The 121,896-nt window shown below is 37.9% G+C and overlaps 6 protein-coding genes and 1 non-coding gene across 12 annotated transcripts; 4 read left to right on the forward strand and 3 right to left on the reverse strand.

The window, feature by feature from the left end:
- Positions 1-6,336: 6,336 nt before the first annotated feature.
- Positions 6,337-18,929, forward strand: LOC134651022 (sodium-dependent nutrient amino acid transporter 1-like). Its single transcript, XM_063505996.1, has 13 exons — positions 6,337-6,415; positions 10,122-10,389; positions 10,655-10,874; positions 11,060-11,103; positions 13,216-13,363; positions 13,928-14,006; positions 14,396-14,499; positions 14,691-14,877; positions 15,424-15,600; positions 16,223-16,322; positions 17,106-17,273; positions 17,802-17,896; positions 18,663-18,929. Exons 2-13 carry the CDS (start codon positions 10,182-10,184, stop codon positions 18,834-18,836), a joined length of 1,704 nt encoding a protein of 567 aa, XP_063362066.1. The 5' UTR covers positions 6,337-6,415; positions 10,122-10,181; the 3' UTR covers positions 18,837-18,929.
- Positions 18,930-22,712: 3,783 nt separating this feature from the next.
- On the forward strand, positions 22,713-31,104 carry LOC134651016 (sodium-dependent nutrient amino acid transporter 1-like). The gene is made up of 13 exons (XM_063505984.1): positions 22,713-22,818; positions 24,000-24,261; positions 24,618-24,834; positions 26,482-26,525; positions 26,605-26,752; positions 27,009-27,087; positions 27,529-27,632; positions 28,337-28,529; positions 28,997-29,173; positions 29,571-29,670; positions 29,749-29,928; positions 30,375-30,469; positions 30,924-31,104. The coding sequence occupies exons 2-13, from the start codon at positions 24,054-24,056 to the stop codon at positions 31,095-31,097; spliced, it is 1,719 nt and encodes a 572-aa protein (XP_063362054.1). The 5' UTR covers positions 22,713-22,818; positions 24,000-24,053; the 3' UTR covers positions 31,098-31,104.
- A 2,064-nt stretch (positions 31,105-33,168) lies between these two features.
- Positions 33,169-80,261, reverse strand: LOC134651019 (E3 ubiquitin-protein ligase RBBP6). Of its 4 annotated transcripts, XM_063505988.1 has the most exons (18): positions 79,821-80,261; positions 79,230-79,461; positions 78,356-78,467; positions 77,538-77,665; positions 75,773-75,939; positions 74,218-74,308; positions 71,994-72,097; positions 70,445-70,513; positions 68,853-68,972; positions 68,491-68,546; positions 68,179-68,250; positions 67,632-67,702; positions 66,522-66,644; positions 65,374-65,637; positions 62,172-62,261; positions 61,026-61,331; positions 60,265-60,333; positions 33,169-36,043 (listed from the first exon to the last, which is right to left on the reverse strand). In XM_063505988.1, exons 1-18 carry the CDS (start codon positions 79,984-79,986, stop codon positions 33,199-33,201), a joined length of 5,085 nt encoding a protein of 1,694 aa, XP_063362058.1. In that variant the 5' UTR covers positions 79,987-80,261; the 3' UTR covers positions 33,169-33,198. The 4 variants fall into 4 exon arrangements, with proteins under 4 accessions (XP_063362058.1, XP_063362059.1, XP_063362060.1 ...); XM_063505989.1 differs by lacking the exon at positions 68,853-68,972 and having other exon boundaries at positions 79,821-80,260; XM_063505990.1 differs by lacking the exon at positions 65,374-65,637 and having other exon boundaries at positions 79,821-80,260.
- Positions 80,262-80,665: 404 nt separating this feature from the next.
- On the forward strand, positions 80,666-96,022 carry LOC134651021 (eukaryotic peptide chain release factor GTP-binding subunit ERF3A). 3 transcript variants are annotated; one of them, XM_063505992.1, is made up of 12 exons: positions 80,666-81,041; positions 83,692-83,918; positions 84,765-84,879; positions 86,000-86,146; positions 87,192-87,337; positions 88,656-88,810; positions 89,419-89,536; positions 90,430-90,633; positions 91,912-92,070; positions 93,020-93,124; positions 93,839-94,007; positions 94,314-96,022. In XM_063505992.1, the coding sequence occupies exons 1-12, from the start codon at positions 80,804-80,806 to the stop codon at positions 94,355-94,357; spliced, it is 1,827 nt and encodes a 608-aa protein (XP_063362062.1). In that variant the 5' UTR covers positions 80,666-80,803; the 3' UTR covers positions 94,358-96,022. The 3 variants fall into 3 exon arrangements, with proteins under 3 accessions (XP_063362062.1, XP_063362063.1, XP_063362064.1); XM_063505993.1 differs by having other exon boundaries at positions 80,667-81,041; positions 83,692-83,906; XM_063505994.1 differs by lacking the exon at positions 80,666-81,041 and adding an exon at positions 81,110-81,425.
- A 1,259-nt stretch (positions 96,023-97,281) lies between these two features.
- LOC134651017 (DCN1-like protein 3) lies at positions 97,282-98,885 on the reverse strand. Its single transcript, XM_063505985.1, has 2 exons — positions 98,626-98,885; positions 97,282-98,386 (listed from the first exon to the last, which is right to left on the reverse strand). The coding sequence occupies exons 1-2, from the start codon at positions 98,696-98,698 to the stop codon at positions 97,476-97,478; spliced, it is 984 nt and encodes a 327-aa protein (XP_063362055.1). The 5' UTR covers positions 98,699-98,885; the 3' UTR covers positions 97,282-97,475.
- A 14,075-nt stretch (positions 98,886-112,960) lies between these two features.
- LOC134651281 (U6 spliceosomal RNA) lies at positions 112,961-113,064 on the reverse strand. Its single transcript, XR_010097101.1, has one exon. It is a non-coding gene; the product is annotated as a U6 spliceosomal RNA (small nuclear RNA).
- A 7,205-nt stretch (positions 113,065-120,269) lies between these two features.
- On the forward strand, positions 120,270-121,515 carry LOC134650680 (uncharacterized). The gene is made up of 3 exons (XM_063505612.1): positions 120,270-120,583; positions 121,034-121,249; positions 121,354-121,515. Exons 1-3 carry the CDS (start codon positions 120,295-120,297, stop codon positions 121,491-121,493), a joined length of 645 nt encoding a protein of 214 aa, XP_063361682.1. The 5' UTR covers positions 120,270-120,294; the 3' UTR covers positions 121,494-121,515.
- The last annotated feature ends 381 nt before the right edge of the window (positions 121,516-121,896 follow it).

Below are 121,896 nucleotides of genomic sequence, written 5' to 3' on the forward strand. Positions count from 1 at the left end.
GAGTCAGATGGCCGCTGGCCTTGGATCGAAGCAGACGTGTACATCGTCGTAGCTCGTTTTTGACATTATTTAGACATTTCATCATATATGCATACGAAAATGTATACCAGTAGATAAATTGTATTTCAAAAAATAGGGTAAATAAATTTATTTAAAATTTGATTTGTTGTTATTTACAGGTCGTAACGATCGAAAACAGCAGTAAACTATCCTAAAACAATACGATTACAATTGAATTTAAGTAACTTGTTCCTTCAAAACCCGCTTAAAATGAAAAAAGTTTAAAGACTCGTTTTACTGATTGGGATTGATTTTCATTATGCTGGTATCAATTTTGCGTCATTAAAAAAAAGTATATGACTTCTGTACGTCAATGACATTTGATGTCAATTGTAATCTTGTATTTACGTTAGAGAATATTATATATTCATTTAAATATTACTTACCTATTAATACGAAGCGTAATTCGTTTAATACCTGAAAGTCTTAGTGTCTACACCTACTTTGTTGCCGTTCGTTCCGTCTATATGTGTGCGATTACGTGCTGTTCTCAATAATCAAGAAACAAGCCATAATCTTCAAGAATAAAATAACAGCAAGACCAGCATTTAGTACTAACTAGTTTTTGCGGATTTGGAGACAAGAGATGAAGCTTACAGGCTAATACCGCTGCGGTCTGGTTATTGTTATGTGTATATATCGAGTATTATATAAATTTACTATAAAATAACAATGTTTTATTTCAATGACATTATGTGCGTAGGTATGTATGTTTCGGTGATTATAAGAATTTTGTCCACACAATAATTGTGCAAAGCAGAGACTGCATCATGCTTTCTTTACGGTATAAGCGGTATGGTACCGTTATTATTTATCAATACCGGTTCGTTTTGAAGGTAAAACTATACCGGTTGAAATACAAAGTACGGTACCGGTATAAAATTACAGCAGGGACAACCATTTTTATAGGTGTACAGTCAGCTGCAGAGAAAAGGTACGACCAGATAGATAATTGTATGCAGGGGTGGTACCTTTTCTCTGCAGCTAGCTGTACCTAAACCATCATTGACCGAGCGTTGGCGAAGGTCTCCGTTTCAACTTGGGCAAAAATGCTTTCGTATGTCCGAATTCTTCTCCTTTGCATATCACATTTCTCAACTGATTCTCGTGAAAATTTGGTAGTCCGATATAATTATTCGGTTTCTTTTTTTTTTTGAACAATTTAAAATAGACAGAAATTGTCATAAAGGACTTAAGCGCCAGTAGGGTCTGTGACACTTAAGACCACTGCGATTATTAGGTACTTACTGGCCCCTATTTCACCACGACCACGGTGACAGGTGCGACAGTTGTCGACATCACTGTTGCTGACGTCACAGGCCTCCATAGGCTACGGTAACCGCTTACCATCGGACGGGCGATGTGCTTGTTTGCCACCAACATTTTAATAAATAAATAAACTCCATTATATTGCCACTAAAAAAATCTTATTTTGCGAAGCTAATGACAATTGTCACAACTCACAAGAAACACGGCAACTGTATCGAAATTGCGACACAGAACTCATTTCCTGTCAAGACTTACCGAAAATTCTTTGAAAAATCTTGTGACAATTGTCACAAGATTTTTTCGCGAGAGAAATGTCTGTTTTATCCGATATAATAAAGTTTTTTTTTTATAATAGGTGGCAAACACGAATACGGCCCGCCCGATGGTAAGCGGTAACTGTATTATTAAATTGTACAACGGGACTTAATCGCGTATCTAAGTTTTAAGATTTACCTCCGACGTTTCGAGGACGGCGTTGTCCCCGTGGTCTCGGAGAAGACTGGCTTAAGTTGACATCAGCATCTTCTAACCGCGCGAGTTTTTCGAACTACCCGCACTTGGTCTTGTTTATCCGCTTGAACGTTTTGCGGTTCCGTTGTACAATTTAATAATGTGTAAAAATCGTGAAAGTTTAAATCAGTGTTAGCGGTAACTGTAGTCCATGGATGCCTATGGCGTCAATAACAGTGATGTTTTTGTCGTACCTGTCACCGTGGTGAAATAGGGGCCAGATTACGCCGCGCCGCGTGGAACGTGAGGTGCATTGGGGTAAATGCATACCATTCACTCAAGGAAAATAATCTCCCTTATAAGATCACTCGTGTGTCTGCCATTTTGTTAAAGCCAATTTTCACCGTAACTACTGGACTAGTTCAATTGAAATTTAGTACACATATGTCAAGTAAGGAAGTAGTAAGTCGGTGATCCGAAGATGAGTAACGTAAATAAATGAACTTTTAACTTTGCGGCGATTTTTGGTATCATGTGACATATCAGATATAATACATAATTATAAGTAGGTGAGCAAAAATGTACCATAACCTAACTCAGAATTGTATTACATAAATACATATACAAAAAATAGTTCAACGCCAAAAGATTAATGGAAGACCTATGTCCTATAATAGGTGAGTTGGTCTTAAACAAAAAATATGCAATAAAAATGTGTAACTGTGGAACCCATAGTGAATCCTACTCGTACATGATCGGTTTTTATATTATGTACCTATAAGATATTTTCTACTTTATACTTTATAAGTGTACCTACATAATATTTACTTATAAGCAGTTGTCACGTAAAATATTTGTAGATTTTTTTGGAAGTATGTGTCACATCATCATCATCTTCCTCGCGTTGTCCCGGCATTTTGACACGGCTCATGGGAGCCTGGGGTCCGCTTGGCAATTAATCCCATAAATTGGCGTGGGCACTAATTTTTATGAAAGCGACTGCCATCTGACCTTCCAACCCATAGGGGGTAAACTAGGCTCTTATTGGGATTAGTCCGGTTTTCTCACGATGTTTTCCTTCACCGAAAAGCGACTGGTAAATATCAAATGATATTTCGTACATAAGTTCCGAAAAACTCATTGGTACGAGCCGGAATTGCAATTCGCACGCTCTTACCGCTAGGCCTCCAGCGATTTTTTTGAAGTATGTATAACACAAAAAAAATATTTAGAAATGTAACATTTAAGGTAGGTAATTAAAATACGGTATAAACATTATTGGAGAAGACTTGGAGGAAGTGTCATAGGGATCTACATTCGATGCGTGGAAAACAAGTTCTTTTGTCTAATTATAATCCATCGGCAATCACGCGAGCGCATAAAACGAAAATCATTTTTTTTCACTCCCTAAAACTCCCTTAACCTAATAACAGTAAAACAAAAAATAAAATATAGAGGGTTACCAACCAGCCAAAGAATTATAAGTAGATATATGCACTTATCCCAACGCACCTCACGTTCTACTCTGCACGGGGTTCATTGCCGCTCCTACCGCCGTAAGTAACTATCAACACCTACATTATCAAGGCTACGATCGAAGATAATCGCTTCAGCACTGAAATAATACCGGTGGAATACCGGTATAATATTTTTTATTTTAATTGTATTAATTTAATAGTGAAACAAAAGGCGAATATACCACATAAAAGTAAATCGGTAAAGATATTAGGGGTACATTAGCCAACACTGTTTCCATATATTTTCAAATTTTATTTTGTCCGCCTTAATTAAATTTTGCACCCTGCCGGAACTTTATTTATTTAAATTCTCATTTAATTGATTTTGAGCCTTATGAAAAGTCGTATAGAGTAGTAAATAAAATTTTACATCTGACTTAATGACATCTGGTTTTATTCGGTTTAACTTTAGAAAACGCGTATCTCGACAAAGCCATAATGTAGAAAATTGTCAACAACCAAATGAATTATTAGAATTTAAATACGTCACGTGTGACATGAACAGACAAGGAAAGCAAGATTAAATGTATTGTTTCTCTTTCTTCTTTCAATGGAACGCTTTTCCTAAAAGGAGGCCACTAAACTCAAAACGCTATCTTAAAAAAAAACTTGATGGGTCAGTGACCTGTCCCAGTAAAGTGAGGTAGTGTGCGTGAAGTGCGCTTGTGTGTGAAATGGGGTAAATTGACAGAATCTGAAAATTTACCCACCTCTACCGTCACCTTAATAGCATTCTTTACTACCGCTACGAGTACCAGTGCCGGGCGATCCATAAATCTCTATTCCCAGCGGCTTTCCTAATTGTCAGACAGTTGAAATTTTTCTCTACTGTTCATGAAGAATTAGGAGAGCTAAATTAGATTTGTTTTGCCTAAGAATACCTATCAGCCGGGCTAGCACATGATTGGCACGACAGTATCTCGCGGCGAGATAGACTACCCGTCCCTCTTTTATTAACATACTTAGAAAAATACGGGTAGTCTATCTCGCCGCGAGATACTGTCGCGCCAATCATGTGCTAAGGGTGCAGCCCCTATCTATACCACCATGGGCACCATGACACCGCCACACATTTCTCTCGCACCTTTTGCGAGGCGATCTTCTCCATGAAATGGCTAGTATTTGATGACCTTGATTTATTTATTTATTTATTACTCAAATAAGTGACACAGCATTACAGTAAAACCAATACACTGTGAAACTACAAAACAAGAAAACAAATTAAATGTTAGATTTGGGCGACGACATAACAGCGTGGCTCCGTTGCGTCGTCTGACTCGGCGTAGGGTTCGGCAGGTTGCCCCGGGACCGTCGAAACACCACCCCCTTCGGCCAGAAGTCCGCGCTTACGATGGTGGTGATGGTGGTGTTGATAACAGATAATTTACTGTTGCATACCTTAGGTATATAATATAAACTGTGGAGCTAGATAGTATTTATCTAGGTATAGGTATAATAAACATCGGTGCGATGACCTGCATAGTACTTTTGCAATTTCCTTGTGTCTATATAGTGCTCGCGCAACTTACTGCACACTACATCGCGAACACTACTACTGTCGGCCTTTGTTTGAAACGACCTTCTGTTATACTTTGCGTACAAGGTTCCAATTATAACTGATACAAGATCACGGTTATCGACGCACTACTATATTTAAGAACGGTATTAGACTTGTTTCAATGTGGTTTCATGACATTGCGATGGTATCATATAGGTATCATACCTCTTAAGTCCTTTATCCCAATTTCCGCATTTGAAAAAAAAAGAAAAAACAGCGGTCGACAAAAAAATATATTTAATTATAGAATCTGGTCACAAAATTTCACAAGAATCGGTTAAGAATTGCGACCTGTGGAGGAGAACATCAGGACATACGAAATCAAAATGCCCGGGTCAAAACGGAGACCTTCGCTAACGCTTCGGTCAATTGAATAACAAAGTAATATTGAATACTTACACCTACATGTTGCATTGAATTAATTCGAATTGCCAAATTATCACATGACCGCACAAGTGTTTCGCAAGAACTTCTCATAGATGGAATGCGCAAAAACATCTAGTCGCCTTTCTATTATGACCATGAATAATGAGGAATCAAACTTCATCAGTGCCTACCTATCATTAAAATAATGTTTTGTAATACCTGTTGGTATACTCATGGAACAGGTACCTTGCGATTAGTTTACAAACAAAAAGTCGTGTTTATGGATATTATAAAATACGTACACAAATTTAATTACAAATACGACTACGCTACGCAATGAAATTATAGTTAGGGTAAATAAAGTATAGGTACCTACTATTTACATAGCTTTGTGTCTTTGTGTAAAAAATAGACAAAACACAAACAAGCGAGATTTTTGGCAGCTACTTACTCCAATATCAACATTTTGGTCGACTGCGGTTAAACCAAAAAATAGGGTTTTAAGAATTGATGATTTAGAACATCCTGTAGCTAAGGGATACAGGACGGATTTCTACAAATGACGTATCATTAGATTCCTCCGGTCTCCACCAATGATTTATAACTCAAGATAGGTTATAGGCGTTCCAAAATTGAAGCGCTTAACTTGTGACAAATTGGACAAGTTGCCTTTAGACGCGGCTGGACAAGCGAGAAATGTGCACGTGCTAACGAGCTCCCGCACACCGAAAGAGAAAGAGACGACCTTATGTTTAACAACGAGTGTGACAAAGATGGATGGAATGAGAAAATTAATCAAAAATAACAGATTTCTTCATAGGCATAGAAATAAATATGGAAGTACATATTTTTTGTGCTCCTCAAGTATGAGTATAACCTATCTATGGTTATATAATATCATTGGTCTCCACTGCAAAGATAATATAATCACTACGTCTCCACTGCTTACACTTATTTCACCAAATAAAAATCAAAATGGCGGCCGTGAGAAGACGGAAACCAAAATGTGTCTTCTGCTGCTCAAGTTATTGAAAGGGGTTTCTATAACAACGTACAACTTTTTTTTCAGAGCAAAGAGCAAGACAATGCCGCCTTCGACGCATTCCCGGAAGGGCCTCTTCCGCCGGGGGGCCCTCCTCGCCCTCCACCGGGATTCAAACCACCGCCACCTCTAGAAGTTAACGATGAAAAGAAAGTACGTGTGAGCGTTTTCCAAAAAAAGTGTACATTTCATTCATGTCTTCAAAATATTGACTTCTTGGGCTCATTTTACTCAGAATCATTTGTACATTCACGCCTCATACATAAAAAAATGTGTCCAAAAATTTCTGTTCCTGATCGTCACATTCTTGTATGAAATTTTTTTTATTTGTATGAACGTGACGCACTGGAATAAAAATTTTTCATACAAAATTTTGTGACACATTTTTTCATGTATGAGGCGTGAATGTACAAATGATTCTGAGTAAAATGAGCCCAAGAAGTCAATATTTTGAAGACATGAATGACATGTACACTTTTTTTGGAAAACGCTCGTGTGTGTTTGTTTTAAGTAGGGCTTCCAAATACCGGACTTCTCACAATACCGGTATTAATACCGAAACTGTCTTCATCAATACCGGGATCCCGGGATCCCGGTATTGGATATGAATCGCTTAAAAATATACAGTTTTATTAAAAAGGGGAATTAAAAAGGCTCACTGGAATACCAGATATGTCCTAAAAGCTATAACAACAATAAACAATCAATGCCGCCATCTGCAATAATTTTATTTCACACTCAAGGTTGGCAATAATTTTATCCAATTTGTTGACTTCACCTCACCAGTTACATTTGTAGTCCAACTTAACCAACCAGACAACATTTTTTCAAATTTCCGTCAAAATTGGTTTGCCATTATTACAGTTATCCTTGCTCTTTCGTTTTATTTTTTGATAAAATTAGAACAACTAATTATGTTCATGTTAATGTCACTATCATCATATTCATCACTCACATAACTTCAGGATTCATCCACCACCAACCACTAAATATTTATATGACGCATTAGGCAACGATCTTGTTTCAATAATAAAATGCGGGCTAGAGACCAGTTAGAGTTAGACCATTTGACGTTTAATATAACACTTGCACTGCGCGTGCTATCAAAATCGTTGCAGACTTTTCTTGGTCTAACTCTAGATGCGTCTGGCGTTTAGTAAGCTTTTTGATACAGCCGAATATAATGGGTTTAAAGGGTTTATACTGCGCATTTCCCTCATTTTTAAAATACCGGGATCCCGGTATTGCCTTTAAAAATACCGGTATTGAAAAATGCGTTTAAAAAGACGGGATCCCGGGATCCCGGGATCCCGAAATACCGGGATAGTTTTAAGGCAAGGGTCCCTCAGAAATTTAATTTTAAGGTTTTATTTTGTGATATTACGGCGTTAAAATGTATGAAGAAATATACCTCATCATAGTCATCATCTTCCTCGCGTTGTTCCGGCATTTTGCCACGGGTCATGGGAGCCTGGGGTCCGCTTGGCAAATAATCCCAGGAATTGGTGTGGCCACTAGTTTTTACGAAAGCGAAGCTATTTGATGAAGAAATATACCTATATGTATAAATAAATATTGTAGGACATCCTTAATCAAATTGACTAGCCCTGCGGGCTCAGCACGGTTCCATTTTTATCGACTATCACTATGCCCGTCACTTTCTCACTTACATACTTGTTAGAACGTGACAAACGATAAAAATGCGACCGTGCTACAGGGCTGCGCTAAGTAAGACTTGTGTTGTGAGTAGGTACCTACTCAGACAACGATATACTATACCTATTATAAAAATACTTAAATACATAGAAAACACGCAAGACTCGGGAACAAATATTTGTACTTATTACACAAATAAATGCCCTTACCGGAATTCGAACCCAGGGCCATCGGCTTCCTTAGGGAGGGCCACTACCGACACGGCCAGACCGGTCGTTATATGTGCACCCTTAATTTAAGTCTTTCATTGCTCGTAACATCATTTCTCTATTTTTACCATAAAACTTATTAGGTAGGTACATGACTTTTTCTTCAAATTACGAACGTACCTAATAAGTGATACATAGGTCCTGTATATCATTTGGACTCTGCGCGCTTCATTTGAAGACATACATATTTTTCCAAAACAAACGTTAAAGACGTAGAGTCTATTTATGGGAAAAAAAATGATCCACTTTAGGACAAAAAATGCATACAGCACTAGAAATAAAGTAAAAAAAAAAATACAATTTTAATAACAAATATTCTGTGAGACACAGACATCATTAAATATATTAAAATCTATCTATTATCTAGTATTATTATCTTGTGTAGCAAGTAGTTAATAAGCATAAAGTAGTTATGTCTGAATCCTTAAATTCTTTAGATAAAACTATAGATAAATACAAGTACGATTATTTAAAAAAAAGTCCGATAGGTAATTATATATTATTTTAAGATCGCTAAAAGTATTTCATAGCACTGATTTAAACTTTCACGATTTTTACACATTATTAAATTCACACCAATTATTAAATTCGTCTACGGGGACAACGCCGTCCTCGAAACGTCGGAGGTAAATCTTAAGACTTAGATACATATTAAATATATGAAATGACTTGTAAAATTAACTAACTTAAATATGTAATACCTATTAAAAATGATAACATTTTAATCACCTCTTACAAGAAAAAAGACCTTGTAGACGTAAATCAGACTTCGCTTATGAGGACGATTTTTAATGTTCGTTAAATAGAAGTTTTGTTAATTTTTCGATCCATTTCAAATAAAAATAAATTTTTATAAAAATTGGATATCAAGTTTTCTGTAAAATCGGATGCTCTTGGTTAAGCGGACAGTGGACGACCGCTTCTTACAAACGTAGTTCTACACAATTTATTAAAATAGTAAATATTGATCACAGCTATGCCCCTTCGTGGTCAATTTTTAGATTTTTTGATTACTCTCCTACCTATAATAAAAGTTAGGAGCGAAAAACAATGTCCATACAAATATTTATTAAGCTCCTTTTATGTTATACTAGCGACCCGCCCCGGCTTCGCACGGGTTAACAAATTATACATTAACATTCCTCTTGAATCATTCTATCTATTAAAAAAAACCGCATCAAAATCCGTTGCGTAGTTTTAAAGATCTAAGCATACAGACAGACAGTGTGAAGCGACTTTGTTTTATACTATGTAGTGATAATAATAAAAAATTGGAAAAAATCAAATGAATAATGTCTATAATATAAATAGAGGAAAATGGGCACTACGTTTGTATGGAAAAGCGGTCATCCCCTTTCGTCTTAATAAATTGTTTTTTTTTTTCATTTTCACAAATCCGCCACAAGTTTGCTTTTAGAGCACGTAATTTTATTTAATGGGAATTTGATTTTTTGAACTGAAAACGTCTTTTGAATGTCTATTTTCTACATACTAGAGCAAATTAAATTATTTTCAGAAAATATTTTAATTTGTTATTATTTCGAGTAGTCACACTACTATATAAATTATAAACTGAAATAAACCATACTGTTCTACCTTAGAGGTGGCCAGGGGGCGCCATAAGCCTTCAGTACCTATGAAGTGCATATACTTGGAAAAATTCGACTTATGCCACTGTTCCCCGGTGGCCAAGAGGTAAACAGGCACCTGCCGCGATAGCAAAGGACGCTGGTTCGATTCTTGGGCGACACTAGAGGCTTGGGTCATTTTTTCTTAGTATATGACATTTATTTCTGTCTATCGGTAATTTAAAATTTAAACTGTAAAGGTTCTAATTCTAGCTCCCCTGCTAAGTGCTAAGCTAAATGGACGAAAAGGTAAGTCGCTTTGCGGCCTCTTTATATAAGTATCTGGATATACATATATAATTTCAGGAGGACCCAGAAGCAGATGTGCCCCAGCGAGCAACATGGGGAAACCAGATCGAATTCCTCATGTCCTGTATAGCCACATCTGTGGGCCTCGGCAACGTGTGGCGGTTCCCCTTCGTGGCGTACAATAACGGCGGTGGCGCCTTCCTCATACCTTACATTATAGTACTTTTCATCATTGGTAAACCCATGTACTACCTTGAATGTGCAATGGGCCAGTTCAGTACAAGAAATTCTGTGAAGATTTGGGCACTGTCGCCTGCAATGAAAGGTTAATCCTATTTTTAATAATATATTTATTATGCTTGGGTAATGGGTATTCAAATACTAATCATTTGAAATCATTTGAATCGTAATCTGCATAAACAAATAAATAAAATGCTGGGAAAAGTATGGTAGTCTGAGCATGTCAGAAAGTTGGAAAAAATGTTTTCCTTAAATAAATTAATAAAAAGCAGTAGCATCATAGTGATTTAGCGGCTAAAATATTGGTTTTGAATGTTACCTATATCTGTATGATCATATCTTCTTTCCAGGAACGGGCTACGCACAGGCCATGGGCACGAGCCTCATCTTATCTTACTACGTGTCGATCATCGCACTGTGCCTGTACTACCTGGTGTTCAGCTTCCAAGGGACGCTGCCGTGGGCGGTGTGCGACGAGGCCTGGACCGACGTGCTGTGCGTGCCGTCCGGCCACGACGGCGTCGGGTTCCATGTTGAGAACGGCACGAGCAGTGCCGAGCTATTCTTTTTGTTAGTTTTTTCTAGAATTTTCAACTTAAGTAACTTTTCAACTGTTAATAACAAAAATTGAATCTATAAATATTCCATAGGTACTAGAAGAAAAAGAACAACTCTTTTATCAGTTTGCTTAATATCAGTTTATGTAAAGGGCATTCTGTGCGTATATTAAATTAGCTGTTATTTTCATTTTACAGGAGGACAGTGATTCAACAGAAGGACACCCTTGCTGGTGGTCTTGGTTAGTACATACATGAATTGGCAACAATATTAGTATTTTTTGGCTTATTATTAACCGGGCAACTAAAAATTATTAAACAGGAACTTTCATTGGGCATATAATAATATAATTTGGCTGTGCATTAATATTTTAGCGCCAATAAATTTATATTAGCCTCAAATATAAGCATCATATTGTTAAAAAAACTGGCAGCAAAATAAATTCACCCAAAAAATTTATAGGGAATTTGAAGTGATAGGTTGGCGACTACAATAATAAATTGGCAACTACTTAATATTGTAAAGTAATCATAAAATTTGGTTGTCAATCTAGTTGTTCACACCTATAGTTCGTTTTTTTAGCATTAGAAAGAAGGTAAGCGATCTCGACATGTCTTTTTATTAAAAATCACCATTGAAAAATAACTCACAGCAAATATGTTAGAATTATAAATCATATACGATCTTTTACATTGTTTTGCTTTCATAAGTAATATAAACTATTTTTTTAAAGCGTTTTTCAATATTTTTTAATAAAAAGACACGTCAAGATTGTTTACCTTAAATTGACGATGTGTACCTTAATGCTAAAAAAAACTAACTATAAGTAATCATGATTGAGCATATCGTTTCAGCTAGGTAGTATTTTAACACGAAAGCAGTTAAATTCAAAAATATCACTTTTTACACAAAATACCTCAAACTGGTATGTACCCATGTCCGAGCTCACTGTTTACTAATTATATGACGACCGGTCTGGCCTAGTGGGTAGTGACCCTGCCTGTGAAGCCGCGGTCCTGGGTTCGAATCCCAGTAAGGGCATTTATTTGCGCGATGAGCACAGATATTTGTTCCTGAGTTATGGTTGTTTTCTATGTATTTAAGTATTTGTATATTATATATATCGTTGTCTGAGTACCCACAACACAAGCTTTCTTGAGCTTACCGTGGGGCTTAATCAATTTGTGTAATAAAGTCCTATAATATTTATAATATTTATTATATAATAATATTAAGTTAGTATACATATATTTCTCGTGTAAGTGAAATGTAATTTCTTATGAAAAATAAATATCTTTAAACCGAAATTAATTTACCAATACGCAATGGTCAGTGTACTTATAGTCGAAATTCCTAATCATGAAAAACCTAATGGCCATTATACCATACCATCTTTCAATTTTTAATTACTAATTTCAATAGTTACCACTGTGTCCTGCCAGAGTCAACAGATAGGTGCGACGACGAGCAAAGCGAGGAGGCGTAGGCGCGTGTTAGGTTGACCGTGTAATGACCAAAGAAATATTTTATAAGAACTTAATTTTTGAATTAATAGATAGCCGTTTTGTTTTTAAAATGTGCTTCATAAATGGTCTCCAATATATAAATCAGTTGCCAAAGAAATACTTGGTACCTGCCTAAAAATAATCAAAAGCTGTAACGGCATTAAAATGCAACTCATACCTATTGATATATTTTAAGGCTCCGTTTTTGTTTGTTTACCCATTTTTATAAACTACCCAAATTCGATTAATTAGTTGACCGGTTAAATACGTGCCGTATTTTTAATTAACAAAATTATTGTTAATCCATTAAAAACGTTACACTTCAATGATTATTTTTAAAAGAGCTTACTAAAATTACAATTTAATAGGTAATTAGTTATTTATTCCGCCAAATCGAATAAGGTGAGAGTGGGAATAATCACTCTTATCTCTGTGAGGACTGATTAGATTATTGTTATTTTCCCATTTACCCAGATACATTGAAATATAGAAATAGAAATAATTTATTCGTAAGCACAAACACAGAAGAGCAAATTATTGGTATGATATAGGAATCTTGATTACTGTGTCAACAAAACGCTGGCATGCTCTTTCCTGCTGACAATTGTTATGGCATCAAACGCTAGGACTAAAATAGGTAACACGATCGTAATTAATCATACCATACTTTGTATCATTCAACCATATTTTGTATAAGATCTTTCGGCCCAGTGCCGGAGTGAGCGTGTTAACCTTGGTGAACCATAGCACCTTGCAACAGAATGGAATTTAAAACGTATTAATTACACCAAGATAGGATTAGGCTGTGATGGTGCTTTAAATTAATAAGAGGTTGGATGTGGTTGCAGGGCTCCCGATCTGGTACCTGGTGCTGTTCCTGCTGTTATCCTGGGTGATCATCTTCTTGATCGTCGCACGAGGAGTCAAGAGCTCCGGAAAGGCCGCATACTTCCTCGCCATCTTCCCCTACATCGTCATGATTATTCTGTTGATCAGGTAATATTATTTATTCATATATAAGGTACAAAAACAAGACAAAAACAATAAATAAAAACAACTTAAAATTACAATTAAACTATCTAAATACAAACTAAACTAAATCTAAAAAAGGCCCCTGCGGCAAGGTCCCTAAGATATATGCTGGCTGCGTTACCCCGCTGAACAGCTAGACTCATGGCTCCTCTACACGATGGGCCAACGCCGGCCACTCCAAGGGACGCAGCCATGCGGTAGAATGAGATAGCAATATCACTTGCTCCCTCTAACGCATAAAATGCGTCCCTTGGAGTGGCCGGCGTTGGCCCATCGTGTAGAGGAGCCATTATGCGTTGAGCGAGGTAACTGCCAGCTCAGAGCGCCAGGACCATATTGTGTGATTATCATATTAAGGTAGTTTATATCTGGGTGACCGAGCTTTGCTGGTGCACATAATGCACATAATACAAGATGTTGATGTGGTGGTGGTAGAAAGGTGTTTTTTTTATTCCCCCAATTTTTTATATTTACTATTTTACGATAGCATAATATTATCAAATTTACAGTAATTATTCTCATTTTCAGTACCAGTTTGTTGGATGGAGCCGGGACGGGAATTTTGTTCTTCTTGACTCCCCAGTGGGATAAACTCATCGAACTTGATGTAAGGTTCAACCCCTACTACTTAAACTGTACTGGGTGACCTGTCCGAGTAGGGAGAATTTTGAAACTATTCAATAATGATTGACACTGCAACGGCAGTATTAGATGGAAAATAGTTTACCTATCTCAATACCAACGTAGTCCCCATTTTCCTCTGTAAATTACCTTGCTAAGTTAAACTATGAAAAAAGTTGTGCCTGTAGGCACTTTCACATTATTACACTAGAGAAGATTAAGTCAAGTTATCGTAATTATTTTACAGTAAGATTATTCTAAGTTAGCACGCAATTTTTTTTGTGTGATGTGGGACAAACCTATAATCGTCAAATGTTGCCAACAGGTTTTCATTACCAAAAATTTGTTGTCTATGTGTGTGTGTTTGATTCCTAGGTGTGGTACGCAGCCGTAACGCAGGTATTCTTCTCTCTTTCCGTGTGCACGGGATGTATGATTATGTTCTCTTCATACAACGGCTTCAGACAAAATGTTTACAGGTAAGTGCGATTGCACACTGCACAGTAGTATTACACATTAAATCAAAAAGACTAGTTTAATAACTCTAAATATTGTAATGACTTGCGAAAGAGCCCTAGAGGCCTTATTGCAAAAAAAAATAGCAATAATTGCGAGTATTGCGACATTTGCGACCATAAGACAAAGTCTTAAGCTTCATCATCTTCTACAGAGACGCCATGATCGTTACAACCCTGGACACCTTCACGAGTCTGCTGTCCGGTATCACCATCTTCGGCATCCTGGGGAACCTGGCGCACGTGCTGGGCCGCGAGGTGAACGACGTGGTTGGTGATGGCGGCACGGGCCTGGCGTTCATATCTTACCCTGACGCTATCGCGAAAACACCCCTGCCTCAGGTACAATAGAAAAAATGATTGACATAAATTGAATGGGCGTTTTTTTTTTTTGTTGTCCCCTACACTTTTTTTTCAAATTTGGGATTTTTTATGTTATTTCTACTCAGAATCACGAGCCCTTTCTATCCTAATAGGAGAAAAAAAGTGTCCTAAGGTTTTTATTTCCATTACGTCACCATTTTTCATAGACTTTGTATGGCGGTCGCGGAATGGAAAGATCGAAAAATTTATGGAAATTTTGGGACACTTTTTTTCTCCTATTAGGATAGAAAGACCTCGTGATTCTGAGTAGAAATAACATAAAAATCCCAAATTGGAAAAAAAAGTGTAGGGGACAACAAAAAAAAACGCCCGAATACGTATTTTTGCTTGCAAGCGATCGAAGAAAACGAATGAAAAAAAAAAAAAACATATCGTATCGACATGGAATGAAGCTGGAAAGCGCCGCAAAATTCCTCCTGAACAGTTGTACTTGTTCAAATATAATATGTACCCACCTATTCCTAAGCCAAAATTGCTAATGATGTACCTGCTCGTAATTTGCAGTTGTTCTCCGTACTGTTCTTCCTGATGATGGCGGTGCTGGGCGTGGGCTCGGCCGTGGCCATGCTGTCGGCCGTCAACACGGTGCTGCTGGACACCTTCCCGCGCGTGCCCACCATCATCATATCGGCATGCTGCTGCACGGCCGGCTTCGCCTTCGGCCTCATTTACGTAACACCTGTAAGTTGCATTTTACGTCCTAAATCGAGAACATTCACACCTAACGGGATATTCCAGAAAAGTGTCAGGTACGTGACGCTATTTTTGATATTTGGCATGATAACGTTTGATATAGTTATTTTCGATACAAGAGCGAAAAAGAGGAAATTCGAAACGAGTGGCGATAAATTAAAACACGACCGAAGGGAGTGTTTTAAATCGACACGAGTTGCGAATTACCTATTCGCACGTGTATCGAACAACGTTTTACAGTACATTTGGCACTTTAAAGTTTCGACATCGCACGAAAAGTGCTATAATACGCACTAGTGCGGAAAAATAGCCCCATATGTATACTGTAAACTTAGTTTTAAATTTAATGGTAGGTATATATAATACAGATTTCTGCAGGCTATTAAGGTAGCTGCCATACGCGTCACGTCCCCGATAAAGTACCTACATTTTTGTGGTATCACGCATTTCTTGGAGATCATAAAAACATTAGTCTTCTACTTTTGATAATTCTTTGGTATATGCTTTGCTTTGTCAGTACACTTTGGCATGAAGACTCGGCGTAGACAAACTGTAAGCTTATTTTGTTGTTTCAAGACTTGCAAGGGTTTCATAAGAAAATTATTTTCAGGGCGGTCAATGGGTGTTGGAGCTTATAGATCACTTTGGTGGAACGTTCTTGATACTATTCACTGGTATTGCTGAAGTCGGCGGAATTATCTGGCTGTACGGTAAGTACTGTTTCAACGTTAACGTTCAATTCATAATCAGGCACATACTTAATTACTATTAACAGAAATGATCATGTTTTTGAGAGATCTGCTGTGTTAGGGTTCCGTAGTGAACTAAGAACCCTTAGAGTTTTTCTGTAATTTATATATGTTACATATAGGTAAGGTTCACGCATAGGTGGCATAAAGCATTGCGTGCGCAGATGTTTTGGGTGTTCTACGCCGTAGCCCGTAGCCCGTAGCATATTTTTTCCCGTTATTTAAAATACGACCTTGACAAGACTCGCAGTGCATCTCGCGCGCATGCACCAATATGTACGAGCGATATGCCTAAGACACGAAGACGTAGTGCATTAAATAAGTAAGCGTGCACCGATCAACGCGCAGGATCATGTCATATCAACATCAAATCCATTACAGATTTTAAAATCAGAATACTGCTTTGGGTCATATGGGCAAAGCTACGGCGTAGCAGAGAGGAATCGTACGTAATTTTTATCATATTTTATATCATTATATGTGTCAGATGCGCGTGTAACTGTAAATTGATAAAAATAATATAAACATACAATTTAGCATTTTGTTATGATTATGGTAGCTTGCTCATGTTAAATTTTATGTTTATATTATTTTTATCAATTTACAGTTACACGCTCATCTGACACGTATAATTATAAGTATAAAATATGATGAAAATCCTACAATGTACGATTATTCTCTCTATTATAAGTTATAATACATATTTAAATGACATGTGACACCAACCCTATTTGTATTCTACAGGTCTAGAGAACGTGTGCCTGGACATCGAGTTCATGCTGGGCCTCAAGACCGGCATCTACTGGCGGTGGTGTTGGGGCGTCCTTACTCCTGCCATGATGATCGTGGTCTTCATATACGCCTTAGTCAATAATACTTTCGGTGGTGATGCCTTCCCGCATGTTGCGATCTGTAAGTTAAAGCCTTTTTACATTATTGGAACCGGATACCTAATGGGTCAGTCGCTACGGGGGTATGGGGTAACCCATCCATTGTTAAAAAGTTATTGATTGAGGAAGAGGTGTAAAACTCTAAGAAAAACTCGAGAAAGAACTAGATGGCGTTTTGTGGTAAGCACATTTACCTATTGTCAAACGTCAGTCAAAATCGGGGACAGAAGTTATTCATAGACTTTTCATCTCTTCTGCTATAAAGGGGCCCACTGATTAACAGTCCGCCGGACGATATCGGCCTGTCAGTTAGAACAAAAAGTTGACAGTTCCGAACAACTGACAGGCCGATATCGTCCGGCGGACTGTTAATCAGTGGGCCCCTTTAAGGCCGTTATCAACTTCCTTATTGTATGCGAATATGTGTTTATTTCCGTAATAAGTTAAATAATTATCTAGGTATACAATAATCACACATATGTCAATATTTACGAGGCAAAAATATTAATTAAACTAAAAAACAACAATTTGAACTGTCATTGTTTTCCAGCAATTGGATATGTCATTCTATTCATCGGCATTGCACTGGTTCCCCTCTTCATCGGCCTAACAATGCACAAGTACAGAACTGGAAACTTTATCAAGGTAAGTAGATACAATTCATACAATACAAATAATACAATGCGTGTACCGTTATGTCGCTTACTTTACAAGTTTATATAGTGAAAAGGCGAAGTCTAAAATAAAAAAAAAATCCTTTAATAGGTACCTATGCAAATTTGTATTGGTCATAAATCGGCTACAAGTACATAAGTTACCTGACTAGCAACCCACTCAATTTAGTAGAATCATTTATATCAAACAGATTTTGAAAAACTGGCAGGCATAACAATTATGGCATTGTAAAATAGCCCTTCTGCCCTGGGCGCGTCGCCAACATATCAATCGCTAATGCTCCGTAGCGATCGAAACGCAACTGTCACTGTCGCACTAATATGGAAGAGTAATAGAGAGACACTAAGCGATTCGATGGCGAAGCGATAGCGATTGTCACCTTGGCTAGGCCGCCTGGGCGCGTAGCCAACGTGCCAATCGTTAACGCTCAGTAGCATATCATCGTCATCTCTCTATTACTCTTCCACACTAGCGCGACAGTGACAGTTGCGTTTCGGCCGCTACGGAGCGTTAACGATTGCATGTTGGCTAACGCACCACGTTACGACAAAACAGCGTTTCTCTATACTTGCAGAATAAATTGCGTTCCTCTATATCGCTCTTTATTTAGAATGATAGAGGGACATGTAACGAATGTCCTATGTTCACGATGGGCCTTCTGGTTAAAGAAAACAACAGTCAGCAACAAAAATTTTATATAGGAAACGAAATTGACAATTACATTTTTCGTTTACAGACAATCAAAGTAGCCTTTACCAAAAAGCGATCATGGGGCCCCAGCGACAAGGCCACGAGGCAGGAGTGGGCCCTCTTCAAGGAAGAAGCGAAGGAGGCGAGGAAGAAACGCACCACGAGCAAGCTCAAACACATAGGCCTCAGTTTAATAGGCGCATACAGAAGAGGAGTTTAACTTACAATAAAATTAATGTACTTAGTTCATAATTTATTTATTGTACATATTTTCAAAGACAATGACAAATTAAATATACGAGTTTTGATATTACTGCTTTATAATTACCTACCGTCCTTGAGCGGACAATCTTGAGATTTCTTTTTTTAAATACGGGTACCCATGTTAGACACTAGTCTAACAGGGTACAGGGTACCTACAGGACACTAGGGTAACATGGGTAACTACTAAGTTAGGCCCGAACTGAGAATTTGGATTTGCCATAAACGAGAAATTGTAAAAGTCTTTTGAGTACAAAAATAAATAGATCCTCAAATAAAAAAAAATCATTATGATCGGGCCCAAAAATGTAGTAAGTCAAAGTGGCGGCCGTTTTTTACGATTTCGACTACGGATTCACACAATACTGGTCAATAATTAATACCAACGAACTAGAATTCCTGACAACTAACGGTGAGCTTTCTTTCTTTCTTATCAAACCACACTAGGGCAGGGGTCTAACATTCGATTCGACAGTGTGTGCTTTAAGATTTGGCTTGGCCTTGGCACCGACTTCAAACGTATCAGAGTTTTACTGTTACGAATTTATTTTACTAGCGAGGAGACTCTTTAACAACAGACGTTGAAAGTCATCGAAAGACACCGATGTAAACAAGAAGAAAAAACTGGACAAGTGCGAGTCGGACCCGCCCACGGAGGTTTCCGTACTTTTTAGTATTTGTTGTTATAGCGGCAACCCGCAACATAAATTAAATACATCATATAATATCACGGTTCATGAGATACAGCCCGGTGACAGACAGACGGACAGTGAGTCTTAGTGATAGTAATAATAGGGTCGCGTTTCGCAGGTTGTTATTATGACGGATGAAAGTTTGAGATTACGTGGCTACTATGCTGTTTTTTGTCAATATGTACAATTGTTATTTTAGTGTCACTTACTATTCTTGTGATTTTTTTGTATTGCATGGTCAATCTACTGAAAAAGTCTTACCTAGCGGTGATAACAAGATTTTTTCGGGAATCCAGTAGAGTGTTAGGTCCTGGTCGTGAGAGGGGCCTGGCGTCAACCTTTTTAACGTTCTCTTCAAGGTCTGACCCCTATCGGCCTCTGTCTGTATACCTCTGGATATGAGGGGTCTCTCGTGTGGGCCATTAGGAGTATTCTTGCTCATTGAAATCTGTAAATAATCCCGTCGATGGAACCCTTTTTTTGTAAAATCGAGTTGAGTTTGGAATTCGAGTTAGACGTTTGAACGATATGGCTGGTGGTCACTAGTTAGATCATGAAATGGCAGCGTTACATAATACGTCTAGGAATTTCATGATCTGACGGAGTTTACGATCGGCCCCCAACATCCGCACACTGATGTGATTCTGCTAATCTGCAGACACCAATCAATCATTATCATAATTATGTTTTTTAATCCATAGAATAATCTGCGATATTTAGACCCCGAATCGCAATAATTATTGCGCTGTCATCGTTAATGAAAACATAATGATCACTTGAACAAATCGTGATCGCATTTTTCTTTCATTAGGCATATTGTTAATGCCTCGTCGAATTTCTGATAGATACCTATGCAATCGGGGAGGGCGGGGTACAAAGATGATTACTGTGAAACTGAAATGAATTCTACGTCTTCGGTTTATACGAAAATGATACTAAACTTGCCACCAGGACGAGAATAGTTTTTTTTTAACGAAGTCATCTTTGTACCCCGGCCTCCCCGACTAGTCGCTCATTTCTTATTGCCTCCCGGACTTAAAATACTTAGAATTACTCAAGGAATATATATGTGAAGCTCATAGCTTAATAAAAAAGCGGCCAAGTGCGAGTCGGACTCGCCCATGAAGGGATCCGTATTTAGGGGATTTATGACGTATTAAAAAAAAACTAGGTACTTACTAGATCTCGTTCAAACCAATTTTCGGTGGAAGTTTGCATGGTAATGTACATCATATATTTTTTTTTAGTTTTATCATTCTCTTATTTTAGAAGTTACAGGGGGGGGACACATTTTACTACTTTGGAAGTGTCTCTCGCGCAAACTATTCAGCTTAGAAAAAAATTATATTAGAAACTTCAATATCATTTTTGAAGACCTATCCATAGATACCCCACACGTATGGGTTTGATGAAAAAAATGTTTTTGAGTTTCAGTTCTAAGTATGGGGAACCCCCAAAATGTATTGTTTTTTTTTCTATTTTTGTGTGAAAATCTTAATGCGGTTTACAGAATACATCTACTTACCAAGTTTCAACAGTATAGTTCTTATAGTTTCGGAGAAAAGTGGCTGTGACATACGGACGGACAGACAGACGGACAGACAGACAGACATGACGAATCCATAAGAGTTCCGTTTTTTGCTATTTGGCTACGGAACCCTAAAAATGGGTTATGTATGAGAGCGATGCATTACTGCTTCCACTACTATGATTAAAATTGGTTAACTGTACGTGCATTGAAACCAAGGCGCATCGTCTCCGGTGGCGTGGCCATCTTAGAAAGACGAGAGATACATAGAAAGTAATTTACGCAGACGCTAGCGAATATGTCAGTGTCAGGCTCGCGGTAAGGCTACTATATAGTGACATTGCTAAAGTGCTATGCGTCCCTCGGTCTACTACGTTAAATCAAGTTTTTTTCTTACTATTATACCTCTTTTATCATATCAGCAGCACCTCTAGCACAACTTGTCGCGGGTACAAGGCATGCTACAGAAATGGACAAATTTGACAGCCGCGGGAATGTTGACTCGAGTCGCGGTCTAACTCGCGGGTACAAGTTGTGTATAAGGCAAGTTGGTTGACGTACTTAGTTAGATTAATTTATAAGTTAATATCATTATTGATTGCTTTAGATATCCAATATCTAAAATAGGTATACCTACTTACCTGTCGTATGACGTAATTGAATGTTAAACGAGTTTCGCACGCGACTGTTCTCAAAACTTTAGCTATCTAGTTAAAATATCTCTTGATATCTAAAAATCGTAAGATAACGACAGCCATAAATATGTTGAAAATTTCTTGAAAAGTTCTCACTCAAACGACGCGCGTGCGTTGCGTGCAGCGTCGCACAATATATATTGATAAAAATGGTGATTATACATTGATAACTTACGAGGGGTGGCCTATAATAAGGGCGAATCATACTTATAAAAATTTAACTGTTTTCTAAGACAGCTCATTTAAGTGGAGTTTATGGATCAAAAACAGTTATAAAAAATAATAAGTATGTTGTGACATGGTTCCCAGTGATGCCCCAATGGCCGAAACTAATATGTATGTTTCGACATCGTGATATGATAAAATGATAACTTGATAAAATTTCACTGGATTGAAGAATTATCCATCATTTTTAACTATACAGGGTAAACGCGAATATTTATGTAAATTCATGTTGATAGTAATTGTTTAAATTCGCTCATGTTACCGACCACACCTTTTATACTTAGGCACCTATTTAATTGTTTTTTTTACTACATATTAATACTGACTGGTATTTAGGATCCTAGCACAACAAATGCGCCCGAAGGGGGTCAATCCAATGCAGCTTTTGATGCCACGCTAAAAGAAGAGTCATCGGTGGCGGACGTTTCGAATGGAGTCAATGTTGTAAGTAGTGTATGTACTTAATGTGCGATTGTGCGTTTTTGTTGTTCATAGAAGCCAAGGAATAAAAAATACCTACCTAAGAGGCAGTGTTGAGCAATAACAATAAAAAAATATCCGACCATGAGAATCAAATAAGTAAGTTACGCAGTGTAACATTCTCGTAATAATATATTTTTCAGGTGTCTCTAATTTCAGGCAATTAATTCGTTTAGCTTTTGGTAAAAATCTGCTAATTTATTTTGTTTATTTCAGATACCGACCATTAACGTCGTTGAAGATGTGCCATATTCGGAAAACATCAGTAAAGAACCATCAGCGCCAGAAAAAGTAAACATTGTATCCCTTGAATCAAATACGGTCAGTACTCAGTACATTCATTTACATACTACCAACGAGAATATACTACTACTACTATGACCTTGGAGGATATAATCAAACGGAGACGCCATGTCTGTAATTTTCTGTACAAAACAGTCTGCCGATTTTTGCGGGGGAGGGGAACGTCAAATGTATGCGTAACGTAAAAATAGCCATGTCAGATAAACGTCAGTCCATACATTGTGTATGACCGTTGGCCGCCTATTTTCGACAGAGGGGAAAGCCTGTTAATGGCTACTCCGTTTAGTTGTATCCTCCAAGACTATGACAATTAGAAAACAATAATAGGTACCTACATTGTACAACGAGGGGGCTAAGTAAAATCTTGCAAACAAGCTCTATAGATTCACGACAACCGCAGGCTGGAGTGAATTAGAGACTCGAGTTTACAATATTTTTACCCCCGTTACACACAATGTTTTTCATCACACTTGCAAATAAAAACTATTTTTTTAGTGAAATAATTCTTAAATACTTACGCTGTCATTTCAGACATTCGTCCGCCATAATCTACATGATTATATCCTCCAAGGCCATAATGTAATTTTTCGACTTTATCGGATAAAAAAAAAATAAAAAAAAACATACAACCGAATTGATAACCTCCTCCTTTTAGATTTGGAAGTCGGTTAATAAAAATAAAAAGAGCAATATTTAAGTTATCCCAAATTTCTATTTTTATTTCACTCTTATCCGTGAGGTGAGGGGGGGCGAAGTACGAAATGTTTAGTTTAGGTATCTTTCCTTTTACTTAATTATTTAAGAGTGTTTTTGTTATTAAGTTGCGGTCAGTAGACAATTAGACATTATCTATATTTAATTTGAACAATGCTCCCGGAAAGGTTACGACAGTTATAGGTACCTACTTGACTAAATAAGACGACTTGTACCAAAAAACTTAATATACATACTTAAACCATTTGTAACATTACCGCGCCACTTAAACCATTTTTCTATTTAATACAACGTAAACTTTTTAACATTCATATAAAAATGTTTCCTGACAAAACAAAAAGTCTTGAATATAGGTACCTAAATTTTAATCTTATTTATTAATGACTTGAAAATTGGATTACATAAAACATTGTGGTTTCCTGTAGTGTGAGGATCAACTATATAAATTATTTATTTTCCCATTTAAGTAATTTATTTATTTACAGAAAGAAGACCGAACACAAAATCGTCCAAAATGGGACAACGCCATAGAGTTCCTAATGTCCTGCATAGCCACGTCCGTGGGCCTCGGCAATGTCTGGAGGTTTCCCTTCGTCGCGTACCAGAACGGCGGGGGAGCCTTCCTCATCCCCTATATTATAGTACTTTTAGTTATAGGAAAACCTATGTACTATCTGGAAACAGTACTTGGACAATTCAGCAGCAGTAACTGTGTAAAAATATGGGCTCTTTCGCCGGCCATGAAAGGTAAATGTTACAGATAGGTATAATAAGTAATAATAACATTTTTACAAGCATTAATGGGAGACAATTTAGGCCATAAAAATAAGCCAGGTAATTGATATTCGATCTACATACTAGAACGAATTAAATTATTTTTAGAAAATATTTTAATTTGTTATTATTTCGAGTACTGAAATAAATGTCATATACTCAGAAAACTGATTCGATTCCAGCCTGGGGCACTAGAGACTTGGGTCACTTTTTCTGAGTATATGACATTTATTTCAGTTGATATTCGATCTCTTATTAAGACAGTAGTTAAGACCTACAAATGTGTAACTACGTTTTTTTTCTAATGATTTGTTCGTGTATAATTTTAGGTACCGGCTACGCGCAAGCCCTAGGAGCCGGTTATGTACTTTCCTACTACGTGTCCATCATCGCGCTATGTCTTTATTACTTGGTGATGAGTTTCCAATCAACGCTCCCCTGGGCCGTATGCCGGGACGAGTGGGAAAACTGCGTGCCATCGGGAGAGTCCGTCAATGCAAGCCAATTGGAAGGAAATGCTGTCAGCAGCGCTGAATTATACTTCACGTGAGTTCAATACTAAGGACCTACCTACTATAAGACTTTGAGATGACTTTTCTGTCATGATGTTTGGAATTACATAATTTTCTACATCGGTTAATAAGTGTATAAGCATATTTAAACCGGGTATAGCGCGAATTTATTGTTTTACTTTTATTTCCGACGTTGCGACACAGATTTCACTACTTAACAGAAAATATGAAAACAGAGATTTGTGTACCTAACTACCCGAGAAAAAGTACCTATATATGAAAAAGTTGGCGGTAGACATCATAATTTCAAACCTCACATATGTTAATTATTAATTACACCACCACAACACATAATTAAATTAACGTCGGAAATATATAAATGTGTAGGTATAAGCGTTTTATTTTTACATATAGATTTCAAATATGTTGTTGTTAGTTGTCCATAAAGAAATAAAAATACTTACCGAATATCGCATTTATCTATAGATTTTTTACGATCAAGCATTACTAAATTGATAAATAATAAAATATCCTGATAATAGCAAGGTTAATCTAGTATACCTAATTTGACTGCGCTATTCATAACAAACGTGCATTGTACATCATATTGTAATAAATGCCTACAACAAAAGAAGATAGAATATTGACATTGCAATACTAATCTGATAAACATTTATTTACAATAGGTAGCATGAAAGTTTCGAGAAACAACCTAGGAGCCTCGTTTGAACTTTAACCCCCTTATTCCTAAAAGCCTCAAGCTCAAGCCTCAATTGGTTAAATTATGTTTAATCCTTAACTTACAAATACAATGTAGCGCGTTTGTGAGTAACGCCGTAATTAGTTTAACCCTTTGCATGATTTTATAATTTCCTAATACTTAAATTGAAATGTTGTATTAAATCGTGGGAAAAATAAAGAAATAAATCATAGTAATTAAAAAATAATATATGCATATTGAGCCACGGGTCATCAAAATATACGATGTAGATCTACATCACAATGCATTTAAGGGTTAATTTGTTTTAATATTGATTTGATTCGCCGTGCATTTCACTCGGAGCTTGTAGTGTCTATTAAAGTTAAATAGAGCGCGAGAGATGCACTTTGAATCTCTCGGGAGCACCTTGCACGAAGTACTTACTATATAAATAAAGTCCATGAAAATCCTCCCCTGACTTTTTAATTACGGACGATTAACATTTACAGATTTAGGAAAAAAATTAGTAAATTTTTTGCCAATCGATTCCATTTTTATTCAATATCAAAAGCTTTCCAGAGACCAACCTGCCACAAATTAAAGAACATGTTTTTCATAATATAAAAAAAAAACAATATATGTACATAGTCACTGATAAATTAACGATTAATCGACTAGCTACCCAATAAGTATATAACTATTGCGCTAAATCGTCAAAATGGTTGTTTGAATTGATCATGGAACCTGCCTTTTCTGGATAGCGTTTATTAGATATTTTACCTAACCTAAGTATCCAACGGTTCAAAATGTCTTCTCTCTTCAAGCTAGTCAATATAGGCCTTAGTAATCGTAAATGAGGGTGATTGTATGTTGATTATATGGAGCGACATAATCGCTAAGCGATAAAGCTCTTCAATAAAGATTAAAAAAAAAAAAAATTCTTTATTAATTCTACTTTTAAAATCTTCCATTTTCTTACAGACACTCGGTACTTCGTCAATCAGATGGCATCCACGACGGAATTGGTTAGTATTAGTATTAAATAGTTAGTAGTAGTAGTAAAATTGATATTCTATGGTTTAGTAACGTAAAATGCAATTACAGGGTTGCCGATTTGGGATTTAACGATATGCCTGCTGGTGTCATGGATTATCATCTTCTTGATTGTGGCTCGAGGAGTCAAGAGTTCGGGCAAGGCTGCCTATTTCTTAGCTCTCTTCCCCTACGTCGTGCTCTTCATCCTGCTTATCAGGTATGAAACCTTTAACTCAAGTTTTATTCATAATTTTATTCAAATTCATAAACCTAAACAATTAGCCACTTAATGATTGCATCCACTATTAAATTCAGTAACACTTTTTTTATATTATGTTTTTTGTGTTTTAATCTTGGATCTAGTCATTCTTATTCGTTTATACATTCTACTGCATTTCTTGCAATTTTGAAACATGCCGATTTCCCCCCAAAATGACTCGATGGCATAACAATAATTAATCCCCATTTTACAGGGCTGTAACTCTTCCTGGCGCAGGAAAAGGCATAATGTTCTTTATAACACCTGAATGGGAGAAAATTCTAAGATTAGAGGTTAGTACAATAAATCCAAACATCTAATTATTAAGTTTTTATGGCATAAATGCCCAAGAGTTTATTGCATTAAACAGCAATATTATACAAAATCACTCATTTGTACAGGTCATATATTACTGTATGTACTTTTAACCCTTAAACGGCCTTAACCATTTATATTATATGTATGAAGAAATCTTTTCTCACTATTATCACGTTGTAGGGTCATTGCGCTAGTTTCCGTCCATGCTCTACATTTGATTTTTAATTTGCTACTGGCGAAATATATTTTTTGCGTAGATAAATATGTACCTATATTTTTTAGACATTAATGATTGTAATACTAATAAGTCAAAATTTGTGCAGCATTGTAGGTTTATATTCAAATTTCGTCAAGTGGACGAAGACTAGAGCTGGACGAAAACTAACGCACCTACCCTATATGATCTCTATTTACAGGTGTGGTATGCTGCCGTGACCCAAGTATTTTTCTCGCTCTCCGTGTGTTCTGGTGCTCTCATCATGTTTGCTTCTTACAACGGATTCAGATCAAACGTTTACAGGTAAATTAATATAAGAGAAAAAAATTGATGTTCTTGGATTAACATTAAAGATAGAGATCTTTATTTTGCATCCAATGTAGTACATATTAGATTACATACGAGTAGACTACATATATGTACTTGGTCAACCAGATCTTGACAGTAGAAAAAGGCGGCAAATTTGAAAAATGTAGGCGCGAAGGGACATCGTCCCATAGAAAATTTTAATTTCGCGCCATTTTTTACTGACAAAATTTGGTTGACCAGCTATAGTAACATATAGGCACATGGACCCTGTTAGGGTATCGCAAATTATTACCAACAATGTTATCGAGATAGCACCAAACGGGTACGGGTACGGGTAGTAATCCAGATAAGACGGCCCCTCTTTCTCCAGCGGAACATAATATAATATATAAGTAAACATATCAATTCTAAAAGTTCACTTGATAGAATATGGGCGGTTTTTTTTTTTAATTAATGTAAAGTGGATTAAATTACCTACCTACAGTCTGTGGCGAGACAAAACCCTCGACTCCGAATTACCAGCCCTAAAATATGGATATCGCCGCAGACGAGAAAGTCTCGGTAGCTCATTCGGAAGAGCTCAGGATAGTACTTAAGTATCCTGAAGTCGCGATAACGTGTGCCGTGCCACCCATTACTTATTAATTTATTTCAGAAATGTTGATCATACCCTTTCATAACGTCGTTTTGTCTTTCAGAGATTCCATGATCGTTACCACCTTGGATACGTTTACAAGTTTAATATCGGGTATAACAATCTTCGGTGTCCTCGGCAACTTGGCTTACGAATTAGGTTACGATAATGTGGAAGATGTCGTCGGTAGCGGCGGAACGAGCCTCGCCTTCATTTCGTACCCTGATGCCATCGCCAAGTCACCGTTTGTACCACAGGTATGATTTAGGTATGAAAGAACAGAGGATCACTAAAAATATAACCCCATTGGCCGATTTATGACCTTCAAAACAGTTGATAAGTCTAGTTAGAATTGCTTGAGCGACAGACGAGAATACTTTTTAAGGCTGCGGTCGTACTGCAGACGCCGCACGCAGCCGACAACGTCACGTCGCACGCAGCGTCTGAATGGTGTGTTCGAGAATGCTCGGGAGTGGTCGTTTTCGCTCGCTGCGTGCGGCGTCCCCCCGCCAACACCATTCAGACGCTGCGTGCGACGTGACGTTGTCGGCTGCGTGCGGCGTCTGCAGTACGACCGCAGCCTAATAGTCTAGTAACTATAGTTAGGTCAATAAAGTATATACTTTGCGAGTAGCTCTATCATCGCGAGCTGGGGATCCCCTGCCTTATATAACATGTTTTATCTAGTTTATGATTTAGTACTTAATTTTAAACTCCCTGGCAGCTGTTCGCGGTTCTGTTCTTCCTCATGATGGCCGTGCTCGGCATCGGTTCAGGCGTCGCTCTGCTATCCACGCTCAACACCGTTTTGCTGGATGCCTTCCCGAGAGTGCCTACTATCTTCATGGCCGCCGGCGCGTGCATCGCCGGGTTCCTCGTGGGACTCGTATATGTGACGCCGGTAAGATTATTAATCCACCACACTAGAGGGAATATATTTACAAAATGATTTTGATAAGTTATCAGCTGTTACATTTTGCGTAATTTCTGACACCCTTATGTCCGTGGTCAAAGATGTCGTCAGTAAACACATTGGCTTGAAGGCCTCGAAAATACGCTCTAAGCGAATTCTTTTGATGCCGACGCCGACAGTGTCGTTTGATAAGCGTTATTCACAAACACTTTTTAATTTAAATGCTTCAGTGAATACCATGTCTTGAACACATGTTGGCTTCATCTTCATAGTATGTAGTCATAAAACATATATAGATTAATGATTGTGTGTATTATTTATTCGTCTCGATGGTGCTCAAAGTGTAAAATGAGTAGGTTCGACTTAATTAGCTTCTTGATTTCAGGGTGGACAATACGTTCTTGAGATTGTCGATTATTACGGAGGAACGTTTATGCGACTTTTCGCTGCCATTGCGGAAACCATCGCTGTCTTTTGGATTTATGGTAATTTCGTTTATTATTTAAATTTTTTGTTGCTTTCATCAACTTGCCCAAAATCATCGACATAATTTGTGTTTTCAGGTCTGGAGAACCTTTGCGTCGACATTGAATTCATGTTGGGTATTAAGACTGGCTGGTATTGGCGTATATGCTGGTCTATCGTGACTCCAGTTGTGATGATCACTGTCTTCATGTACGCGATGGTGACCACCGAGGCTCTTATCTTTGGAGGCACATACGTATACCCGAGGGCTGCCTATAGTACGTATGCGTATCTTAATTAATAAATAATTGTAATTTTGATCGTATTCTTGTATATTGTTAATTTGTGTACTTATAGGTTACATAAATAACTTAATCTAAATTAACTAACTTACGACGCATATGTTACATTTGCTAATGACGGTAACGCCGTTCAAAAATTACAATCAGCTGAAAAAAATAACACATTGAAGAAACTGCCTTTACCCCAGGGAATTAGCTTTCCGCTGGCAGAGCTCTTAATGGGTCTAAGATACGTTATAAGGAATATCGACCCTCATCTGTTATTTATTTGTGATTAAGTTGGTCCAGTCCATGGTTGCCTAGATTTTAGATAAAAATCGATTACTTAATCTTCAGGGGCTGATGATGATGTTGATAATACATCAGTTAATATCAATTAACGTAACAGGCGAACATTGACCACATTGTTGTTTTAATTACAGTTGCCGGTAACATGCTGCAATATGTAGGAATGGCGCTGATCCCTATCTTCATTGTGGCCTCTTTATGGAAGTACACATCTCCTACATTTACTGAGGTTGGTATTATTTAAGAACATATTATGGATGGTTAAAGCATAATCATCTCTAACACAACTCCAATGACTTTTTCTAATTTAAAGTTGTACCTACCAACCTAAAATAAATAATTATTTTTTCTGCTCATTTTAGAACAGAGGCGCTTGTGAAAAGATCATCATTAAAATTTATCACTTTCTTGCTACTTTATCTTCTCGCCGCCTTCAAAATAAAACTTGTCAAAACAAATGCAATTTTGACTTGTAAAAAGTTTATTAGTTTTATTATTGGGACATAAAATGACAAGCTAAACAATAAAATTGTAAAATCAAGATTCAATTAATATACAATACAATGGAATGGGTGGGAGACCTTTGAGGCTAGAGGATATCTTAGATTAGTTATCTATTTTCAGATTGATTTAAATACATTTTCTTATGGTTATTTAAAAACCTGTAATTTTTTTTAATACAGACTGCGAAGCGCGCGTTCAAGAAGAAGCCCAATTATGGTCCATCGGAACCGGATCTGCGTGAAGACTGGCGGCAGTTCAGCCTGCAGGCCAAGCGCGATCGCGAGTCCGTCAACAACAACTGGTTACAGCGTGTCGGGCGAAGCCTCATAGGAGGACATCGGAAGAATAAATAAAGCCGTAAACCAGGGTGTCAGAGGGTCGGCAAACCTTTGAGAAGAGGTACACATCGCCAGTTTTAGGAACCGAAAATATACACAAATGGTGATTTTAGTGGTCTATGAACTCTGAAGTGATGTTTTTTTAAGTGACTTGAAGACCCGTAATTATACCTCTAAAAAGCCGCATACGGCTCGCGAGCCGCTGTTTGCCGACCCCAGTCATAATTTAAACTTATGATATCTCAATGTATACAATTTAATAAATTATATAATTTATTTGTAAACCGTTGTTTAATTAAAGGCCCTAGCCAAAACGAAACGCTAATGTCTCTCTGATCACTCTTCCTTATTAGTGCAACAGAGAGACATTAGCGTTTCGTTCGCTACGGCGCAAAAGAAACCGTATGAGGAAAATTAGGTTTTATTTTTAGTATTATGATTTAATTTAGTTCTTAATATCTTCAAGCATCTCGAACTGTTGATTTTATCTTACCCCGCGTTACCTTACCTTAGGTACTTTTAATTGAGGCAAAACACAGAGTTACAACTGGGGAACAAATCAAATTATTTTATTAAATATTTTTTATTTGTTTTTTAATTATTTCTATGATTCGTTTAGTCTGTCTTTAGTTTAGGGCACATAGCTGATCTTGTTTTGATATACCTACCACCTTATGTATGTACCTGAGCAGTTCTCAAATAATTTGTACATTTCGATCACATCTTAGATTTCTATAAAAAGCGGCCAAGTGCGAGTCGGACTCGCCCATGAAGGGTTCCGTATTTAGGCGATTTATGACGTATAAAAAAAAACTACTTACTAGATCTCGTTCAAACCAATTTTCGGTGGAAGTTTACATGGCAATGTACATCATATATTTTTTTTAGTTTTATCATTCTCTTATTTTAGAAGTTACAGGGGGGGGACACACATTTTACCACTTTGGAAGTGTCTCTCGCGCAAACTATTCAGTTTAGAAAAAAATGATATTAGAAACCTCAATATCATTTTTGAAGACCTATCCATAGATACCCCACACGTATGGGTTTGATGAAAAAAATTTTTTGAGTTTCAGTTCGAAGTATGGGGAACCCCAAAAATTTATTGTTTTTTTTTCTATTTTTGTGTGAAAATCTTAATGCGGTTTACAGAATACATCTACTTACCAAGTTTCAACAGTATAGTTCTTATAGTTTCGGAGAAAAGTGGCTGTGACATACGGACGGACAGACAGACGGACAGACAGACAGACAGAATCTATAAGGGTTCCGTTTTTTGCCATTTGGCTACGGAACCCTAAAAATTGGTATGCTGGCACAGAATAAATAATAGTACTAAGTACAGAAGACTCACTCTCTAACAAAACGCGTCTGTTACGATCAGCACAGATATGGCCGCTAGGTGGCGACAGCGCCACGCGCGGCTTATGGCTTTCCCCAAAATTGGGGCCGAACGGATGTACTTTTAGCTACCTGTAGCAAAGCGACGAAATCGCGGAGTGAGACACGCCTGATACTGGTAAAGTACCTGAAGCTGAACAATTTCCACCATATTTCCCAAAATGTCCATGAAAGTTTGTATGAAACATTACTTTTTTGTTACCAGATTTCCTTACACATTTGGTAACAAAAAAGGAATGTTTCATACATACTTTCTTGGACATTTTGGGAAATATGGTGGAAATTGTTCAGTTTCATGTACTTTACCAGCATAGGTAAGTACTTACCAATTTTTATAGAAATCTAAGATGGGATCGAAATGTACAAATTATTTGAGAAATGCTCACCTATGAAAGCAATTACTGAATTACAAACATTTGAAAACTTTGTGTCTAAGGTCAGGAATGCATCCTTGAAATTAAAGGAGTTTAGAATAAAACAACACACTTGATACCACCAGAATATGTTTATTATTAAATAATTAGTTTATTACATTTTATAACTATGAACTATGAAGTGCATTTATGCAGTACCTACGGTAGAAATTGTAAAGGTAATGTTCTGATAAAAACCTAATTATTGGAAACAACATAAAAGGAACATACCTAATGTTAAAATTAAGCTTTACCGTTACGCAAGTAAATATGCCTAATATATAATTCCGTCAAAGTAGGACTTACTTATGCTTAGATTTTTTCTTTTTCTTACTAGACTTCTTCTTATGCTTACGTTTCTTTTTCTTTTTCTTGTGGTCATCAGAATCGGACTCAGAATCGCTATCGCTGTCGCTAGCGGCTCGTTTCTTCTTTTTCTTGCTACTACGCTTCTTTTTCTTCTTACGTTTACGAGTATCCGAAGAGGATGACGACGATGTATCAGAGTCACTTGAGGATTCACTTTCGGTGTCAGGTTTCTTTTTAACGTTAGCTAAATCCAATTTGATTGTTTCTTCTTCTAGTTTAGGTTTTTTCACTTCACTGGTTACAGTTTGTGACATCGACCGCTCGCGCTTTTTACCGACAGCATCGTCTTTTCCTTCATGATCAGACTCTACTGTCTCGTCGTAATCAGGCTCAAAGTGTGCCTCGTCCAAGGTGGACTTCTTTCTCTCTCTTTCAGCAGTCGTTTTTACGGTACTAGACTTACCTTTATCTAGACTGTGAGAATCGACACCTGGTTCAGACTTTGTCTTTTTAGACTCCCTTCCACCTTTATCTATGTCTTTTCGTTTTTTATCGCGATTTGGACTGCGACTTGAAAATTTCTCTTGCAACCCCCTTGCGTCCGCTATCAAACGAGGCTTCTCCCCCTTTGATTCTATTCTGCTAACTGAATCCGGTTTTTTACTTCTATCTCTATCAACAGTTACTCTACGATACGGTTGTTCCTTTTTAGGTGTTTTAGACCGAGATTTTACTCGCTCTACTGTACTATGCACAACACGTGGTTCCCTCGATCTACGTACGTCATCCACTTTACCACCTAATCGTTCTTTTACAGACAATCTAGGAGGAGGAGTTTTAGATGTTCTCTTCTTGGTTTTATCATTTATTTCTATAGATCTATGTTCGGGATCTGCTACCGGAACGGTAATTTGAATATTATTCATGGAACCTTTCGCCTGTGCGGCATCGTCATACAGTTTGGCTCTATCGCTGCTTATTTTTTTAATTTCGATTGGTCTGAGGGAATGAATTGCCTTAGCAAATATGGCATTTTCAGCACGCTTCAGGACTTCTGAAGTTACTTTACCCGAATCCTCCTCATCGGGTGAGGTTATTTCACCCGGTTCTTTCCTTTCAGTATTGTCATCATCAACTTCCCATTTTGATAGCTCGGGTAGAGGCGCCAACATTTCCTTTTCGGTTGTACCTTCTATATCTGCTTTCAAATCTAATTCGTCTGCAGTAATTTGTAATTCAATTCCATCAAAAGGCTCTTCTTTGGGTCCGGGAGCAACGTTACTCTCAATAATTTCCTCTTTAACGCCTCCATTATCTTCAGTTTTAACGTAATTTTGTATTATTTCTTTATCTATTGCTTCTGCAGGTTCATCGCCATATAAATCATTTTGAGGTTCGTCTTTTACTACTCCCTTTGGAGAATCAAGTTTTTTCTCTATATTGTTTTCACCAAGTTCATTGATTATCTTGGTTTCATCGGTAATATTATCATTATCCACTTTATTTTGGTCGTCTACGGTGTCATCTTTATTTTTGGATTTTTCAACTTCGACTTCCTCTTTATCTTCCTTGTCCTCTTTTTTAACGATATCCTTGTCTTTTTTATCCTTTTTCTCTCGTTTTTTCTTTTTGTCTGTATCCTTTTCTTTCTCTTTTTCTCTCTTCTTTTTCTTTCTTTCCTTGTCCCTCAATTTCTTTTCCTTCTCTTTAAGCTCTTTGGCTCTTTCGGAAGACGTTTTATCCCGAAGTCTATCTTCTTTCTTATCTCGCTTTCCATCACGGTCTCGATCACGAGAGCGACCTCTGGATTCGCTTCGCCGCTTATCGCGTGTGTCACGACTACGTTTGGGTGACCCACGAACTTTTTTCTCAGGTGTAGCTCTTTCATGCTCACGTTCTCTCTCTTTTTCATATTCTCGGTTCCTTTCGTGATCACGAGGTCTATCACTACGAGGACGTTCTTCACGAGGTCGGTCTTCACGGACTCTGTCTCTTTTCTCCATATCGCGCGATCTTTCAGCAGGGTCCCTAACATCCCCATAGCGTTCCCTGTCACGACCTTCTGGGTCCCTATATCTATCCTGCTCAAAGTTTGGATTACGTCTTGAAGGACCTCTGTTACGAACCCCAGGTCTATAACCAGGACGCATTTCTCTTCCCGGATTGTTTTCATCTCTAAAGCCATCGCGGAAAGCGGGATCGTGGTAATTCGCAGGAGGTGGTTCTCTTGGGTCAACACTCGGCGGCCTGAACGGTGCAGGACCTTCACGAAAACCATGAGGTGGGTTGTCTCGAATACCGCCATCCCTAAATGGAGCATTCCTAAAGTTTTCTCTAAAGGGCGCTGGCGGTCCTCCTCTAAAACCAGGATCACGATATGGTGGGGCCGGGCCCACTTCACGGAAGGGTTGTCCGTCTCTATACGGCATCGGGCCTTGGTCACGGTACGGCCCGGGGCCTCTATAGTTATCACGGTATCGAGGTGGATCGCCCACGTGAACAGGAATTTCGTTTTGCGCAGGCGGCATCGGCATATCCCTGTACCCTGGGGGACCTTCTACAAAAGGTGCTCTATAAGGATCTCGATAATTAGATGGCGGCATCCTCTCACGATCAATTGGTCCAGGTGGGGCATAAGGTGGTTTTTCGAACGGCGAAGGCTCAAATCCAGGCACTGGAGGTTCAAGTCCAGGAGGAATGTCTTCAAAGGGCGGTCCGTCATAACGACCGCGATACCCTGGAGGCGGCTCCTGAATAGGAATACTCGATAATGGTGGAATGGGTTTTGGCCCCATGTTAGGGTACATCGGCGGTGGGCCATTGTTTCTTGGTCCATATCTGAGAAAAAATAAGACACATGTTAAGATGAAACCCTTAACATACAGTGTTTTTTTAAACTCCATTAACTTCGGGGCATGGTTTAAAAAACACTTAAGGAAACTAAATGACAAAGATATGCTGCATATAGCGTTGTTGTAACGGGCATTATATTTAACTCAACCAAATATCCATCTTCTGAGATAGTACTTCCGTTTAGTAGCAAATGTACGAGTAAACACATACTAAACACCAATCAATATGCATGTAAAAAGGCCCTAAGGCAAGTTCACGCTCGTAGGGGCCTTATCAGAAAAAAGAAATGATTATCTCCAAATTGGAGTTAATTAGAATACGCGTGTCTTTGAGAAAGTTATTTCATTTGAGCTCAGGAATGCACCCAATATTAATGGAGTTTGAAATAAACACGGTGTATATAAAATACGATATGACCTCTCGTCAATTATTTACAAACAGCTCTCTTCGTCACTAATCAACGAATGAAAATTGCCTCACGAATCAAACCTAATTGTCTAAATGTTATGATTATGACTATTTATATCTTGACTGAAATTCGTGTGCGCCCGTAGGATTCTCACTCACCACAGACCTCGTAGCAATGCGTTCCATACCTTATGCCTTGAAAGGGTTAACGCCCAATAGCCTTAATTCTGGATAGAAAAAAAAATGGTCACTTGAAATTTAGCTTCAAATTTACTAACGACGATAGAGACGAAAAGTGACAAACAAAATATATATAGCTGGTCAAGCAAATCTTGTCAGTAAAAAAAGGCGAGAAATTAAAATTTTCTATGGGACGATATCCCTTCGCGCCTTCATTAGGGACCCTCCGTGCGCGAGTCCGACTCGCACTTGGCCGGTGTTTTTCAAATTTGGCGCCTTTTTCTACTGACAAGATCTGCTTGACCAAGTATATTTGCAAATGTAACTCACTACGATGACACTGACCGACAGTTCGGTGCAACCGGCCTTATATGGGGTAGAAATGCAACTAATAGTCGACGGCAACCCGCTATAAAATAACCAGAGATCCCTATTAAAAATTACAAGATACCGCGTGTAACCAGTTATACAGTCAGCATCAAGTGTACCTTGCGGATGAGACTACGCGAGATCAATAACTCCACAAAAAGCATTGACGTATAATATCTAAGAACGGGCTAATGGGGCACTAAACATCGTACTAGTTCAGCGGTGCTACCCACGAATTCCAGCCACTCGTGCAGTCTAACGCGACTAGTTGCGACCAATAGCGCGCGTAATGCGAACTCGTCAAACAATCGCGCGCGTGATGCGAACTCATCAACCAATCGCGTTGTAGCGATTTCACACCGCTGTACTGGCCCCTGTCATGCCTCATTATTATTGCCCGTAAAGCCAGTTCCTAGATATCTATGTCAATAACAAAAAGAGATATTAGTAGAATAATTGAACGTAATTTGTGATGTTATCCATGAAAAGGGACCTTATTGTCGATGGCGCTTACGCCATTATTAACGATGCTCCGATATAAATACAATGCCGCGCGACGCTGTGCGGCGTAAGCGCCATCGACAATAAGGTCCCTTTTCGTAGATAATGCCCCATTTAGCGAAAATGATCCATCCTCTAAAATTTGTCCTATTCTTTTTGCAGAATTTTGTGTATTGGATCCTTTTCCCTAAATAGCGTCCAATTAACGTGGAGCAGACACTTTTGGCGCGTTGTTATATCCCCTACTATTGATGCTGACTTGTACCAGCGGGGAAACACTTACCAGATCTGCAGTTCACCTGAAGATCGTATTAAACACGTGCTTTGCGACTATCGTATGATATAATCGTAAGCTAATAGTTTTTACCAGACTACGGCAAAGCAAAAGGATATACGTATATGTATATATTTTCATCTGTTCCCTCATAACTTCTAATTATAAATAGCATGAATATAAGTGAAGAGTTCTGTTAAATAATCGCCAGATGCTAATCGGATACGATAATGTCATGCGATTTTTCATCGGCAACCGTACGAGAAATGTGTGCCAGGTCATTATAGTTTTTAATATTTTTCCCTTACGCGATACACCCCAAATTTTATAAACTTGCGCACATAATGTACATAAACATTTATTTATATACCTAAGGCCACCTTGCCCTGTGCTTTAAAACGTACGAATATTAAACAATACGTAGAAAAGCAAAATGCAGTTTCGCGAACATCTAAGTATCAATTTTGTCTATAAAATTCGTCGTCCTATATGTGGTACTCGACCACAGCTTGCAGCTGTCCAATCGAAAATTGGTCCAAGTTTACATGGAAAGCCTTTATTATAGTGAGGGTGTTAAGTGAAATGACCTTTTTTTGCTTGATTAAAGCATGAAACTTGGCACAGTTGTTCCTTATATCAAAATAAGCCGATTAAGGTCGGTAGCCCGAGGGACCCCCCGCTTAAGCCCGAGAGGGGGGGGGGGTCAAGTAGCGCCCCGCCCGGCTTCATTCTAAAAATTCTAACAGGCCCCGTTTAGCTAATAGGTCATATTTGGTATCAATTTCGGATAAATAAATAACGTAGAATTCATTTCTGGTATAAAAAATTGCAATTTATTGAAAAAAATAGTAAAAAAACACAAAAAATCTAATTTTTCAAGTGTAATTTTTGTTTTTTATTTATTGTCAAAATTAAACTGCTTGGTTTTTCTACATACAAAAAATATGACAATAAAGCCTATTTAATGCAGATTTTAAAAACATAACTTTTACTAACCTTTATTAAAAGGAAATTGCATAAAAAAAAACTTATATCGTCTCGCGCCGGTGAATATCTTTTTACCGACATCGGCATCGATATAGACAACATCCGAAGTGCACACTCTGGAGACCGATTAAATGTATTGTTTATTGTTGTAGATTCTATTATAAAGATAGAAAAGCGTACAATTTTTTTTAATGTGTCGTTCAGTGAAAAAGGGACCTTAAAAAAATTATCACAGCCAGCCTCGTGTTTGTATAGAAGCATACTCGTATTTAGTTAGTGCCAACCACTCCATGGACTCCATGGTTCCTGTTCTCAATTAATAAGAAGTAAACTGTAAGTATTCTTTAATATACTTGCTTATTACATTATACCACACTTTAATTTTGCGTCTTGTGTATTAATACAGTTCCTTCCCCCGACACATGAATGGGTACATTTCGTCATTCACGTATATATGTCAGTTTCAACCATATTCTGGCCACAGCAGGGTTGTCAGAACAGTTTGGAAACAGTCGTCTGCTCCTTGCTTTCATTCCCAAGAAGACGGTCTGAGCAAGTTTAAAGAGGAACTAAAGTCTGACCCCAAACATATAATCCTATCCTGATAAGGCTGCTTCTATTTCAGTAGTCGATTCATGTAAAGAATTATTTCGGGCATTTTTTAATTATTTAGCAACGGCTTATCTGTAAGTATCACTTTACTTTGCTTTACAAGGTTATTTCACCTATCATCATATAAAGGTATAATAAAGTTTTGGCGAATGCTATTTATTTACTGCTATTGCTCCATCCTGTAGGAGCTTGAATCCTTGTATCGGCCAGGCTAAAAAGGGTCCATGCTTAGATCTCACTTTTATACACCTTATATTAAATGGGGAACCCGGGTTCAAATTCTAGAAGGCATCTATTTGTCTGTTTATCGTGAATACTTGTTCCTGAATTACCTATGGATGTTTTGAGTGTATGTATCAAATATATATGATATATATCATGTAGTACCCACATCACAAGTCTTATTGAGCTTACAGTATTACAAGGTCGATCGAGAGAATGCTTGGAATACGAGTACGACTCCTGGTTTTTCAGGTCCCGATAGAAATAAATTAGAGTTTAATTTACCATGACGGTAAGCTTCACTTATAACCACTGATCTTTTAGTGAAACTCATTTCTTCACCACTAGGTAAATCATTTTGAGACACTGTGTTGACAAAACTTCGAAGAGTTAAAAGTCCTTATTTATGCCATCGCGAAATTGTGTAGAGAAACATGTCACAAGTAATGTTCCTCGTGAGATTCCGAATACTCCAAGAACCATGAAAAGTCCGATTCATTTAATATGATGGCCCTAGTTGCAGATGCTGTAAAACAGTCATTGCAAGGTATTGATACGCACAGTAGACACGAACGTAGTCATAGCAGCTAGACTAGATTCATGCGTACGAATATTTCCCCAACTACAGGAATTGTGGGCTCACGTTGACACAGTGGAAAACACAATTATATCATATGACACACCATTGCATCCAGGTCAGGGAATTATATTTTAAGCTAATAAAATTATCTATTCTATAAGCTAAGTAAACTATCTTTTATTTACCCTAAAAGAGCGGAAGTCTTACCCCTGTTTCGAGCATTCAGTGGAAAGGGGAGAAAAAGTGAATTCGAAGCATGGAATCTGTTCAGAGTTCAACCAAACCACTACAAGGATTCAAGCTCTTACAAGATGGAGCAATAGCAGAAGCATTCCCCTAAAATACTAAAATGTTATTATATGATCGATAATAAGTGCAATATTGAAGAAGGCAAGTTATACCGGGATATTGAAATGAAGAGTTGTATAATGTTATACCTGTTCTATGAGATTAAGTCACTGCTAAATTATTTTATTATTAAATTCCATAATGTATACCTACTTCTAACAAAAGGGAGCCATATAAATGCCCTATTACGCGCAGTGTACCAAGGGGTTGATGTTTAGGTTCAGACGTTAGTTCGTCGTCAAACTTGCTCAGTCCGTCAGACTTCTTGGGAATGGAAGCAAGAAGCAGACGACGGGTTCCACACTGGTCTGACACCTGCTTTGGTCAGAATATGGTTGAAACTGACCAGAAGTAAATGCAAACCGGAATAAAAAACGCGATGCAACTACATGAATGATGAAATGTACGCATTTATGTGTCTGGGGAAGGAACTCTATTACGACACAAGACGCAAAATTAAAGTGTGGTAGGGTAATTCGCCAGTAACTGGCCACTTTTAGTAACTGGCCACCCAAAACCAAAAATTCATTTTAGGCTAGCCAGTGGCCAGTTATTGAAAGCTGGCCACTTTTTGGAACCTTATACTAAAATGAATTCTGTTTATAGGTGAATAGAATTCATTTTTAGTTTAGAGCGGCTAGTTATTAAAGCGGCCAGTTACTGGCAAATTATTGTATAATGTAATAAGTAAGTAGATTAAATAATACTTACAGTTTACTTCTTATTCATTGAGAACAGGGACCATGGAGTCCATGGAGTGCTTGAAATTAACTATGCTTCTATACAAAAGAGAGGCTCTATGATAATTTTTTCCAAGGTCCCTTTTTTCACTGAACGACACATTTTTTTTCTAATCAAATATTATGTACGGCTTTCTATCTTTAATATATGATCTACAATAATAAACAACACATTTAGTCGGTCTCCAGAGTGTGTACTTCGGATGTTGTCTATATCGATGCCTATGTCGGTAACAAGATATTCACCGGCGCGGGACGATATATGTTTTTTTAATGCAATTTCTTTTTCATAAAGGTAAGTAAAAGTTATGTTTTTAAAATCTACATTAAATAGTCTTTATCGTCATATTTTTGGTATGTAGAAAAACCAAGCAGTTTAATTTTGACAATAAATAAAAAACTAAAATTACACTTGAAAAATTAGATTTTTTGTGTTTTTTTATTTTTTTTTTTAACAAATTGCAATTTTTTTATACCAGAAATGAATTCTACGTTATTGATTTATCCGAAATTAATACCAAATATGACCTATTAGCTAAACGGGGCCTGTTAGAATTTTTAGAATGAAGCCGGGCGGGGCGCTACTTGACCCCCCCCCCCTCTCGGGCTTAAGCGGGGGGTCCCTCGGGCTACCGATCTTAATCGGCTTATTTTGATATAAGGAACAACTGTGCCAAGTTTCATGCTTTAATCAAGCAAAAAAAGGTTCGACCTTTTTTTGTTACTTAAAACCTTAACTATTACTCCACATTTTGTGATGTTCTAATATTTTTCACCCATGTTCGAGGGGAAAGTACACTTTTTGTTACTTAATGTTATAAAAACCGGCCAAGAGAATGTTGGAGCCATGCTCAGTGGGATTTTTGTTTGTAATATAATATTATAATGATAGCATAAAATGTAGGTAAGTAGAGTAGGTACTTCCATAGGATTGCCAAAAAGAACATCCCCGCTTCACACAAAGCGTACCTACGGGAGGCACAGACAAGACATCCTCTAGACTGAGCATAGTAACGCTACCCCCTCTGCCACAAATATACGGTAGTTTTACTTCATCTTCGAGTCGTGTCAGAATCCCGTGCCGTGATTGGTCCGTGTCTTTGAACGGACCAATCACGGCACGGGACTCGCTTCACCTCGTCCCCCGTATTTTTGGCAGCATCGGTTTCATGAAATAATTGCTCTAAACTCCGTCTAGAGGATTCCTAGTCTATGACGGGAGGTTACCTAATTTTTTTTTTACTTTTTGTTTTACCCCTTTGTCGACGTGATTGATACGTAAAATCTATTTTTTTATTCGGTACACTGAAATGACAGTTCATAGTATGAACATAAAATGTCATTTCATACTAAGAAATGTCATTTTAGTCTACCGAATTAAAAAAATTAAATAGACTTTAGTACGTATTGGCTGGGTGCGCGGCTACACTTAGAGAAGCCTTGCTAAAGTCAAATGACTGGCTGTCATTACGAAGAGTAAATTTAATAAACAAACAAATAATTTCAATGAAATATCGTAATTTACATATAATATCTGGGTGACCGAGCTTCGCTCGGAAATCATATAATAACTCGGAAATGCGCGTTTTCCTAGAGATAAGACCTAGCTAGATCGATTTTTCGCCCCCAAAAACCCCCATATAGCAAATTTCATCGAAATTGTTAGAGCCGTTTCCGAGATCCCCGAAATATATATATAAATAAATATATAAATAAACAAGAATTGCTCGTTTAAAGGTATTAGAGGGGCTACCGCGAACCACGTACGACGTGTTGCATCTCTGTCGCACTTGTAATTTCGTACGTAAGTGTGACAGGGAGGCAACACGTCGAACGTGGTTCGCGGTAGGCCTTTAGATTCTATTCGATCATGTAAATCTATCATGAAAACGATTCGGAATGAAGACCTATGGAGTATATGCCGGCAAACACCCATTGGCGAAGAAATCGCGACACGGAAATGGAGATGGATAGGACATACGATTCGAAGAGGGGAAATGAATAACGCAACCATCGCTTTTGGGTGGAAACCGCCGGACAAAAGGAGCCGTGGACCCGGGCGCCCTGTACACTCTTGGCAACGGTCCGTCGCAAATGAGCTACGAGCGGTCGGGTTGAGCTGGAGCGAGGCCAGAAGGGTCGCTGAAGATAGGAAGGCGTGGCGCGAGCTTGTGAAGGCCCTTTGCACCTCTGGGGTGCCATAGGACAACAACAACAACAACATGTAAATCTATAGTGTCGATAATAACGTTGACCTTTTTTATTTCCCGTCTAAAATGGCACAATCAATAAATTGTAGGTAATAAACACGGACTTTCTCATGGCTGACTTCACGAGGAGAAAGTATAGAAATAAACAAAATTTAATTGAATAACGCATTACATATAGGTATATTACAGACGATCATTTATGACTGTAGTGTCGTTAATAATGCTTACTTTTTGTGTATTTTCAGTTAAACATGGTCAAGTTAACTATGAAAATTGGATTCCGTCCGAGCAATCACACAAGACATCGCAAATCCTGTCATGTGCCTTTGGGTACCAATGGCGATCCATCGGCACTGAAATAAAACAACAAATAAATTATAAGTAGTTAGTAACTTAACCATTGTAACGTGCTACTTCCTACAACATACAAAATATTATAACATTAAGAGGCAACAGGAGTGGTCATTTCTCCATACAAACGTACTCGACTGTTTCCTCCGTGGGTTTTGAAGCTAGAGCAATGATTTTTTTCAACACAGATTAATATTGTCAATATCTGTGTCGGACCGTTTTGCTTTTTTTGATATTTTTGTTTTTTAAGGCGCTAGAGCCCTTCAAAAATGGCCTAATTGACTATATCGCAATGAGAGGCGTGGTATTCAAAACTGATATCAATTAGCCTGGTTAAGTTTTGGAGGAGGAAACAGTCGAGTACGAAACCTCGATTTTTACGCAGGATTTTGCGCCTTGTCCTTATCGCACTAGTTTTAGGAGCCGCTTCCGTTAGCGAGACGGGTATATTTACCTAAAATATTTAAATCTCACCTCCTGCTTCGTCTTAAAATGTTGCTTTTTAGGTTAGCTTATTTACTTTTTCCTCTTGACAGCGATTATCCATTTCATTCTTGGAGGATATAATCAAACGGAGACGCCATGTCTGTAATTTTCTGTACAAAACAGTCTGCCGATTTTTGCGGGGGAGGGGAACGTCAAATGTATGCGTAACGTAAAAATAGCCATGTCAGATAAACGTCAGTCCATACATTGTGTATGACCGTTGGCCGCCTATTTTCGACAGAGGGGAAAGCCTGTTAATGGCTACTCCGTTTAGTTGTATCCTCCAAGATTTCATTAGTTGTTCTCGTTTCCAACTTTCTTGTGGAAATTTATAGAATTTGTGATCACTGTTTTTGCCATTGTTCTTGCAGTTAACTACGCAGCAGGTTTCGCGATGTTTATTTATTTTTACTTAAAATTCACGGATACGTAAATTTCACTAGTAAAAAGTAACAGTTGGGCCTCCGAAAGTTTCTTTTTTTGGCCACGGTGCGCGCTGCGATCGATTCGTGGTTCCCTACTTCGCACCCAGCGAATACTTACACCAATTTACAGATATCTATATTAACAGACACTGAGCTAGGCCGCGAAAGGACGAACAGACAACCCGCACAGTATTGAAGTAAACACATGCATAATTATTAATTGGGTTGAGAGCCTCGGTATGGATGATATTAAACGGACACGGACTACGCAAGGCGGAAGGTTCTGCTTCATTAGCTATAGGGTAATTCCGGGGTAGATGGCCATAAGCGGGAGATTGCCCATCCAAATATTTCATGGTTCTGATGGCTAGATGTCGCTAGTTCTTGTTTAGTACGCTTCACGTCATGCTCGGGAGCAAAGATATGGCCCATATTTTGGGGGAAAAACTTGTAAAAGTACGTAAAATCCTTGTTGATTGTTTTGACTAGTGCAAATATTTCTTAGAGGGATCATATTTTACATGGTGCTGCAAGTGTCTTATTCTAATGGTGTTATTTGCTTTTGGTGCAAAGTGTACGGTTGTAGTATTGTTCTAACCTAAATAAGAAGGAACCTCGAGTCTAAACTTGTTTTGATTTTAGGCGTGGTCTTCTCTCCCGGACGAAAAGGAGAGATGGCCAGTTCAAGTTGGGGTATTATGGCCATAATATGGCCGTGAAGGCACATAGTGATGAAGATGTATCACGAATTAGGTATTCCAAAGGTTATCAGATATCAGTGACAACGTCCCCCTATGCATGATAACGATTAAAAAAGGAAAATGGAGTTCATTTAGAAAGATTACTATTGCATGTGTGGGAAAAAATATCATGTGCCTCTTCTCCTCCATTATTGCGTTGAGTGCGCTGTTTGCTGGTATTAGGTGGCCTAAGCGAGGTCTTGAGAAGAAAAGGGACTTTGGGAATAAAAATGAAAAATAAATTATACTCAAATGAAGAGTTATGTTATGGCCATCTCTCCTGTAATGGTATGATCATCACTCCCGGATACCTCGGAAGAGATGGCCAATAGTTTTTTTTTTTTAACATTTTTTTCAAGCTGTTCGCAATAAAAATATTTTTGGGTTTCTGTCATTTTTGAAAGTCAATTAATCAAAGTTTATGAAGAAGTAAATATTTATTTAATTACATGTAAACTTATTTTTTTATCGAGTCCTATAAAAACTATGGCCAACTACCCCGGAATTACCCTAACTATCTGACTGACAAATAACTAGATAAGCGACGAAAAGTCACTCTCCTTGTTTCGCAGCTAAAGAGGGCCTTTTAATTTAATTTGTATTCCCGTCCTTCTTCTTAGCGCTTTCCCACTTGAAAAGGAGAAGCCCGGGATACATGGGTAAATTCCAAGAATAAGTGCTGGCACTGGTTTTAAGAGAGCTAATTCCACAGAGATGTACAAAATGGTTTTAAAAAAGCATTTAAATACAAAATGCAAAATACTTTTCAGATTTACTATTTCAAATGCAAAATACCAAATAGTTTTGCGTTTTGTATTTCAAATGCTAAATGCAAAATAGGTATTTTCAAAATACTTTTTCAAAATAAAATACCTTTTGACCAAATCTCAGATATTTTTATTTATTTTAGGTATATATTTATCATGAGAATAGCCATAGAATAGATAATGTTCGTCATTTTCGTTTCACATTGACACTAGTCAGACATAATAGCCGGTTTAGACTCTCGTGGCTCGCAAGCTCGTCGAGCTAATATAATTTAAACACTAACGGCACGGTTTATAACCGAATGACAAGCCGAATGCGAGTGTGTCGAGGCGAGCCACGAGACGCGCCGCGAGCCGAGCCGTGAGTCTAACCCCCAATTTAGACTCTCGCGCGAGCCACGAGACGAGCCGCGAGCCGCGCCACGAGACGCGAGTGTAAGCGGTGGGCTCGTGGCTCGCAAGCTCGTCGAGCTAATATAATTTAAACACTAACGGCACGGCATAAGGTTTATAACCGAATGACAAGCCGAACGAGAGTGTAAGCGGTGGACTCGCGTCTCGTGGCGCGGCTCGCGGCTCGTCTCGTGGCTCGCGCGAGAGTCTAATTCGCCTATAAACGGCTATAAGGCGCGCATGGCTAGCAGACGCCTCTATCGGTCAAATTCGGCAATACAAGCGTCATTCGTTCATTTCATTTTGTTTGACTGGTAATGTTGGCTAAACTTAATCACAAAGTATTTTGCATTTTGAAATGAATATTAAAAATGCAAAATACATCTCGAAAAGTATTTCAAATAAAATACAAAATGTTTTTTACTAAAAGGCATTTAAATGCAAAATACAAAATAGGTATTTTGCATTTTGTATTTGCATTTTAAATAGAAGTATTTCAAATAAATCGCATCTCTGTAATTCCAACACATATTCATTCCTACCTAGAGGAGAAACTAGGCCTCATTGATATTATTCTGATTTCCTTAAATCCTTGCAATGTTTTTCTTCGACAAAAAGCAATTAGAGAATTATAATTAGGTATGCAATAAACTCAATTATACCATAATAATAAAATGAACCTACCGGCCTACCTACCTAATAAGAGATCGCTTGGGATGTAAGAAAGTTTAGGATTTGACTGCTAGTTTTTACGTACAGGCTAATATAGCATATTTGTCTGTTATTTTCTAAAATTTAGTTCGTTGGTATAAAAACTATAGCCAAGACAAATCCTGAACTTTAATTACATCCCAAGATTCCTTGCGAACGAGAACTTTGCACCCATATATACTTTGATCTCAATTTAGATTTTTTTTTTCCGTTTTGGCGTTATTGATCTAAACTCATATTACATTTTTTCCTACTTTTGGCCTTAGAAATGCGTGGTTCCTCGTGAGCGCCATCTATGATAGAGAAGTCTAAAATAACAGACACTCCCACTTGTCCGGTTTTTAAAGGTAAATATGAGTTTGAGCCGATATTTACGAGTGTAACAAAACACGGGCTCATTTTTTTATGTTCTCATTATAACTTGTCTGTGACCTGTAGACCTCGCGATAAGCTTTAAAAATTTAAAAGTATAGAATACATACTTACTTCGTCGAGTTATTATCACAGCGAACTCAAAAAGTCTTAAGTGCCTACTGGCGCTTAACTGCTTTCGCCAATTTCCGCCATTTTGAATATTTTCAAAAAAAACCAAGACAGAAAATCTAAGAACGGAACAAAACTTCTGTCTGTTATTTTTTATTTTAGACTACTCCTTAACACGACAACCAGTCTAGCTAGCCTAATGGGTAGTGACCCTGCCTATTAAGCCGATGGTACTGGGTTCAAATCACGGTATGTGTGTGTGATCAGTGATGAGTTGATGACTGATGAGCATGGATATTAAACGAAGCACGAATTTGTTCCTCAGTTATGTGTGAGTATTTTCTATGTATTTGAGTATTTATATATCATAAAGGTACTTATATCGTTGTCTGAGTACCCACAACACAAGCCTTCTTGAGCTTACTGTGGGGCTTAGTCAATTTGTGTAATAATGTCCTATCAAAATAAATCAAATCTTAGGCGGACAGTTTCCTTGTAAGTGTATGGGCTGTCATCTGGCCTTATTAATATTAAGGTGGCTATTAGTTATGATGATAATCTGGACTAGAAAGGAATGTCAAATGGTTTAAGGGTTAAGTAACTCTCTTGGGAATGAAATGAGCTATAACTCCCGTCAAACCTGTGCGCTACCCGCTAAAAATAATACTACTTAGGTACGCTTTATGAGCAAGCGTGATAAAAATAATATTTCTTTGTAGCTGTAATACAATTTCCGTAGTTGTACCTACTGGCCTAAGAAACAAAACTTAAGAAAAAAAGTTCATATTCCTGTAGATAGTGTAGACTGTGGTATTACCCACGTATTCATTGTGGAAAGGGGACACAAGGAAATTTAACATCTTAAATTAAATTCAATATTCTCGAATGGTACATATAAAACTTCTGTAAATCATGCATTACTTAACCTGTACCTATGTATCTTAACTTGTCTTATGTACAATAAACTGTTTACATACGTATATACTTACTTATTATTATCTGATGAAACTATCGACTATTTCATGCCTGACCGGACGATGACGTCGTATGGTGGTATCGTCTCTTTGACAGCAATAATATTTTGATCAGATTACAGATAGTCTTCTGATCGTATTCATTTGCTTGTTACAATCATAAAGCTACACAGTCAATCACAATAACGCTTGGAACCCCAGGATTTGACATCCACCATGCGCGTTGCCGACCACTTTATAAGCCTTATTTAATAAAAAAATAATTCGTTTCGCTGGAGAATTCTAACAATAATTAACGATTTACAAATGTAACAATAACATCATATACAAATAAGACTTACATTCTAACTTAACAATAAGCAATACAAATGAAACTCAAGCTTCGAAATGTAAATAGTTTATTATGTTTTCGTCACAGTTAATAATATCACAATCATGTAAGCAGATTCATAGTATAGTTAACTATAATTGTGTATTTACAAAATATATTAAATTTATCACACAAGGCATGACATGCAAGCTACCATAACGCGCTTACAACAGGCAAAAGGACTCCGCAAGATTTTAATGCCTCCCGAGATCTAAAATATAAGGTTTGCAGGCTTTTCAGAATATTTAATAAGCAGAGAAAAAAATCTTGCATAACGCATGTTGATATTTAATTTCAGCGTCGGCGACGTCCAAGGTATTATGTATTACCTAACTTTAAGTTTAGGTTCTAAGTAAAGTTGGGTATCATTTTTAACTAAAAACTAAAGGAAATGTGTAGACGTAGACTTCATCTAAATCGGTTCTACGGTTATTGTTTCCCATACACACTTCTACCTCCCTTTTCACATTTTTAAGGGATGATTTTTGAGATAAAAACTATCTTACGGGACTCAAACTATCTCTATACCAAATTTTAATAAAATTAATTCAGCGGTTTAATTGCTAAGAGGAATTAAACAAAAAATACGTGTATTAATCCCGAATTCATTTATGGAATTATATTGACACCATACCGAAGTAAAAACATATAAAATATGATTTGCGAACACGAGACCAAACTTGGTCTGTATAAAATAATTTTCGATCAATGTCGAATAAGCGCGCATGGCATTTTTCAAATAGCTTGGGTGCGATGACAGTTTTTATCAACATACAATATGGATAAAAAATATTTTCGTTGTCTTCTTTTTTGTCCTCTAAAAATGTGATGGCGTGGAGCTTTTTGTATGGGGTGAAATTAATTTTATTTTTTTCTCATTTAAAATATAATCTACAGCTTGAAAGACATGATGTAGCACTCGAATTTGTTTATTTATTTGATAGAAGACGGAAATACAAGCGAAATACAAGAGAAACAAGACAACCAAAATAATTTTAAAACGCAAAAGCTCGCAATATTGTATTGAGATGACAGCTGTCACAGTTCCCAAGCTATTTCAAAAATAAAAATATGTAAATCAATTACACATTTAACAATGATATAGTCATTTAAAATATGTAGGATTTATGGGCCGTGTCGCCTAAAGTTGCAATATGTACAATAAACAGAAAGCGGGCATAAAGCAAATACCTACAAACCTAGGTACATACAAACATTATCGTCCGTTATAATTATAACATTATTTTTCGCCAGTCTCGTTATTTTACATTTCGAGAGTTTAATTAAACTATTAATACATCAACAAATGCAGTACTTAGATTAAAATAGCGCAACAATATATACACATAGGTATGTATGTATAATGAAAAACAGAAATAAAGCCAGAAATAAAACAAATATAAGTAGCTAAACCTCTAGCCGCCCAGGCCCACACGTCAAATAAACTTGCCATGATAAATACAATTTTGATTAGTCAAAATCATAGATAATACATAGTAAGACAAGAGTACTCACTCCATACATCAGTTTTGGTACCAAAAAGACTATTAATTTCAGTGTCTACATCTAGAATCGAGTAGCGGAACTATCAGTACTGCTACTTGACAATAGATGTAGCACCGACCGGAAAGTCTAATGCGCAACAACTTAAGACTTTCCGGTCGGTGCTAATACATCTATTGTCAAGTAGCAGTACTGATAGTTCCGCTACTCGATGAGACACTGAAATAGTCTTTTTGTACCAAAACTGATGTATGGAGTGAGCAGTCTATGTATTTTTTTCTCTATGTCAAAATTAAAACTCGAATCGAATTGAATAATGAAACCTTTTTATTGGTCTTTGGACGGCTAGAGGATATCAGGTTACCGCAATATTTTAGGTAACTGTACGGCTACCACCAGTTCGGCACTGACATATTCGCTAGCGTGAAGGAGATATATTTATAGAAAGTAAGTTATGCAGACGTTAACGAATATGTCAGTTTGACACTGCTAATGCATTATAAAATTACGATCACGTAAAATAGTATAACATCGCGTTCGCTACATCTTTGATCTTTCTCGCCATTTTACAACAAATTTGGACAGCATAAATGGTAAAATTCTCCGCCTCCGGCAAGACTCAAACTTGCGACCTTTCGGGACACCAGTCCGATCACTACTACCAACTGAGCTACGGATGCGGAGCGGAGCGGACCGCACAAAAAATAAAATAAAATAGTTTAGTATGTATCTAAATTAGATTTTGATCGAAGACGTATATAAAGACGTTAAATACAATAATTTGTCGGTACAGCCATTCACTTACTCGTACAAAATAGGTATCCAACCCGGAAGAAGGCATGCACCTTAAAATAAAATGCATGTGGCAAAAAACTTGTAAAATTGTTATCATGTCATAAGTATTATATGTGTTTCCGAAAACACAACATTTGATTGAAGAAGCTATTCGAGTTTTATACCATAAATTATGAAAAAAATGCCTCTTACCGTAGTTTTTCTTTGATGATGAAATAAATGCATTTGTATTTGTATTTTGTATTTGTATGATTTTGTTACCTTAAACGTCCCAGCAGTGTTGACCACGTGAAAAACACCTCTTGATAAGCACGCCGTCATCCTACCTAATTTCATAGCATTTGAGTTACGCCATATTGAATGACGAAAAATTTATTTTGTAATTAGAAAATTTCAAATACTTAAGTAAAAGTGATTAAAAAGGGTTGTCTCGACTTTCTCAAGAGAAATGAACGAGGATACAACAGAAAATCGAGGTAAGAGCGAGGTTTCTGACCAGTCGGACGTAGAAATTTTGATCGTTGCCTCGGACAAGGAACGGTCGGTCCGGCAGAATTCGAATTATTTCGAGGGTCAGAATAAGAGTTCTCGCTCGTCTTCGGAAGGCGAAGAGGACTCCGCATCGCTTCCATCTAATAAGCGTAGAAAATTTAGTTCACACCGTCGCTTTGAGGCTTTGGAAAAGCAAAAGACGTTTATATCAGGTTGCTTGTCGCAACTGCCTCATTATTTGACAAATATGAATAACGACAAAACAGCTCCGGCTGCATCGAACAATGGAGCATCTAGTACTTATACCAGGAACGAGTTCCTCAAACCAATTTTTAGTTAAACGGGTTCAAACAAAATAAACCTAGGTACACTAAACACTGACTTTGATGAGAAAAAGATAATAGCGCCAGCAAAGAAGGAGAGACTGGAAGAATTAAAAGAATTACAACATTTTAATACCCAAGGTTGGAAGGGAATGAGATATAAGAAAACTTTGCATGAATTTTTAGCCATCCCAGGCTTTGAAAACCTGAAAATAAATGAAGAACTGTTCCACTTTGGAACAGCCAAAGATTATTTGGCAGGAACTGAGAACCTTTTGGCGGGCCTAACTAATGCAAGGTCTACAGGAAATACTCCAGGTCAGAAAAAATCCAGAGCTAATTAAACTCTGACTCGTTATTTTAGAAAATGATGACACTCTGGGACCTGGCTCACCTGTCCAAAAATGTTCAGAAAAAATAATGCAAATAATCTGTGGAAAATAAATAAATATGAATATGAATATGAATATGAAAAATGGGGAGAATGCATTGAGATAAGAAGAGAAATAATTCTCAAAGAAATGCAGAACAGCAATCTGAAAGCCACCTTAAGAAACATTCCACCCAGTACAGAACATCTATTTGACAAAGAAAAACTACTGCCAGTAACCCAATCACTAAGAGGGCTCCAAATTTGGCTTAACAAGCCCACATATTTAAAAGAAAAACAATACAAAGGAGAACATTTCAAAAAGCCTAACCGTTATTCTCACAAAAATTCTGGGAAAGAAAATAAAAATAAAACAATGGATCAGAAACACGAAAAACGGATCTGATGAATCTAACAAAAATAAATGAGGGAGCATTCAAGTATTACCTAACGCAATTTTTTGGACATTTTTGACTCCCCCTCCCCCCCGTGTAACGCGCCGTAACGTTTTTCTGTAACCTAGTAAAACGTTACGTAACCACCAAGTGACCATTTTTTAACAAGCAAGCAAGCGTGTCTCACTCCGCGATTTCGTCGCTTTGCTACAAATAGCTAAAAGTACATTCGTTCGGCCCCAATTTTGGGGAAAGCCATATATAAGCCGCGCGTGGCGCTATCGCCACCTAGCGGCCATATCTGTGGTGATCGTAACAGACGTGTTTTGTTAGAGAGTGAGTCTTCTGTACTTAGTACTATTATTTATTCTGTGCTAAAGGCCACAATTATGTGGCGTAAAGTACCGGAAAGTCGCTAAAATACCTTTGTTATTGTTTTAATCGCGTTAATATTATTAAAAACAATGTTACGTAACGCGTAGTTCAAAACCCCCCCTCCCGCCCCTGTAACGCATCGTAACGTTTTACAAGACCCCCCCCCCCCTCTCCCCAAATTCGTTACGTAATACTTGAACGCTCCCTGACTATACCAAGACGGAGACGTTCAGAGGAGGCTGTTTAAAGCACAAAGCTCACATACCGACACAAGTGCCAATCCAGTAATTATGAATATAATCACAAAAGGGCGAATACCATTCACCCAAAAACCTCCCCTGATACAATTTACCAAGCATTTGATAGAAAAATACACAACTAAGACATCACCAACCATAACCATGATCATAGAGGACCTGAAAGCGCAGGAATTCTGGAGATACCTCCAACATCGGACAGAGGATTTATGTCGAAAATGTTTTTAAGAAAGAAATCAGATGGAAGCATGAGACCCATATTCGATCTAAGAAGCCTCAATCGGTTCATAACGACAAAACACTTTCAGTTGATATCTCCCATAGACATCTCCAAATTCCTGTAGGAAAACGACTGCTGATGACAAAAATAGACTTGTCATAAACATACTTTCATCTCCCAATTGCTGTAAGTCACCCTCGTTTCCTCAGGATCTGTAACAATAACAACAAACAAGTTCTGCAACTAAAGGCTCTGCCGTTCGGGCTATGTTCCGCCCCACGGACCTTTGCAACAGTGTCAAACTGGATAGCAGAAATTCTACGAGCAAAAGGAATAAGGACGATTGTATACCTGGACGAATTTTTAATTGTCAACCAAAACAAATGTCTGTTAGCAACCCAGAGATCTTAAAAGAACTGGGTTGGCAAATAAATTTCAAGAAATCAGTCCTAATGCTCAGCCAAACAATAGAATATTTGGGACTAGTTTGGAAAACTCAGGAAGAATCTTTGCCACAAGAAAAAATCAAGAAAACAAAAGATATATTACAGAAGACCTTAAAGTCAGGAAGGATTACTCTAAGAGGAGCACAGAGCTTACTTGGCCTCCTAAACTTTGCCAGTATAACAACGCTGTTAGCTCGTCTACACTGTCGCCAGATGCAGAGATTCTTGAGAAAATTCAACAAAAAATCCAAAACAAAGAAAATGGTTCCAACCCCTGCAAAGAAAGAATTACTCTGGTGGCTAAACGCCATAGGGACCAGCTCAACAACAATGTTCAAAAAAAGAAGTAACACACTTTTTGACAACAGACGCAGCGGATGCGGGCTGGGGAGCTCATCTCAACGACCACTACTTAACAGGACATTGGACAAATCACCAAAAGACATGGCACTCCAACATGAAGGAAATGTATGCTGTATATGGAGCAATAAAAAGGAAAAGTCAGATCCTGAAAAATGCACACATACTAGTCCAGTGCGACAACCGAACTTTAGTAGCACATATCAGGAACGAAGGAGGGACAAGGTCCCTAGCCCTACTAGAACTGACATCAAACCTTCTAGTGCTAGCCGAACATCTAAATATAACACTATCAGCGGCATACCTTCCCGGAAGGGACAACGGCATAGCCGACCGCTTATCAAGGAACAAACCAGTGTCGGAATAGCACCTGTTGCCCCAGGCTGTGGAAGCCATATTCGAAAGGTGGGGTGTGCCCGACATCGACCTGTTCGCGTCGGAAAGAGCGAAAGTCGTAGCGGGACTCGCGCGATGGGTCCGCAGCTTTCTGCGACGCATTCAGTCGGAGTTGGAATTACAAATTGGCCTGGATATTTCCACCACCGAACCTAATTCCAAGAGTCCTCCAATATCTGAATACAGCAAAGGGCACGTTCATAGTGTTAGCTCCAATGTGGACTCAGTGTTTCTGGCTAGCAGACCTACAGGCACGAGCCTTAACAGAACCATATGTGCTGGAGAACTTACACAGCAACCTAATCGACTTGACAACAGGCAGATCGCCGACCCAGGTGAACAACATAAAACTCCAAGCATGGAAACTTGGGGGTGGGCTGACCAGGTCGCCCACTGGTCTGCATCATAGAGACAACTCCTGAGAGAGAGCTGGAGAGACTCAACCCTGACAACTTACAAAGCTCCAATCAATAGATGGACCACCTGGTGTAGACTAAATAATATAGACCCTAAATCACCTAATGGAAATGACCTAGCTAGATTCCTTGCTAAACTCCATTTTGAGGATCACTTGGCTTACAGGACCATACTGCTGCACAAATCAGCAATTATAACTTACTCAGCAGCAGAAGAACTGACAAAAAACTTCTTCGTGCAAAAAGTGCTAAAAGCCATATCAATCATGAGACCTATAGAGAGAAAAGAAACAATTTGGGACACAGAAATAATATACAATTGGCTCAAAGAAACTCCTAATTCAGGAACACTTTTTGAAGTATCAAGAAGAACTGCAATCATCTTGTTACTAGCTACTGGTCGAAGAGTACATGACCTTACACTACTACAGCCATACTCTAAGTGTGTTCCGCGGAACCCTAGGGTTCCGCAAGAATTTAGAACACTATGCTTTAGTCGCCTCGAAAAATTTGACTATACCGCCACCGTATTGTAGGGTTCCATCAAGTATTTCATCACTACTAGATATAGCAGAAGAGAATCTAATAGAAAAATTTGATAAGAGTCTTATTTTGTGGCCAACATTTGGGTCAAAAACAGATAACGCCAACGCAAGGCAATCAGGATGGCTATTGAAACAACATTCAGACTTGAGACTATGCCCAGTAAAACATGTAAAAGAACTTATCAATGTAACCCTGAATAGGAGACTATCTGAAAATACAGAGATCAATAGTCTCTTTATATCAATTACAGGGAAAGTAAAATCGGCTACCAGGACCCAAATAGCAGGATGGATAAGAACAATTTTTAAAGAAATAGACATGAATGCCCCTCCAGGTAGTATTAGAGCAGCAGTAGCCTCAAGAAGCTACTTGGAACAACGACCTATAGAAGAAATATTAAAAAGAGATAACTGGAGGAGTGCGGGAACTTTTAAGAAACATTATTGTCGGGTAGTGGAAAAGATAAATACACCTACCCAAGTAGACCATTTGGCAAAACAATTTCTTGTATAAATGTAACACTAGAAATTTAATTATTATTCAATTCATTATTTAATATGATTGCAATCATTGTTCCTTATTTTTATAAATAGTTAATGAACACTAAAATCTTCTAGTGAATTAGAAGTTTTTGTTTTTAATTTTTACTTTGATCTCAACTGTTCTAAATAAGAAATAATAAGTACTATTAAAAATAGTAATAAAAATATTTTGTTTAAAATAATTATAGTAAAATATAATATAATATAACCATGTTGTAATTAAAATAATAATGTTGTGCAAACATAAAAATGGATCTCTATAGATACAATTGTTTTATTAAGACTGATCACATAGCATTTTAGTGCCCATTTTGTCACCAGCAGAGAACAAACAGGTCTTCAATCAAATAATGAAGCTATTTTGCACTCCTACAAAACAGCTATTATGTGTGTGGAGAAAACACAACATTGCAGCAAGCTATTAGGTAGGATGACGGCGTGCTTAACAAGAGGTGTTTTTCACGCGGTCAACACTGCTGGGACGTTTAAGGTAGGACCTTGATAATCATCAAAGAAAAACTACGGTAAGAGGCATTTTTTCATAATTTATGGTATAAAACTCGAATAGCTTCTTCAATCAAATGTTGTTTTCTCCACACACATAATAGCTGTTTTGTTGGAGTGCAAAAGAGCTTCATTTTGATTAGTCAATTCAAGATCGAATTGAATATGAAACCTTTTTATTGGTCTTTGGACGGCTAGACTCTAGAGGATATCAGGTTACCGCAATATTTTAGATAATTAACTGTACGGCTACCACCAGTTTGACACTGACATATTCGCTAGCGTGAGCGAGATATATAGAAAGTAAGTTACGCAGACGTTAACGAATATGTCAGTTTGACACTGCTAAGGCTACTGCATTATAAACTGATATTTTCGATCACGTAAAATAGTATAACATCATGTTCGCTACATCTTTCTCACCATTTTACAACAAATTTAGACTGCAAAAATGGTAAAATTCTCCGCCTCTGGCAAGGCTCAAACTTGCCACCTTTCGGCCAACTGAGCTACGGATGCTTACCAGAAGCATGCGAATCTTTCCATTATTTCCTATATGGTCACAAAAAATTAAAATAAAATAGTTTAGTCTGTACATCCATTCACCTAGTCGTACAAAAAATAGGTATCCCCTCCGGAAGAACGCATGCACCTTAAAATAAAATGCACGTGGAAAAAAACTTTGTAAAATAGTTGTCATAAGTATTATATTGGCACAACTTGACGTCCCTTTGCGTGCACGACCACAGAGAAGAGAATTACTTGAATTTTGAAAACCCTAAATAGCCGAAAGGGATAGTGCCATACATTAGAAAGGGACAGCATGATTCGTCCCTGAATCGCTGTCAAACTTCGGTTTTGTAGGAAGTTGCCTTTCTGTACGGTAGAACTATTATTTATACTGTGCCAATATCAAGAGTGGGCAGTCATTACATGACATTATGAAACCAAAATCAAATTTCACAGTCATTACATGGCATTTTGCCATGTCCGTGACCACAACAATACTGGTGTCACGTTTATGCATTTACTGCCTCCAATATCGTGCACTTCACATTCACTCATTCGTTCATTGACTTCCTACCTTTTTTGTATAAGTACTCCATGTAGCTCTGTGTGGAATCAATCACCTCAATTCTCCTGCGAACATATATATATATATATATATACCGAAGTACATGATGTCCAACAAGGACCATGCTAAAAATTACATATTTTATAGGTCAATTATTTGTATATTATATATGAAACAACCATTCGCTCAACTTAGTAAGCGTCAGGGACGTAACTATTTGTTAGGTTGAGTCAGCAATATACAGGGTGCCCAGTAATTAGTGGATAACCATCTAACCACCAACAGGGCACCTTAGGCTGGACCAGAAAATGCACTTATAGGTCTAGTAAAAGTTTCGTGGTTTTCGAGATAATCGAACTTTTCTGTCTTTTTTAATAGCTAGCACCATACTTCAAATTTAGAAAACTGCGATTATCTCGAAAACCACGAAACTTTTACTAGACCTATAAGTGCATTTTCTGGACCAGCCTAAGGTGCCCTGTCAGTGGTTAGAAGGTTATCTATTAATTACTGGGCACCCTGTATATACCTGCATTCGAACTATTAGTTCTTTGCGTCCCTGTAGGTTGTGGTGATCAATTAAAAGTTACGTAAAACAGTTAATAAGTGAGAGAGCATACATCTTTTTCATCTTGATTCCACATGTGGCGCATCAATACTGGCTGCCCACAACCCGTCTACATGTCTCCGTCAACGTGTCAGTGATGTCACTCTGACATAACTAAATTTTCCATGTACACGGACGCCTAAATCTTTATTTATTAATCCTATTGTTGTAAATAATCTTTCATTATAAATAAGTACTCATCCATAACTCCGCGTATCATTCAATTCAATATAAATTAGCAGACATGTAGACGGGTTGTGGGCAGCCAGTATTGGTGCGCCACACACAACAATATTTTAACACTTAAATAAGTCGATATAATATGTACATCAAAAGTACTAAAAGGGAAGTAGGTAATTAAAAACAAAACGTTGGTGTTGGTACTCAAATTAAATATAAATCTAACTAAACGGACAAAGGTACATATGTTCAGGGATGGAGATTACAGATTAAGACCGAAATAACCGATAGTTGTATGGGTCATTCCTGTCGCAACTTAAAATTAACTTAATCCAGACTAAAACAATAACAAGTATAAATAAAATAATTTTAAGAATTAATAACAGAATTATTAAATCCATTTCATACAATGAATAGGTATAACAGGTACCCGTTTCATGATCAGCTTGTAATTTGTATTAGTAGGGTTAAGGCTCGATCTAATAAGAGGCTTCTGCCCCTTCTACAATTTACAATCTTTCAATGAAACTGTTTCCAGGTACAGTAAAACTGCGATTATAAAATTGTGTCGATGAAAAATTATCTATTAACTCCTTAAATCTCACTAAAATGACATGGAGTGTACAAATGGCCTCAAAATTCAACACAAATATAGTATTTTTTATATTATTCAGGCTAAAACAAGCGCCAACTCGGGCTAGTTCCTTTTATCGATTCATTTGTGCGCTAACATCACATAACATTTTTCTTATTTTATATAAATACGATTACACGATTAGAAACTTTTGTAACGTGCATCACAGCAGAAAATATCACAGATCATTGAAACATGGACACATATTCTTATACAATATAATGTATACATGTAATAATATAATCTTATAATAAAACTTAGCATTAACAGTCTTAACTCTTATATTATAACGTTTTGATAAATCAAGTCGCTCGCCTTCCGCCGTCACCCGTAGATCATGTTGATCGTTGATATACGTCGCGCTGCGAACCGCCGTCTCCGCTCATACGTGCTCGTCGTGATGCTCGCCTTTTAAATCAATAGCGATATACGGCAATCGCTGTTTGTAGCAGATTTGTGAAGAAAAACAACGCTTAAATTAGCTTGACGTCAGTTGTCCGAAATAAAACGCAAGCCTACGCACTTCGCGAACTCAGGTTCAATCCGCAGGGCAATTTCATAACGTTATATAGTATACACATGTTGATATAGGACGGTAAAGGGCGCATGTCGACACTATCTAGACTTTTACAATCGTACCTGGGTCCGTACGGCGGCTCAACGTTTCGGCGCGGCGGCGACAGCAGCTCGTCGTATAATCCGGGATACCTACAACAAATAACTAACATTAATATGTGACATTTAATGGAGCTACATAAAGTCTATTTTTTTATTCGGTAGACTAAAATGACATTTCATAGTATGAGATGACACATGATGTTCATACTCTGAAATGTCATTTCAGTCTACGGAATAAAAAAATAGACTTTAGTACATAGCTAGCAAAGCGTGCGGCTTCCAAGCCGGTGGTCCTGGGTTCGGGCCCGAGCGTACCGGAGTTTTTCGGAATCGGAACTTAAATAAATACAAAACCATAGTTTGAATACAATTAGCAGCCTTTTTAACAAGCTTTTATTAGGTCGACCTGTATGTAACTAACTATGTAATGGAATCTTGCAAGTTAAATTTTATCCACTTCCCGGTTTCCGATTGAGCTGAAATTTTGCATACACATGTAGGTCGGGTGACAATGCAATATTATGGTACCATCAAGCTGATCTGATGATGGAGACAGGAGGTGGCCATAGGAACTCTGTAATGAAACAACGCAACCTAATTGTGTTAGGGGTTTTTAGAATTGTCTCGATGAGTATTAGTTGTCTGTCGTAAGAAAAGTACAGTCAGCGATTAACTTGCTTGTACCAAAAATGAAATTTTTGACAAAAACTTATTCTACTGTCTAACTACTGTGTTCTACTTATTCTAGGTCTCTGTATAACTTAAAATAACGCAATATTTACCGATGAGGTGACATCGCTCTAGGCGGCGGCGATCGCATCGCCGACCTACGAGGCGAGCGCATCGGCGAACGCAGCGGCGAGCGGTGCGGCGAGCGGTGCGGCGAGCGGAGCGGGGTGCGGTGCGGCGAGCGGAGCGGGGTGCGGTGCGGCGAGCGGAGCGGGGTGCGGTGCGGGGATCGGGGCGGCGACCGGAGCGGCGAGCGCGGCGGGGACCGCAGCGGCGAGCGGAGCGGCGAGCGGGGCGGCGAGCGCAGCGGCGAGCGGTACCGCAGCGGCGAGCGGTGCCGGCGGCGAGGGGATGGCGACCTGGGACAATAACGTGAGTCTTGATAAACGCTCCAACATCAACAAATGTTACGGTACGTGCGTACTTTGCTGTTTAGAGGTTTCTTTATTAAATATTTTTCATCATGATAGCTACACCATCACAACTACTAAATTAAACTTGCTCAAACAACTTCATTGTGACAACCGTGCAAAACTGCTCTAGGCTTGTTCATCTCATGGCAATCAATAGGTAGCGCCTTCGATCAACACGGAAGGGATGCGGCATTCGCACTATTTCCCCTCTGCCTAGGTACAAGATCAACTGATCTAGCGCGGGTAATAAAACTAGTTGCGCTCGGATTTTTAACTAGACCCTAGTCCAGTCGCGCGAGTGAACGCAGCAGCAGAAAAAATGCCTAATTGCTCGGTTTTTTGTTGTAAAAAGAGGTCGGTTTAATTACATTTAAACACAATTATTATATTTTAGTCTCTTGTAATTGCCGGATTTATCGATTTTGCTCGCCCAGTACAAATTGCGGATCGGTCGAGCGACAAATCCGACTTCTCATCTCTCAGAAAACAATAAAATTCTTTGACGAAAATGTGTTAGTGTGCGTTTTGTGACACTTGTGACTCGTCCGTACACAAAAACAGATCGAGGTGTGCAAGATTTTTGTGTAGTGTGTTAATTTCTATGTATTTGTGTCGTCATTGGATTTTGTACGTAAGTGTGTGAGAAGTGCGACTGTGTGCACGTTCCCCCCGCGAAAAATGGCAGAATGATTTGTATGTTAAGATATTGTTTGGGCCTATCCCTTCCGACGTGTCGGAAGCCCGTGTTGATCGAAGGGTAGCGCCAGATAGCAAGTGTAAGCTTACCTCGTCAGGGACAGAGACCGGTCGCGAGTGCGGCGCCGGCGCGGCGACCACGGCGAGCGGCGCAGGCGACCGCGCGAGAGCGAGCGCGACCTGGGCGATACAAATCAATGTAAGTACTTCACACTCATGTCTAATGACCTTATTGATGGTAGCGTTTTATTTACATTCATTTATCCCCTCGACTCGAGTATAGTTGGAATTTACTGAGGTGATTTCTTGAGCTTCCCTTTGTTAAACAAAAGGCGTTTAAAAACCAATTTTACCATTATATTTATATATGTCGCAGGGAAATGATCAAAACAGAGATTTGATCAAATCTCTAAGGGATATGATCAAATCACGCAGGATGTTAAAATGGCGAATCCATATCATCATTTCCCTAGAAAAAGTTCAGAGATTTAATCAAATCACCATATATCTTCCAGTTGAGACTTTATCATTTCACTAAACCTGTTTAGCGAAATGATAAAACTAGTTGACTTTTTGAGTTCGTTTCGTCAACTTACTGTCGTGGTTCGGGATTTTGTCAAATCCCTAAACAAATCTAGTGAAATGAAAAAGCGTTTCGAGTTTATAGGCCGATTTTGTCTTTTCACTAAACAGAGTCAGTGATTTGGTCAAATGACTGAATTTTTCTAGGGAAATGATGATATGGATTCGCCATTTTAACATCCTGCGTGATTTGATCATATCCCTTAGAGATTTGTTCAAATCTCTGTTTTGATCATTTCCCTGCGACATATATACTCATGGACAAATTAAAGGGTACACAAAAAAAGTTTCCTTCCTGGATTACAGTCCAAAGTGGACGTCAGTCCTGGACAAAGTCATTTAAAAATTAGGAATTAATAAATAATGATAATATTAAGATAATAAATAATACATTTGTCCATAAGTGTATGTAGTTCAAATTCATGAACAGCCCATTCGGAGCTAACACGTTTTGTTTTCTCCAAAAAACGACCTGATTACGGGTGATTGATTGTTTTCCGAATGAGCTGTCACATAAATTTGAACCTTAATACTTTTTACTTTAGTTGCTTATTAAACGACATTGTTGTGTTCGCACGTGCCGAAGACGATTCTGCATAGAATAAACAGGCTTTTGTTTAACAGATTAGGGCCTGAGCCGAAAAATATCATCTCAGAAAATTTCTACTACCTATACCGTGGACGCGATATCGAGTAACCTACCTGGGACTTAAGGCCTTGATACATCTTACTTAATCTGTTGACTCCCACGGCTCATATATGAGCCACAACGCTTATGGGTGACGTCACAGTGGGAATTGACAAGTTAATTCAGTCGTTTCAACTAGCATCCTCAAAGTAGTGCAGTCAAACTACACTTAATACGTTACTTTTAAGAATGCTTACTTTCTAAACACGGTTACACAAATACACATAGTACTAACTAATTTAGGATTGGTGTCAAACACAAAAAGCTGTAACTCAGACGCCACATCATTGAAGTGTCAAAACTCATCATTGAAGTTGAACTTTATGTATATGCACGTAGGTCGATCTTGCTCTGTGGTCTGTGACCGATTAATCGGTCTTTGGCGTTGAAACTACGGTGCGGATATATCGGTCATTGGCGTCCAAAAGGTTAAGTAAGGTGTATCAAGCGCTTTATATTTCTAAGAGTTGATGGGGCTCGAGGGATTAATATTCGCAAAATAATCCCACTACTTCCACTACTAATATGCAAGCGAGCTTTAAAATTTTAATACGGATAACAGGAACATAACATAAACATGAGTGCAGTCTAAAAAAAAATTTTTATTCATGCGATTAAGTTTTTGAAAATAGTGTTTTATTGTGAGAGAGAAATTAACCTTCAAATAACTGTAAAATTATATAAAAGATTGCTGAATTATATATGCTTTACTAGTTTTACTAGGTGCGGACTAATGATGTAGTTCATATATATCCATAAGATATCAGCAGATTTAATATTTACACTAAAGAAACAAGAGAAATAAATTTATCAATAGCTTTGAGAGCAGATTCCATGTCTCTGTTTCAGCTGTCAGCATGTTCTGTCATTTAAGTAGCAGGATGACAAGATCCCTTCATCAACTAACAACCATTTTCAAACTAACCCGATTTTTACCAAATATAAATATTTATAAGTGAAAACGAATGAAGAATACTCTCGATAGAGATTTTTCGAATACTTGATAGAAAACATATATTATAAAATACAAATACGCAGATAGACACGTTATGTGCAACCCATTATATTCGTCGGTGGTAAAAAAAACAAGCGCGGAGGTATTTATATTTTTTGAGACTTTCGACTTTAAATTTATTTATATATTTAAGATAAATGGGAACTAGAGGAATGACTATATATGAGGAGTGTCTTTTCAAAAGGGTTTATTTTTTCTGGGAATCTATTTCTAAATTGGACCTTAAGTTTTCTTGAGCAAGGTTCTCTCTAGAAGTACCGCTAAGAAAAAAATAAACCCTTTTGAAAAGACACTCCTCATATGGGAATTATGGGATAGATCAGGCGGAAAAGATACTAGCTAGGCAACCACCACAATTAACATTATAAACGTGTACGTACAACATGCAAGAATACGCTGCCGGAATAGGCCTCGGCATATTAGTGAACTTATCTAGAGAGGTTAAAGAACTAACGATGATACAAAAGCAGACTACAGAACGATAGGACCACGGGGACACGAACGACCGAGGCTAAAGCGCAAAGCATGCGGGCGGACACCACCACCCGGGGCCGGCTGAACTCCTCCTAGGGTTGCCAGATCGAAAGGCGCTATTATCGGGAAAAATATCAATTTTTCGGGATTTTGGGCCTCAAGTCGGGAAAATGAACCATTCAAATTAAATTAATTGTATTAAAAACAACAATATTTTACATTATTGGCACTACGTCAGCTGCTCTGCCCAATCTAGCCACGCGCGCCCCGCGCGCGCGCTGACGGGCTCGACGCGGGTCGCTGGTTCGCTCGACGACAGTTCAGAACTTGAAATTATTGTTTTATAACGTGATGCTGTTTTTCGGGACACTTTTCACTTTGTCGGGAATCGGGAACACATGCTAAAAATCGGGAGAATCCCACCGAATCCCGACCATCTGGCAACCCTAACTCCTCCACGGGGTCCGACGGCGAAGAGTCAGCGAGAAGCATGCGGCGACGTCGAGGTACACGATCATGCACACGGCACGCACCTAGAGTACCGGTGGCGGCTGGGCGGGCGCACTCGGGGGCTGCGGGGGCTGCGCGGGCTGCGGGGGCTGCGCGGGGAGCGGGAGCGAGGCGGCGGCGAGGCGGTGGGCGGGCGGCGCCGCGGCGGCGGGGAGGCGGTGGGCGGGCGGCGCCGCGGCGGCGGCGAGGCGCTCGGCCCGCGCCGCCGCGACACCTCGCGCCGCGCCGCCCGCATCTCCTTCTCTCGGATCATCCGGTTGAACGCCTCGAGCGGGTCCTCGCCGTGCCTACAGAACAAAACGACGTCAGCGCCTTCGCTCTCCTCGCGGGTCGCCCGGATTTTTACGGGTGTCCTTCCCTTCTTTATTTTTTTTTAAATAGAAACGCGCGGCTATCTTTTGTTCTGTGGGCTCGCGGTCGAGTCGATGACCCGCGGGGATAACTCGAGTAAAAACGGTGGGGAGGGGACAGAAAATCGACGGGTCTCGTTTGCAAATTAAATATTCGGGACGTCAAATGTAATTTCGATTCTCAAAGAAGATTGATGGATTTTAAATAGTGTACGGTATCGCCGAGTAAACTGTCAATTTATGTAACATAAATAATCTAAGAATCTTTTAACCTAATTTCAATAACTGAAAAGCTATGCTCATAATGACATATAATTCATCGGCAATGACCACAATGATTACTGATGATTTGATGAACTTGAATAACGTGATAGTAAGTATTATTGATAGTATTATCGGAATAATACTAACTGTCAAACACAATTATTCAATGAAATACAGCATAATTCACACCTAACGAGTTTACTGGGGATTATCAAGCTTTTAAAAAAAGTTTACCGATTATGCTGATTTCGGATTACCGTCAACCGAGGTGAATAGGAATGGCGGGGTGAATAGGGATAAAAACCGGGAAACGCGATTTACCTGATAAGTTTCTTAAAAACTACGCACACAAATTGTATCATGCAAAATCTACTCTTTTTAATCGCATGATTAATGTCGTATGCTTTTCGGAAATGATCAGATAAACGTCATTCCGGATCGATAGCCCTATTCGCTCCGTCGTCCCTACTTACCCCAGCGGGCAGACAAGTCCGTTTAGATAGAACTGGCAGGTGTGAATGAGACTGTGGGAGTGTGTGTGTGGTTGTGGTAGTTACCCGTTGGGCTCGTCCTTGATGCCGGGCGGCGGCGGCTGGTAGGGCTCCGGCGGGAAGCGCTCGTAGGGCGGCCGGCCCGGCGCCCCGCGGCGCGCCGGCCCGCGCCCGCGCCCGTACCCCGGGCTGCACACACTCACACTCATTAGTTAACCCTTTCACCGCCAATATTAATTTTCTAAACTAGTTTAGTTTAGTTTATTTATCTCAATATACAATTTTCATACAGGTAAAATATACATACATTTCAGCTTGTACTACTTGTCGTATGATGATCGTTTTTTTTTTTTAGAATAATAAGAATAGAACTGAATATCAACATATAAAGTAAAATAAAATTAGTACATACAAATCAAAACAAAGCAATAGTACAATCCAATGTTGACACATGTTTATATTAACTTCCCTAGTAACAGACGATGGTACCGTCAACCGGGGTGAATAGGGATGGCCGGAGTGAATAGGGACAAAACTTAAAATGTGAAACCTGTCGATTTCTTTAAAAAAATACTCACACTAAATATATCCTTAAATTGAAAGTAATAGTAGATTTTGTATGATACAAATCGTGTGGGTACTTATTAAGGAATTGACAGGTAATTTAAATCTTTGTCCCTATTAACCCCATGGATGGGGTGGCCCTATTAACCCCGGGTGACGGTACTTCATACAATCTTACAAGTGGATTCTAACCTACCTGCTACTAATAGCCGTATCGTTTTAAAACTTTGCAAGTACGACTATACAGATAACAATACGATAATTTGGAATTAAGTACGGTCGGTAAGCATTCAATGTATTATGTACTTTAAAAATTCAATCTTTCGCAAAAACTTATTAGCGTATATTTCTGTAAGTATAACAAAAATTAGGTAACCATAAAATTGTCTTTAACTCAAGCTAGATAATATTCCGCTCCGTTAACTGCATATAAAGTTACTGTGGCCTAATTAAGCGCTTTAATAATTGATAGTTAACCTATAACGACTTAAAATGAGTAGTCTAACAAAAGCGGTGTTAGACTCAACAGCACTTTGCAATAAATAAAGACTTTCCCTAGTTGTACCTATAGCACTTTGGAACCAAAACAAAACATTAACAGGAAACACTCACTCGTTAAATCTGTGTCCTGGTGGCGGGACCCCTGGAACGAACGGTGGCGGCGCACCACGGTTAAACGATCCCTGCAACAACATAAAAAAATTAACTATGGTGATCATAGTAGGTAATCATAAAGTAAAATCCATAAGTACCATAAATGCGAAAGTGTGTCCGTCTGTCTGTCTGTCTGTCTGTCTGTCTGTTACTTCTTCACGCTAAAACCGCTGAACCGATTTAGTTGAAATTTGGTAGAGATAGTTTGAGTCCCGGGAAAGGACATAGGGTAGCTTTTATCCCAGAAATCATCCTTTAAGGGGGTGAAAAGGGGAGGGGGGGGGGGTTTGTATAGGAAATCGATAAAAAGCACATTGGATAAAAAATAAGCTACCCAAATTACTAAATCCACGCAGACGAAGTCGCGGGAAAAAGCTAGTAGAAAATAAAATCAAAGAAACCTCAATATATTTTTTTAGGGACATGTGCTTTTTACAACACAATTTGACGTATAATCAGGACCCATTAATGTCTTTAAAATGTGTTATCTTGTAAATAATTTTACCTGAGATGCCATGGGATCTCTTCCTTCATCAATAGTAGGAGTGCTAGCACGCTGCTCGTCAACTCGGGGTACCTAGTGAAAGCAATACAAATTTAGCACACATTGGATTCTGTGAATCATCGGTACAACAAAAAACATTAGAAAAACAATAATGAGGGTCGCCCTTTAGTGTGGAAATCAGCCCTTTAAATAAATATTTTTTTAAGTATAACAAACACTATACAATTTCACAAAAGAAGTAGTGATTAGGGGGCTGATATTGCAAATGCAACAAAAAAAAAGTTGACCTGGTGTCAAATCAGTGATACTTACATTCATTGGCATGTTGGGAGGTTCATCCATGCCAGGAGGTTTCAAAACTGGCGGTCCTGAAGCAACAGAGATATTGAGATAAATTAAATCTCCCGTTTTAAATTAACAATGAAAAACGCGTCGATTTTGCATTAGTTTTTATAGACAACACTAAAAATGTTGTCAAGAAATTGACTCATGATTAACAATGAACTTGATGACCCAAAAATCTCAATTTAAAACTAAATTTTGCATTAATAACAAATCAAGTTCGAGACAAATGAAACATTCCGACGCAATATGTGTCAATCGAGAGCTCCCGCTGAGTAGACAGACACTGGACATGGACACTTTGAACAGACAGGGTGGTCGGTCGGCAGTACCGTGTCTGTTGCGCGGCCTTGGGGCGTCGCCTGGGCGGCGCGTGCGCCGGTGCGTGTAGCGCGGCGGCACCAGCACGGTGATGTTGTCCGACGAGCCGTCCGACGAGTGCCCGCCCACATCTACCACATGTTACAGCTAGTCAGGCGCGTGTGCACCGTCGTACTTAACGACGAGCGTTCAAGACTCATTTCACTAATTTAATTTTTAAATGTATAGTTGATATTTTTTAGGAACTGGAATTACTTGTGATGTTCTTGACGCGTATTCGCTTAATAACTCAAATACGGCTGCATCCATTTTGTACCTCTGAACTAATAGGACAGGCACCATAACTCAGTTGCATAACATATTTCATCCTATAGATAAAAAATAAAGGTATCACAAAGGATTATTTTGAAGTATTTAGAGTCCATGAATGCAAGGCACATCACTCGTGAATTCACATGCAAGTTGCGTTGATACATCCGATGTAACACATTTTTTATACATTTGTCCATTTTTCTTAGAGACGAAATGCACTTAAACTAAACGAGATGAAATAAAAAATATCAACTATAGCAATAAACTTGCGTCCAAATTGGGTCCTCCAAATGAGTGGCGGAAAACTATTGCCGCTTTGGTTTTGTATGAATCATTAATTATTGAAATTAAGGTGCAATTTCATACAAATTTTTATTTTTAACGTGCACCGATACCCTGCTGCCGTAACATGCGACAAAACCATTCTAACTAAACTACTATGCCATAGACAAATACGTATGCATAAGACACTAAACTTCAAACATATAACACCCTGCTGTTTGCAATGATGCTCAAAACACCTAAATTTAATCAATCCATCCACCATTTACCTTTATAAGACAATCAAAGATGTGTCACTACCCAAACAAAAGATACTTAGTTCTTATGGATAAAGAATTTTTTTAATTTTATTTAAATATAAGGCCCGAAGGTTCGTGTTCCTCTCTCACTCTCACTGAGCGTAAGCATGAGCGAGATGGATGTGCGTGCTCGGGACCTCGGATATCATGTTTTTTGAATTTTAATACAAAAAAAGTAATCGATGAGATCCCTCAAAAACCTAAATTGCGCATTTTTAGAAGCCATTCTTTTATTTTTTTAGCTTTCGTACATAGATGTTACAAATTCTTAAAGTGCGTTTTAGACCTATGTTCGTGATTTGAATTCTATAGAGCTAAAGTAAAAAGTTTAAAATCGATGACCCCACTTGAAAAAATCCTCAAGATTCCTATTTAAATTTTTGCCAACCGTATTGTGATCTAAAAAAACGGTATTATTTTTCAAAAACTCCGCACTCTGAACCTACGGTACCTTAACACATTCAGTGCCGAAAACCCGACTATCGGGTATTTTATGGTATTTTATGAGTCCCAGGCCGGACGACCCGATAGTCGGGATCGTGGTACTTTAGGTGGTACGTGGTACTAGCTTTATATGACGAAATTTTTGTGGCCTGGCGCGGATGTCTTGTTTGGCTGGGTGGCAATGAATGTGTTAATGCAAGTCCTTACAAGAATGTGCGACCAGTATATTTTGTCTGGGTAGGTACTGGATAAATGTGCGTGCTCACCGTTGTTGGCCAGCGGCGGCGGCGGGCCGTTCGGCGGTTGCTGCATTGGCACCACCGGTGGTGGTTGTTCTGTGGACATTTTGTATTTTTATAAAAGTTACATACTAGAACTACTAATTTTATGCCTGTTTGGAAAATGATAATCTTTCTATAATAATTTCTTAGAAATTAGTCTGGCAAACTCAATTTGTCAGCAAATAAAACCAAAAAACTATACTCATCCCATTTTTTGGGTATAAAATAATTGCGTGTAAAATTAGTTATTTACGATACAAGTGCAAAAAAGAGAAAATTCGAAACGAGTGGCGAATTACCTATTCGCGCGTGTATCGTACAACGTTTTACAGTACATATGGCCCTTTAAACTTTTGACATCGCACGAAAAGTGCTATTTTACGTACTAGTGCGGGAAAATAGGACCATATGTACTGTAATAGTTATTTTCGATACAAGTGCGAAAAAGAGGAAATTCGAAACGAGTGGCGATAAATTAAAACACGACCGAAGGGAGTGTTTTAAATCGACACGAGTTGTGAATTACCTATTCGCACGTGTATCGAACAACGTTTTACAGTACATATGGCACTTTAAAGATTCGACATACGCACGAAAAGTGCTATTTTACGCACTAGTGCGGAAAAGTAGCCTCATATGTACTGTAAAAATATTTATCTAGCACAATGGAACAGTTTCATAGCAAAATATAATGCATGACCTAGCGTTCTAGCCTAAGGGCTCATTTAGACGGTGTGAGAACTCGCATGCGAGTTTCATTACATTGAGTCATTTGATCGGTCGGCTGAATTGATGTCACCTCAATGGTCCGCAATGTAACTAAAATCGTATACGAGTTCGCGCGCCGTCTAAATGAGCCCTAAAGGGGCCCACTGATTAACAGTCCGCCGGAAGGTATCGGCCTGTCAGTTGTTCGGAACTGTCAAATTTTTGTGCTAACTGACAGGCCGATACCGTCGGCAGACTGTTAATTGTGTTATGGGCCCCTTTAGGGTCGGTCGCACCAAACTGTTTGCCATCGTTAGAGTTCGCTAAATTTTATTGTATGGACAGTTTTATAGTAAACCGCCGCGGCGCGCCGGGTGACGTTGATCATTCCGTCAAGTGCGGATGGTGCGACTGGCCCTAAGACAAGCAACTTTTAAATGTAAATGTATAATATTTTTTCACACCTCCTATTCAGAAAAGAGCTTTTTCTTCCCTGCTAGGAGGGGTCAAAGTGGCACTTTTCCTCCCTGCTATGAGGGATCAAAGTGGCCCTTTTCTGTTCTAGCACACTATTTAAAAAAAAATTGCACATTATTTTTTTAGCTTAAATAATCTATTTAAGCATCAGATTGTGTCAACACTAAGATTTTTTTATTTTCCTCATATATAGTTGATGTGAAAAGCAGTATGTGTCACACGGTATCAAAATTATTTCGTCTTGGGCGTTAACACTTGAATCCCTCATTACGCTCAGGATTCAATGTACGCCCTTGACGGAAATATATCATTTTGATCCCTTGTAACACAAACTACTATTGAATGTTACCTAGATGGTGTACGAGGGGCGGCGGCGCTTGCGCCGGGCGGTGCGGCGCGCGCCGGCTGTAGCCCGTCTGGTTGCGGAACGCCGACACCGAGTTACGCAAAAACCTAAAACATTCACAATTTACAAACCATTGAGGTATATACAAGAGACGACATCTCGAACAAAATGTGTCCGCACCTCAGAGAAGTGCATGCACTTCTTTGCTTTTAGTACGTCACCGAGTCCAGGGATGTTGCGGATGCAGATTTTTTGACATTCGCGGATGCGGATGCGGATGTCAAGATTAGGTACTTAGAAAACGTCAAATATTACAATTTTAGTATTTTTTTATTTAAAAAAAAACGAAACGTTTAGTATTTGAGCAAGAATATAGGTGCGTTGTATTTAATAAACAGTAACTTAGCCGACTTTTCTGGATCTAGACGATTTCGTTATAGGTAATGTCGAAATTACCTAGCACTTACGCCGCCGCTAAGACGTTCCTGTACCGACTTATTCGACATCCGCATCCGCATAAGCTCCGCATCGATTTTATGCGGATGCGGATGCAGATGCGGATGTTGAAAATAATGCGGAAGTTCCGCGGTTGCGGTTGCGGATGCGGATGCGGATGTTCGCAACATCCCTGTCACCGACCACTGACAAGATGCCACACATCACACATGTACAGAAAATAAAAAAATAAAATAAAAAAATGCCTTCGTGCGTGTTAAAAAGTTGCAACAATAGCACAAGAAAATATAATAAAAGGGATGGAATAACATTTCACCGGTAAACAATGGAATAACTGTTGATTTACTATTATGTATTTAGTTTTCAAAGTAAATGTTTGGTCGTAGAAAAAGTATTGTATGCAACGTTGTTTAACTGAGTCAAAAAATACTCGTGGCGTCTTTATTAACAATTTTCGGTTTCGCATGCATGCATGCACTTCTCTGAGGTGCGGAAACATTTTGTTCGAGATGTCGTCTCTTGTTCAAACCTCAATGTTACAAACATTTTCTATACAGGATCATTGCGCTAATTTTCGTCCACTTGACGAAATTTGACTATACATATAGTTGGTCAAACCAATTTATCAGTAAATAGGAACAAAAAAAAACTATACTTATCCAATATTGGTTATGGTCCTTGACTCATCCTTTTCTTTTGGGTGCTAGTACTAGTGTAAGACAAAGATAGTATGATTCTCTCTGTCTATGTTTGAAATGGGACAGTCCTTTGACAAACTATACATAGACCTATCTTGTACCCTGCCGCACAAATTTGGACTTATTGCAATTCTGAACGTCTAAACAATATATTTTATATTTATAAAAAATTGCAAATTACAAGTGAAATATATCAAGTGGACAAAAACTGGAGCCTGGACGGAAACTAGCACAATGACCCTATCATGTGATAAAATGTTGTAATAAATAAATACAAAAACATGATCAAATCAGGTCAAATGTAAACTTGAACTAAGGTAAGGACGCTAAGCACGAAGAATTTCGTACATTGACCCACCTGTTCCTATCTCAATCGCACGCGCATAATTGTATTGCTGTCCCTCTCGTACCGTGGCATTGACCGCCCACATAATTATAATAATAAGCGTGCGATGAATAGGAACAGCCAGGGCTATAACTGCGAAAATCGAAGTTCGCAAATTGCGGGCATTTTTCTCTGTCACTCTAATTACGCCTTCATTGGAGTATAAGTTTTTGGCAAAAATTTCATTTTTGGTACAAGCTTTTATCGCTGACTGTACTTTTCTTACGACAGACAACTAATACTCATCGAGACAATTCTAAAATCCCCTAACACAATTAGGTTGCGTTGTTTCATCACAGAGTTCCTATGGCCACCTCCTGTCTCCATCATCAGATCAGCTCGATGGTACCATAATATTGCATTGTCACCCGACATATGTATGCAAAATTTCAGCTCAATCGGAAACCGGGAAGTGGATCAAAGTTGACTTGCAAGATTGCATTACATAGTTACATACAGGTCGACCTAATAAATGCGTGTTAAAAAGAGAAAGTTCCCCGCAATTTGCGAATTTCGGTTTTCGCGGTAGCCCCTCAGGTCAATGAACGATATTTTTCGTGCTTAGCATACTTACTTTGTAATTTTGTATATTACAGTTTCTGTCACTCTTAAAACAGAAAAATCTAACGAATAACTGTCCTAAAAAGTAAACACATACGGAAAACTAAAGGTTGAGTTAACTTGTTACCTATTCGGAATTAATGTTGTGGGCGCGATTTCCTTTTCGCGACAATCTGGGCACTCATGGTCCTCAGACTCCAATAATGCTCCTCGTATGCCTGTAATCATATATCTATATAAATAATAAGTATGTATATCGTCGCCTAGCAGCCATAGTACAAGCTTTGCTTAGTTTGGGGCTAGGTTGATCTGTGTAAGATGTCCCCTGACCCTGATATTTATTTATGTACTAGCGACAAGTAAAAATTATACATAAACCTTCCTCTTGAATCACTATCTATTTAAAAAAACCGCATCAAAATCCGTTGCGTAGTTTTAAAGATCTAAGCATACATAAAGTGTCATTCAATAGAACTTGCGAACAATGTAAACAAAAGTTACTAGTAAATTGACATTTAGTGTCAATTTTAGTATGGCGGTTTGTTTACATAGTTAGCAAGTTCTATTGAATGACATTTTAGTTATAGACAGACAGCGGGAAGCGACTTTGTTTTATGTTATGTAGTGATATGACCTTGTAAATTTTGCAACACAAAACATTCGTGAGAATATAAATAAATCATGAAAATGTTTATTATGACATAAAAGGCAAACGAGCAGGCGAATCGCCTAATGCAGCGGTCGGCAACCTAGCAGCCAAGGGCCACATAGTAGTTAACGAAGTTGACGCGGGCCGCACTTTGTTAATATTTATGACTTTATCAGACATTGTCGTTTGTCAATATTACATACAAATAGTCAGGGAGGCTCGCGGGCCGCAAGTGACAGGTTCACGGGCCGCATGCGGCCCGCGGGTTGCCGACCGCTGGCCTAATGGTAAGCAATTGCTGTCGCCTATGGACACGCGCAACACCAGAGGGGTTGTAAGTGCGTTGCCGGCTTGTAAGACAAGAGTACACTCGCTTCAAGGTTTGATTGAAGGTCGTATCGGTCCGGAAATACATCATGTTCATACAACAGTTTAGCAATTGCAAAGTGTGGCATGTCATAATTCATGTAAAATTTCTATGAAAGTATGAAGTTTATAATGACCATCCCTCACTTTGTTATGTTCAAATCTGACTCTAATAGGCTACATGACTAATTTTTTTTTATGGTATCAATCGATCGGGTTTGTTTTTAGGATCAAATGTCTATATGGGACCCATTGCATTAAAGTAACACAAAAGTCAGAAATTGTAGTCAAAGGCCGACAGTCGCACTTCACTCGCGAAACGCCCTATACAAAACGGCCAAGGGCCGTGACGTCATCGCCCATCTTGTAGTATGGACAAAATAAGAAAATTGCGTTTTTGTCGGCGAAATATTGCGTTTATGTATATAGTTGCTATACAATATTTTTTGGATGAAATGTAAGGAATCGAATGGTACCCTCACTTTTATCGTTTTTGGAAGTTAAAAAAAACTTAAATTTTGAAACTTTCAGGTCCTGTAATTTTGTAATTTTTCAATATTTTATTTTAATATCTACATTATTGTGATAAATTGCTCGTTTGCTATCTATTTTACTAGATTTTGTTATAAAATTCAACATGTGTCATCATCCCTATTGGTATGCTCACACTCGTCACAGAAGGAGTTCCCGCAGCAGGGGATCATGACGGCATCGGTGAGCAGGTCGCGGCACAGGCTGCAGATCAGCTCGTCGGGAATGGCGGGCTCGGGCGCGGCGGGCGCGTTGGCCGCCACCTCCGCGCCGCCCGCGCTCTCGGACGCCAAGTACGCCTCACTGTGGTATCAACCAACGTTACTTCTAGTACCACTGAATAAAGCCCTTGCTACACGGTCGCCGACAAGCCCCTCAGACCGCGTGGCCTTGGTCTGGACGGACCGTGTAGACAGTTGTTTCCAACAAAACTGACCAAGGTCAGACCAAGGACAGACGGTTAGAAGGCTTGTCGGCGACCGTGTAGCAAGGGCTTAAATAATAATACTAGGTACAGAAGACTCGCTCTCTAACAAAACGCGTCTGTTACGATCAGCACAGATATGGCCGCTAGGTGGCGACAGCGCCACGCGCGGCTTATGGCTAGCCACCAAAATTGGTGTGGAACGGATGTACTTTTAGCTACCTGTAGCAAAGCGACGAAATCGACGCCTGCTAGTACTCAATATAGATTGTATCACTAGAATAGAATCCTACGCATATGGAGGGATATGTACAATAGTACATAGTACAGTATACAGCGAGCCGGCCTCTATGTGAAGTCTTAGAACAGAAAATTCTACTGATTGCTCTCAAGAAGCCATCAACAAATCCTCATTTCCGAATAGTTATTTATATCTACAAAAAAGCTGTAAGCTTAACTAAGGCTCTAAGGTTAAGTACCACTGAGTAAGTATACTACAGTACAAAAAAAAACCGGCCAAGTGCGAGTCGGACTCGCGCACGGAGGGTTCCGCACCATCAACAAAAAATAGAGCAAAAAAATCGTGTTTGTTGTATGGGACCCCCCCCCTTAAATATTTATTTTATTTTTAGTATTTGGTGTTATAGCGGCAACAGAGATACATCATTTGTGAAAATTTCAACTGTCTAGCTATCGCGGTTCATGAGATACAGCCTGGTGACAGACGGACGGACGGACGGACAGCGAAGTCTTAGTAATAGGGTCCCGTTTTTTACCCTTTGGGTATGGAACCCTAAAAATTGTATTGTTGAAAGTGACAGTACGGCACGAGGCTTGACAATTTAAACCTCAAGTGGCGCGTGTACTTTTAGTGGTATAATGTAAATTGCGGATTGAGACACGCCTAATTATAACTAAGGCGTAAAAGTCATAAAACTTAATTGGCTTAGGTCCATCAACCTACTTCGTTATACATTATGAGAATGGCGAATTTATGGACAACTAGAAGGCCACATTTATAAAGCAATATCGTGCTTATACTAGCCAGTAGTAAAAAAATATAAAATAGAATGCAGTAAACCATACTAACAATTACTTTGTTGTATATGTAGCATTATCAGTATCTTGTATGTGGTTATATAGCTTCAGTTACAACTAGATAATTAACAAACATTAAAATCTTGCAAATTGTATCAAGATGAACTATTATGAGTATAGATATTTGATCCAGACGACAATATTAGAGACACTACAGATTGAATACTTTGGGGTTATCAAGAATAGTTTGTAATAAAAAAAAATCTATAATGTAAATTTTGATAGAAATAGACATTATCTAATATTTATGTATAAATATGTAATGAAGAAAATTGGTATTTAAACACTGATCATATCATTTGAGACATGCTCTATCAATCTTGGTAGATCAAGCCAATCTAAATATTACGCAATCTAACAATGTTGAAGCAATACTCACTGATCGACGGCAGGCACAGCAAAGGTTCCACTTGGGGTCATCATGGCTCCTGGGGCTTTAGGTCCGTCAACTGGGACCATAAAACTACGAGGAATTCCTGTACTTCTTCTTATCTCTATTGGGTCAGTCTAAAAAAAAGAAAGTTTTTGTTAAATGATTTAAATCATATACCAGATGATCCTGGTCTGATAAAAGGAGTTTCTTGTTGCTATTTTGAATATTCTTCCCTGCGAATTTTGTTAGAAAAAATATGCACATACCTACCTACAGTACATATTGCTAACTTGTATAGTAAGTTAATGGCTCATGATAAATAGGCTTATAACTACCACAAAACTGCATAATTAGCAAATTTAGACACAAAAAACTACAGTGAGTAACCCAAGGAAACATTACTATGACAAGACAGGTGACAAAAAAAGTTGATGTTTGTAATAACTCATGCTTGCCTATACAGCAAGGCAACACGGCCAGTCTTCTGGACACCCTGCCTGTTGACGGCGATTTAGGGCAATATTTTTATTTATTTTTTACCTGTAGCATAAGTTAGTGTAATGTAGTAGGTTTAGTATAGATGGTCAAGCAGATCTTGTCAGTAGAATAACGCGGCAAATTTGAAAAATGTTGGCGCGAAGGGATATCGTCCCATAGAAAATTTGAATTTCTACTGACAAGATTTGCTTGACCATCATAAGTTTTATTACTTGTGTTGTTTTTCTTTTTAGTTTTATGGTTGCAATTAATTATGTCATTTAGATAATGTCAATGTGTATTTAAATTACTAGTTTCTAGACCAGTCTTGATTAATTACAACTTACTGAATTAGCTACAGGGCAATCCTTGATCCAATGTCCATGTTTCTGGCACTTGTAACATACATAATTTGATGGCACTACACCTCTCTGATTCTGTCCTCTAATTTTTTGATAACTGAAAATTTTAAAAAGGTTGATGATAATGACACATTCAATTGGTAATTGAAACAGCTTGATGTTTTTAAGGGCCACCCCACATCTAGCGTCTTTCGAACTTATGAAAACAAAGAACTACATTCTGATCACGATCAGTTTCCCCGATGCTGGTGGAAATGGTTGTTTAATGCCAGTAAAAAGCCTACCCCTATGTTCTACACTGGATACTAGCATAACTAGCAAGATAATGAAGAAGTTAACAATTATAATTATCCTACATTGCTTGTTACTGCTTTAACTCATTCTTGTTTTCTTGTTTACCCATGATACCCATGATATAAAACAGAAAAAACATGCATAATATAATAACACAGACTTACTTTGCACTGTGCAATATGATTCATAAGATATAATGAGATAGATAGATTCATGAGATTCAAATGTATATGTCAAATTCCCCATTAGTGAGGTAACAACCAAAACTCAGTACTTACTAGCACAAGTTCAAAGCCCTAGTGAACCATACTAGTACCAAAACAAAGGTTGATTTTTGTTGAATTATGTTTTTGCAATTAGTGAGCTTTTGTGGTCACTTACCAATAAACCACATCAGCTTTCAACAATCCAACCTAAGTTACATATTATGAAAGTACCTTCCTTACTAACTACTCAAGAGAGCATGCAAATACTTTCAAGCTTGACCTGTACATGATAACAAGTATACTGAGGAACTGGAGCTCACACCCAGAGAATATTGAAAGAAAATCCATTTTAGCCTTACTTGCTAGGGTCGTAGTCAAAAGTGGACTGAGAAATCATAGCATTTATTTTATCCTGTTCGCTACCTTCCATGCGAGACAGATCGGCCAGCCCTTTGTTAACAGAGACATCTTTGTGCAATGCTGCATTGTTGTTAGAGCCTTCCCACTGTTTCTTAGGTTGCTGGGACAGTGGTACCCGGGCCACTAGGAGTGATGTGTTTTTAGGAATTAAAGTACCATCATCACTGTACACTGCGAAATAAAAAAAAAGAAGTCTAGTAATATAAGCATACTCAATGGCTGCCCAACATATTTGCTACTATTGCTTGCATCAAATTTTACATCATGAGATCAAATTATTATGAATAGAATGTACTATGAGACATAAAGGCAAATTTAATCAAACTTACTTTAGTTTTCTGAAACTAGCAATTTCTGTATTAGCAAAATAGTGTTAAAAGAACTTACAAATTGATAAATTTATGGGATCACAAGCACGGTCGTCAGTTTTAAGAACACTTAAGCCAGAATAAGCCAAATCATGCACTACTACTACCAACAGACTTGTACCAAGTTAGGAGACTAAAACATATGTTTTGTAATTTACTCACCTTCCTTAGTCTGAGCATTAGTTATCTGCAGATCAAAGTCAGATGTCTTTCCAATCCTTTTCTGCTGGGAAATAGCAGCTTTCAAATCTCCTACTGATATATGCAGACCATCGAATGTGACCGTGTCATAATCTAGGGCACTTTTGAACTTATAGTGCACAGACATACCCGAAGATGGACGTAAGCCAAATTGTTGCTATCATGTCAAATAATTTGAATTTACCTAAATGCTATATAATATAAAACTGTTTGCTGATTACTAACCTAAACTATACGTAGAAACAATTTCTAAATATATCACGTATTCACTAACTAAATTAAATATAAACTTCAACATTAGCTTGATTATGTCATGGAATTATATTTAGTTTCCTGAACAAACCAACACAAATATCACAATCACATTGAACAAACGCTATCGACGCTTGGAAACGCTGTGATCGGCAATATCTCCGGCCATTTTAATTTTCATGATTTTTTTTCTACCAACTACCAATGTTGAGGTCCGTTTTGTACTAATGAAATCACTTACCTAACAACTGGTAAAGTGCAAACCGCCCGAATGTCGTAGTTCGACCTGAACGCGGAACCAAATCGCGGAATGTATGATCGTGTGTAAACGGTTTTACTGTGCGCTTCACCTTATTTTTGTATCTGGCAATTTTACCACCGGACGTAACGTATCAAATAAGGTTCATTTATTATTTTATTAGTTCCATTAAATACTTTGTACATGTGTAATATAAATATTAGCTTGAAAAAGAATTGATAATATAACCATTTGTAATATTTTGACTAAATTATATACGATATTTATTTGTTTTGTGTATATATGTAATATAACATTTTTGGCAAATTGCCATGAACTTCCGGTCTGAGATAAAGACACACGCGGATCTATCGAGAAAAGAACGCGAATAATTATAAAAATAACTAGAAAAGAAAGACTTATTTAATAACTTTACACTGTCTGATTAATAAAAATGTCCAATATCGGTGCTCCGGACTCTTGGGAAAATCAAGCCGATGTCATAGGTGAACAAGGTGCAAAAGATTCCAATGATGTGTCTACAAAATTTTCCACGTTGAATGTAAATGCCGTGGAGTTCGTGCCTTCTTTTTGTATGCCTTCTCAGGCAAACGAAACCTCCGAATCCCCCTCATCACCACAAAAATCTGAAAGCGGTTCTACGAATTCTGCTGATAGTCCCGTCCTGAACGGTAAGTCGGTTGTCTTGTCATTTTAGCTATCTGCATTGAAGCATTAGAACTAATTATAACATAGTTTGCTGAGTATAATAATCTAATTTTCTAAAAAACGCACGTAATTAATTCATGACACTACATTTCCAAAATGTAAACGCTGAATGCAGTATATATTTTTTTTACAAATCCAGTTTTAACGGGTTATGTCGAGACACGCGGCGCCTATCCTATACCTACTTTTGAGTTCGCAACTTTCACCTAAGATTTAATTCTTCTACATTGAAATTAGCGTGAATTATCAGTTCTGCTCACTAGTGCGAGCCAATAAACACTATGCTGACGTAGATAACGACCATTCTTTGATAAGAACTCTTGAAATGCAAGATTCACGCAACATACGTAAGTAAAAGCTTTAGTTTTGACGAATAAATTGGCTTCAATGTGCTTATCTATCAGTATTAATGTGTAAATAAAGTCAATATATGCAATATAAATCACTAATCAGACAAAGGTAACCTTTCTTTACCTTTGCCTATGTCATTTGGCCTACCTAATAAGGTTATGATTCACAATTTCTGAATAGTATTAGTTTATCAAGTTTTACTTTTATATTAATCATCATTAAAATATTTTATAAGTTGTTTACTATATGAAAATCATTACGTGGAGGCACCGATAACGTTGGTCGTTGATATTTTATGATGGATAGATGTTTGTTCAGTGTGATGTCGACTCTTGACTGCTTGAAATTTTCTTTTTCGTTTCAACCGCTTACAATCCAATTCCCTCTCTAAACGAAGGCACGAACCCAATCTTCGGATATTTGATCATGTTTGTTTACTCAACTGGAACATTTTTACATATTCAGTTTATCATGTCTGGTTTTCTATTTGCTGTGATCATTAGTTTATAATGTGCATGTAAGTTTGTGATTATGTTATTCTAAGTGAGTCCATTGATTAGAGGTTTGTCCTGTTACAATAGCGTGAGGAAATACATCTTGCATGTTTTCAAAAGTGGTTAAAATTTAGCCTTCGATTTTTCACTTGGGCACACTTAGAAAGCATTTGTATGTATTCTTTTCTTACAAAAGTTTGAGAATGAGTGGTTTAATTAGAATAAAGTGTTTATCTATCTAAAGTTTGCAAGTCAATACATGTTTTTTTTTTAATGTACTAGTTTTTTAGGATTCTTAATGAATGCTAAAAAGATTTATATTTGTGTGTACCTGGAACTCTCAATCCAATAGAAATTGACTCATACTTAACCCCCTCGTTTCCCAGGACCTCTCAAATCCATACAATTCTGACTCATATTGGAGCCACTGGGAAATGAGAGGTTTCAATATTCCTATGAGTCACACATGTAAATGTATGTAGACATCTACCTACCTAGCCATACACGCTAGGGTATGCCTGCACAGTTCCTGTACAGTTGAATTGCACAGGCAAGAAGGAGCATATGTGGCATTTGATGTTAACTGTGCAGTTTCCTAACTGGTTTTACCTGTGCAGTTGAACTGTACAGGCATACCCTATAGTTCGTTTTTTTTAAGATTAGAAATAAGGTAAACAATCTTGATGTGTCTTTTAATTGAATAACACATTTTAAAAATAAGATACGGTAAATATGTAACAATTATGAATCTAATACGATCTTTTATAGTCTTCTGCTTTCATAAGTAATAATTATTGATTTTAAAAAGTGTTTTTCAATTAAAAGACATGTCAAAATCGCTTACCTTCGTTCAAGTTCCTTCTAATGCTAAAAAAAAACGAACTATAGTGTATATGGCCAGCTTTATAAGGGTTGCAATTCGTCTGAAAATGCTGAAATGGCCTAATTGTCTGCTGGACATGCCGTTATTTCAGTGTTCAATACAAGGTCCAACAAAAATAGTGGGATCCCTTTAAATGCATATTCGGTATCATGTTCTGATAAGGAAACAGTAGATGAAAAAAATTGAATGATGTGAAAAAATAAATGTTTCTATGGGGCAGGTCATCCAAGTCAGCTAGCCCTCCATACAGAGGAAAAAAATTTTCGTGCCCTAAAGTTTTTTTTAATCAGCTTTTTTTGTTACACCTTGTATAGAGATTGCAAAATTCTACTTAAATCTAGAATTGTGTAGATTTACGTCTGCCTTGTGGGTGTTCTAGGTACATCTTTTGATATTTTCTTTCCCAGTCATCATTGCTCAAAGTTATTGCTTTCCTGGCAACAATATCAGCAAATAACTCCCAAGTATTTTTGTATAATATGTATAAAATATGATAATTGACTAGATATCTTGTCCTCAGGACTGTCAATATACTTAAAAATTGAGCAATATTTTTATATATTATTGAGTCAGAAGTATTTGAAATGCTGTTAGAATCAGTAGTATTTATGATTTTGAGTAATATGCTCAAGTGCGCAACAAAAATATCAAATAATAATTGACAAATTCTGTTAAAAAGCGTGTATTGCGGCTTTTTTTATTATCTCCTGATAAACGAATGTCATAAGGCGGGCTTCACCCGAGGCACGTCTACACAGACCGAGCTGCTTCGCGCGGCAATTTCCTCGCGAGGCGGGCCTATTGACAAGTGCAAGATGTTCAGAAAGTTAGTTTCAGTGAATACATTGCACCCTTCAGGGCCGCTCAAGCTTGTTGTCGCCGCAGGTTGTGGGGACGGCGGCGGCGACAGCGGCGACGGCGCGTCGGCCTCGCCGCGCGTGGAGGAGCCGCCGCCCGTGCCGCCCGCCGCCGCGGCCGCCGCGCCGCCCGTGCCGCCCGACGTCTCGCCCACCGTCGACAGCTGGGAGGCCGAGGCCGACGACGCGCTGCTCACACCAGAGGACAACAACGACCCCGATGACGATGAGATCGAGCAACAGGTTCTAAACACTGTAATTGGCATGATTCCTTGCGTTATTAGTAGATCTAGCATTATATTAGAATGGGTTGATTATCGTTTTTCTTATGCCCATTGGCTTATGTCTTACCACTAATCTTTTAATCATTATATTGAGTACAATATAAGTCTGCCTCCTGACTGACAAGTAAACAGGAAAACATTGGTTGACCATGTCATAGGCTGACCATCCAGCATGAAAGTTGCAGATTAACCAAAAATGTATAGCTTTTAGTTTAAGTACTATTATTAAAAAAAGTATTAGTAGGCTACAAGTAGCTGAAAGTATAAGTATTTGTATGGGGCCCAATACATTCCACGACTTTTGTCTTTTCAAACAGACTCTAGTTGATTAATTTCAATTTTGCTTTATGTGTGAAAGGTATTTAATTTATTAATAAGTATCTACTAACCCATGTGAAATTAGAATTGGTTCATAATAAACTCAAGAATATTAATCATAGCAACCACAAAAGCATGGATTGATATGGTTATTGTGTTTTGTGTTGTGTATGTGAATGTGTATAATTGTAGTTACTTGATCTAGGATCATAGTCTAATAAAACATGATCTTCTCTTCCCAGAGTGACACAAGCCTACGTCACAATAATATTGCCACTTTATATAGCGCTATTGCATATTATTATTATAGCGCTGTCGCATGATGACGTAGGCTTGTGTCAGTCACGTGGTCGGAAGAGAGTACCAGGCGGAGTATATTATTATACCATGATCTAGCATGTAGTCTCAGTGGCACAATAACTCAGATAAATTACATGTTTCAAATTGTAAATTTTAATGAAAGTCATAATACCCTACTCAAGTTTTGTTGTTACCTCAGGAAAATGATGAATTAGGCGAGTTGGCAAAGAAAGTTCCCAAGAAGAAACCCCCCAGAGTGGAAGACACCAGGAGCAAGAAGGAACATGTGAATGTTGTGTTCATCGGCCATGTCGGTAAGACCACTTCACATTCAATACTTTTGCTTTGTAATAAAATAAAATAAAAACCGGCCAAGTGCGAGTCGGACTCGCGCACGGAGGGTTCCGCACCATCAACAAAAAATAGAACAAAACAAGCAAAAAAAACGGTCACCCACCTAAGTACTGACCCCGCCCGACGTTCCTTAACTTCGGTCAAAAATCACGTTTGTTGTATGGGAGCCCCACTTAAATCTTTATTTTATTCTGTTTTTAGTATTTGTTGTTATAGCAGCAACAGAAATACATAATCTGTGAAAATTTCAACTGTCTAGCTATCACGGTTCGTGAGATACAGCCTGGTGACAGACGGACGGACGGACAGCGGAGTCTTAGTATAGGGTCCCGTTTTTACCCTTTGGGTACGGAACCCTAAAAACAGATCATTGATACATAACGTTGTTAGTATAAAAATCCTAAAAAACTATGTAATTATCTACTAAAGAAAATAATGACATTACTAATTAAAAGGTTATATTCCAACATCAGCCTTGGACAAAGTGTTTAGTGGAGAAACAGCGTGAGAACGCACGGCATAGCTAAAATGTGATGTTGAATGGGCCCAAATGTTTGTATTATATGAAACAAATAACAATGTCACAGCCCCGCATATTGGCAACATTGGAGGCCTAGTTTGCACAGATATATACACCACGTATGAGTAATTAAGAATTTAAAAACCTGGAAACCTGGTTTCAGTGTAGCTTTCTGTAAAAAGTGAAGCCAACATGTAACTATCTCTATCTCCGTTGCTTGTGATTATCTATCTCAGCCATTCTCAAAGTGTGTTCCGCGGAACCCTAGGGTTCCGCGACACCCCTGCAGGGGTTCCGCAAGAATTTAGAATAATAAAATAAGCATAAATATTTTGCTTATAAAAAAAATACACTTCTAAAAACTATTGTTTTATTGTAGGGTTCCATCAAGTATTTCGCTTTCCAAAAGGGTTCCGTCAAAAAAAAAGATTGAGAACCGCTGATCTACCTCATTGGCGAAAGTGCATCATGGTTGTTAAAATTGATACACCCGCGGTTATTATGTAATGGTAGATTTACGTTTGTGAGGTTTATAAAATATGTTTAATTTATGTTTGTAGATGCTGGTAAATCGACAATTGGCGGTCAAATTATGTCCTTAACGGGCATGGTAGATAAAAGAACTCTGGACAAATACGAAAGAGAAGCGCGAGAGAAGTCCCGAGAGTCGTGGTACCTTTCTTGGGCGCTCGACACCAACCAAGAAGGTATGCAACATTTTTTTTTTACATTTTTATTCTGTTTTCTATCTATAGTTTGTCAAAGGACTGTCTCATTTCAAACATAGACAGAGATAATCATAATTTCTTTGTCTTACACTAGTACTAGCACCCAAAAGAAAAGAGTATAGTTTTCCTGGTTCTTACACTTCTTACTGACTGACAAATTAGTTTAACGAACTATATTTGCAAATCCTTTCGTTCACCTACGAACATTGACTTGAGATTAATGTCATTGCAGAAATGTGTTCATTTTAACTCTTTCACGTGAGGTATCTCAATTAAAGTGTACAGTTGCCATTAGATATATCGGAGCGGCTAAGACGCTCACAAATACCTGAACACGCCTCTATTGTCAGGGCGTTAGAGTGCGTGTTCAGATATTGTGAACACCTTGGCCGCTCCGATATATCTGATGGCGACTACATAAGGGTTGTTATAGTAATATCTATAGATATTGTGCATCTGGGTGGAAAAGTGCTAAGTTTAACTCTCATCACAACTCAACCTATTATTCTCTAAAACGATACTCAACCGCGTGTTTAAAAACCGGCCAAGTGCGAGTCGGACTCGCACCATCAACAAAAAATAGAGCAAAACAAGCAAAAAAACGGTCACCCATCCAAGTACTGACCCCGCCCGACGTTGCTTAACTTCGGTCAAAAATCACATTTGTTGTATGGGAGCCCCACTTAAATCTTTATTTTATTCTGTTTTTAGTATTTGTTGTTATAGCGGCAACAGAAATACATCATCTGTGAAAATTTCAACTGTCTAGCTATCACGGTTCGTGAGATACAGCCTGGTGACAGACGGACGGACGGACGGACAGCGGAGTCTTAGTAATAGGGTCCCGTTTTTACCCTTTGGGTACGGAACCCTAATTACCCCGTTAAAATTAAGTCCCGTTTGAGTGATGTTTAAATCTGTGTTTTGCAACTTTATGTTTTATTTTAGCCAATTACTTGGTAAGTAGACTACAAATTAGCTATTATATAAAATTGAGAATACATTGGCAATTTGTTTTGTGCAGAACGCGACAAGGGAAAAACCGTGGAGGTGGGGAGAGCGTACTTCGAGACTGAGAAGAAGCATTTCACGATCCTTGACGCCCCGGGGCACAAGAGCTTCGTACCGAACATGATCGGTGGCGCGGCGCAGGCCGATTTAGCCGTGCTGGTACGTATCTTACATATCATGCGGCTAATGCGGTCAAATCCAAGCGTAATTATTAAACTGTAGTACACTTGTTATTGTTAAGTTATTGTTGTTGCACGTGTTATTGAGAAGCGCTGGTGGCCTAGCGGTAAGAGCATGCGACTTTCAATCCGGAGGTCGCGGGTTCGAACCCCGGCTCGTACCAATGAGTTTTTCGGAACTTATGTACGAAATATTTGATATTTACCAGTTGCTTTTCGGTGAAGGAAAACATCGTGAGGAAACCGGACTAATCCCAATAAGGCCTAGTTTCCCCTCTGGGTTGGAAGGTCAGATGGCAGTCGCTTTCGTAAAAACTAGTGCCTACGTCAAATCATGGGATTAGTTGTCAAGCGGACCCCAGGCTCCCATGAGCCGTGGCAAAATGCCGGGATAACGCGAGGAAGAAGACACTTGTTATTGTTAACTTCATCAATAAAGAAGGCTGGCTCGTAGTTACAGCAGCAATAGGAGATAATATCTGTAGCCGACAGAAAAAAGGAATATCCCGCAAACGGATGGGGCCGCATTGATAGTGCTATAATTATACAGGAACGGTTGTGGAGCTGCTGCCACTTTTTATTGGCGTGAAGCATTAATGTCAAATTTAAGTTACCAATTGAGACCAAAGAATAGCAGTCTCTTTAACACCCAGTGGTGTATACTTCCTGATTCCCATGAAAGTTCCTGTGTGAATCAAATAAAACCATGAGTGTTTTATTAAATTATGACGTTAAGGACGTAAGGTTTGCGTCACACTCTGTGTCATAATTGTGTTTATCATCACTACATAGTATAAAACAAAGTCGCTTCTCGCTGTCTGTCTGACCCTATGTATGCTTAGATCTTTAAAACTACGCAACGGATTTTGATGCGGTTTTTTTAAATAGAAAGAGTAATTCAAGAGGAAGGTTTATCTATAATTTGTTAACCCGTGCGAAGCCGGGGCGGGTCGCTAGTGCATTATAAAAGCAAATGGCATCAATCGGTCATTAATTGACTTCGAAATTTCAATTCGACATTCGAAAAAACCACACGCAGGTAGAGCCGCGGGCACAGTTTCTATTACCCGTTCTATTTTTGATACTAAACCGTAATTAAAATGTATGCAATTATAAAATTATATGCCATTATGGTGGTTAACTGTTCTTGTCGATAAGCGCACGCGACAGGTCAATGAGTGTAGCGAATGCGGTGCAAATTCTTTCAAACAGTTTTAATACGTAAAGCACGATTATATTTATGTACAACTTCAAAAGAGATAAGATTGTTTTTTCATTTGAATGTTTTATTTTTTCAGGTAATTTCAGCGCGTAAAGGTGAATTTGAGACTGGTTTCGACAGAGGAGGACAAACTCGTGAGCACGCCATGTTGGCCAAGACTGCCGGAGTGAAGCATTTAGTAGCTCTCGTTAATAAAATGGATGATCCCACTGTCAACTGGGATGAGAAAAGGTATGTATTGATACCATGAGACACCAAGCCAAGTTGGCAGCAATTTTGATAGCCCAGACGCTCCAGACGGTGCAAGTGTTATTTAAACGCCATAGTCTCATAGAAGTTTGACGTTTAAAATAACACTTGCATTGTCTGGGCTATCAAAATTGCTGCCAACATAGCTTGGTCTAGCACTAATTACAAACAGGGTCCCATTTCAGGAAATAGAGAACAATATTAATCGTATAATGAGAGTGACGCCAACATGGTTAGCAAAACTTTCCTTGTGTCAAACTGTCCTACTCGCGGGTTGAGACAAAATGTGCAAGCAGCTCATCTCATTGATTGCTAAGTCTCAACACAGTTCCTTGTCTTCTGTCAGGACTAATATTTATTGCCATCATTACTATTAGGCATTAGGTATACTCTTGTAAATTTCACAATTAAAACCTGCCAAGTCTGGTTGCATGGAGAGTCCATCTCTCGTCCTGGTATCTCGCCAAATGTCCTGCCCATTTCCATTTCTGGGATAGTGCATGTTGAAGAGCATCTGTCAACTTAGTTTTCTTCCTTATTTCCAACTTATTACTTTCTTATTATTCACCAACTCCTTTCTTTTATTACAGATACAATGAATGTCGAGACAAAATCATGCCTTACCTGAAAAAGCTCGGATTCAACCCAGCTAAGGACCTCTCCTTTCTACCTGTGTCCGGCCAAACTGGACAAGGCTTATTAGAAAGAGTAAGTGCCTAAAACTTAATTCTATATAAGCATAATTGTGACCGATAGTTTTTCATGTTATCAAACTCCTCAAAGACCACATCTGGTATAAATCATTTATAGTTAGACCAAGCTAAGTTGGCTTACTTTGATAGTCCAGACTGTGCAAGTGTTATTTTAAACGTGAAACTTCTATGAAATGATGACTTTTAAATAACACTTGCGCATTCTGTGCTGTCAAAATCGCTGCCAACTTAGCTAAGTTGGTTAGACCAACCTTGGTCTAACTCTACCAGGAGCCTTACCATGATGCCCTTATTGTGATTCTGTTTAGAACCTAAACTGAAATGCTAAGGGACGAAGTTATGTAGCTCCGTCCTTTAGGAATTCAGTTTAGGTCCTACACAGAATCGCAATAAGGACATCATGGTAAGGCCCCAGTTTCCGATTATGCAATAATTTATAGGCGGGTACATACAATGTTCGTTTTATTTGAACCCGCCATATCCTGTGCCGAGACCATCAGGGCTCGGAACCGGTTTTTTCTTCATACAAAAAATACCGGTATTATTAAGTTCTTTTTCGTTCTTTGGCTTATTATTTCGTTTTTAATGGGACAATCTAATAATACGAAATTGTTATCTATATACATGATTAACATGATTCAGTCCTACGTAAAGAGCATAAAATAATTAAAAATATTGGGCTATTTTGGGTTTTAGAAAAAAGCCGGTTCCGAGCCCTGGCCGAGACACATGAAAATAGTAAGATATGTAATTAATTATCCTAAATATGTATTACTTAGCGTGGGGATTATAGCCCAAGCCCTCTCGCGCATAAGAGGCCTGTGCCCAGCAGTGGGTCGTATGTAGGCTCAAATTATTTTATTATTTATTATGTATTACTTTATGTAGGTGTCCGAAGACATCTGCTCTTGGTACCGCGGGCCGTCGTTCATCCAGCTGATCGACGAGCTGCCGTCGCTCAACCGCAAGATGGACGGGCCCTTCATCATGCCCGTCGTCGACAAGTACAAGGACATGGGCACCGTGCTCATGGGCAAAGTGGAGGCGGGTACCACGAGAAAGGGCAGCATCCTTTTCCTCATGCCCAATAGGGTGAGTTCGGTTACTATAGTCAAATGACTGTATTTAATAGTTATTTGTACAACAAGAGATCAAAGTTTGATATTTCTTCGAGTGCTTATTTTGAGTCCCGTGCAAGCGAAAGATTCTATAATAATCTAATTTAGAATCTTGAGCGTAGTAAGGGACTCAAAAGCGCACGAGATGTAAATAACTTTGATCTCGTGTAGTTCACAAAACTTTTCACCTCAGCAGTGAGAACATATTAGACAACCTGAAAAATGTAATCCTCCTTCATCACTTACCTATTCACGCATGCTTTCTTAAGATATGCTAACAATTAAGTTGAATTACCACAATCAAACACAAAAACAAAACGTAGTAAATTTCAGTTAAATAGGTAATATATGGAAACAACGACCATCAATTGATTGACACTTCAATCCACAACTTTTTTTTGTAAAAAAAAAAAACATTGTAGGTAAGATACGGTCCGAATTGCGGATACTTACTATTTGTAAACTATAGTAGAGATTCTTAAAACTATAATTATTTATTTTACGTGATATTCTGTGTATTTTTTGAGTTCATTATTTTAATCGTACAATAAATAACGTAAAATATAGTGTTTTTATCAGTTTTTGTGAAATCTGAAATTTTATTTTCATTAATTAATTATTAAGAATCCATACTCGTATGTATTTTGGAACGATGCGTTCCGACGTTTTTCGGGGGTCTATTATAAACTGTCAATGTACTGTTGAATGTAGTTTGAACTTTTTTTGTCTTTCTTTTTGCTAAAGACGTGAAAGGGACAAAGATAATAGAATCCAAGTACTTCGAACTTGTATTAGACCCCGCATGTTGAAATGACATTTGAATATTAAGGTCACTTGAATGTCATTTTGTCTCACTCAGTGAGCAAAATGCGATTTTGCTCACTGTTTTTAAGTAGCAAAGTACCCTTGTTCGAGCTGCTGAGGTGAAAATAAGATTTTCACATCGCCTATTTGGAATAGGGCTTTTTCTTCCATGCTAGGAGGGATTAAAGTGGCATTTTTCTGTTCTAGCCCGCGATTTATTTTTGTTTACTATTTTTTTAGCTTAAATAATATTTTTAAAACATAATAATTTCCTCATAGGTGATGTGAAAAACAGTATCTGTCACATGGTAGCAAAATTATTTCCACCTTAGTCGTTAACACTTATTCCCTCACTACGCTCAGGATTCAATGTGGCGTACATTTAATTTTACTCGCCGTAAACATGTAATTTTGCTCCCTTGTGACACAATCTATTATTGTTTGGCAGGTGCAAGTGAATGTTGATCAGCTGTGGTCTGACGACATTGAGGTTACATCCATTGGGCCTGGCGAGAACGTTAAAGTCAAGCTAAAAGGCATCGAAGAAGAAGATGTCTCGCCTGGTTTCGTGCTCTGCGACATCACGGAACCCATTACTACTGGAAGAGTAAGTCATTCTTATTACTAGTGATCGGCACGGACGGTGCCACATACCGGGTAGCTTGTTCAAATACTCTTAAAAAATCTTATTTAAAATAACACTCAATAAAATTACTTTTGCGAACAAGATCGCGGCATTTGAGTCATGTCCATATTACGATTTCTACTCGGAATCCCGCGCTGTGGCACCGTCCGCGCCGATCACTGCTTATTACTGGAAACAAAAACTGATAAAAGTCAAGTTCCATGGAAAGTACAGTTCGCGCACGCTAAGTTATGTTACCTTTGGACCGCCAAAGACGTGATCCGACGCGTGCGGCTACATCCCAATGTCCACTGTCAACCTTTGTGCTTTCCGACAAGGTTTACGATGACGCGCCGCGTATGATAGGCGTCACTTTTATTAACCCGTCGAACGGTCACGATACATATTAATGCAAAGCAATTTGACCCATAGATCTGTAGTAACACACGTCTGATAGGGTTATTCCGACTAGTTACCACCAAGTTTGTTACCAGTGGTAACAACTGGGAAGTTTTTTCTCAGCCTTTTGCCACTGGTAACTACTGGATAAATAATCCCCAGTAGTTACCGTAGTTAGTTACCATTCCCAGTAGTATGGGAATTATGTTTCCCAATAGTACCAGTGGTAAAAGGTGGGAAAAAAATCCCAGTAGTTACCACTGGTAACAACTTGGTGATAACTAGTGGGAATGACCCGTCTGATACTGAGTCGCTACGACCCAATTTGAGCTAATATCACACGTGTGATACTAGTGCGCTCCACGGATTAATTATTGTTATTTCATATTTAATCCATTGTCAATCTGTTGTGCTCAGGGTTAATGGAATGTCAATTTATTATAACTATGTTAAAAGTATGGAAATAATTTACATTTTGTTACCTAGCATAATAATATTAATAAATAATATGAAAATGCGTTTTTATTTTCAGGTGTTTGATGCACAAGTTGTGATTTTGGAGCATAAGTCGATCATTTGTGCGGGATACTCGGCTGTCATGCACATACATTGCGCAGCCGAAGAGGTTACTGTAAAGGTAAGAAAACACTTTAGAATTTATTGTTTTTGTTTGACGACCGGTCTGGCCTAGTGGGTAGTGACCCTGCCTATGAAGCAGATGGTCCTGGGTTCGAATCCCGGTAAGGGCATTTATTTGTATGAGCACAGATATTTGTTGCTGAGTCATGGATATTTTCTATGTATTTAAGTATTTGTATATTATAATACATATAAGTATAGGTAGTTAGGTACTTTAAAAAAAGGTACTTTTTTTACGTAGATTGGTGCCATAAATCTATAAAATTCAGCTTGCAAGGAAATTTGGGTTATTCCCACTAATAAAAATTATCCCCAGTAGTTACCACCAACTCGGTTTAGTGGTAACTACTGGGAATTATTTTTCCCAGTAGTACAACAGTAGTTACCAGTGGTAAAAGGTGGGAAAAAAATTCCCAGTAGTTACCACTGGTAACTAGTAGGAATAACCCGGAAATCTTAATTACAGTTGTGCATTCAATTAGTAATGGCCCTGTATGCTGACGAAACTCGCACAATTCTGATGTCATATTCAATCCATCTATTTTTTCTAGCTCTTGTGTATTCTGTGCTGATATATTAAACCGGCCAAAGTGCTCAAAAATATCTAAACACTATAAAAAAAATCGTGTTAAGTTATCTGTGAGTAGCTTGCCTGCTCCAATATACGTATGTGATGATGGCAACAGTTATAAGTTTATTTGCGTATGTACAGGCACTAATCTGTCTGGTGGATAAGAAAACCGGAGACAAGTCGAAGACGCGGCCGCGCTTCGTGAAGCAGGACCAAGTGGCCATCATGAGGATAGAGTGCGCCGGGATCATCTGCTTAGAACCATTCAAGAAGTTTGCTCAAATGGGCAGGTTCACATTAAGAGACGAGAGTAAGTTTTACCTTGTTTACACTATTTTACTGCTTTTTCGGTTGAATGCTGATGAACCCGGGCCGTAGCCAACTGCCATCTGACCCAGAGGGAAATTACCATGTAAAGAAGTCTGGTTTCCTCACGATGATTTCCTTAACCAAAGAACTACCAAACTCCTGTTTAGGAATAATTACAGGTCTACCTGGGCTAGCTCATTCATAACTATGCCACTATAATTGCTGGCCTAATTAGTTACGAAACTAGCTTATAGATTTTTTTAATTATTATTTCTTGTCTAATTATAATGTTTTCTTTTCTTTTCAGATAAAACTATTGCTATCGGTAAAGTCCTAAAAGTGATTGAGTAAACTGGCACTATGATTTGTAATTTAGCTAGGATAGGCCTTTCCAAAACCTATATTATCAGAGAAAGCATGTAATATGTAATCCTGAATTTTGGGATCTGTATCATGTGAGAGCTCGAGTGGTATATTGCTTCAATACGTTGTAATGTTCACGTTGTAACTTTTATTTTCTTAATATTGATAGAACAGCTAGTCCTCAGAAAAGAAAATATTTTAACAGCCACTGCCATCAAGTGAAAATTCGTATCTCCACATGACAGCACCATGTTATATATTCAACGTGCTAATTTTATTTTCACATGGCTCTAAAGGTATTGACGCTTTGTAAATCGTTTGATGCCTGCAAAATATGCCTAGCCGTTTGAATTTTACTACTTTTAAAATGTAATGTCTTATTTTACGAGACACCGCGTAGTATTATGTATTCGCGGATAGTCAAAGATAGCATTAACGAAGCATTACGTAGAGATCGTTTTGCCCTCTGTACCGTCATGTGAACGTAAATAAACCGATACCTTTTATTACGATGGTAACAATAAGTTATGGAATTTATCTTGAGACAGTGATTATTTATTTTATTTAGGCAAGCCGTGAATTAATACTCTTAATATACAAGAATTAATATAACTAAATTATATTCTGCTTAGTTTGAAACAAATTTGGTTAATACTAAATGACATCGCTTCGGATTGCCTTAATTATCGTAAGAGGAGTCAAACTTCTATCTATAGTGAACCGGTGAGCGAAATGTCAAACAATGAAATGCTTATTTAGGTATCACATTCTCTTCATATACTGCTGTTCCCAAGTGGACCTACGACACTATGAACCCGGTGAAACCATTCATAAAGTACGGCTCTATGGGAAGGATCATCGACTTAGTTCTAGTAAAAGGTAGCCGGCTGTAAGCATTTCCTCTCTATAAATGTATAATTTGAAATGGTGTTACTTTTTACTTTTCTAAGAGTTCGTGTCTGATGATCACCATAACTTTTTGTTTATTAGTTACGCTCACATGTTCATTTTATACACATAATATTTATACTATTGTAGTGTAACGTATCACTTTGAAAGTAAATAATTTTAATTGGTTTGCTGTAGGACACGCACATAAAGTTATTCAGTTTCGCTTGTACTGGGGTGTCAGTTTTACTTTTTTATAAGTCCAAACTTACTCGGCTTTGCCTGGATCACGTGTTAATTATAATATCCGCAATACTTTATCGTATTATGGTAATAGATAATAATTTATTGCTCTAAGTGACCAATATCCGGGCGGAGCCCCATGAGCCCCGCGCCCTACCGAGGCGGCGCGGGTCGCCGACTCGCCGCTCCTCCAGTAGGAACGCCGAGAGTACTTACATGCGGTCGTGCAAACAGATGGTTCGATTTATTTCCAAAAAATATACATGTAAAGGCTCAGCGCCCGAGTTGTTAAAGTAATGTATATTATGGATTTATAAAGTTTTCAGCTTTTTTAATATAATCAGGTTAACGATTAATATCTAGGGGCGTTTGTATATTATTATCAATATTTTGTGTATATCAGTGGACAAGTCTCTCGGCGCGCGCCGCCCCGCCGCGGCGCCGGAGCGGCGCGCGCCGACACCGAGCGACACTGGCAGGCTGCGACTATATTATTTTGTTTAAATAAAATTTTATTAAGAATTACGTGTTTTATTGTGAACTCTCATTTGTTAGCGACGACCATAAAGAATATAACTGCTTTTCACAGCACCTATTCGGAAAAGGGTTTTTCTTTCCTGTTAGGAGGAATCTAAGTGGCACTTTTCTGTTCTAGGACACTATTTTTTAGCTCACAGATGTAAAAAGCAATATTGTCACATGGTAGCAATATTTCCACCTTGAGCGTTACTCCTTGAATCCCTTACTATGCTCAGTATTCTATTTTTGAATCTTTCGCTTCGTTCAGGATTCAATGCACGCCCTCTCCGTAAGGCGGTTATCACACTGGCGTCACATGTCGTTGCAAAGTGCGATTTTCTCCGTATCTTCGTCCGACACTGGGACGCGCGACGAATTTCATTTATTTATTAACTATAATCCGTACGGTACTATGAAGCTCGTTGTGGCATACCCTGCGGCGCGTCGTGCGTCGTCGACGACTCGTGCGATTTGCTCCTTCGCACCACAAATCGCTGTTAAATGCTTATATTGCCAAAGCAAGAGAATTTCATTGTCTGCCTTTATATCACTCTTGCATATTATACGAGCGAAAGGGTGGTAGATAACGAAATTTCGATTTTCACAGTAAGTGCTTAGATATTCTTAATAACGCTCGACAAACAAGTGGGTACCCAGTCAAGAATGTAGAAATAAAAGGAAAAACTTAATTTGTATTTAAATATTATTTACTTGATACACTAACTAAAATATTAAAGATGGAATTTCTGCAGCAAGACAATAATTACTTACAGGGACCTTTTTGCTACCACATGCCAGGAAATTTGTGCAATGATTTGTCTGGTAACATTCAATGGCGTTAGAACTGGACAAAATGCAAGTAATAAAGACTAGCTCTGCAGGCAATGTGGACCATCTGAAGCTACAATGAGTTAGGGACCTTAGAATATATACAGTTTTTGGCTATGTCCATCAAATAATAAAATTCCAAACTGGAATGTCATATCTTTACAAAACTTTTACACTATGTATGTACTTGAAAATCAACCAAAAGTATTATTTAAAAATATAGCAATATATTTACAAGTAATGTATATTTTTTATAGACAGGTACCAAAATAAAAGAGATGCGTAATATTTGACACAAAAACTTTGCAGTTCACTGATCACTAGATACCTTATCTTTTCCAGGAACTGATATATTTTTAAATAAATGTATAATAAATTAATGCATACAGTAGAGCCATAACAAAATGACCTCATAAGTTTATAAACTCCCCAATAAAAAATTATCTCTTTTTAATACAAAACAAAAGACATTCTGAAAATACATCTGTGATTTACCACAGATTGAAACTGCATGATAATAATCCATTCACTAAAATTGATGTATTAACCAATACAGGATATATCAGTCTCTTCAATATCAATAATCTTTTATTAAGTACTTATACTATATTTTGGCAAATGTAGGAATTCAATCCTGTATTTTGATGTCATTCTTTGTGACATTTTGATTAACTTGATCATTTTCATGTTCCACAAAGTCATCAAAGAGACTTGGCCAAGCCTCTGTGTCATCATAGCTGCTGAGATCATCACCCACATAGTCACAAAAGTTCAAGAACATGTACCATGTGTCTTTAGGGATTCCTCTGATGTGAGTGCTCTTTTCTAAATAACTAAGCCAACGATCAAGTATGGGAGGCTCATTGTTGGTGAACACCAACCTCCAGAGCAAAATAGCTATGTCCGATGGTAATATTCTTTGACCAGTGCTGACATCCAACCCAAATTTAAATGTAAATCTATACAAGTCTTTGAACTGTTCAGATTCTCTATTCAGCTCGCTTATTACCTCATTTAATTTATGTTGTATGCCTTTAATGGAGTCTGTCTTCATATTCTTTAAGCCTTGTATGAATTCTGTTTTTGTGAACCTACACATTTGACTAGCATTTAATTTCCAAGCAAGTACAAGGACCTTAAAATCATCTGGATTCAATTGCAAGTCATTACAAAGATTTTCGATGCCTTCTGCAAGGATGGCTTCTTCCAACGAGTCCTTGTATTGATCAAACAACTGATTTATCTTACATTCTGAGACACGAGGTTCACTTGATGCCAGTGAGGACATTGTTCTCGGAATGGATGGTAACTTTTGATAGAAAGGTTTAGGAACCTTGTCAGTATATGACTTCTGTGAGTTCACCATTTCTGTAGAACATGTTTCTCCGAATGTATTTATTATGTTATCATTATTCATGTTACTAGCATAGTGACAATTGTTCACAGTGTTGTCATTGTCAGGCAGTAGTGGCACTTCTTGTAGATAATCAGTAATAGTAACAGCAGGCACCTGGTGGGAAGCTACAATCTCTGTCATATCTGTAACATAAAACACAAATGTTTTTAAATATGGATCTTATGTTGTAATGTACTAGGTTTTGAAAGTCAAATAATTTGCAAGTAGATTAAAAGTGTACATAGAAAAATGTATGCTGATTGATAATTTGGCTGACGCGACATGGATAAAATTAGTTATGCAAGTTAATTTTATGGTTACATTTTATTTCCAGGGATAATCATATCAATTTAAACTAGTAAGCAAGAGAAAGAGTATTTACCATCTTTATTTCTATGGGAGGCTGTGACATCAGCATTAGCTTGATTTTCGAAACAGCTGAGACAATGGCCCATTGGACAATTTGTGGAATAGTTTCTTTACAGACATAAAACATTCATTGAAGTCACGAACGGTCCAAGTACACTTACGAAATTTTGTATCAAGAATACTATAAAACATAATGACAATCCGACTCGTGAAGTGTTTTCGACAAAAACCTGAAGTTATGTAAATATACCTAAAAGAAACAAAAAAAAAGAATTAGAAGTTGGACAAGGCCAAACACTTAAAATGTAAATGAAATGTAATGTAACATTAAATACTTACTCGTATTATATATAACACGGATTCATTCCTTTAGTATGTCGATGATATGACATGTACACCAAAACATTGTCAGCGGATTGGAAATAGTCCAATCCACCCTAAAAAATCTTGAGCAATAGAACACAAATTAGTAATGTTTGTAGCCCAAGCTAGCGATTATTCTCCTCATTATTGGAATAACACGAGATAATTCATTTGATATCAGTCAAATAGGCAGCATTTCTTGAATATATAGCTATAATAATATATTCTCACAAAGTTATAAATGCAGGTGGCACTGGCAACAACCCACTAGATAGCTGACTTCTAGTGGCAGTGGCGCCCTCCCTCGCTTTTCGTAAAGTCTTGGAGGATACAACTAAACGGAGTAGCCATTAACAGGCTTTCCCCTCTGTCGCAAATAGGCGGCCAACGGTCATACACAATGTATGGACTGACGTTTATCTGACATGGCTATTTTTACGTTACGCATACATTTGACGTTCCCCTCCCCCGCAAAAATCGGCAGACTGTTTTGTACAGAAAATTACAGACATGGCGTCTCCGTTTGATTATATCCTCCAAGCGTAAAGTAAATACCTATTTGAGATCAGTATTTGAACGATGGTCGAAACATACACTGAAAAAATATAAGAAAAAAACTAATTCTCGATTTATTCTACACTTTATTAACGTAACTATAAATCGTAGCGATTAAACTGTGCAGTCCGACTGTGCAGATAAATCGAACGTTCCTAGTGCCTCCACACGCCTCCGATATCGGCGTCGATCGTCAGTTCTCCGCAGAAGCTCACGCAAGAAACATGTTATCAATGTCATCAAAGTTAAAGTCCGTCAACCAAATCTTGTCAGTAGTAAAAGGCGGCAAATTTGAAAAATCGCGGGTTAGCAACACTGTGTTCGAATAATTCTAAAATGCGTGTCATCTGTGTTTTATCTGTGGAATGTGGATCGTGAACGACAGCCGTCACCTTATTTGTTTTCATTTGGTTTTCATTCTGAATCGTTTCTGTTTCAAGAGATATTTCTGCTGTCACCATTAAATACCAATACATTAAATAAGAATAAGCAAAGCTAAGGGGCCTACAATGTACAATCATGCTCGTTGATGGTAAACATTACTAAAAATTGAGGTTATGACAAGTACACACTGGAAGAACTCTTTCGAACTTTTAAGATTATGTTCAGTTTTTTTGTTTTAGGGTTAAAAGGCATAAATAAAATTAAAACGTATGCCTAAATCTATCCAACAAGACCATAAATTGTGTCCTGGAAACAGTCCATAGGCCCACATGTCTAATATTTTCAGCAATCAGTTGTGACTATTTACAAAGATGCAATAGAATACTACAGAGTATTATGCTTGGTTGAAGTGACCCGGTAACATTGGTAACTTCATTATATTTTTTCAATTAATGACCTGAATTATAGTGTAAGCTAAAGTGACCCTTATCTTATTTACCTTTAAATTAAATAAACACCCAAATATCAGTTGTTTTATTTTTAATATGTAATCCTATTGTACAATATATACCAATCAAAAAAATTACACAGGTATGTCATATTCATCCAGAAGAGTACACTAATTTACATTAACAAGTGGCATATTATATTGTAAATAACAAATATATGCACTATCTAATTATCTGCATTTTGATATGATTTTATTTTAGTAAACTTAGAAGGCATAGATAGGGAACAAAGAGAATATAAGCACAACGATAGGGAGTTGTTTTTGATATCTTCAAATTTGTTCATCATTTTGATTAACATTGTTTTAACATCGCTTATAAATTGTCCGTCCGTTTCAATCAATCAATTTTTGTGTATTATGGCTCCATCAGGGCTTGATGATTCCGCCAGTGTCGAGGTTGGATAACACACGGCCAGTATGATAAAGATCGTCGGTGATGTATAGACGGTGTTCGGTAGAGTATCCATCCACCCTACAAACAAACACAAGCACTTCAACCTACGGACAACACAACTACTTCCAATTGTTAAAGACGTCACAAACCAGACAACGTTTATTGTATATATATATATATTATTAAGGTTATTATAATGTTTACTAGACCCATCACCTGTCAGAATGCTCATAATTCACAGTTTGAACTCATTCTTAGTTAGGAATTTATTTAAAATACCACCAAATGTGGTATAAACTAGGGTTAGCAGGAAGTTAATATTTATAGGACGGCTTATCTCACGTGGGAGAAAATCATATATTGGATAACGTATTAAGGGGCATTCCAGAAGTATATGGTTAGTGGTACCTTCGTCCAGTCCACACTCACAGATAGAGCTATCCCTTATTCGGCTCTTGGCCAGGCGCACTGGCGAACAAATATGTCCAAGTCGTAATCTGATAATATTCGAGGTAACAACCTTAGAGTAGCCTTTGTGCTTGAAGAACCAGGGTTTAGGAGGGATATTTGGCTGTATGTTACCGTAATGTTGACCCTTGGCTCTACGTGAGAGCTGCCATAATTTATTCCATTTTTCAAATAGAAGACATCTTATCGAAGATCTTATGTCGCGAGTAAAGCATTTTTGGTCAGAAGCGAAGCTCTGGTGTATGGCAGCTTTAGCACATTGGTCCACGACCTCGTTGCCCGTTATGCCTGAATGGCTAGGGATCCATGCCAACACTACTTGCAAATTGGCATCATGGCATTCTCTAAGTTTATCTTTTATTTTTAAGGTTAGGTAGAAGTTATCCTTGGAGTGAAATGGTAGTCTCTTCAGATCCTGTAGGCAGCTCAGAGAATCAGTCAAGATTATACTTTTGTCTTGATTGTGCGATTTAATGTAGGTGATAGCTTCATATAGAGCGACTGCTTCGCCAGTAAATATTGAGGCTTGTGGAGGGCTTTTATTATTGAGTACTATTTTATATTTTGGGATCCATACCGCTGATCCTACGGATTCTCTTGGGTTTATTTTAGAGGCATCTGTGTAGACCTGTAGCCATCCCTTAAATTGTCTGTCCATAATTTGGTTAAATACAGTGTTTGCATTGGGTGTTTTTTTAGAAATTCCCAAGTCTAGGACGACTGTGGGTTGAAAAACTAAAGTGTCGTAATTAAAGCAGAATATTTGATTCTTGTCAAATTGGTAATAATTTATATTGGAATACTTTTTGTAAGCTTTAATTAATGGGGGGAGTTCTTTATTTTTCCAGTACTTAGAGACAGGAGATATATCCAGTAGGGCTTTACATTTTGCTAACAGTGGATGATTCTCATATTGTGTTATATTTATGAAAAATCTGTCGGCCAAATACTGTCTGCGCAATATAAGAGGGGGATCTAGACATTCCACTTGCAGAGCATTTGTTGGAGATGACCTCATTGCACCAGTCACAATTCTCAGGCACTTAGCATGGATTCTATCCAGTTTGCCCAGTGCTTTCATATTACAGGGTTCCAAAATGAAACTAGCATAGTCAAAGTGGCTTCGAACTATAGCATTATATAGAATTTTCTGGGTGTACGGATGAGCCCCCCAGCGTACGCCAGACAGTGAGCGCATAGCATTAACACTTATTTCGCATTTTTTTGCAATGTAGTCCAGATGGGGTTTACCAGTCATTTTAGAATCGAGCAGAACTCCCAGAAATTTAACCGAGTTAACAATTTCAATTTCTTGCCCCTCCAAGGAGAGTTCTATAGGTGGAATGTTTTTTTTGCGAGTGAATACTACAGCTTTACATTTGGGGACAGATAGGGTAAGTCCATGAGCTTCAAGGTAATCTCTTAGGTAGAACAGGGCCGAGGCCAGTCGGGACGAGCAGTCTGCAAAAGATGAGGAGTTCTTGTATAGGACTATATCGTCCGCATATTGTAAAATATTGCAGAAGGAGTCTACCGTGGGTTCCAGATCATAAGTATAGAGACTATATAGGATGGGGCTGAGGACAGACCCTTGGGGGAGGCCCTGCCATACTGGCCTGGGAGGAAGTACATTGCCATTTGATCGGACACATATGTATCTGGCCATAAACAAATTGCTAATTACATTTGTCAGTCTTGGAGGGATATTTAACCGTTCCATTTTTTGTTTAAGTAGTGAGAGGTTGACGTTATCATATGCAGCTGCAATGTCCAGGAAGACCGCTATAGTTTGCTCATTATTGCTAAAGGCCAGCCGAATATCTGTGGTTAGAATGCTGAGACTGTCAACAGTGCCCCTGCCCCTGCGAAATCCGAATTGCGAGTTAGCTAGTAAATTGCGATTTTCAAGAATCCATTCTAGACGGTTTTTGATTGCATGTTCCATTATTTTAACCACAACTGAGGAAAGTGCTATTGGGCGATATGATGAGGCTTCTTTTGGGTCTTTGCCGGGTTTTAGTATAGGGATGACAATTTGGGTTTTCCAGGGTTCGGGAACAGTTCCGGTGATGAACACATGGTTTATTATTTTCAGTAAGTACTCTTTAGTGGTTTTAGAGGATTGGGTTATAAATGAGAACGGTATCCCATCGATGCCAGGAGAGGAGTCCTTTAGGTGGTCCATAGCACATAATAATTCTGGGTAGGAAAAAGGGCCGTTCATTTTATCTGTGCTTTGGTCCGCTGGTATGGATTGCGGGAAGAGGTCTTCATTTGGAACAAAGGGAGGAGATAATTTATCTATAAATTCTGGAAGCCAAGTATTAGTATCATTGCATAAGGGGTCCTTACCAGTTTGGCTCCTCCGGAATGCCTTTATTTTTTTCCATACTAATGTAGATGGCGACCTTGGAGATAGGGACTTACAGAAACTGGACCAACCTTCAGCCTTTTTTTTTGCAAGTAGCCTCTTGGATCTAGCGTTCGTTTTTTGTAGGTTTAAGAAGTTTTCCATAGTGAAATTTTCAGAGTAGATTTTCTCTGCTTTTTTACGGTCTTTTATTATATTTGTACACTCCAGGTCCCACCAGGGGGGAGAAGGAATCTTGCGGGCTTTTGTGTTTTTAATAGGAATAGATTCATCCGCAGACTGGCAGATGTGCTCTATAAAATTAGTGTACAATTCTGCAAAATTATTGTGATTAATTTCAGGCATTGCCTTTATTCTATTTTCTAAGTTAGAGGAGTATTTACTCCAGTCAGCCTGTGCCGTTTTGTATTTTAGGAGTGGATGAGGTACATGAGCCGGGGGACAGGGTCTAAGGATGGTGGATAATATGGGGAAGTGATCACTACCATATGTATTGTTTAACACTTTCCAAGAGGTTGAGGAGGCCAAGTTTGCGGAAGCTAGAGTGAGATCCAAAGCACTGGGGTTTTGCAGCGGAGATGCCCTCCTAGTATTCGATCCGTCATTCAGTACACATAAATTTAATTCATCAACCATGTTTAATAGGAAATAAGAGTTAGGATCGCATATAGGGGAGCCCCACAGCGTGTTTTTACAGTTAAAATCTCCTAGTATTATATATGGCCCAGGAACACTGGATATTAATGTTTGAAGTTCTTCTATTACGTTTCTATTTGCTTTAGGAATGTAAACTGATATAAATGTAATGTTGAGTACTTTAGCAGCAGTAATAAAGAGTTCTGAGCTGTGGTTTACAAGGGGGAAGGCTGTATATGTGTAATTTCTGTTGATAAGCAGGGCGCACCCTGCACCTTTTCTTCCACCCTTTCTGTCATCTCTGAAACAGGCATACCCTGGGATCCTGAAGCGAGAACCAGGTTTGAGCCATGTTTCAGATATGGCAAAAAGGACAGGTTTGTATTTGTTAATTAGATGAATTATTTCGGATTTTTTGTTATTAGCACTCTGTGAATTCCATTGAAGGACTTTGGGGTCCATATTTTGTGATAAGGGGGAGTATAGGCTGTAGTTGATGTATAACATTGTTCGGTAGTGTGGACCCACTTTGCAGTATTAAATTAACTAAATTGACTAAGGCTGTTGTAAGGGTCTCCAGAAGGTATCCATTTTGGGAGGGATCTCTATTGTGATCGTTATTATTGAGGGCACACCCATTAGGCATAGCCGTCTGAGGGTCTCTGACAATGTCCCTATGTGCTCGCATGTTGTAAGATGGGGCAAGAGGTTGGCGAGGTTTTGGGGCTTTATATATTGTTTTGGTGTATGACCTATGAAGTTTTTGAGAAGGACCTGCCGGTTCTTCTATGTAGTTAGGTATTGGAGCATATTGTATCGGAGGTGCCATTCCAGTGAATGCCGGTGGGGGTTCAAACATCTTCTGGGACATTTCTGCATAGCTTATACGTACTGGGGGGAAGCGTTTGGAGGCCTCCAGGTAACCTAGATTTTCTTCAGCCATTAGCATTTTGATGGATTTCTGTCTTTTATGCTCTGGGCAGATTGGGTCAGTCGCCTTGTGTCGACCTGAACAGTTAATGCAGGTGATCTTATCACCGGTAACATTGCATGACTCACCCGTGTGATTTTGAGCACAACAGTAACATGCAGGTTTTGATCTGCATTTAGCAGCAATGTGACCAAATTTACTACATGCCCTGCATTGGATTATGGGAAGGTCGTATAGTTTTACTGGCATGGCCATGTCGAAGAGATATATTTTTTCCGGAAGGTCCTGAGAGTGAAAGGTTATAACAATTGTCTTGGAGGGGACCCACTCTGGTGGCTGGCCCTCTCTGTGCACCTTACGGGACAGTCTTCTAGCTTTCATAATGATGCGGAAACCGAAACTTGAGGGGAACTTGATAGCGTCAACAATTTCAAATTTTTTCAATAAACCGCGAGTGACAATTTGAGTTGACGTACGCAGGGCGCGCTCAGCGGAAAAAAAAATCTTTTGGTTCGATGTACATTGCTGCTTTTCTTAGCGCAATACTGCTCTTTGAGTGTTGCCCTACTTTAGTTTGCTTTACATTGCTACTGACAAGATTTGGTTGACGGACTATAATATGGTAGTTAAGTTTTCTTAAATTTTCTAATGTTCCGCGCAACTTTCTTATTTTTTATCTGTCATAAGAAACTTCTCCTGACAATAACTAACATATAGACAGTCAAGCAAATCTTGTCAGTAGAAAAAGGCGCGAAATTCAAATTTTCTATGAGACGAAGTCCCTTCGCGCCTACATTTTTCAGATTTGCCGCCTTTTTCTACTGACAAGATCTGCTTGACCAATTTTAAGACAAAAAGAATTAGCGAAATTGGTCCAGCCGTTCACGCATGATGCCGTAACCAAGAGAAATATGGATTCATTTTTATATTTTTCATTATTTACTTGAGGAACGAACGTGCGCACACAAGTAAAGCCCTTGCTACACGGTCGCCGACAAGCCTTCTAACCGTCTGACCTTGGTCTGTCCTTGGTCAGTTTTGGTCAAATTTTGTTGTAAACAACTGTCTACACGGTCCGGGACGGACCAAGGCCACGCGGTCTGGGGGCTTGTCGGTGACCGTGTAGCAAGGGCTTAAGCTACGTGAAGTACTGCCGAAATGACCGATCGCCATCCACACGCAACGATAAAACTGTGCAAACGCATCGACAACGATTTTTCTAATATAATTTGCAACTGCCACCGATCAACGATAATCGACAACGATTTGTCATACACACGGCAGATAAAACTGCGCAAATCGGACTGCACAGTTTAATCGCTACGATTTATCGTTACGTGTGTAGCCAGCATTACGTGATCTAAAGCAAATATGCACTACAAAACGTGTGAGATTTGCGGTTTAAAGGCCGGTCGTGTTGGTGGTTGGTGGTCAAAAACGAACATTTATGGCTAAATTTCCATTGGATGAAGATAGGTAAGTTCAAAAATCAATTTGTTTTTTTACATAAAACACATAACGCATGTTTTTTTAGAAATTAAAATAAATTCTGGAATAAAATAATAATCATTGTAAAAGTTAGTGCGCTAAGTAAGTACCCAGATAATATCGATATTTTTTCTGACCAGTTCTTAGGTCCATGTTATTGAAAAATGTTTTGGTTTCCCTTGCCATGGATATATATAAGTAGAAAGAGACGAGCAAAAACACTACTTGACTAAAATAACCCGAGTATAATATCTTTCTATTAATATCGAAAAAAATTGCTCCTTTCCAGGTGTAAAAGATGGGTTCAAGTGACGGGTAATGAAGATTTAGCCTATGTGCATATTGAAAATCAAGTAACCATGACTGACCAACTGCTGAAGCGACTAAGCCTCTTATTAATCAGAAACGAATGCCGAATTAAAAATAGATCTTTCGCGGAATTAGAAGACCCCTTAGTAGACACTGTAAAAAAAGGTCAACAACAGGGTATATCAAAGTAGTATAATTTTAAAAGATCTAATAAAATTAATTAATTAAAAAGAAAACTGTTGTTATCATTTATTACAATCATACTTTTCGTAACTTCTAAGTAAAAAAATAGTAGTTACGAAAAGTACTTATTGCGAAAGTTTAATAATTAGTCTAAAAGCAACGCATTTTTTTTTAATTATCGATATCGATAAAAATATCTAACAGTGTGTGAAGCACATTTATTGGGTCCCCTCATCCCTTTTTGTTGCTCATGTTGGCAGCAGTGCCGTCCACATCTGCTGTCATCAAGCTGTCATAATTTCTGTCCTATTGGTACCATGAAGTTATATTTTTTAAACTGGAGCGAGTTGTCACTTTTTTTGCCATACTAATTTGAACCTTATCACCGAGACAGAAAGTTGTTCGTACCAGACTAGAGAATACGGTCCACTTGAGATAGAAAAACCCGAGCCCTGTGTCTCACTCGCACATGTTGCCAATGTTAAAAAGATACCATTGTGGTAGAAATTATATCATTAAACTACTGAATTTAATTACCTTCTTATACAATTTTAGTGCTATATTCAGATTACAGTTCTGATATATTTTAAGTAATTTGTAAATAATTATGATGCCAATATTATTAACTGATTAAACCAAGCGCATACACAGCAAAAAAAACCTAAATTTTAGTATGGTAGGATTTGTAGTAACTTTAAATATTAATTGGTATCCCCAACTTGATGACATTTCTTCAAAACACGTGAATGCGAAATTTCTTAAAAATTGTGAAGAAATGTTGTGTTAAAGGTTGTTGGAGTGAAATAATTGCTAATTGTAGAATATTGTTTCACAAGAAGGCCACAATTATTACATTTTACTATAAAAATACAAGACAACATTGTCAAACTCATTAGGGTGACTATGATGTCGGCACGTTGTGAATCGGTCTCACAGAATTCTTATTATTAACGTAGGTAATGTAAAAGTAAGTTTAACTTAATAGGTATGTCTTTATTTCGGCATGTTTAATTTAAGATTTGTTATAGACAGGTGGAAATCGGCCTGTTTCGAGAAAAGTCGTCGACATCTCTTCTAAATACCTAAAACTGGTATGGATGTGTTCCTCGTGATCTCTAGAATACGAAATGACAGCGTTTTACACAAAAATAAAACGCTAATTAAATAACTTACCATATTCGGAACCTAAAGTAATATATTGAGAGTGGCAACACTGTAGTTAGTCGTATTGTCCTTTTCTAGCATATACGTCCATCTCTCTCCCACACCCCCACCACTTCAGGCAGTTGCGTTTGACAATTTTGACAGTTAGAAACAAACGCAAATTACCTCATTGTCTCAAAATTATACATATTTACACCAGGCAGGATTAAAACTTTAGGTTCCGAATATGGTAAGTTATTTAATTAGCGTTTTATTTTTGTGTAAAACGCTGTCATTAAACAACTGTACCGATATTCGGAACCTAAAGTAATATATTGAGACGTGTTTGTTATCGCCTGGTGGTGGGAAGACGCCAAGCCAATGTGATTATACATGTACTTACATATTATGTATATGTAATATTATTATATTAGGAGTGTTTAATTAATTAATTAATTATGTAGTACACCCTTTATTTTAATACATGTGAGGAGAGAGGTATTTAGTAAAGCATACAATTTTATATACCATTATATTATGATACTAACTTTCCATTTTATATACGTATTTAATGTAGGTACTTATAAATTTTCAACGAAAATAAGTGAGTCACCACAAGGGTGCTATAGTACTTAATTATATGTATGTGAGACTATGTAAAAGAAGATAAGTCAGTCTACTCTTCAGGGAGCATACAACATCTGTGATATGGAGTGATGTAATTAAAATATGAAAAGATAAAGATCATAAAGTACTCGAGTAGTTTTTATTTATAACTCCCAATTATTGACAAATTTGATAATAATTATCTAGTAAGGTAAGCAGTTGCAGGATATAACAAGGACAAGACCTTTCTTATTTCCAGAATCCCTCAGGATTAAGTAGACGAATATTTTAAATATTCGTTATATCACTATCACTACCCACAAAGTTAATATTGGGTAGGTACTTAATAAAATATCATAGGGAATACTTTTAATGATTTTACTGAATTCTTTTAATGACTGTGAGCCAGTGTGAGCTATTTATTTGGTTATAGCTATAAAATGCATTTAATCGTTTGTACGCTTTACTAACGCGAACGCGAGCTAATGGACCTAAACAAACCTTACTTAAAATTGTGAAGGTTACTTTGAGAGCTTAAGCCATATCATAATACTCATGTGGGCACTAGTTACGACGCTTTTTGGTGCTCTTGGCGTTCAAATGGTAAATGTAGAATTGCCACAGAGCTTTATCAATGATATTTGTATAGGTGCAGCTCATTCTGCTTATGTTCATGTTTAGCTATCATCAAGTGACCTTAATTGTACTCATTATTGTCTATATATGCAGTATGAGTAGTTTACCTTATCTGGTGCCTACTAGTAGACATAAACTTGATTGTTTCTGAACGCTAAAGTGGCTTAATTTATGTAAACCATTCATAGACATAGCTTAATTCTGAATATTCAGTCTTCTCTTTCCAGATTAAGAATAAGGTACTTAATTCGAAACCTTAGCTCATCGCATATGTGTTTTTAACCAAAATGAAAATTTGTGTTTATTTTGTGATTTTACATTATTTGCAATAACTGTGCGGAACCATGGGGTCCCCGACCTTTTGCCGGGCACCCGTGGGCCCAAAGCCAACAGCGCAGATGCCGTTTAAGAGGAACCTCTATTTTATCCAATGCTAGGGTCAACACTTTGTCGAATATATTTGATATTTATGTATATTTATCCTCCTTATGACCTAAGGGTAGGTAATTGTAACTTTTTGATATCAAATATACGCAGAATAGTCAATTATTTTGTATTCTGAAGTGCATATAATATTACTGGATTTGGGCCAGTGTGCTTTTGTATACTATATCTCTGGCCTACTATATAGGCTAGTCTATTAACATCCCGCCTCCTGGAAGGCAGTATACAGACTTCTTAGATATATTCACGGTAGTGCTAAGAGTGTGGACCTGGTTTTCCGACACTTGACTGCATGAGATTATTTTTTCAGGTCTCGAGCAAGAAGGGTGCCTAGATAGGTTGAGGTCCTCAACTTGTGGATTTGGTAGGAGCAAGACACAGACGGGGTGTAAATTAGTTAATCCACCATGTTTCAAGAGATTCATGTGCATTCGTGCCTTCAGGTTACACTGTAGAGACAGACTAACACTTTGGCAGAGTTTTGCTAACATATAATAAATGATTGCATTTGTTTGGGTGTACAATTACATGTTCCACACCAAAAACATAATTATTTATATATTTCAATCTATTTTTGAAAGGTTTGCGTTTCAAAATAGCTTCGCCTTTTCGCAAGGCGTGCTCCTGTTCCCCTATTTTATTGTGCAAAGCGAACAGTATCACAATGCTATAATTTTGTATAAATTGAGAACTAGAGGGTCATGCCCTAGACGTGACCGCCCAGAAACTGTGCTAGAACCGTTCGTACAAACCATTCAGTCACTATTTTTAAAAACCTTTTGTAGTGGGTACATTCCACGGTCTTAAATTTATTAAACGTGTAGTATCAAACTATGACAAGTCATGATAAGTGAAATAAGTGACAACAGTATCTGGTCCGTGCATAGAAGCACTTGCCCTTGAGGTTAGGGCATGGGTAGTTTATTATAAACTTAATCCGTGCATAGGAGCACTTACGATACAGGTGGTTTAAAACTTCCAGGGTCACAATACAGACACAAGGGTGTAAAATACATAATTCATAAACGCCCGTTAGGCCAGTTTTGTATATTTTATTTCAAACATGCTTGTGCAGCACCGCCAGCACATGATAATTTTCCTAATATACCATGGCAGTCAGGGATATAATAATTATGTAAAAAGGTAGGTAACCTTGGTCATGTCGTGTACATAGGTAGGTACTCGTAAACATGTTAACTGAAAGACAAGTGCTCTCCAGCCAAATATAATTTATGCAACTGTGAGCTGCTCTTACATTGGGATCATATGTATTTATTTCTAGTCTGTCATATTGTAGCAGGCCTAGACTTCAAAGGTTTGTGGATGTTTATAGGGCCGTTAAACGGACCCTTTGTACACCTTGAGCAGGCTGTTTGTTTCACACCATGGGTAATATATATTGTAAACATAGCTTATTTCAGAATGGAATCGTAAGCTCTGTCGTGTCGTGAGCTTACCGAGCCTGATTTAATTAGAGTCCACAGATTGTATGGACCTTGGAGGATTGACCACTCCTTTTTCTAATTATTAATATTCTGCCTGGGCTTATAGTCGAAATTAGGTGACTAAATCTCTTAGTATTATCTATGCCACCCAAGTTATGAGGCTTAGCGTCTCCAGACCACAATTTTATATTAGGGTGCAAAGATTTTTTCCATCTTTAAAATAAAAATGAGTCGAGATAGGCCTGGAATCTTAGGTTTTTATTTTACCTATTATAATTTTAGAAATGTTATGTAAATGGAAAGCAGTTTTCACTTTTACCATAGTTAATTAGCCCAATTTCGGGTTTAGCCAATAGGGTGTTCGGGACCGTTGAAATAGATTGGTAAACAAAAATGAAAACTCTAATAACGAAGCCTTGCCTATTTCGACTGATTTTTACCCAAAACATTATTTTAAACCATTTTTACATTCTCTAAAAAGAGATATTTACAACTTAATCTTTGTAATATTTTTGTGATTGTGGTCCACTCGCACGCCTGTGTTATGACCATATCATTTATATTTCTGTGAATAAGTCTGACGTGCCTTGCGCAGGCTTACATAGGTTATAATATCATCATCAATAACTTGACGTCAGTTTGTGAACGAATCAAAGATTCTTTTGGCACACCTTACGCAGGTGTAAACATGGCAGCCTTGCGCAGGTTTAGATAGGTACATAATATATTGGTTTCATCACAAATAACTTGACGTTAGTTTGTGAACGAATCAAAGATTCTTTTGGCACACCTTACGCAGGTGTAAACATGGCAGCCTTGCGCAGGTTTAGATAGGTACATAATATATTGGTTTCATCACAAATAACTTGACGTTAGTTTGTGAACGAATAAAAGATTCTCTTAGGCGCACCTTAGCAGGTGGAACCATAACAAACGTAAGTTTAAGAATAAGTATCATTCAAATCATATACCCTGAGTTTATGGGTAATATTCCCTAAGTTGCGGGTTCCTTGCTCGACAAGGTGAAAGGCTTTACGCCGGCTTTAACAGGCACTTTTAGAAAGTGTCATTCACGGTGACGCGCAGATTTGCCAAAACTAAACTTTAACTCTACAGTTAACTAATATAATTTGACAATATGAACCAAACCATGCGTCTTCGTCAATGAATCAATCTAAAGATTCCCGTATCGTTAATGCCCTTCCATGTCACAGGCTTCCGATTTTATTTGAAACGTTTAATTTAAGTGTACTATTTATGTAGGTAGGTAAGTAGGCTTAAGAATTGACCCTCTTGTATGTAGTTACGTATAGAATTAATAATCAAGTTATTCAAATTCAAAATAACACAAGCACATATAGCACCTACATGCAAGAGTTCTTTTCCTTAACCTTTAAAGCTGTAAGTACCTGCTAAGTTATATATTTAAGTAGGTACCTACATAAATCAAAGATCTAGTTGGAGAGATATAAGTTGATAGATACAGAGTGAAATACTTCACGAATTCACATGTCATTCTTGCGCAGAGCCATGCTAATCTCTCTCTATGTCTAGTCAGATTTAAGTTTATGTACTGCCGAAGTACTCACTTTCCACAAAAATAAATGCAATGTTTGCGATGTAGGTTTGTTCGTTACTTTGTGTCCCTTAGAGCGGAAATATCGTCGACTCCTATTCGGGTACACGTTATTTATCAGCAAGTTTATTACCAAAAAATTAATTTTGCAATATTATATTAACCCGGAACGGGATAAAAAGATAAATTGCTGATAGATATTTGGACAGATAAAAAACCTACACGTCTATAAGCTTCTACCTTAATACGTAGGTTCTACGTAACACGTATTAACTATCCGATCCATTCGTATTCGAAAACACAAATCACTTGAAAGGGTATACCTCCACACATCACCATTTAAGTATTATATAATTTCAACCGTTATTATACACACACAAAGATTTAAACTAACAAGACTCGGAAGAGACTTAATAAAATTAAATTATAATGGTGACACGTGCACGCTTTACCAGCTCGATGTGTTTTCTACCATGTGTTTTAGTATTTTCATTGGCATAGCCACGGTGCGCGCAGGCAGCCTTTGAAAACACTTGCACATCACTATTCCGGATCATTTTTATTTGCTAGATAGTTTAACGGACAACTAAATTTAAATATTTATTTCGAACGGCAAAAGCCGTTAGAAACTGTTTTTCAATATAGTCAGCTAAACTGGGGTACAAATTCAAAAACTCACCAGCAGTTTAGCTTCACGACCTTCCAGATGGAAAAACAGCAAGCCAATGAGGTAATTTGCGTTTGTTTCTAACTGTCAAAATTGTCAAACGCAACTGCCTGAAGTGGTGGGGGTGTGGGAGAGAGATGGACGTATATGCTAGAAAAGGACAATACGACTAACTACAGTGTTGCCACTCTCAATATATTACTTTAGGTTCCGAATATCGGTACAGTTGTTTAATGACCGGTTTTAGTTTATGGAGTGGGGGACGGGTCGAAAAAAAGGGGGGCAAAGATGGCGGCCGACCATTATTGATATTTGTTCACATCTTGAGTCCTATGGGACCGATCGGTTCGTGTGAGGTGTCGTTTGAAAGAGTATTAAACGTGCTATTATTGTTTCATAATAACCGTAGTCATAACTGTAGTCGTTTACAAAATATTTTAAAATATTTGATTTTATACCGTGCATGGATGGCATAAGTACTGATAAAATATGCGCCTAACTCAATAAATTACAACAATACCGCAATTATTTTATTACAAAATATACGAGACATTTCATTAGCTTACCAAAAACATAAGTTTTATTGGCGTATGATATTATATAACCAATTAATAACGAATTTTGTTCAGCATGGGTCACTACGCACCGTCACGTAAATGGCGGGCGACCGACGTAAACTTTTCATTATTTCTCGGGTTCTATTTTATTGATCAATTTCTGATAGGTACCATTTGAAAGGTTATTAAACGTACAATAAATGGTTTCTAATAGCCGTAGTCATAACTTTAGTAATTTACAAAATATTTTAAAATATTTGATTTTTTTACCGTGCATGGATGGCATAAGTACTGATAAAATATGCGTCTAACTCAATAAATTATAACTTTACTCCAATAATATTCTTACAAAATGTACGTGAAATTTCAGTAGCTTTCCAAAAATATAAGTTTTATTGGTGTATGATATTATATAACCAAGTAATTACGAATTTTGTTCAACATGGGTCACTAAGCGCCGTCAGGTAAATGGCAGGAGATCGGTGTCAACTTTTCATTATTTCTCGGGTTTTATTTTATTGATCAGTTCGTGATAGATACCATTTGAAAGAATATTAAACGTACTATTATTGGTTTTCAATAACTGTAGTCATAACTTTAGTCATTTTCAAAATAATTGAAAACATGATTTTTTACCGTGCATGCACATAAGTACTGCTAAAACATGGTTCTAACTTAATAAATTATAACTTTATCGCAATTAATGTATTTACAAAATATACGAGACATTTCATTATCTTTCCAAAAACATAAGATTTATTGGTGTAAGATATTATATAACCAAGTAATAATGAATTTTGTTCAGCATGGGTCACTGTGCACCGTCATATAAATCCCAACAAACAATTAGGCGACACTTAGCACCTATTTTCTTACCTAAAGACAGCCTGGCTCTAGAATAGCTACATCTATAGTCTTAGTTTACAGTTTACAGGCTCTGGTGAGATAAAAGTGTTTAAAAGGTTCATCTAAAGATTTAAGATCTACAGTAGCTGTTTTGGGCGCTATATTGCATGTTAAGCTGCTAGTATTATAGCTTATAGCTCAAAGTGAATTGAACAACCTTAACATCTATATGAGTAATAATCTGCAATTTGCACTTAAGGTTCTAAACGTGTGATAAAGCCTTCTACTTATAGCTTTTTATATCGCAATCGCTACTTAACTCTCTTGTATGACTTACAGTCGAACAGAGAAGTTATGAGTCGCTATTATAGATCTAAGATCATGTAGTTACAGACGAGCGTTATTTAAATACCGTAGTACATCTTATAACTGTCAATAGAGTCATACTTACAAGCTAAAACTACAATGCCAAACGCCAATGAATCAATAGGTAAGCAAAAACTATAAATTAGACCGTAAAATAAAATAGTAAATAAATATAATATAGATAGTTTACTCAATATTGACCTTATCTTACTATTACTATACTTAAAACCGGACTTCACGGATAGTTATTATGTGGACATACGCTGCTACTCAAATAGTAGTCACTTATTTTGCATCCTGGAGCGTGCGGCGACAAATATCTCTTTAACGCCACAAGCCTCAGATCTCACTAAAAAGGTGATTTTAAATTATTAACTATGGAGTGGGTTTGAAAACGTTTTACGTGTAGACGCGTGAGTCAAATAACAACACAGATATTAAGTACTTCATATGCAGTGGTTTTGCAATCATGAAAGCTACGAACTTAACGATGTTATGAACCTAGAACTGGGCTTTTGTCAAAAGAGTCAAACTATACTTAAGTTTCCTGTGATAAAAAAACAAAACAAACAAACCATCATTTATATCGATATTTTATCATTTTGGATACCTACATTATAAAATGTACTGTCAAACAATAATAGAATGCTGCTGGTCTACCAGGCGCTCGCCGCGCCGTGTGTTTGCTTGCTTGGCGAAATTGGTCCTGGCATACCTACATATATGTTTATAGTTGTACGGTAACTAAACAATATTTTTGGAAAGTTAATAAATAGTTTGCTGATTTTACTCTAAAAATTTCACGCTATATTTACTACATTATCTCTTTCTCAAATTATTTCAGTCACTAAGCAAACCTCTAAGGTAAAAATTAAACATTTTCTTTAATATTTTTAAAATGGTTATTTTGGGCCTCAGATTTCAAACAATCGAGTATTCACAGAAAATTTAATATGCTTGCAAATGGTATCCACCATGTATCAGAAAAATAGAACCTGAAATATAATGAAAACTCAACGATGGCCGGGCTCCATTTACGTGACGGTGCACAGTACCCATGCTGAACAAAATTCATGATTACTTAGTTATACAACATTATAAAGCAATAAAACTTATATTTTTGGATAGCTCATAAAATTTCCCGTATATTTTGAAAATATTTATTGCGGTAATGTTATAATCTATTGAGTTAGAAGCATGTTTTACCAGTACTTATGTCCATGCACGGTAAAAATCATATATTTTCAATTATTTTGTAAATGACTACAGTTATGACTACGGTTATTAGAAACCAATTATTGTACATTTAACATTCTTTCTAATGGTATCCATCACCAATTGATCAGTAAAATAGAACCCGAGAAACAATGAACAGTTGTGGTCGGTCGCCCGCCATTTACGTGACGGTGCGTAGTGACCCATGCTGAACAAAATTCATCATTACATGGTTATATAATACCATACACCAATAAACCTTATGTTTTTAGAAAGCTAATGAAATTTCTCGTATATTTTGTAATAACATTAATTGCGGTAAAGTTATAATTTATTGAGTTAGACGCATATTTTGTCAGTACTTATGCCATTCATGCACGGTAAAAAATCATATATTTTAAAATATTTTCTAAACGACTACAGTTATGACTACAGTTATTATGAAGCAATAATAGCACGTTTAATACTCTTTCAAACGACACCTGAAACGAACCGATCGGTCCCATAGGACTCAAGATGTGAACAAATATCAATGCTGGTCGGCCGCCCACATTCCCCCCCTTTTTATCGACACGTCCCCCTCTCCATAAACTAAAACCGGTCAATTCGTATTCTAGAGACCACGAGGAACACATCCATACCAGTTTTAGGTATTTAGAAGAGATGTCTACGAAAATCGTGAAGGAGACGACTTGTGTTTAATTTAACGCCAGACTATTATAGAATACCTAATTGAAGGGATGTTTACAAAAACAACATAACTGCTTAGAGCGGTTGTCATTTTTTTTAAGAACATGTTAATCGTTTCAGGTGTCAACCAGTGTAGTCAGTTATGTTGTTTTTGTAAACATCCCTTCAATTGCCAAAATTAAACACCAAAGTGCTTAACTCCTTAAAACATTACAGACTCTCATTTATACATAATATTTTGTTACGGAAAAGGTGTGTCAAACTGTTTATATATATGCAATCGATTCTTTATAGGTAGGACACATTTCCGTCAATAGAAAAAAGGCACCAACTTTAAAAAAAAACGTCATATTTGCTAAACAGATCTTCAATGACGCTTACACTTAAAAAAAAGCGGCCAAGTGCGAGTCGGACTCGCCCATGAAGGGTTCCGTATTTAGGCGATTTATGACGTATAAAAAAAAACTACTTACTAGATCTCGTTCAAACCAATTTTCGGTGGAAGTTTACATGGTAATGTACATCATATATTTTTTTTAGTTTTATCATTCTCTTATTTTAGAAGTTACAGGGGGGGGGACACACATTTTACCATTTTGGAAGTGTCTCTCGCGCAAACTATTCAGTATAGAAAAAAATGATATTAGAAACCTCAATATCATTTTTGAAGACCTATCCATAGATACCCCACACGTATGGGTTTGATGAAAAAAAATTTTTTGAGTTTCAGTTCGAAGTATGGGGAACCCCAAAAATTTATTGTTTTTTTTCTATTTTTGTGTGAAAATCTTAATGCGGTTCACAGAATATATCTACTTACCAAGTTTCAACAGTATAGTTCTTATAGTTTCGGAGAAAAGTGGCTGTGACATACGGACGGACAGACAGACGGACAGACGGACAGACAGACAGACAGACATGACGAATCTATAAGGGTTCCGTTTTTTGCCATTTGGCTACGGAACCCTAAAAAGCTGAAGTGGACAAAAGGGAAGCCTACCTTTATGAACATACCATGAGTGAGTGCTAAGGGAGCGTTCAAGTATTATGTAACGCAATTTTTGGACATTTTTGACCCCCCCTTCCCCCCCCCCCATGTAACGCGCCGTAACGTTTTTCTGTACCCCCCCTCCCCCCTAGTAAAACGTTACGTAACCACCAAGTGACCATTTTTTTACCTAAAGGCCACAATTATGTGGTGTAAAGTACTTACCGTAAAGTGGCGAAAAGTTCTGAAAGGTTAAAAAACAATGTTACGTAACGCGTAGTTCAAACCCCCCCTCCCGCCCCTGTAACACATCGTAACGTTTTACAAGACCCCCCCCCCCTCCCCCCAAATTCGTTACGTAATACTTGAACGCTCCCTAAAGAGGCCGACTACAAATGAAAGAAAAAACCCGACTACTTAAAATTTCACTTTATTTAGAAAATGACACACCCTACTGATATATTTCATGTTATCCTAATATCCCACATACAGATGTCTTATGGTCACCCTAATTAGAACGAGATGCAGGGCTCTAGTTTGACTTCTCATGTGGACACACTTTTTGGTCAATGTACTCGATCCAGTTTATTAACTCTAAATCCGTGGCATACGCTTCATACTACTCAGAATTATTTCAGGTGGCTAGTATGGAAGTCCCGTCTCTTAAAACGTAGTGATTATATTCTCTTTGTAGAGTAGTATGTATAGCCCCTTAATGTCCTCTCAAAACTTCATAGGCGATTTAGACTCTCGCGCGAGCCACGAGACGAGCCACGAGACGCGAGTCCACCGCTTACACTTGCGTTCGGCTTGTCATTCGGTTATAAACCTTATGCCGTGCCGTTAGTGTTTAAATTATATTAGCTCGACGAGCTTGCGAGCCGCGAGACGAGCCGCGAGCCCACCGCTTACACTCGCGTCTCGTGGCGCGGCTCGCGGCTCGTCTCGTGGCTCGCGCGAGAGTTTAAATCGGCTATCACGATAATCGCATGCGATTTGGGATACCCAACTGATTAATACGCGGATTAGACTCTCGCGCGAGCCACGAGACGAGCCGCGAGCCGCGCCACGAGACGCGAGTCCACCGCTTACACTCGCGTTCGGCTTGTCATTCGGTTATAAACCTTATGCCGTGCCGTAAGTGTTTAAATTATATTAGCTCAACGAGCTTGCGAGCCACGAGACCAGCCGCGAGCCCACCGCTTACACTCTCGTCTCGTGGCGCGGCTCGCGGCTCGTCTCGTGGCTCGCACGAGAGTTTAAACCGGCTATCTAATCCGCCTATAAGGCGAATGGCACACTGCATCCGATTCCCACGTCGCTCCGATGTTTGAGCGAGATAACGCTATGCGCGAATTATACCGACATCCCGCTCGCACGTCGGATTGACGTGCAAATCGGATGCAGTGTACCATGCGCCCAAATAAGAGCAACGACTTAAATTTCATCGATCAAATGCCGTAATAAATTGCAAATCGCCAAAATTCAACCACCGATTATTACCGATAAAATAGGGTGCGGACGCAAGAATACCAATTTGTGACGCTAGTATTTTCGTTTTCGAGCATTTTTTAACTTAGAGGCCCATATTAATAATATGTAGCTAGCTTAGAGGGCTCAAATATCACTATAAATCTTAAAATGGTGATTAAATTGGAGATTGACGCCAATTATTTTCCTGATCAAATCGGTCGATTTGCCCAGCCCGTCTGGACATAGCTTAAATTCTTAAATGCCATTTTGTGCGCAAAAACACATCTCTGGATTGTCAAGGTTATAAAAAAAATAGCGTTGGAAATTTTGTTTGAATGATTTGAATCAAATAGTCGGTTAGTTGGAGTTGGACTATCATTGTTTGTTGTGCTAAAACAACCCCGACTTTGTAAAAGATCAGCTTAGAATTTGTAAACATGAGTGTAATCGACGAAACATGGGACTTTAAAATAGATATTAAACAATTAGATAAAAATTTATTCTGTGAATTCAAATCTGATGTGGGAAATTTATCTAAACAAATCGCGAACCAGTTAGATGGTTTACAAACACAGAACATAATTAATTACTCTGGAAGGTCAGCTAAGAACAGTGACGACGAATTAAGGATGATAACTGAAAAAAACAAACAATTGGTACACGATATAAAATTCAAAGTTGAAGAATACGAGCAACAACAAGTGAAATACAGCAAATTTAAGTCAGGTTTGTATTTTAGTAACAAATATTGTTATGATGCCTGTAATTCGTGCATATTATGTGCTGAATAAGCACTAACATTTCTATTTTTTTAATAAAACTTGTATACGTTAAGAGAATAGTATGTCTTAGAACAGGGGCGTATTTACCCTAGGGCCATCGCCCGGGGCGCCAATCCGCCGCGCAATGCCGATTCCATTTTGTTTTGGTTTTTGCGCCATTCAATTCAAGCAACTTTTACTTCTCACTTTTTTTTTCTTGTCAATCACCCGATGTCCGCTGTTTGCGAAGTTTGGTGTTCACGGTGAGCCCTCTGTGAGTAAAGGCTTTTGACAGGTCAAGTTCTAAAGAGGTCTAAGTTTCTAAGTCCAGTAAACAAATGTTCTTGAAGATTTTTATATTAATTCAACCATTTGCTGACCTGATCTCAATTTGATGATTAACTTTATATTTCAGAGCAAAAATTACTTGCAAATGAAATCAAGGATACCCATGAGGCTTTTTTAATGGCAAAAAAGTATTATAAGAAATTTTTAAAAATTTACTTCACCATTGAATCAAGAAAGGATGGTAAAGATGGGATATTTCTACAGTTCTTTACTGAAGCAAAGAAAGAATCAAAAGGAAATTCAGTTTATTTGTTGAGGGACTCAAAAACTAAACATTATGAAGGTGAGGTCACTTTTCTATGGAAATAATAATAATAATAAAAAAAAACAATGTATCACTAACCCAAAGCTACTAGTCCAGATTATTTACTTCAAACAACATTTCAGTGTTGGAGATAAGACCAGGGCAAGAGATTTGTAAAGAAGTTCAACAGAAACTTCAGGCTACGGATGATGTGCCCGGTGCTCTTTGCTACATCAGACAACATTTCATGAAAATGAAAAAAGGGAAAAAGGTAGATTCATAGAAATCACTACATTATTCAGGCTTATTTTTTACAAATAATAAGTACCCAAATGGTTATTATGAGGGTAATTTGAGAAGTAACTTGTTTCGCCTACGTATAGATGGCGTTGGCGTCAACTCTGTATGTATTGATTTAGTTTAGTAATTAAACATATTTAATATGTGGCGTCATGTCATTTTTGGCAGGAATTTGACATTTGACAGTAGTTCAAACAAAACTGGTCTGAGTTACGCGGGAAAATAGAGAAAATTGGAATTCGTGGAGTTTTTCAGTTCTTTTTTTGGAAGGCAAAACTGTGAAACAAATCCATAAAAGGATTTTACCTACGTTGGGTAGTTCGTGTCCTTCCTAGGGAACGATTTGACTTTGCGTAAATGAGTTTAAGCGAGGCAGGACATGCATT

This window comes from Cydia amplana, chromosome 9 (assembly GCF_948474715.1).
Source record: "Cydia amplana chromosome 9, ilCydAmpl1.1, whole genome shotgun sequence".
NCBI classification, from domain to species: Eukaryota; Metazoa; Arthropoda; class Insecta; order Lepidoptera; family Tortricidae; genus Cydia; species Cydia amplana.

What these genes read in the sequence shown, in the direction of transcription:
- LOC134651022 (XM_063505996.1), top strand. Translation starts at nt 10,182, where the DNA reads ATGTCCTGTATAGCCACATCTGTGGGCCTCGGCAACGTGTGGCGGTTC. An exon ending in ATAAACTCATCGAACTTGAT is followed by an intron (nt 14,007 to 14,395) that starts GTAAGGTTCAAC and finishes TTTGATTCCTAG; the next exon opens with GTGTGGTACGCAGCCGTAAC. An exon ending in CGGAATTATCTGGCTGTACG is followed by an intron (nt 16,323 to 17,105) that starts GTAAGTACTGTT and finishes TGTATTCTACAG; the next exon opens with GTCTAGAGAACGTGTGCCTG.
- LOC134651021 (XM_063505992.1), top strand. Translation starts at nt 80,804, where the DNA reads ATGTCCAATATCGGTGCTCCGGACTCTTGGGAAAATCAAGCCGATGTC. An exon ending in TGTGTTCATCGGCCATGTCG is followed by an intron (nt 84,880 to 85,999) that starts GTAAGACCACTT and finishes TTATGTTTGTAG; the next exon opens with ATGCTGGTAAATCGACAATT. An exon ending in AGGCCGATTTAGCCGTGCTG is followed by an intron (nt 87,338 to 88,655) that starts GTACGTATCTTA and finishes TTATTTTTTCAG; the next exon opens with GTAATTTCAGCGCGTAAAGG.
- LOC134651019 (XM_063505988.1), bottom strand. Translation starts at nt 79,986, where the DNA reads ATGTCTGTGCACTATAAGTTCAAAAGTGCCCTAGATTATGACACGGTC. An exon ending in CCAGGACACAGATTTAACGA is followed by an intron (nt 66,645 to 67,631) that starts GTGAGTGTTTCC and finishes GAGTGTGTGCAG; the next exon opens with CCCGGGGTACGGGCGCGGGC. An exon ending in GAGCCGCCGTACGGACCCAG is followed by an intron (nt 36,044 to 60,264) that starts GTACGATTGTAA and finishes ATTTTTTCTCAG; the next exon opens with ATATGGACCAAGAAACAATG.
- LOC134651017 (XM_063505985.1), bottom strand. Translation starts at nt 98,698, where the DNA reads ATGGGCCATTGTCTCAGCTGTTTCGAAAATCAAGCTAATGCTGATGTC. An exon ending in CTCCCATAGAAATAAAGATG is followed by an intron (nt 98,387 to 98,625) that starts GTAAATACTCTT and finishes TTTATGTTACAG; the next exon opens with ATATGACAGAGATTGTAGCT.
- LOC134650680 (XM_063505612.1), top strand. Translation starts at nt 120,295, where the DNA reads ATGAGTGTAATCGACGAAACATGGGACTTTAAAATAGATATTAAACAA. An exon ending in ATACAGCAAATTTAAGTCAG is followed by an intron (nt 120,584 to 121,033) that starts GTTTGTATTTTA and finishes TTTATATTTCAG; the next exon opens with AGCAAAAATTACTTGCAAAT. An exon ending in AAAAACTAAACATTATGAAG is followed by an intron (nt 121,250 to 121,353) that starts GTGAGGTCACTT and finishes ACAACATTTCAG; the next exon opens with TGTTGGAGATAAGACCAGGG.
- LOC134651016 (XM_063505984.1), top strand. Translation starts at nt 24,054, where the DNA reads ATGTCCTGCATAGCCACGTCCGTGGGCCTCGGCAATGTCTGGAGGTTT. An exon ending in AGTCACCGTTTGTACCACAG is followed by an intron (nt 28,530 to 28,996) that starts GTATGATTTAGG and finishes ACTCCCTGGCAG; the next exon opens with CTGTTCGCGGTTCTGTTCTT. An exon ending in CATCTCCTACATTTACTGAG is followed by an intron (nt 30,470 to 30,923) that starts GTTGGTATTATT and finishes TTTTTAATACAG; the next exon opens with ACTGCGAAGCGCGCGTTCAA.